Source organism: Meles meles, chromosome 2 (assembly GCF_922984935.1).
Source record: "Meles meles chromosome 2, mMelMel3.1 paternal haplotype, whole genome shotgun sequence".
In the NCBI taxonomy this organism is placed as follows: Eukaryota; Metazoa; Chordata; class Mammalia; order Carnivora; family Mustelidae; genus Meles; species Meles meles.
Genome location: NC_060067.1, coordinates 182,229,497 through 182,373,675, shown reverse-complemented (window position 1 = coordinate 182,373,675; position 144,179 = coordinate 182,229,497). Strand labels below are relative to the sequence as shown.

The window sequence follows — 144,179 nt, the reverse complement described above, 5'->3', positions numbered from 1 at the left end:
TACTTTCTACTTTTTTCGTATTTCTACTTTAATCTTACAAACCCACTTTGATAGCATTTCCTTTCACAATCTTTTAAAAATATTTTTATTTAATTAGACAGAGTGCATGCACAAGAGTGAGAGAGAGAGCAGGAATAGGGGTATGGGCAAGGGGAGAAGAAGCAGCAGGTTCCCTGCTAAGCAGGGAGCTGAAAGCCAAACAAGATCCCAGGACCTGGGGATCATGTCCTGAACTGAAGGCAGATGCTTAACCAACTGAGCCACCCAGGTGCCCCTCCCTTCACAATCTTTAATGACTTCTCATTGCAAATCTTTTCATCCATTTATCAAGGTCCTCTCCAAACAACACATTCTAATTTTGTCATCTTCCCCCACTGTCATTCATTCAATAGTATTGGGCATTGCAATAAACAGTGAATACATGGTCCAAAGATGTGTAGAGCCTGCTCCTTGCTTTTGAAAGGAGCAAAGGAACAGATACGTGGACAAATATTTAATGGCAATGTCATAAGAGTTCATAGATAAGTTTTCTTATAGTTCAAGATTGTATTAAGGAGGATTGCCTGGGTGGCTCAGTAGGTTAAAGCCTCTGCCTTCGGCTCAGGTCATGATCCCAGGATCCTGGGATCGAGCCCCGCATCGGGCTCTCTGCTCGGCAGGGAGCCTGCTTCCTCCTCTCTCTCTCTCTGCCTGCCTCTCTGCCTAATTGTGATCTCTATCTGTCAAATAAAAAATAAATAAAATCTTGGGATGCCTGGGTGGCTCAGTTGGTTGGGCAGCTGCCTTCGGCTCAGGTCATGATCCTAGCATCCTGGGATCGAGTCCCATATCGGGCTCCTTGCTCGGCAGGGAGCCTGCTTCTCCCTCTGCCTCTGCCTACCTCTCTGCCTACTTGTGATCTTTCTCTCTCTGTCTCTCTCTCTCTCTGACAAATAAATAATTAAAATCTTAAAAAAAAATAATTAAAATCTTTAAAAAATAAATAAATAAAATCTTAAAAAAAAAGATTGTTTTAAGGAAACAAAACTACTAGTCACAGTCCTTAGTTAAACATTGGAAACTCGTGTAGCCGTTTAAGTGAAATGAAATGTATCCTACGTAGGGTAGCTCACAGAATCTTTAATTAGAGGGCTGGTGATCCAGGGTCAGAGACCAGGCAGCTAGAGCCATGATGGCCAGAATCATGACTCGGAAATGGGCCAGTAAGCTCACCACTGCTGCTATGGGGTTCCAGCCACCATCGCTAGAAACTGACATGGCAGGAACCAGTAGTGCTGCCAGGCTGCCCCTTGATGTTGCTACCACAGCCGCCATCACCTGCTACTAGAATGGATTCTCTACCCCTATTTCTTTGCATCACTTGTTTCTGAGTAGTCAGGGGCAGGTATATCTGATGAGTCAAGTCTATGTCCTGTGCCTTCTCCCTAGCAGCAGGGGAGCCTAAGAAGCATGCACCTGGCATTTTTCAGGTTTACGTGGAGAGATACCTGGGCTTTGTTCTGAGATTTATTAAGGTTGGGATTCCCCAAACTTAAGGGATCTAGATGCTGAACAGCCATAAAGAACAAATAAATGTCTGTTGTTACAACTTACAGATAAAGAACTTAAAATAGAGGGCGGGTAGCTCAGTCGGTTAAGTGCCTGGGTGTTGACTGAGGTCATGACCTCTATGTGCTGGGATCAAGCCCTGCGTCAGGCTCCCTGCTCAGTGGGGTGTCTGCTTCTCCTTTTCCCTCCACCCCACCCTCTTCTGATGCGTGCATTCTCTTTCAAGTCAATAAAATATTTTTTTAAAAAACTTAAAAGAGGAACTTTCCATAAAAATTTAAAGTCTAGATAGAACCCAGCCCTAGCATCCAACAATTACCTTTTGATTTGCCCCAACACATTAAACAGCCATTAAAACATACTACACAGAATACAGAAATGACTGGATATAGCCGCTTACCTTTGAAACACTGACTCTGATCTTCATTTACGAACCAACATGCTGAAATATTGTACCAAAGGCAATGGCAATAAGAGTATTTCTCAGAGTCAGGTACAATGGCAACCACCTTCCATATCCACCTTGAATAGCTCTTCATCTACATCAAGGAGGTCAGATTCATGAAAAGGGAAAAATCTGTTGAAGACCTGAACATCCTACCTACTAATTTTTCTAAAAAGATGGAAATCTTGGCCTTTTCTACTATTTAGTGTCAAAAATCACACAGTAACACTGGCTTTGCCTTCTTGCAGCAGAAGTTGCTACATGATATACCAGGGACAGTAGTACTGTGAAACTCAACACTGAGAATATAAAACTGATTGATGTTAAATGTAAAATGACCAAGTAAACATGGACCTACTATGTGACCACAGACTTACAATGAGACAGGTTGTTATGGGAACATATAATACATAAAAATACTAAAGAAGTCTTCACAAAGACAGGTTAAGTCAAGTCTTGTAAACTGAGCAGGTTGACAGGTGTCTAATTAAAGATGGACACAAACTCTTTACTACTCCTCCCACTGAGAGGTGAGTCCAATTTGCTCCCTCAAAACTCTGGGCCAGCCTTAGTGATCTGCTTGACCAACAGCATCTGGCAGAGGTGATGTTCTAGAACTTCCGAGGTTAGATCATAAGGCTTGCAGCATCTGTCTGGGAATCTTGGAACAGTTTCTGAAAGCCCTGAGATTCCGTGTAAGTCCCTCAACTCTTCGACTGCTATGTTGGAAAATCTACACGTGGGCACTCAGGTTCACAGTCCCAGCTAAGGCCAGCCTTCCGGTCAGTCATCCTTGTCTAACTGCCAGACATATGAACGACAGTTTCAGAATCTCTAGACCAGCCCATCTACAATTTGAATACCAACAAATGATCTTTATCAACAGCAACAGAAGAGTCATCCTTGCAAGCTGAGTCTTGCCTCAATTCCTGACCCACAAAACTGTGGTTAAAAAAAAAAAAAAAAAAAAAAAAAAAAAGTTGCTATTTTAAGACACTAAGCTATCAGGAAGTTTGTAATGCAGCAACACAGAATCAGACCATCATGTAAACAAATGGGGAAGAACATTCTACACAAAACCAACATCTTCTCTAATGCTCCAAACTGAACTCTTATTATTTCTCTTGTGTTCTTTGCCCAATTCTGCCTTACTGTACCTTCCACAAGTTCCGACCTCCTCCACAATCCCAAATTCCACACCCTATACATCTTTCTTTCTCATGCCCTTCAGTTTTCCCAGCAAAACGGCACTTCCTGTCATTTAACTTGCATATTTCCACCTCTTCCAACAATGCTTTTTTTGGCACTGTCCCATTTTCCTATAATAGTACAAATTAGTGCCCATTGTTCCAATTAATTAATAGTGCCCCCTTTCACTCCCAACTGTCCCATTCTAGGCAATTATTTGTGTAGAATTTTATCTCTTATTCTAGAGTACATGATTACTTGAAACCAAGTACAGCTGATCCTCAACAATGTGGGGGTTAGGAGCACCAAATCTCCACAATTGTAAAACACCGGTATAACTTCAGACTCCCCAGAAACTTAAGAGCTAATAGTCTACGGTTGGCCAGAAGCCTTACCAACAACACAATCGGTTAACACATTATTTTATGTTACATGTATTATATATTCTGCATTATTACAATAAAATAAGCTAGAGGGGCACCTGACTGGCTCAGTCAGTAGAGCAGACTCTGTGACTCTTGATCTTGGGGTCATGAATTCAAGGCCCACATGGGCATAGAGCTCACTGAAAACCAAAAAAACCAATAAGCTAGAGAAAAGAAAATGGTATTAAGAAAATTAGAAGGTGGGGGTGGGGGTTGTCCGGGTGGTTCAGCTGGTTAAGCATCTGCCTTTAGCTCAGGCTGTGGTCCTGGGATCGAGCTCCGTATCAGGCTCCCTGCTCAGCGAGAAGTCTGCTTCTCTCTCCCACTCCCCACTGTTTGTGCTCTCTCTCTCTCTCTCTAAGAGATAAATAAAAATCTTAAAAAAAAAAAAAAGAGGAAAATCAGAAAGAAAATACCATAAAATATCCACCTCTCAGTGGACCCACACAAACCATGAAACCCATGTTGTTCAAGGGTCAACTGTATACTATGTCTTTCTTGCAACACCCACTCTAATGAGCGGACCTATAATGTGCCAGATACTACACAACGTGCCGCTTTGTATATCTTGATGTTGCTCAGTGCTTTGTGTAATAGAGACTGTGCTGCCAGATAGCCTCACAGGCTAGACCTGTTTGGGAACTGACGAGAATGAACACTGCAACTTGGAAAAGGTTACTTTCAAGTTGGTTTACCGCGGACACAGAAAAAAATCAGGGCAATGGACACCTAAGGAAAAAACACGTGATGTTAGAGTGGCTCTAACTAGTAGCATCTCCCCTGTTCCTTACAAAGTCACACCTAAAGTCTCGGCCCTATGCAGAGTAAGACACAAACCGGGTTGGCAGAGAACCGTGGTCCACTATCTTTTAGGCAGTTGACAAAGAGAGGGGGAGTAGTTGTATCAGTCCATGTTAGGGTTTTTAGACCCCAATTTCCTGCTGCAACAATTACATAACCTAGTTACTAACATAGTATTTTTCTTCTGATGACTTTGGACCTACTCAGTAAGTCAGCAACCTGGACATGGCTGACCAGAAAGACATTCGATAAAAGCTTCAAGAAAAGAAGTCAGTAGCACTGTTACTAATGAAAACCTTGGAAAACTTGAACTAGCTTACCTAGTTGGTGAAAGCTAATGGAAATAAAATGCTGAAAACCCAAGTGATTTCTAGATTGTTCTTCCAACTCAACCATTAACTTTGCTAAATGTTTCTTTTATACCTCTGCTCTGTTTTTTTTCTTTTTGAAGATTTTATTTATTTATTTGACAGACAGAGATCACAAGTAGGCAGAGAGGCAGGCAGAGAGAGAAGGAAGCAGGCTCGCCGCCGAGCAGAGAGCCCGATCCGGGGCTCGATCCCAGGACCCTGAGACCATGACCTGAGCTGAAGGCAGAGGCTTAAACCACTGAGCCACCCAGGCACCCCTACCTCTGCTCTTAATCTATAAAAACCTCCGTCCCCACTCCCATAAGGCCTTAAACCTACTTAAGGTAGCTCACTGTTAGCATGTAATCCCCAATGTGAAACAGTCTTAGAAAATGATCTCTTAGGTATAAATTCCTAATAACAAATTTTGTTAGAAGAAAAGTCTATGATTTTATTTTCATTTTTTTGGAAATAATTTTCAGGAAAAAAAGAATGACAAGAACATAGAAAAAACCTGAAATCTCTCATTGAACTATGAACTCTTAGCAGAGGAAGAGACTTCGAATTCCTCTCCTTCTGAAAGAAGAAATCACTTCCAAAATGTCCCTTGCTCGTGTAAATCTTTCCCAAGTTTGATGTGCTTCACCTCATAAAAGGAACATGATTTTTTTTTTAACACTTAAAATGAAAGAAAGAAAATAGGAAAGGTAGGTCCCTCATGTTATACATTTTTAGAGAAAAGTTACATCTTTGAAGCAGCTTTGTAATACTCAGAGCTGGTGTCCTCATCTATTAAAAATTAGCAAGTTGTATTCATTCAAGTACCTTAATTCACGGTACTTCATATAGTTTTATAGCTGGGAGGAGGCCCAAACAAAAACAAAACAGAACAAAACAAACAGCTAGCACAGAGCTGTAAATAAAAAATGAAACAGCTTTAAAATATTGATTACTATGAAGTGGAATCAAATGAAGTTTAACCCTGGATGAAAAAACAAATTTCTAATTACATAAATAAGTCCTATGCGCTGAAAATTTCCACTATCAAAATTTCCCGGTTACAATAAGGAAATACATTAAAGGGGAACGTAAGTAAACGTGGTAATTTGGTTCTTTTCAGGTCTACTGGTCCAACTGCCAGCCACGTGAGTGTCCGGGTTTTCAACGAAGTGTGACCAGTTCTTCTGAAGAGGTAGGGTGAATAGCAACCGTGTTGTCAAAGTCAGCTTTTGTTGCCCCCATTTTAACCGCAACAGCAAAACCTTGCAGCATTTCATCACACCCGATTCCTTGCATATGGATCCCAACCACCTGGAGCAAAAAAAAAAAAAAAAAAGAAAAACGGTTTAAGTAAAACTTTTATTAGGTAGATTAATACATTTCTTATTTGTCATGCGAGATACGTGATATTTTAAAACCTCTAACACACCTGAGTCTCTTATCTGGACATGGCAGGACACAGGGAACTATGCAGTCCTGCATCCATGTCCCTCCCCAGGCCCCCAACACAGCCCTTCCCGCTCAGGCCCCTCCGGCTTTCCTTCTGTCCGGAGTGTTCACTGTGCTCTCTCCCTTGCACAAGCTGTTCCCTCTGCCTGGACAATGTTTCCTTCCCTTTTGAGTTAAGCCCATTCATTCCTCTGATAGCTACATTCGCCTTCCCAATCAAGTCAAATTGTCTATCATGTGATCTCCAGCACCACTCTCTCTCTTTCATAACTCTCTCACTACAATGTTTTATTTCTTTGGGGACTAGAAAATTACAGCCCATCTTCCCTGCAGATTTTAGTCTCTACACAGAGGGGACCTGCCTCCATTTGCTTCCCACTCTCTCCATAGGACCAAGCAAAAGATGGCCCTCACAAGGCCTTTAGTCCATACACACTGCATGACCACACAGAGGACCATTAAGAGATATCTGTTTCACATAGCATTTTCCAGTTGTTTCTCAATCATTTTAAAACTGTGTTAATTGTTAGTGTTCCCCTCCAGCAAATATTCTTAGCAAAGTGAGAAAGTATAAAATTTAGCTATAAAAATACTGTGGTTAAAAATAAATCAAGAATGGGGCGCCTGGGTGGCTCAGTGGGTTGAAGCCTCTACCTTCCGCTCAGGTCATGATCCCAGGGTTCTGGGATAGAGCCCCATATCGGGCTCTCTGCTCGGCAGGGAGCCTGCTTCCTCCTCTCTCTCTCTGCCTGCCTCTCTGCCTACTTGTAATCTCTGTCTGTCAAATAAATAAATAAAATCTTTAAAAATCAATCAATCAACCAACCAAGAATATACTACTGAGGGGCACCAGGATGGCTCAGTTATTAAGCATCTGCCTTCAGCTCATGTCATGATCCAGGACCCCGGGATCGAGCCCTCCATCGGGCTCTCTGCTTAGGGCGAGCCTGCTTCTCTCTTTCCCTCTGCCTACTGTTCCCCTGGCTGTTCTCTCTCTCTCTCTCTCTGTCAAATAAATAAATCTTTTCAAAAAGAAAGAAAAAACATACCACTGAATTCTATACTTACCATGATTAGGATGGTAAATTTTATGTTCTGTTTTTTTTACAATTAAAAAAAGTATATCTCAATTTACAACAAAAAAGTCCCAAACCATACATATATAACACAGCCAGATTTTTTTAGATATTGTGATCTAAAATGAATTTACAAAGAACTTCCGGGGATGGCACGAGGATTCCTCTCCACATCCCAGTTCTTAGTCTTTGGTAGTCTGTCAGGTAATGTTTATCAACTGAATGAATGATAAAAGGCATGAAGAAATAACTGATAAGAGGAAAGTAGAGACTCACTGATCCAATATCTGGACATCTTAGACTATTCAGGAACATTCAGGGCCAGAAAACAGCAACTTTTGATTTGCTGCCCACCTTACTAACCTTCTTTGCTCTGATTCTCTGCTTCTGTCAAACCTCAGTGACGCTGATTTCTATAATCCAGGGACTATGTCTTCTGGCTTTTGGTTTACAGGGTCACCAAATCACATACAGACTATGCTCTTTTTAACAAAAGAAACCAGAAACGACATCTGAATCTTCAACTAAGCCGCGGTCCCTTTACAGAGCCATGTTCCCAGTGCATTCTGCCATGTTGCACTGTAATATTTAATTCAATTTGTAGAAAAGCCCCATGGGGGGGCACCTGGGTGGCTCAGGTCATGATCCCAGGGTCCTGGGATCCAGCCAGGGTCAGGCTCCCTGCTCAGCAGGAAGCCTGCTTCTCCCTCACCCACTCCCCCTGCTTGTGTTCCCTCTCTCGCTGTCTCTGTCAAATTAATTAATTAATTAATTAATTTTAAAAGCCCCAAAGGTTGACCTAATACCCAAACAAACCTATTATAAAAATTATTTTTTTAAAAACCTGTTCAAATTCAAACCTGTTCAAAATCTAAATCACAATGAGATACCACTTTGTATCCACTGGGATGATTCCAATTAAAGACAGTAACAAGTGTTGGCGAGGGGCTGGGGGGCACTAGGACCCTCACACAGGGCTGAGGGCATGTGAAAAGCATGCAGCCACTCTGGAAAACAGTCAGACAGCTCCTCAAAATATTAAACCCAAACTAGGTAAGTGGCATCCCAGAAAATTTTATTGAATAAGAGCTCTCTTCTTCCTTGATTGGTTATGTTAAATCTAAATTTATCTTCCGTTAAGTTCTTATACTTATCAGTATTTCTGAGGGGTCTATCTATTCTAACCTATAGGTCAATGACTGAGCTTTTCTGTGGTTTTCAAATTTTCCTTCCTATGTTTTAAAAGCATAAATATATGGAACTTCTTTCTTTTTTATTTTTAAAAGTTTTTATTTGTTCATTTGAGAAAGACAGAGAGCACAAGCAGGGGGAGGGGCAGAAGGGGAGGGAGCTGAGCAGGGAGCCCAAAGTGGGCCTTGATCCCAGGACCAGAGGATCATGACCTGAGCCAAAGACAGACGCTTAACCGAATGAGCTACTCAGGTGCCCCCGGAACCTTCTTTTTCAACGAAATATTACAAAGAACCCCAGTATATGTAGGCAGATAAAAGTAGGACTGCACCAGTTGAAACAGAAAAGTCTTAACTCTTAACTAGGTCTCTCCACTCCCCATGCTGCCAAATACCCCCATCCCTGCCAAGTCTGAAGACATTCTTCAGCTTACTACATTTTCCCCATACCTTTTCCTCTGCGGTGGCACAAACCATTTTCATCACACATTTTGTTTTCCTTTTGGTAACCGCATGATACATTGGGGTAAAGGTGGTTGAATAGGTCTTCACATTTTCTTTTCCATATTTATAAATGGCCTCATCTATAATGCACAGGGGGGGAAAAAAGCATGTCAAAAACCTAAACAATTCCACTGAGCTGTCAAAGAGTGAGATGACCAGAAATACATAATCTGAGTAAAATCCTGAGAAAATATCAAAGAAAACTACAATGAGGGACATTCTGTAATGTAAATGCCAATGTCATGAGAGACAAAGGAAAGGCTAGGGAATTTTTGTCTCTTGATTAAAGGAGACCAAAGGAGTAAGAAAACAAATACAATGCATCATATTCTGGACTGATTCCTGACATTCGGGAAAAAAGTGTTAAAAATGACATTATTTGAGGGGCAGCTGGCTGGCTCAGTTTGTGGAGCGTATGACTCTTGATCTAGAGGTTATGAGTTTGAGCCTCATGTTGGGTATAGAGATTACTTTAAAAAAAAAAAAGAAAGAAATGACATTATTTGAGAGAATTAGCAATATGTGACTAAGATCTAAAGTCTGGATAATACTATATGAATTTATTTCTTTTTTATTACCTTTTTTGTAAACTGAAGCATAGTGACATAATATTATGTTAGTTTCAGGCATGCAACATACTGATTCAACAATTAGAAACATGACAAATGCTCACCATGATTAAGTGTAGTCACCATCTGTCAGCATACAAAGTTATTTTAATATTAACAGCTATATTCCCTGTGCTGTGTTTTTCATTCCCATGACTGATTTATTTTATAACTCGAGGTCTATACCTCTTTATCCCCTTTACCTATTTTCCCTATCCTTGCACCCAATATTGTATCAATTTAAATGTTGTCTTTTGAAAACTGTAGCTTGCTTATGTAAAGGAATGGACTCGTTCCCAGGAAACAGATACTGAAGCACGTGTGTGTGTGTGTGTATGTGTGTGGAGAGAAAAACTATGGTAAAGTTATGGGTATACATTGTCTTTTGTAGTACAGTAGTCTCCTACTATCCACAGGGAAAACATTCCATCCAGGTCCCCAGTGGAGCCTGAAACCATGGATAATACCAAAGCCTCTGTATACTGTTTTTCCCTATACATACATACCTATGATAAAGCTTAATTTGTAAGTTAGGTACAGTGGATTAACAACAATAACTGATATTAAAAACTATAATACACTAATAAAAGTTACATGAATGTGGTCTCTCTCAAAATGCCTTATCATACTGCACTCACCCTTCTTGTGATGATGAGAGGTGGCAGATGCGGTGAGATGAAGTGAGGTGAGTGACGTGGGTGCTGTGACCCAGCGTTAGGCTACTCCTGACCTTCTGATGATAAGTCAGGAGGATCGTCTCCTTCCAGACCGCGGTTGGCCACGGGGAACCAACCATGGAAAGTGAAACCGCAGATAAGGGGACTACTATATTTTTGCAACTTTTCTTTAAATTTGAAATTAGTTTAAATAAGAAAGCTAAAAAAAGGCAGAGACAAAAAGGGTGGTGTGGGGAAAAGGAATTCTACTCTCCAAGTGTTAGCAGTTAGGGAGGATAAGAGGCCAGCCAGAGAGGAGTGGAATTTAGGGACTGAAGATACGTTTAGTCAGCAACCTACCCTTGAAGTTCCAGGGAAGAGGGAAATTACAAATCACCTGTGTTTTTAAACACCTACCTTCCGTGAGTCCCACTGTTCCAATCGGGGGGTGGCTGAAGACGACTGTGGGGATGTTGTCATAGTCTAATTTGGAATCTTCTTTGCATTCAAAAAGTCTATGGGCAAGTTTTCGGCCAGCAGCTATGGCAACTACAAAGATATTTATAAATCAGCATTTCAGTTTATTGCTCACTTTAAACCACAGAATTGTTCTACTAACCATTTCCTCTTCTGGCTTAATGTACTAATACTGATAAAGAGTCACACCAAAGCTCATTATAATATCTAGATCACCATAATGAAGACATACTAATGCCTTGGTTAACAATTCAAAACTATCAGCTTATGTGAATTCTGTACGCTCTATTAAAGGGGGGAAAAAAAAAGGTGGGACATATTTACTAGTTCCCAATCATCTGGCAGACAGTTACCTACTTAATTAGGATCTTGGCTTTTTGATACAATACGAATGAAGCAAACTATATTAGTTTTGAGCAACTGCAGTTGTACATTATAACCTTATTCATTTCACAGTAAGGTTTTTTTTTTTTTTCCTTTAGTTCCCGAGAAGGCCTCCCCTGCCTCCCGCTATCTATCACATCATGGCTCCTCCTCCCTGGCTAGCCCTGACGGATTAGGGCTCTGCTTGGCAGGATAAAGACCATGATCTTGGTGTCCAAAGGGACTTCTGGGCTCATTTGGTTCTGATGATTGTCTCAGACAATCGCCAATTACACACTTAGTCATGCTGCTACTGACTTGACAAAGTTTTTTTTCTTTTTTTAAGTTGGAGCCCAACGTGGGGCTTGAACTCACCACCCTGACATCATGACTTGAGCTGATATCAAGAGTCCGACACTTTTTATTTTTTTTTAGACGCTTAGCCAACTGAGCCACCCAGGCGCCCACACAAGACTTATTTTAAGTTTATTTTTTTAATTACTTTTACTTCTTATTTTTTTAAAGTTTATTCTCCTTAGCCTGTCTTTAATCTCTTATTTAGAAAAAAAAAATGCTTACATTAGCAAAAGCATCAGTTATTAATTTTGTTGATTTCACATTTTTTTCCCAAAATAAGGTATCGGTAGGATACATAAGAAATTTTCTTTGATATAATTTTCAACAATTAGATTATTATCAAGTTTTTGAAACTTTGCTTGTTATTTTGCTTTGGCTAAAAGAACTTCCTGAAGGAGCTATAAGGCTTTGGGCATGTGATTGGATTAACTTTCCAGTCTGACAAAAGACCCAGGGCCATTTTAGAAAGGCTGGTGAGAGACCACAGGGGCACAGAGTGAAAGTAGATGGAGCAATGTTGCTAATATAAGGGGGCAAAGAGCTTGGAATGGCACCAGTTAACTCAGAAAGTAGGTTGAGGTATGGGATGAAGGGAGTTGGGTCGATCTTGGTCGTTATAATAAATAATCAGGGCACTTGGCTGGCTCAGTGGGCATGTGACTCTCAAATCTCAGGATCATGAGTTCAAGCCTCATGTTGGGCATAGAGCCTATTTAAAAAAATAAATTAAAAATATATATACACACAAATAAAAATGAAAACCTTAAAAAAAAAGACTACATAATCACATAAGAACGTCACTCTAAATTGCTTCTTCCCAAAGCCACTTCCTCCCACTGTCACCCCATGCAACTCAGACTCTAACTTAGTCTCTTCAGAAGGAAGAAGCTATCACCTCTATAACAATTTCAGTCTTCACTAAAGCACTTTTAAAGTCTTTTAAGGAAAACTAAGTATTAGTCAGAAAACATCAGTACAAACAAACGATTTCAGTACATTATTATTTTGCCCACATTAAGACACTCATCCTTTCAACGTTGCTTAAGTTGACCGGACTGTGAATGGCTCAACAGTTTTCTACAACCCGCAGAGCTTCCCTTACCCAAGAAAAGAGAAACAGTACCTGGAGTAAGAAGAGCTTTTCCACACACGTCCCCAACGGCATAGATGCCTTTGACGCTGGTATTCTGGAACTCATCTACTATGATATGACCTTTGTCATCAGTTTGAATCCCCTAAAAAAGTGAAAGGCTATCATGTCACTATTTGGCCTATCTACCAAAAAAGGCAAACCCAATCTCCGGATCTTCAGTTCAAGCACCTTCTCAGCCTGAATCTGAAAACCGCAACATTCAACCACAAGATGAAAAACATTTTTTTTTTAGAATATTTTTATTTATTTATTTGAGCAAGCATGAGCCAGGGTGGGGGGAGGCCGACAGAGGGAGACAGAGAAGCAGGCTTCCCACTGAGCAGGGAGCCCGACTTAGGGCTCCATCCCGGGACCCCGGGACTATGACCCAGGCACCCAAGATGATAACCATCTTAACAAGTTGAGAAGTTCAGGGGTCGCTTGAGAGGCTCAGTCAGTTAAGCATCTGTCTGCCTTCCGCTCAGGTCATGATTTCAGTGTCCCGGGATAGAATCCCGCATCTGGCTCCCTGCTCAGTGGGCAGCCTGCTTTCCCCTCTCTCCTGCCGTTCTGCCTACTTATGATCTCTCTCTCTCTTTGTAATGAATAAATAAAATATCTAAAAAAATAAAACAAAACAAAAACCCCAGCTGAGAAGTTCATAACTTTTGCTTAATTTAAAAGGTAATATTTTATCCAATTTTGAGGTGTTTAACAGGACTCGCCTTTGCAATACAATTCTGCTGGCCAGGTAAAACATGAAAAGGAAATACTCAACTCTCAGATGCGCTACTTCCTACTGCTGTGGAGTCCATCAAAGACAGCGCTTTCAAACTTTCAAACTTTTCCCACTGAATGGGGGCACCCGGGTGGCTCAGTTAGTTACACATCTGACTCCTGGTTTTGCCTCAGGTCGTGATCTGCCAGTTGTGGGATCAAACCCTGGGATGGGCTTTGCGCTCAGTGTGGAGTTGGCTTCAGATTCTCTCCTTCTTCCTACTCACTCTCTTTTTCATATTAAATAAGTAAATAAAATCTAGGTGGGCACCTTTTTTCCCCTGAAGCACTCCTCTTGAAGTGCACTAATTCATAATTTAGAGGGGTTAGCCTGAAGCAGTCATCAAAAGCAGGCTTGTTTGAAGCTTACCGTTTTAATTTTTTTTTTTTTTAAGATTTTATTTATTTGACAGAGAGACACAGCAAGAGAGGGAACACAAGCAGGGGGAATGGGAGAGGGAGAAGCAGGCTTCCCACCGAGCAAGGAGTCCAACAGAGGGCTCAATCCCAGGACCCTGGGATCATGACCTGAGCTGAAGACAGACACTTAACAACTCAGCTACTCAGGCGCCCCACCATTTTAATTTTTAAAAATCCAAATAAATTTGGTATTCTCTCTAAAACATACTGATGTTTCCTTTACCAAATTTTTTTCCTGCATACTGAGTCAAATTTTGGCTCCAAAAAGATGTGGCATGCTCATCTTGTGGCTTTGCAGATCCCACCTGTATAAACTCCCACGTGCGAAGAGAAATAGCGGAAACAGACAACACAGTGGTTAAGAGTACAACTTTTGGACAGAGACCTGGTTCAAATCTCAGCTCTGCCATTTACTAGCTATGGGACCTTGTATAAGCCTGTTTATTAACAAATACTTGATAAACTCGAAATGGATAAAAGACCTCAACGTGAGACAGGAATCCATCAGAATCCTAGAGGAGAACATAGGCAGTAACCTCTTCGATATCAGCCACACCAACTTCTTTCAAGATATGTCTCCAAAGGCAAAGGAAACAAAAGTGAAAATGAACTTTTGGGACTTCATCAAGATCAAAAGCTTCTGCACAGCAAAGGAAACAGTCAACAGAACAAAAACGCAACCCACGGAATGGGAGAAGATATTTGCAAATGACAGTACAGACAAAAGGTTGATATCCAGGATCTATAAAGAACTCCTCAAACTCAACACACACAAAACAGATAATTTATATAAAAAAATGGGCAGAAGATATGAACAGACACTTCTCCAATGAAGACATATCAGACACATGAAAAAATGCTCATCATCACTAGCCATCAGGGAGATTCAAATTAAAACCACATTGAGATATCACCTTACACCAGTTAGAATGGCCAAAATTAGCAAGACAGGAAACAATGTGCATTGGAGAGGATGTGGAGAAAGGGGAACCCTCTTACACTGTTGGTGGGAATGCAAGTTGGTGCAGCCACTTTGGAGAACAGTGTGGAGATTCCTCAAGAAATTAAAAATAGAGCTTCCCTACGACCCTGCAATTGCACTACTGGGCATTTACCCCAAAGACACAGATGTAGTGAAAAGAAGGGCCATCTGTACCCCAATGCTTATAGCAGCAATGGCCACGGTCACCAAACTGTGGAAAGAACCAAGATGCCCTTCAACGGATGAATGGATAAGGAAGATGTGGTCCATACACACGATGGAGTATTATGCCTCCATCAGAAAGGATGAATACCCAACTTTTGTAGCAACATGGACGGGACTGGAAGAGATTATGCAGAGTGAAATAAGTCAAGCAGAGAGAGTCAATTATCATATGGTTTCACTTATTTGTGGAGCATAACAAATAACATGGAGGACATGGGGAGATGGAGAGGAGAGGGAGTTGAGGGAAGTTGGAAGGGGAGATGAACCATGAGAGACTATGGACTCTGAAAAACCACCTGAGGGTTTTGAAGGGGCGGGAGTGGGAGGTTGGGGGAACCAAGTGGTGGGTAATAGGGAGGGCACGTATTGCATGGAGCACTGGGTGTGGTGCAAAAACAATGAATACTGTTATGCTGAAAAGAAATAAAAAAACAAAAACAAATACTTGACCTTCTAGTACAAATGAGGCATTAACCTGGTCACTGTAAATAGTGGTTAAGTAATACAGATATCCTCCCTACCCCACAGAATTACAGCCTGGTGGATTGTTTACTATCTATGTGTTGCTCCAGGTTTCTTTGTCCTTAGCCCTTAAAGAGCTGTGGGCAAGATTAAAGTGGGTTAGTAACCATGTACAGAGGTTGACAAGACCTATATATGGTAAAAATTTTCATTTGCATCATGCAAATATATATTAATACTGAATAAGACTGAGAACTTTTATCTCATTTTTTGAAGATTCAGGAAATATATTTGAAAGGTTGAAAACTCAACCTACCAAGGCCTGTATCTATACAATGACAAAATATCTCTGGAAAGGTGAAAACCTGGATAATATGAAAACAGACAACCAGTTTAACTAAATTTCACCAAATAGTAATTAAAAACAAGAAAACATCTCCCTGGATATTTTTACTTTTTAAAATGCTGAAGAACACCTTCTATGAAATGAAAAAATAATGATAAAGGATATTACTATTAGAACATAAATTAAAATGTTACACACTGCTCAAGAAGTCCCATCAAATATATAAACCACAAACATAAAATAATCCTGTTATTACTTGCAGAGTAGTATAGCCTATCAGGAAAATCCTTACCATCATCAAAAAGAGCAGCTGGTAAACATAGACTGAGTTCACACAACCAGCCAGCATCTAAATTAATCAATTTGTGGGGCACCTGGGTGGCTCAGTCAGTGAAGCATCTCCATTTGGCTCAGGTCATGATCTCAGGGTCCTGGGATCCGGTCCCACATTGGGCTCCCTGCTCAGCATGGAGTCTGATTCTACCTCTCCCTCTACCCCTTCCCTCCCCCGTTAGTGCTCTCTCTCACTTTCTCTCTCCCAAATAAAGAAATAAACTAATTACTTTGCATGCATAATCTATAACCCAGTGAGACAAATACTATTTTTATCCCTATACTTACATGAAGCAATTGAAACTTAAAGAGTAATGAAGCTGCTTGCTGAAGGCCACACAACTGGTAAGTAACAGAACTAAGACTCAAAACTGGGTCAAACTCTTGAGATCTAGACCCCAAGCTCCTAGAGGACACTTGCCTTCAAAATTTAAAACAACTCAGAATGTTAATTACAACACTGGTAAGTCGGCTTCACATCTACTTCCATCCCCAAGTGCCCAAAATGTCCAGGATTGACTGACACACCCAATAATCGAGATTAGGTTACAGATGATAAGGAATAATTTCAAGGCTTTAAAGAGCCAGTATTATTGTAAAAAGGAAATCTGTAAGGAAGAGGCTAGTCAGGGCAGAGACCTGATCTAGGGTGATCACATTAAAAAGGTAAAATATTTTTTTTCTTTTTTTTTTTAAGATTTTATTTATTTATCTGACAGAGAGAGATCACAAGTAGGCAGAGAGGCAGGCAGAGAGAGGAGGAAACAGGCTGCTTGCGGAGTAGAGAGCCTGATGTGGGGCTCGATCCCAGGACCCTGGGATTATGACCTGAGCCGAAGGCAGAGGTTTTAACCCACTGAGCCACCCAGGCGCCCCAGTAAAATAATATTTTTTTCAATTTCAAGAAGCAATGGGATTTGATGACAAATGATGCACAGATTAAAGAGGGAAAAAATCTAACCCAACAAAAGTTCAGGAGTCAAGGGGTGGGGAACACAGAAGTGCTAAATATTCAAGTGTTTTGGTTAAACTAAGCTTACCACTTTGTTTAAATTCAGGCCACTGGAGTTTGGGTCCCGCCCAATGGCCCACAGCAGACAGTCAACATCCGGAATCATGGTCAGGATGGGTTTCCTACCAGGAACTGAGGTAACCATGCAGAGTTCCAAGCCTGAGGAAGTCTTCTTCACTTCCTTGACCTATTGGCCAATAAAATGTGTTAATTTGGGGAGAGGGAGAGAAGACGGAAAACAAAGAGGAAATTAGAACTCTTAACATTTAAAAATTCTCCACCAGATCCTACATGTGGATCCTTGATGCTGACACATTCACTTTTGCCCAAAGGATGCCAACACCACAACTCCTAGGAGCCAAGACTGTTTCCTAGGTTGGCCCGAATTAACCAGCTGACGGCCAGAAGTGTCCGTTTCTGTCAATACCCTAATGCTTCAGCTTAAAAACAAGGTTTTTAAACTGTGCTTCTTAAAAACCGTGATAAAATCTTAAGTCACAAATCTAATAAGCCAGTGCTGGCGACTGGAGGGTGGGAAGGAAACGGGCCACAGTGGCATTGCTAAGAACCTCACTCATACCTCATAGTCAGTATTTCTTCTGGATGTTCCTAATCAGCACAGGGAGGGGGTGAGAATTGGATCAGAAGAGCTAGGTACACAGTCTGGGGAAGATCCCAAGGGGTTCTGTCCCCACTACCAGGTTAACACCTCTACATTCACAAAGCAACCTCACATTTACTATTGTATTTGATGGGGCCATCGCTGAGAGGGTGCAGCTCTAGAGACAAAATTGCTTTTGCAAGCCTAATGCTGCACGAAAACTGAAATTCAGTGATTCCCTAGGAAGTAGAGTACTCTGTAAGACTGTCCATTTGTAGAACTCAAAAGGGTGCTCTCTCTCACTTTCTCTCTCCCAAATAAAGAAATAAACTAATTACTTTTTTTTTTAATATTTTTTATTTATTTGACAGAGAGAAATCACAACTAGGCAGAGAGGCAGGCAGAGAGAGAGGAGGAAGCAGGCTCCCTGCGGAGCAGAGAACCAGATGTGGGGCTCGATCCCAGGACCCTGAGATCATGACCTGAGCCGAAGGCAGAGGCTTTAACCCACTAAGCCAGCCAGACGCCCCTAAGGGGGTGCACTTTAAAAACAGAGTCCATAATATTATTCCCCAAAAAAGAAATACAATCCTCAAATATAAGCATGTTTGATAAGACATTTTAGCACAAACACACACACAAAAATGAGTTGTAGTTCTAACTAGATTTAACTACCAGATTTCTAATCTTTTATACCTTGACTTTACTAACATATTGAGAAATACAGCTTCTTAGTATAAAGAAAAGAATTGGCAGTACTCTAGAAAGGGTGTCTAGAAACTCTGTGTCTCCCCCAGTCCAGAGTTTGCTAAACACTCAGGTGGAACCAAAAGCAGAAAGTGTGATTCACGACACACAGAGGAAGAAGCGCTGTAAGCATGCCTGGGGCTCAGCCATACCTGTGAGTACTTCAGGACCTCTATGCCAGAATTCTCCAGCTCTTCAGTGCAGTTTGAACTGATAATTGAATCAAAATTTCTAAGTACCTGTATACAAACAGAGGCACCAGAGAGATGGGTGGTGGGAAAGGAATAAAACTTAAATGAAGATAACATTACAAACTTGGTACCCAAATATCAGCATCCTCCCTCCTATCTCCTCTTTCTTTCATGGCCATATTGTAAGTGGAGTTTCAATCTGTTTTTCTACATCACCACCAATGTCTGTATTATGTCTGATTTCACCCACTCCCGTTTTAGAGTTAAACAGACAGGCAACCTTCAGGCTTCTGTTCTCTTTGCCATGTCCCTCTCCTCTCAAGCTTGCTGCTTTTCTCCGTAATTACATCTTGGGAACAGAAATTCTCCTTCTCCTTTCTGTATTTCCAAGACAGCTTCTACTCTTGTATGATTTAAGGGAAGCTATCACTAGCAAAAATCTCCTTATCTATACAAAAATGTCAAGGCCACGGCCTTGGAGAGTTCTTAGTGATAATCCACCTGCAACAAACCCCAGGCAGGATGAAGATGGGAGGTCATGAGTTATTCATAGAATAGTTCTAGAACAGACTTACACCAGGATAGGGAAGAGGAGAATCAGCCTGATGTTTGGGGGTGGGGGTTGGCAAGGGCAGGAAGCCCAAGTACACGTGCGAATGAGCTGGTTTTCCAAATGCAGGGATTATCCACTCTGCTGATACACTGCTGCAGCTTATTTCCTTACTTATACATTAAATTCAGGCTGTGAATCCCTCTGCCTCCCTCCTTCCTTTCAGTTTTCTGGATAAATTCCTGCGATGCAAAATAACATAACATTTACCTAGGGGAGATGTTCTTCAGGATATAAATCTCCTGCCAATGAATTATATAAGTCTCAAGGCCAAAGAGAAAGTTCTTCAAGTGCATGTTGACTTGGGTTATTAATTTCCCTTGTCTCCCTCAATTTGCTCAAATAATCGAGAATTAGAATCCTAGCATTTGAATGGTTAGGGATCTGATAAATGTTCCTAAAGCGTTAAATGACTTGCCAAATCACCTGCTAAGATCAACCAGATTCTTAGGCCAACACTCTTGTTATTGCCTGGAACTATGTCCCTGAAAGCTCAAATCTGTACCAAAACCCAGTGGTACTATCATGATTAATCAAAAACAAAACAAACAAACAAACAAAAAAACCAAAAACAAAAACAACAACAAAAAAACACACACACAAAACCCCCGAAAAACAGAAACAAAAACAGGGGCGCCTGGATGGCTCATTCAGTTAAGCGTTTGGCTAAGATCGTAATTCTGGAGTCCTGAGATCGAGCCCCACACTGGGCTCCCTGCTTGGTGGGGAGCCTGTTTCTCCCTTTCCCTCTGCCTGCCGCTCCCCCTGCTTGTGCTCTCTATCACATAGATAAATACAATCTTAAAAAAACCAAAAATATAAAGTAACACTTCAGCAGGCAATGACACCGGAAGCTGCACTTTGGCAGAAACCGCTGACCCATGAACTCGTTTGAACTGCATGGGTCCACCTATACAGAGTTTTTTTATTTTTTAAAGTCCGATATTGTAAATGTGTTTTCTCTTATGATTTTCTTTTTCTTTAACTAAGCTCTGTACCCAGTGTGGGGCTTGAACTCACGACCCGGCGATCAAGAGTCACATGGTCTCCCCATTGAGCTAGCCAGGCACCCCTCTCTTAAGACTTTTTTTTTTTTTTTTGAGAGAAAGGAAAAGAGAGAGAGAGAGAGAATCCTAAGCAGGTTCCACGCCCAGCATGGAGCCTGATGCAGGGCTCAATCTCACAACCCTGAGATCATGACCTAAGCTAAAATCAAGAGTCGGATGCTTAAACAACAGAGCCACCAAGGTGCCCCTCTTATGATTTTCTTAACATTTTCTTTTCTCCAGCATACTTTATTGTGAGAATTTGACATAACACATATACGAAATACATCTTAACTGTTTATGTTACTGGTGAGGCTCCAGGTCAAGGACAAACAGTAGGCTATTACTAGTTTGTAGGGAGTCAAAAGTTGCACTTGGATTTTTCCACTGCACAGGGGGTCAGCACCCCTAACCTCCAAGTTGTTCAAGGGTCAACTGTACTGTCCTTGGCTTTCTAAGCCCTCAGCTAACTCTCAGTTATGATGCTAATTTGCAGTTGCAAAACTTTGGCCTTAATTTCTTCACCTGTAAAATGACATTCAATAAGATGATCTGTAAGCTTCCTTTATTATTACTTTTTTGTGATTTAAAAATACATAGCATTAAATTTACCAACTTAACCATTTCTAAGGAAACAGTTCTGGAGTGTTATGTCTACTCATTGTTGTGCCAGCCATCTCCAGAACTTTACTTCTTGCAAAACTGAAACTCTACACTTATTAAAACAGCTCCCCACTTCCTTCCGCCCTCAACCCCGGTAACCCACCATTCTACTTTCTGTTTTTATGAGTTTGACTAGACACCTCATATAAGGGAAATCGTAAGATTTGTCTTTTTGTGACTGGTTTATTTCATCTGGTGTAATGTTCTCCAAGTTCATCCATGTTGTAGCCCGAGTCAGAATGTCCTTCCTTTTAAGTCTGAATAATATTCTATCGTATGATATACACATTTTGTTGATACATTCATCTTGTCAGCGGACACTTGGGCTGTTTCATCGATGCCTGGGCTCCTGTGAATAATGCTGCCATGAACACAGGTGTGCAAGTATCTTTGATACGTTTTCTTTTAATGCAAACACTGTAGTAAATTTTTTTGACTGAGTGTTATTAATCCAACACTACCCTCTGATCATACAAAATTGATTTCCAGAATAAGAAATTAACCTGATAGTCTGTTCAATTTAACTAATATTTATATTTAAGCCTGCAGGTTTCCTTTTAAGGCACCTGATACCATCTACTACTTCAGGATGAAAATACCAGCCAGTTTGATCCAATCAAAATCATTATCAGCTGGTAGCTGATAAGGACACACAGCCCAATTCAAATAGCTTCTCTGCAGTTCCATGCAGAATACACCAACTGACCTCCACATGCTTTACACCCTAGTCTTTAATATTCTCAGGGTAGATTTTTTTAAAAGATCAAGCAAAGGGAAGGGAAAAGGAAAAAAGCAAAGAATTTACCTTATCATGCCGTATCATTAGTGATGTCTTTGAACCCAGAGCGGAAAGAATCCCAGCTATCTCTACAGCAATGTAGCCCGCGCCGACAATGACGCTGCGGCTAAAATGAGAGAGAGGGTTAGTGTTTTTAAATAAACTGATTTTGGAATTATTTTAGATTTACGGAAAAGTTGAAAAGATAGTACAGAGGTGTCCTATATTCACTCTGCCCTGTTCTCCTGCAAGTTAACATCTTGCAGGATCACAGCACACTTGTCAAAACTTAGAAATGGACGTTGGTACATTGCTACTGACTAAACTCCAGACTTTATTCAGACGTCACCAGTTTTTCCATTCATTTCCTTTTGCGGCTCCAAGATTCAATCCTGGATACCACATTGCAGTTTTATGTAGAAAATATCCCTTTGTAGAAGGGAAGTATATTTTTAGTTATCAAAAGTTCTTCAGCCTCAGGGCGCCTGGGTGGTGCTGTTGGTTGAGCAACGAGTCTTGGTTTGGGCTCCGGTTGTGACCCCACAGTTGTGAGATCGAGCCCCGTGTCAGGCTTCACGCTCAGTGTGGAGTCTGCTTAAAAGATTTTCTCTCCTTCCCCTTCTGCCCCTCTCCCCACACTCACTCTATCTCTCAAATAAATAAATCTTTTTAAAAAAAGTTCTTGGGGTGCCTGGGTGGATCAGTGGGTTAAGCCTCTGCCTTCGTCTCAGGTCATGATCCCAGGGTTCTGGGATCGAGCCCCACATCAGGCTCTCTGCTCAGCAGGGAGCCTGCTTCTTCCTCTCTGCCTGCCTGTGATCTCTGTCTGTCAAATAAATAAATAAAATCTTTTTTTAAAAAAAAAGTTCTTTTGCCTCATTTCTTCAGAGAGGAAAAAAAAAACCTTTGAAACTAGAGACGACTTTTTAAAAAAGATTATATTTATTTGAAAGAGAGGGAACAAGCGGTGTGGGGGGGCTGAGGGGGGAGAGAGAGAGAGAGAGAGAGAAGCAGAAGCAGGCTCCCTGCTGAGCAGGAAGCTTGATGTGGGGGTGCCATCCCAGGACCTGGAGATCATGACCAAGCTGAGCCAAAGGCAGGCACTAAACTGACTGAGCCTCCCAGATGCTCCCCAAGATGACTCCTTATGAGTGACCTTCATACCTAAAACTAAAACTGGCAACTAACTCACCATGATTCTTCCCTGCTCAGAACTGCTTTTTTTTTTTTTAAGATTTCTATTTCTATTTATTTATTTGACAGAGAGAGAGTCAGCAAGAGAGGGAACACAAGCAGGGGGAACAGGAGAGGGAGAAGCAGGCTTCCCACTAAGCAGGGAGCCCAATGCGGGGCTCCAACCCAGGAGCCTGCGATCGTGACCTGGGTCAAAGGCAGATGCACAATCCACTGAGCTACCGGGCGCCCCTCAGAACTCCTCCTTGATCACTCTTCAATTCTACCAATCTTTGCAGTATGTTACAGGCTACTTAACGCAAGCCATGTAACTTACAGGATAGATCTGAATGAAAGTAGACACCCCTGCCTAAATTTCAGTCTAAAAAGGCAACTTCCACATTAGATAAATGCTGAGGAAGGTCTGAATCGGGGTGGAGAAGCCCATCCCGGCCCTAGGGCAATGAGGATTCCTAACAACGCTGCAGCCTGGAGCCTCAATAACCCCTGAGGCAGAGCTGCCCCAGTCAGGGCTGGGTTCTCTGAGGCTTCAAAGAACTTACAGTGCTTGGATAAGAACCAAGCAACCTGGGAAGAGCAGAGGAAAGTTTTTTGTATTTTTTTAAAGATTTTATTTACTTATTTGACAGACAGAGATCACAAGTAGGCAAAGAGGCAGGCAGAGAGAGGGGAGGAAGCAGGCTCCCCGCTGAGCAGAGAGCCCGATGTGGGACTCGATCCCAGGACCCTGAGATCATGACCTGAGCGGAAAGCAGAGGCTTACCCACTGAGGCACCCAGGTGCCCCAGAGGAAAGCTTTCTTTACTACCTTCCAAAGGTAAGGCATCCGTGGGGTGAATCTGTGCCATCAGAGGGGTCTAAACAGAGGACGAAGCGTGGACCCAAAGAGCTGCACATCAGCTTACCTTACAACCCAGGGTTTGACAAGAGAAATGTCCCCATAGCCTGGAAACCATGAAATAGCTCTTCCATCTCAACCTCCCTCTTTCCTGTTATGTTTGACCTCTGCTCCATTCTCAAGGGCATGAGATCGAGCTCCGGTCAGTGAGGCATCGGCTTCAAATTCTTTCTCCCTTTCCCTCCTCCCTGTCTCTCCCTCTACACACACTCATGTACTCTGTATCTAAAATAAATAAAATCTTAAAAAAAAAGAAAAAAATTGTTCATTCATTTCCTATGTTCCCAGAGTCTTTTGCTCCTAACACACATAAATTCACTTATTAAACTTGTCTTGCTAGCATTTTAAATATATTAAAATAAATGATTTGATTTTTTTAAACCTTTATTTTAAAAGACTTCACAGACAGGTATCTGTAAGGTAGATTCTCAAGGGTGAATCTAGATTGACTTGTCTCATCCAGACATGACAAGTCATGAACACATTTCTGGAAACATTCTCTCACGTGTCCTCATTCAACCCTAAAACCAAACAGGACCGGGCAGATCATGAGGGAAGAGGAGCGGTTCTCTGACACAGTTGTGTGCCCTGCAGACAGCAAATATAAAATGGACTGTGCCTCCCTCAAAGTCAGAAGAGTGCCTGCTCTGAGTATCTTCATGGGAGGTTTCCACTGCAGCTAAGAGACTCAGAGAAGCCCTCTTGCCACTTCCGTCCTTCAACGGCTGCGGCTCCAGGTGAATTAAGGTAAAGGTTCGGACAATGGGTTATTAGTCACCCTCTGTGAAGGCCTTTACAGAAACACAGGATTAAGACTTCGAATGGGCTTGGCAGCCCCACAAGGGAGTAGCAGCTTTGAGCAATACTGATTTCCAGATTCAGTGCTACTTACAGGGAGATAAAGGCCCATCCTGAGCCACAACGGTCCCTCCAACCTAGAAAGCCTGAAACTGGCAGCTTCTTCAAATTAGAGAAACAGTCTTCCTCAGTAGATTTTTTTCCCTAGCATCTAAATCCGTGACAGACATTTACGAAGGTTATCTGAACAAACCCACATGGGGGACAAATCCAGAAAACCTCTCTTTTGTGCAAACGACAGGGCTTTCATTTATGGAGATTCCCTGGGCACCAGCGGCTCTGGAAAGCAGAATCAGTAACTTGAGACACATCGGCAGATGATGCTGTATTCAGGTGAAGAAAGAAGACGGTTTTAGGACTTTACTATTTATTCTTCAAAACCAACGTGTGTTTAATTCTCGCCCTAAAAACTGTAATGAAAGATCTGAGTCTGGCGGCGCCTGGGTGGCTCAGGTGGTTAAGCGACTGGCTCTTGATTTCGGCTCAGGTCGTGATCTCAGGGTTTTGAGACTGAGCCCTATGCTGGGCTCTGCGCTTAGCGGGGAGCCTGCTTCTCTCCCTCTGCCCCTCTCCACTCTCTCTCGAAGAAATAAATAAACCTTAAAGAAAGAAAGAAAAAGATCTGAGTTGTTCACTGGGGATATTAGTGGATAACATACCCAAGGTCATAAAAAGAGAAGCAGGTGAAGAAAATTCAAGGGAAGCCTGCATTTAATGGCTGGGGGGTGTGGGGGGAGGCAGAAGAAGCGTTAGCTAGAGAGACTGAGGAAGAACAAACCGCTTACCCAGGCAATTCTTCCAGTTGGAAAAATCCATCACTCGTTATTCCTAGACTGGCCCCTAGGGAGGAAAATGCAATACAGATCACACAGACCAAGCTTTCTCTTACAAAAGCGTATCAAAATTTTGTATAGGACCCAGAAGCTTTCTCGGCCATCCCATACTGTTTTGACAAGTCTTGTCAAAGTTTCCGCTTGGGAAGCTGCCAACCCAGTCTTCCCTGAGTACACATTTTCATTTTCTCTCTAGAATTAAGAGCAGTGATGACTGCCTGTTACATTTTTCTGAGGATCTAAGGTCGTCTTGGCTCTCATGAAGAGACTCTGCTGGCTCTGTTTCATTCTCCTGCCCCAAATGTAGGCGTGAACCCCTCGGCTCAGGCCTGGCTCTCTTCTGCGTTTTTCTTCAAAGGTTTCAACCACAGTATTTCATCAATTAATAAAAACATTACACTTTGCCAAATTCGAGATGCCATGATTAAAGGACACATCCAGGGCACCTGGGGGCACAGTCAGTTAAGCGTCCGACTCTTGGTTGCCGCCCAGGTCATGGCCTCAGGATCATGAGATGGAGTCCCACATCGGGCCCCACTCTCAATGTAGAGTCTGCTTGAGATTCTCTCTCCCTCTCCCTTCCCCTCACTTGTAATCTCTTTCTCTCTCTAAAATAAATAAACCTTTAATACAAAATAAAGGACATATCCTGATTTCAGATGTGATGAATATACTTTTTTTTTTAATGTGTCCTGGAATCAATGAAATCCAGCAGCTGATTCTTCCTTCTGAGTCCGTTATGCCTGTCCTCCTCTCTGAGGCCTGGCCCGCAGCAGCGGCTCAGTAAGCACCTGCAGAACCGAGCTTCTCCTTTACAGATCAGACGCTAACGCTGGGGTTCAGCACCATATCATCACCCCCACACATCCTACTGCAACAGCTCTCTGCACTCGTCTCCCTCCTCTGTGAGTCCCTGTCAGATCAGTTGTCTAAAATTATCGCTTACTTCTTGTCACAACTCTATTTATAAGCTAACAACTATTTGACCCAGTTGTCGTGAATTCTAGAGATTCCTTCATTTGACTTGGTAAGTCTCCGCAACGTGGCCCTAACTCTTTTCTAGTCTCAGCTCAATGAATGGGCCCCCAGAACTTCAGTACTGGAAAAATTGGTCAAATTGGCTCAGTATCTTTTGAAGACATCTTTATTTCCCACTGGTTCTTTTGGTCTTCCTCCTCCTCAGCACTTACCGCTCAATCTGTTAGCCTCTTTTTTCCTGGAAAGTCTTTTTGGTTGATACCATCCTACAGTAATCTGTCCCACCTGTGAGCACCTTAAGCCTAGAAATAACCTTGGAACACTGACCTTCTATTTAATTCTTTGTATGTGTTTTTATTATATGTTTTAAATTAGTAAATGTATACATTTTAAAAATTCGAAAAGCACAACAGAGCATCTAATGAAAAGCAGTCTTTCCCACCCCAACCTCTAGTCCTCTCCTTTAAGGGAGTCAGCATGACAAGGCTTCGAGTATTTTTCCAGAGATATCCCAGTGCATGTGCACAGTCTTCCTGCCTTTTGAAAAAGACACAAATTGTAGCAGACTATGCACTCTGTTTCATACCTTGCTTTAACAAGCAAGGTTTCATACCTTACTTAACAAGCAGTCTTGAAGACTGCTTCATATTAGGATGCTGACGTCCAAACTTTCAATTAAATTTTAAGGTACTTGAGAATAGTACCTTACCATCTTTTACAGTAGTTGCTCCTGAACTTTTGGGGGTCATGAACCTCCTTTTAAAGCTGGTGTAAGTTTTGGATCCTCTCCCCAGAGAGAACAAAATGCATATACACCCCAAATTTCCCATTTAATTCAGGTTGTTCACAGATCTTATGAGGCCAATCCAGGGAGAATACAAAATAGGGATAAGCTATGATCACCTCCCAAAAAGACCTTATAATTTAGCTGGGGAGAAAGACATGAACCATGTTTCTTATGTGAGAATAAGAGTATGTTCATAGTTTATCCCTGTGTGCACAAAATGCAAGAGCAAATAGGACTATCTAAAATTCCTTACTGCTTTAATTTTATAAATTTCTATGTATGAGAGAAAACTATGTATACCAAGTAGATCATTAAGTTACATCTGTACAAGATTTCACTTCCTTAAACAAAACATAAGTATAGAACATATCTTGTAGGGTCACCCGGGTAGATCAGTTGGTTAAGCAACTGCCTTCAGCTCAGGTCATGATCCTAGAGTCCTGGGATCGAGTTCCACATCAGGCTCTCTGCTCAGCAGGGAGTCTACTTCTCCCACTGACCTCTCTCCTCTCATTCTCTATCTCTCAAATAAATAAATAAAATCTATAAAATAAACAAAAACAAACAAATAAACAAAGAACATGTCTTGTAAATAACCACCCAGGTGACAAACCCAGGTGGGTGACCATCTCTGTCATGCTGAAAGGATGAGATTCTTCGCTGATTTTTCTTGCTCTGTTACCTGTAGGCTATCTGAGACATTTAGGTTCTGCGGAGGCCTCCTCTGTGTGGTCTTGTCCAAGAGAAAGAACTGGAACAGGCGGATCCCCTAGCATCGCTCCGAAGGCGGCCGACAGCAGTACACTCCACTTGAAGGTTAACAACAAGTATTTGCCTTGAGAAGACTCACCGGGAATCTGGCTCTCCTGAGGACGTGAGGGCACGCCACCTGTGGCAATCAGGATGTGAGGAGCAGTGTACTTGTTCCCATTGACCTCTACTGTGGGCTCTGGATCACACGTGAATGCTGCATGGCCACGGATGATGTCTATATGGGACTGGAGAAGGGACCGTGACATTAGCTGTGCTCAAGATACAAGAACACCTGCGGCGACATATCTGCTCTTTCCCTCTCTATGGAGGCTATCTGGATTTGAGGTTTGCTGACGCCAAGACAACTCTGTCACGTCTGAGTTTCTGCGGAACGTCTGTTCACTGACACTTAGGTAAGGGGGTTGCCGTGTGATGCTGGAAGTGGGCCATAGGAAGCTATAAAGATGCTATCTTCGGCCAAAATCCAGAGACCAAAGAAATATGTGCCAGTCACCTCCCCAGGAAGAAACCCTCCATCTCTATCCGCAGGAGTAGGGGAGAAAGTCCTCCTCACTGGCAATGAAATCACACTGAAGAATGGTGTCTAGAGGAGGGGCAGAAGGCTCAGAAAGACAGAAGGATAAAGGTGAAGAAAGCAGAGGCAAAAGAGGAACACTCTGGCCAAGGGAGGGAAACGCAACACTTCTGTTTTCTCAAACAAAATGGAAGTATACCACAAAATCCCACAACAATGAAGTTCTGTGCTAGAGATGTTACGAAGTCAGACTCTGGCACCCTCTGTGCCAGGGCCTCCCTTTTGGAGCATGAGGACAAGCTTCTGAAGCTGTGATAGGTGTATCGGCATGCAAACGTGGGCAATTTACCAGGACAATGGAATCGTGGGAGCTTGATCACAAAAGAGCATATTTCGACATTTCGGAACATGCTCTGTTCTGAATTAAGTTATTTCCTCCTTCCCAAATAGCCCTTCAGGTGCCCTGCTTAACCAAGCTGAATCAAGGTCAGCGCCAGAAGCCACAAGAAAAACCTTCCTCAGGACAGAATGGTTTCCCATAGGGTGCTGGAGGGGTCTGGGTCAACTGCCAATAATAATCATCATGAGGGGGAGGAACAGACAGAACTTTTATTTTCATTTCCTAAGATACTTGACAGAAAGTATCCTTTCCTATTCACAAGCTCTGGATCAACTGTAAGTAATTCCTTTCCCATAAGGTCACATACAGTAAGTTTGACTACACACCAAGATTTGTTAATATTAAAAAAAAACAACAACAAACAAACAAACAACAAAAAAAACCCGCTGTTCCCTGAGTGACTTTCCTAGCTCTTCTGCAGAAGTATTTAAGCTCACTCCATTTTTTAAAAAACTGATGTGGGTGTCTTAGTATAACAAGTGGTACCTCTATGCTCATGTCTAATGGTCTTAAAATCTCTTGTCATCCATGTAGACGGGACCGAAGGCCCTCAAATACTTGAATTGGGATTAAGTTCAGAAAATATCACCCTCCGGGGACACCTGGGTAGCTCAGTGGGTTAAGCCTCTGCCTTCGGCTCAGGTCATGATCTCAGGGTCCTGGGATCAAGTCCCGCATCAGGTTCCCTAGCAGGGAGCCTGCTTCCCCCTCTCCTTCCGCTGCTCCCCCTCCTTGTACTCTCTCTCCTTCTTTCACTCTCTGTCAAATAAATAAATTCTTTAAAAAAAAAAAAAAAGAAACTATCACCCTCCGAAAAAATAAACCCAATGAATTAGAATCATTATAAAAATACATGAGGTTAGCCATTTATAGAAGTAACTGAACCCTAAAAGCTAGCTTATAGACATGCTGCCAATGAGATTATGGGGGCCCAAATATCACCGACAATCTACTCATCTAAATACAATCTAAGCTATGCAGAAATCTTAGAACCTGCAAAGTGAAACCACGAAAGCAAATGAAGGGTGGTAGGATATACACTGTCAAGAAAAGGACAGCCGGGGACCCCTGGGTGGCTCAGTCATTACGTGCCTGCCTTCGGCTCAGGTCATGATCCGAGTCCTGAGACTGAGATGCAGGACAGGCTCCCTGCTTGGTGGGGAGTCTGTTTCTCCCTCTGCCCTTCCCTGGGCTCTTTCTCTCTTTCCCTCTCTTAGAGAAAAAAAGAAAAGAAAAAGGGCAGCAGCCAGATTGTGCACCATTTGTCAACATCTCCAGCAGCCCCAAGGGGAAGTACAACATTTAAGCACCAAGGCAGAAAAAGCCAGAGACTGGCAAAAGATAATATATATTTGCAAAAGGTAAACAGGCCTTTGCCCGGTGTACTTGATCAGACCTCATTCACAAAAACAACCTTCTGAACTATAATTTGTGCTCTGGACTATATCTAGCCACCAAGGAGAAGGCTGCTGGGAGCAAATGAGCAATGGCAGCCTTCCAGCCAGGCTGTACTTCTGATCTGAATAAGCTGGTGTATTGTTGTGTAAATCAGTCTCTGTTTTGGGTTTCTAGAACTAACTGGAGGGCCAGACCTACTCAAGGGGCGGCCATCATGAGAGAACTCGTCTACCCATCACAGCAGGCGCTGCCCACTCTGTAGAAAAAGGACGCCTCCTGAGCAAGAGACCCACTCTGGCAGGTCAACCTCAAAACCATTAACTGCAAAAGAAATTAAAGAAACAAGAGATACGTGCAAAGGCTATGTTTTTCATCTGGCCAGACCGGTAGCACACTTCAGCAGAGAACAGCCCCCTCTCCAAACCCCAAACCCAGCACACGCACCTTGGTGAGATTATTTTGATAGATGGTGTTCAGGCGGCTCACATAGGCATCACGCTTCTCCTTTATAACACTGTAATGAAACTTGAGTCAGTACTGAGAAACAGGGTTCTCTTCTTTCCCTTAGGGACTGGAGCATCTGTTCCTGAACACCCCTTTCAGCAGAGAATCACACACAGAGCAGTCAACAAGATTCCCAGGAGGGAGTATCTCTGAAGGCAGCTGCCCCTGCCCCCGTGCCCATCTGCTCTGCCATATGTAGAGAACCCGTACTCTACTCCAGGGAAGATGTTCACATGGCATCCACGGTATGTAAATTTCGTTCTGCAGACAAGACAGGGAGAGCTGCTTTGGCAAGTTCCTAGTACTTAGGGGCCACTCGATAAATGTTTGTTAAATAAGTGGATGGATTTCTGAAAATTCTGAAAATTTTGATGGCTCCTAAAAGTTTATGGCAATTCCTTTAAAAGTTAAACATAGGGGCGCTGGGTGGCTCAGTAGGTTAAAATCTCTGCCTTCAGCTCAGGTCATGATCCCAGGGCCCTGGGATCAAGCCCCACATCAGGCTCTCTGCTCAGCAGGGAGCCTGCTTCCTGCTCTCTCTCTGCCTGCCACTGCCTACTTGTGATCTCTGTCTGTCAAATAAATAAATAAAATCTTAAAAATAAATAAATAAAATAAAAAATAAAAGTTAAACATAAAATCGCCATCTGAGGGGCAAGGCAAAGAAACAAATAAAAAATTTTGAAAATGGTAATAAATAAAATTGCTATTTGACCCAGCAATTTCACTCCTAGGTATAGACCCAAAAGCAGGGACTTATAGATCAGTGTTCACAGCAGCATTATTCACTGCAGACTAAAGATGGAAACAACCAAAGTCCACTGAAGGCTGAATGGACAAACAAAATGTGGTATGAACACAAGGGAATATTTTTCAGCCTTAAAAAGGAATGAAATTCTGACACATGCCACGACATGGATGAACTTTGAAAACATTATGCGAAGTGAAATAAGCCAGACGTCGTATGAAGTACCTAAAAATAGGCAAATTCATAGAGACAGAAAGTAGGATGGTGATACCAGGGGCTGGGGGGAGAGGAGATGAGTTATTGTCTAATGAGCACCTTGTTTCTGTTCTGGATGGAGGAAAGGCTCTCGAAATGGATGGTGGTAATGTTTGCACATCAAAATGAATATACTTAATGGCCCTGTATTGACAACTTAAGAATAGCTAAAATGGGGGCGCCTAGGTGGCTCAGTGGGTTAAAGCCTCAGCCTTCGGCTCGGGTCATGATCCCAGGGTCCTGGGATCAAGCCCCGTGTCAGGCTCTCTGCTCAGTGGGGAGCCTGCTTCATCCTCTCTTTCTCTCTGCCTGCTTCTCTGCCTACTTGTGATCTCTGTCTGTCAAATAAATAAATAAATAAAATTAAAAAAAAAAAAAGAATAGCTAAAATGGACTTTTCGTGTCTTTGAAAGCCATTTTATTGAGGTAAGACTGACTTACAACAAACTACACATATTTAGTGTACATAAATTGATGAGTTTAGAGAGAAGTACACACCTTAAAACCAGCAACACAATCAAGGTCACAGATATATCCGTCACCTCCGAAGGTTTGTTATATACATTTTACCACAGTAACACCCTCCCCCCAAAAGTTTACGGCTCATTTAATTATTAAAGATAAAGAACACTCTGAGCATTAACGCTTACCGCCAATTGAATTTACTCTCACAGCTTTGAAAGCCATAATCAACATGATCGTGCATGAATTCAGAGTGGACAGCCGTGTTCCACATTACCTGTCAAGAAAAAAAAAGTAGCCACAACAGTAGTACATGAGTCCTGAGGAAAGAAATAAATCATGCATGAAAGGTAACTACATAATAGCAAATAAAAATAATGAACTTTAAATTAAAAATAAAACTAAACATTCTGGGACGCCTGGGTGGCTCAGTTGGTTAAGCCGCTGCCTTTGGCTCAGGTCATGATCCTGGGGTCCTGGGATCGAGTCCCGCATCGGGCCTCGATGGAAGCCTGCTTCCTCCTCTCTCTCTGCCTGCCTCTCTGCCTGCTTGTGTGTACTCTCTCTCTGACAAATAAATTTAAAAAATCTTAAAAAAAAAAAAATTAAATAAATAAATAAATAAATAAAACTAAACATTCTAAAAGTTCAGCAATATGACCAGACAGATGTTGTAAGGAAGCTGCTGAAATGTTGCAGGAAATTACTACTATTACATTCCCTACTCCATAGAAGTAGGATGTTATAAGCCTCCCAGTCCTGTTGGTAAAATTTATTATTGCTTACATCCTCTGTTTAAGTTTCAGATTTGTTGAAGCCCCATCTTCTATGATTAATTCTAGGGAATGGAAATGCATCCGTAGCTTTATAGTGAAGTGATTAGAAGAAACTATGAGATCAAGCTGAGGACTGAAAACTTTAAGAGCATGAATTCCTCTTATAAACTTGGTACCTATGAACGTGTCCTTGTTAAGGACTTCTGTAATTAGGCATCTGGAACTCCAAGGTTTGTTGCATCTCTGTGGAATGCAGCCTAAAATCTGTAAAGGCCTTTATGACAACTGATCATCAGGATAGCTGAATTCCAGTTGGCATCCAGACCTCTAGATGACAGACAAACTATCATTTTTCTTTGTCAGACAAGCCTGAGACTCCATTTTTGATAAGCGTTAGATTTCTTCTTTGTACTATTCTCCGTTTATGCCTAAAGATGAGTAATTGGTGACCCTGCTGGATTCTGCTCATTTTTAAAAACTGAGGTGAAATTCACATAATATAGATTAACCATTTTATCTGCTAGATTGTTTATCTTAAATAGTACATACGACAGGCTTGTCAGTACTACACAATAAGATAGGTTATTTTAAGAAACACCACTATATGTCATCCCATCATGAGGTACCATATTTATTTACTTCCAATTTGTATTATATATGCTGCTATAGCATTCGACACCTTCTGGAGAAGCTCTATATGATAGGCTCATCCTAATTAGGGTAGGAGCAGCCCCATCCATCTGATTCCTTCTCTACTGCTGCCCCACTCTATCCTTCTGGAGGGCAGTTACTTTAGCCTGTTCTAGAAAACAAGAGGCAATTACCAACTGATCTTCAAGAATGCAAAAAGCACTTTGAAGTCAGGAGAGCCCTATGAAAATATAAAGTCAATGTCCTGCACATGTGATCAGAATAGAAGGAATAAACAAAACATAATATACGGGAACAAAATATTACCAATTCAGGCTACTATACCAAGATGGTATTTTTAAATAATGAGGGAGCACCAGTCAATGGATTTACTACCATAACTGGTTTAAACTACTTTATAACTGATTTACATGCTTTGTATATCATAATTGCATGACTCCAATTAGAACAGGGTACAATGAGGCGCCGGGGTGGCTCAGTGGGTTAAATAAGCCTCTGCCTTCGGCTTGGGTCATGATCCCAGGGTCCTGGGATCGAGCCCCGCATTGGGCTCTCTGCTCGGCGGCGAGCCTGCTTCCCCACCCCACCCGCCTGCCTCTCTGCCTACTTGTGATCTCTGTCAAATAAATAAAATCTTAAAAAAAAAAAAAAAAAAAAGAACAGGGTACAAAATCTAACACCAAAAGGAAAGAAAATAATTGAGGAAAAGTGTCCCACAGTAAAAAAGAAACTTTCCTATGATTAAAAAAAAAACAAAACACCACACAAAAACCCAAACCTACCTACCCATACTGGGAAACAGATTATAAAGAACCCTTCTGGCGTTATACTCAGGTATGTGTCACTAAAGAAATCAGGAATATTTGTTTACCTGTTACCAAAAAAATGCCAGTTTAGAATGGAATCTCAGTAACAAAAGATTAGGATTAGAACATGTTAAAGCACATTCAAATGTGGAGTAAAATTATTTGCCAGCACAAGCAAGAGGCAGCTCTGGAAATAAGAGCTGCCATTTCTTCCTCTTTTTTTACAGGTGAAGGATAAGTTCATTCATTGTGCCCTACACCACAGATACCAGGAAAGAAAACAACCACAGTTGTTAAGAGAATCCATGAGGCTACAGGATTAAATGAGAATACTTAAGCAGATTCCATTCAATCATTCAGCTTGAGAAAAAGCAATCCTGTGCAGATGGACCAGTCCTAATTACTGGGCCTAGATATCTCACTCACGCACTCTAAGCTAATAAATCAATGCATTGCTTTATCAAACATGTAAAAGCAGTATGGAAGGAAGAAGAAATAGAAATTCTACCTTTTTGGGTACACATCCAACATTCACCTAGGAGAAAAAAGGACAAATTTTAAGAATATTAAACTCAAATCATCACACAAACCTGCAAGAAATGAACCCCAAGCATCAACCCAGGAGAATTCCTTAAGTTCTAAGTCGCATTCTACATGTTAAAGGCATGAGTGTTCCTTTTCTTATACAATGAGGCAGGGACCTTTATTCCTCAGCACTTTCTCAAGAAAAACAGTTACTGAGAAAAAGAGAGAAAATAATTTCATGTCCATGGGGCTACGCAGTGCAGGGATGGAAGAGGTCAGAAGGTGGCCCAAGCCTGAACTTGCATAGAACACAGAAGTCTGAAACAGAAAAGAAAGCAGAAGGAAAGACCCACCAGCTAAATAAGGGCAATTGAAACATCTGAGCAGCTGGTCTAGAGAATTTCTGGAAAACTTACTGTGGTAGATGCTGGGTAAAACCCTCAGAATGCCCCTTTGAAAAAGTCTCTAGCAGAAATATGTTACCTTTCAGGACCAAAGGACAATGAAGAATCAAGCAGTAAGGTTCATCCTTACTGTTACATACCTGTGTGTGTGTATACATACATACATACACACATACATATATATGTGTGGGTGTATATATGTGTATATACACACATGCTTATATATCTATGCTTCCATACTTGCTAGAGACAGACCACAAATTTGATTCTTAGACTTCCAGCCACCAAAACACAAACAATTGTTAGATGTCACATAAAAAAACTAACCGGTTGTTGGGGCACCTGGGTGGCTCAGCTGCTTAAGCCTTTGCCTTTGGCTCAGGTCATGGTCCCGGGGTTTCTGGATCCCGGGATCGAGCCCCACATCAAGCCCCGCATTAGGCTTCCTGCTCGGCCGGAAGCCTGCTTCTCCCTTTCCCACTCCCCCTGCTTGTGTTTCTTCTCTCGATGTCTGTCAAATAAATAAATAAAATCTTTAAAAACAAAAACTAACCAGTTGTTAAGAAAACAACTAGTTATACCCCTCAGACTAGAGAGAAATTTTTTTTAAGATTTTATTTATTTGACAGAGAGATATAGGGAGAGAGGGAACACAAGCAGGGAGAGTGGGAGTGGGAAAAGCGGGCTTCCTGCTGAGCAGGGAGCCTGATGCCGGGCTCGATCCCAGGAGCCTGGGATCATGACCTGAGCTGAAGGCAGCTGCTTACCAGCTGAGCCACCCAGGCACCCCAAGAGAGAAATTCTTCCCAACAGTCCCCGTAAACAAGCTGTGATATATATTTAAGTACAGATTTTTGTTTCCATCTGTTTGTTTCCTTTGAGCACATGTTAAAAAATGGAACATGGGAAAAAAAGCTGGGTTAAGGGTAAGACTAATTAGACTAGAGACTATAATATTGTACTATAATTATGTGATGTGATAAATATCCTTACGTGGACAATCATATGTATGTATCAAAGTAACATGCTGTACACCTTAAACTTACAAAGTGTTGACATGTATGTCAAATGAACTTAATTAGAAAAATTAAAAGACTAAGACTGATTAAAACTGTCCCGCGGGTGAAGAAATTCGTACTTGGCTGAATGGGTTAAACACTGGCGTATCTTAGCAGAGGAGCTGGTTGCAGAAGGAAAACTAGATTGACCTCAATCTTTCAAAGGGCAAATTAGAGACCCTCTCAGCTCTGGAAACCGGTCATGTAATGTGTATTCCTGATACCCTGTAATCTTATAAATACTGACTGGGAAGTGTTGGTGACATCTTGGCCATTACAATGAAGTTATGAGATCTTTTTAAAAAAAATTTTTAGGGGAACCTGGGTGGCTCAGTCATTAAACCTCTGCCTTCGGCTCGGGTCATGGTCCCAGCATCCTGGAATCAAGCCCCATATGGGGCTCCCTGCTCAGCGGGAGGCCTGCTTCTCCCTCTGCCTGCTGCTCCCCCTGCTTGTGTTACCTCTCTGTTATTAAAAAAAATAAAAATCTTAAAAAACTTTTTTAGAGAGAGAGAGCATGAGCGGGGGTGGGAGGTTGGTGTGTGGAGATCAGAGGGAGAAAGAGAATCTTAAGCAGGCTCCATATCCAGAGCAGAGCCTGATGTAGGGCTTGATCTCACAGTCCTGAGATCATGATGTGAACTGAAATCAGGAGTCCAGGAACTCCTGAAGTTATAAGATTTATTTTTTTTTAAAGATTTTATTTATTTATTTGACAGAGAGATCACAAGTAGGCAGAGAGGCAGGCAGAGAGAGGGAAGCAGGCTCCCCACCGAGCAGAGAGTCCCATGCGGGACTCGATCCCAGGACGCTGAGACCATGACCAAAGCCGAAGGCAGAGGCCCAACCCCACTGAGCCACCCAGGAGCCCCGTTGAAGTTATAAGATTTAAACAAGGTCTCCACTATATATCCTTAAAAACATCAGTATGTTCACTCATGCCTGGTGGCATGGAGTAAAGACTGAATATTTAAACACTGATGCCTTCTGGACATAATTTATACTGGATGCTTGCGGCTCTGCGGATCATGACCGTAAGGACTAGGCTGGCTCCCTATAACCCAAAGAATACAAGCCTACTTCTTACCGAATATTTTCTGGGTATCCTTTGGTGAAATCTGAACTACATATATACACACTTGCCAAGGGATTTTATATGAAATGCTAGAGTAAAGGAAACCTGCCCAAATCTCATTAAGATCTCGAATATTTGAAAAAGAAGGTCTTCTGAACAGTCACAAGCTAGTCCTCTACCCGCAGCATACCTCCTGCCATTTCATTTTAATCCTGTTATTTCCCATTATTCTGCCCTCAGGAATTATAAAGGAGTGAGTTGTTTCTTTACAGTTGCAAGCTATCAGTCAGTTGGAGGTTCTTCTAGAAAGAGACAGGTCATATACTCTGGACTTGGATCTTTTATGAGAGTTTGCTACAATAAGGATTCAAAAGTTAGAGAAGTGGGAACTCAGAGCATTGAGAGAGGGTGCAGAATTCGAGCCTCATAAAATAAAGGAATCACACCTACACTAGCATTACAAGCAGGCTATTCAGAAAGTACTTTATATTAGCAATCAGAATAATTTATAGCTTTCTTCCTACACTGCCCTGCATAGGTTTAAGCAGAGGATGTGCTATTTCGATTTCTCAACTCCCAAGTATTTGAGTTATGGAAATAGATGGAATGAGCCAATTCTAAAGAAGGAGGAAGACGGTGTTTTCCTATGTGGTAGAAGAGAGGAAGGCAGCTGAAACCCAGGCCCCTGGCAATGATTTTATCATCAGACCTGCCTTTCCTGGCTTATCTGGTGGGCAGGCTTTCGGTCCCTTCTACGCACAGCTCTATACCCTGCACTCCACAGCTTAAGTTCACCAAGAGTCTTCAATGAGACAGACTCCAAAACCAATTTCTCCAAAAGTAGAGATGATTTCAATACACTAAATAAATATACTCCATTTGTCCTATAGTCTACCTTCTCCAGCTTCCCAGGAACTTCAAAAGCAATGTAAATTGTTTTAAGAGACTAAATGTTCTGAACCATTCTCAGTTATCATTAATATATTCCTCTTGCACATTTGAGGCTATCTGACGAGATCGGGCGCGTTCAGGGTGGTATGGCCGTAGACTTGAGGCTATCTGAAAGCTATTTAAGGCAATTTCTAAAAAAGTTTGGGATATGCTTCTTCCAAGGGCCAAGACAATCTTTCTCTTGTGCCAAGTGTTATGACTAACTTTGGTTTGCTTTTTTAGAAGTTTCAGACTTTTCGTCTCCTAAAATGTTTTAAATTGCAACCATTCATTCATTCATTCATTCATTCATAAGTATTGATTAAGCATTCACTCACTTGTGTCAGGCATTACACAAAACAAAACCCTAAACAGGTACAGTTAGTCCCTGTTCTCTTGGAGCCTCCAGTTCCAACAAAAGTCAGAGCGTAATCCAAGATGCGGACTCAAGTGTCCGCAGCAGAATCACTCCATTCCTGAAAATTCTGAAGCCTTGGGCTAGAAACCAAGAGGAAGAGGAAGGTGGAAAACTGTGACCTTTTTGGGCCAAAGAGCCTATATTCTAGCACAGTACCCTTTGGGTCTGGGATTGGGCTATAAGAGAAAAGAAGTCCATGACCTTGAAAAACACCTCGCCCTGGGGCACCTGGGTGGCTCAGTTGATTAAGCCTCTGACTTGACTTTGGCTCAGGTCATGATCTGTGGCTCCCTGCTCAGCGGAAAGTCTGCTTCTCTCTCTCTCCCTCTACTTGCTCTCTCTCTCTCTCTCAAATAAATAAATAAATCTTAAAAAAAAAAAAAAAGAAAAGAAAAGAAAAGAAAAAAGAAATACAACTCGCCCTATTTTGGCAGCTCCAGTAATAGGCCTGCAGGGCTTCCCACTGGTTTTAGAAGCCTAGTTACACTTCAGCACAACATAACTGATGACCAGATGCCTCTCTAACTTGAAAGGGAAGAAAAGACGCATTAGTTATCAACAAAGCTGGGGAAGCCAAAGGTGGAAAGCTCTGTACAGTCATGCTCAGCCCTTCTTCCTCTCCAGCTGACAAGTACAGCAGGTGGTCAGAAAGAACACAAGCACAGAGTCAGACAGAAATGAGTTTGCATCCCAACCCTGCCTCCCACCTACTGGCTGTTGGTGGGTAAGTTTCTAAATCTCTGAGCTCAGTTTCCTATTCCGTAAAATGGGAGTGCTAACACAGAGGTTTTGAGAAGATGAGAGATAATGTGAATAAAGCACCTCTTTTCTAGTTTATGATAGATCTAATGATGACATTGACTCCCCTGAATTATTTCTGCAGTCTGCTGGATCTCTGAGCTCACAGAAGCTTATTGAAAGAGAGGAGATCAAGTCCCTGGTGGCTGGCTCCCTTTCAGGAACAAATCGACTGATGGCAGAAAGCTTGCCTCCTAGGCTGGGACACCAGGTTGATGGGTTCTCAGGGCTCTGACTTCCCAGGGGTGCACACAGCTGATAAGACCTGAAATATACAACACTTTTCACCTGGCAAATTTCCCAGCAAAGCCCTCAGAGGGGCATTAACCAATGATAAGCCTTAGACACAAGTTTCTCATATTCCTGAGTACACCCAACACCAGAGACACTCCAGTAGCTTTGCCTTCCTTGCAATCTGACAGTCCATCTCTAAGAACTCCCTGTCCTGACCCGGTGTTCAGAATCCTGTTCAGCTGGCCTGCCAGCATTGGCTCACAGTGAAGACAGGGACAGAACAAGGGAAGAGTCTGATAATACACATGGTAAAATTCAGGGGCTTCACCATATTTCTAGGCCGGGCCCTCTCACCTTTGGTTCTGCCTAGATAGGTAAAAACTTCACATTGCCCATATCGGTGGTAAAATGAGGATTTGGTCCATTGACAACTGCACCTGTCAAGAATGCCACCTGCACTTAACAGCATGATTGATTTAAGTCATTGGCCACTGGTAAGTGATTCAACCTCCAGGTCCTCTTCCTTCTCTCCTCCCCAGAGGTGGAGGAGGGGGAGACACAGGCGGCGGGGGGCAGGAGGTAGAAATGAAATCCCAACCCTCGAATCACAAGGTTAGTTCTCCAGCCAACCAGGTCTCATCCTTAGGATCTTTCCAAAAGTCACCTCATTAACATAAACTTAGGTGTGAAATATTCATTTGTTATAAATATCAAGATACCTTTATCACTCTTATCACTTAGAAAATTCCAAGGGGTTTTAGGAGCTCTGTGCCAGGAACGGAAGGAAGACCAAAGGTATATTGTTTTATCATAAATCACAGTATCATACCTTGACATATATTAAACAACCAATATCCATGCCTTTACCTTCAAATTTCAGACTCCAATTAAAGATTAGTACTGGGAGGCATCTAGCTTCAGGGAGAAAGAAAAGGTATTCTATATAAAGCAGAATCTAAAGCAAGAAAATGAAGTAATACAAGAGATAGTAACAAAAGTTGGAATTAAAATCGTTTTGGCTCAGGGCACCTGGTGGCTCAGTTGGTTAAGCATCTGCCTTCTGCTCAGGTAGTGATCTCAGGGTCCTGGGATGGAGCCCAGCATTGGGTTCCCTGCTCAAAGAGGAGTCAGCTTCTCCCTCTCACTCTCTCTGTTCTCTCTCTCTGAAATAAATACATAAAATCTTTAAAATAAAATGGTTTTGGCTCAATACTTAGCTAAGCAGAATATGAGATTAACGTGGACCTCTCAATCCCAGGTGTCAACTTTATTTTTTAAGATTGATTTATTTTATTATCTTTTTTTTTTTAAGAAAAAAATTTTTAATTTTAAAGATTTTATTTATTTATTTATTTATTTATTTATTTGACAGAGACACAGACAGCAAGACAGGGAACACAAGCAGGGGAGGAGGAATGGGAGAGAGTGGGAGAGGAAGCATGACCTGAGCTGAAGGCAGATGCTTAATGACTGAGCCACCCAGGCACCCCTATTTATTTATTTTAGATAGAGTGTGCACATGGGAGAGCACGAGCTGGGAGAGGGGTAGAGGGAGAGAGAAAAAGAATCTCAAGCAGACTCCCCAGTGAGCACAAAGCCCAACAGAGGGCTTTATCCATGACCCTGAGATCATGACCTGAGCCGAAATCAAGAGTTGGATGCTAAACCTACTGAGCCATTCAGGTGCCCCTCAACTGTCAAATTTAAAAGAACTGTTACTCTCAGGCATCCAGGGGGACCCAGAAGTAGCTACATGAGACAAAACTTCTGGACTACCAATTCTCTACCCCCTGATGTGCGCACTACAGTGATGTGTGGCCCCACATCTCCTTTTTTTTTTTTTTTAAAGATTTTATTTATTTATTTGACAGAGAAAGAGACAGCAAGAGAGGGAACATAAGCAGAGGGAGAGGGAGAGACAGGCTTCATGCTGAGCAGGGAGCCTGACACAGGACTGGATCCCAGGACCCTGGGACCATGACCTGAGCGGAAGGCAGACACTTAATGACTGAGCCATCCAGGCGCCCTGGCCTCACATCTCCTGCTCCCCCACCAAAAGAAAAGGACCTAGTATCCTATGTATCCTCATTTCATATCTAATGTTGTGACATCCAGTGAGTAAGTGATTATTAATGATAAGATCACTAATCTTTCCACAAAATGCCTTCAATCTGACTCTACAAGAAACATTCTCTGTTATGACTTGTTCAAAGTACCATTTACAAAGAAATAGGACCCCTGAGAGGTTCAGAGGCAGCCTTTCTTTTCTAGCCCCGCAGATTTCTAAGGCAGATGACAAAGCAGTATTATAAGAATCCTAGCACAAAAAAAATTAATCAACAGGGTAAATCAAAAGACCAATTTCGACATTAGGATTTGCCTACTTCAACAAACCCCACCCTTTCTGATCACTCGTTTATCTGGCACTTACAAATACAGGTGTGCCACACCTTACAAAACTCTAAACCCACAAAACAAATTAGGGTAACTTTCTGTTTTTAAGGGCTACCTGTCAATACTGAAGGTGTGTTGGGGTACGTGAGCAGCTCCGTTGGTTAAATGTCCACCTTCAGCTCAGGTCATGATCCCAGGGTCCTGGGATCAAGTCCAGGGTAAGGCTCCCTGCAGGGAGCCTGCTTCTCCCTCTGCCTCGGCCCCCTCCCCAAGCCCCTGCTTGTGTGCACATTCTCACTCTCACTCTCTCACTCTCTCAAATAAATAAATAAAATCTTTAAAAAAATACTGAAGGTATGATCTCCTTTTGTAAATGTCCATTTAAAAATGAATATTCAATCTTGGAACATTATACTAAATGAGGGAAATAATTCAAATATTGCAGGATTCCACTTCCATGTGATATCTAAAACAGTCAAATTCATGGAACCAAAGAATGGAGTGGTGGTTGCCAGGGTCTGGGCAGGGGAGGGAGAGGAATGGGAAGTTACTAATCCACAGGCACAAAATTTCAGTTAAGCAGGATGAGTAAGCTCTAGGTATCCTGCTGTATCCCATTGTACCTAAAGTCAACAATACTGTACTGCATGCTTAAAAATTTTTTTAAAAGTATGTTCAGCCTTTTGTGGAGATGTCGGCATCATAATATCAAAGTACACGTTATCACCTCCAAGGTAGGTTGATTTACATGTTGTTAAGTCATTGTTTTCAGCCTAGATAAATACAAACAGCGGTCTACTTAGAAGCTTGTTTCTCAGGCATCTTTTAAAACCCCCACCTAGGGGTGACTAGGTGGCCCAGTGTCTGCCTTTGGCTCAGGTCATGATCCCAGAATCCTGGCATAGAGCACCATGCTGGGCTCCCTGCTCGGTGGGAAGCCTACTTCTCTCTCTCCCTTTCCCTCTGCTTGTGTTCCCTCTCTTGCTGTGTCTCTCTGTCAAATAACTAAGAGCTATAAATAAACAAATAAATAAATACCCTGTCTTTCCTGCTACCCTCTCCAATTGGCACTGTGCAGCACCATTCGCAATGACATTAGTAATCAAGAAGGCTTTTTATTAGGTAGAAACTTCCAGCTGTAAATCAGTAGGTCATGGGGCGGTAGTGTACAGCATGGTTAATGGTTAATAATACTATATTGCATATTCGGAAGTTGCTAAGAGAGTCGATCTTAAAAGTTCTTATCACAAGGGCACCTGGGTGGCTCAGCTGGTTGAGCATCTGCCTTCAGCTCAGGTCATGATCCCTCTGCCTCTGTTCCTTCTCCCTGCTCGTGCCCGCTCTCTCACTGTCTCTCAAATAAAATCTTAAAATAAAAATAAAATATCTTGGGGTGCCTGGGTGGCTCAGTGGGTTAGGGCCTCTGCCTTCGGCTCAGGTCATGATATCAGGGTCCTGGGATCGAGCCCCGCGTTGGGCTCTCTGCTCAGCGGGGAGCCTGCTTCCTCCTCTCTCTCTGCCTGCCTCTCTGCCTACTTGTGATCTCTGTCAAATAAATAAAATCTTTTTTTTTAATATTTTATTTATTTGACAGAGAGAAATCACAACTAGGCAGAGAAGCAGGCAGAGAGAGAAGGGGAAGCAGGCTCCCTGCGGAGCAGAGAGCCCGACGCGGGGCTCGATCATGATCATGATCGTGAGATCATGACCTGAGCCGAAGGCAGAGGCTTTAACCCACTAAGCCACCCAGGCGCCCAAATAAATAAAATCTTTAAAAATAAAATAAAATATCTTAATAATAAAAATTAAAATAAAAATAAAAAATCTTAAAATAAAAATAAATTACCACAAGGAAAAAAGATTTCTAACTATGTATGGGGACAAGCTTAACTCAACTCTGGTAGTGATCATTCCACCGGATGTACAAATATGGAATCATTATGCTGTATACCTAAACTAATACAATGTTATACGTCAATTATACCTCAATTAAAAAAGAAAAGAAGAGAAGAGAGAAGAGAGGATGGGAGGGGAGGGGAAGGGATGGGAGGGGAGGGGAAGGGATGGGAGGGGTGGCTTTTGGCCTGGTAATCAAACCTTAGTACCAATGCTCATTGGTGAGAACTGTTCACCTATACCATGAGAACCCATTTACTCTTCACCACAGGATTACTACACTCAGCAAGAACACTGGAACATGTGCTCCCACAGGCCCTGGGGCAAAAGGAGCAGTAAATCAGAAAGAACTCTTCCTCAAGCTGACTCTTCCCAAGTCTGCGTAGGCAGAGACCTGAACCACAGAGACAAAGCTTCCAGAAGGCTCTCACTCACCATGGCTCTGGGCAATCTTTGCATTTCTCCCTGCTCTACAGTTGATCATAAGGAAAGTATTACACTTAACTTTCTGGAGATGCCAAAAACTAAATTCAAAGATTATTTCAATTATTTTTCTGCCCTCAGAAATGACTTAACACAACAGGCAACAAGAGATTCCGATCTTAACTGAATTCTTTCAATTCTTTTCTTTCAGCTTCCCACTTTTAGCAACCAACCTACTCTACATCCTTCTCTATCAGATCACAACATCTTGCTCAATGAAGAAAAATAAAGACCAGTTTGAGGGAGGAATCATGTTATGAGAGCTACCCAGACCTTTTGACCTGGTTTATCCATTAGAAGTTTAATAGCAGTTCTGGGCCCTAATTGCTTCTTTCATTTTGAGCTAAACGAGATTAGAATATGCCACCCCAAACTATGCTACTTTAACATATGGATTATTTTGAACTAAAGATAATTAAGAGCAAAGGAGGACCTCTCTGCCCTCCTTCCTTCTGCCTAATAATAGGGCACAAATTTCCCTTTGTGGAGGTATCCCTTAACCCTCTCCTATACCAGGAGGAGGAGAACAACCCTTATCACCAAAGAGGGAAAGAGCACTGAGCAGAATCTACAGGAAAAAAAAAAAAAACCCCTTATTAGAGTAACCTTTATCGGGGTGCCTGAGTGGCTCAGTTGGTTGAGTGTCTGCCTTCAGCTCAGGTCATGATCCTGGGACAGAACCCTGCATCCAGCTCCTTGCTCAGCCCGGAGTCTGCTTTTCCCTCTTGCTCTCCCTCTCTGCACCTCCCACCTCATGCACTCTCTCTCAAATGAATAAATAAAATCTTATTTAAAAAAAAAAAAAAGTAACCTTTATCTTCCATTAGTTTCCCTCATATATTTACCTTTCTACAATTTACTGCTACTAGAAGCCCAAACCTCCTTTCCTTTGCCAGTCACTTCTCCACAATTTATTGCCCTTTGTTATATTGGTATTAACCCTCAGGGCCTAAGTGCTCCTTCTTCCCCCTCTACTTCTCTGTGACAGTCATCTGCATGTGAAATAAATTCCTATAAATCCGTCTACTATTGGTCTAATTTGCAGGCTCCAGCTACTAAACCTAAGAGGGTAGAGGAAAAATTTTTCCTTCCCTACAGAACACAATATGGGGCAAAGTCATCTCGAACTTCTTAAGAGCTTAAAAATTTCTATCCACCCACCCCCAAAAAAAGGTGATGGAGCACCTAGGTGGCTCAGTTGGTTAAGCGGCTGCCTTCACCCAGGCCACGATCCCAGGGTCCTGGGATCGAGCCCCATATCGGGCTCCCTGTTCAGCAGAGAACCTGCTTCTCCCTCTCCCCCTGCCTGCTGCTCTGCCTACTTGTGCTCTCTGTCAAAAATTAAAAAAAAAAAGAAATTTTTTTTAAACAAAGGCTCTTGTACACCAACATGCATCATTCATCTTGAAAATGCATGTTTTGGGGTACCTGGGTGGCTCAGATGGTTAAATGTCTGCCTTCGGCTCAGGTCATGATCCCAGGGTCCTGGGATTGAATCCCACCTGGGGCTCCCTGCTCAGTGGGGAGCCTGCTTCTCCCTCTCACGCTCCTACTGCTTGTGCTCTCTCTCTGTGTCAAATGAAGGAAGGAAGGAAGGAAAGAAGGAAATGCATGCCTTCTTGGAAGAGGCCTACTCAATCAGATCACAGAAGGTTTTAAAAAAAAAAAAAAGCCTCCTAGAAAAGGAAGATTGAGGAAGAGTCAGAAAATCAAGCCAAATAGTCACATTGTGTAGACAACCTTGGAAGGCATTCTCCACTAGCCACCTCAGAAGCATAAAATTATGATACCAAGAAATTAATTAATGACTCTAGGACCACATTGACTGTCATCTGATCCACAGTTATGCATAATTCACTAGATTCCTCCTAATGCTTCATACTGTCCCTTCGTCCTATAAAGATGCTGCCACTGTGTCTGGCTCATGTTATACCAAAATCAGAATGGAAGTCTTCAAAAATACATATGCTCTGGCTTCACACCATACCTACTAAATCAGGAGCTACAGGGTGAAGGCCAGTGTGGTAGACAGACCCTTAACGAAGTGTTTCTGGAAAAATGTCTGGTTCCTAAGAAAGAGGGGTAAGAAGGTTCCTTTCCTATAGTAAAGAATAATGCTTAAAAAGGTTCATCAAGTCGCAGTTTACTTCGCACTAATACATCAAAGCACTAGTTTCCAATGGCTGGGACTCCAGTTCCATAGGTCATAGTATGCTTGTTTTGTTTTCAACCACATTTTAGCTGACATTCCCTCTGCTCCTCAGTAAAGTAAGGGTGCTGACCTGGAACAATGCTTCCAAAATTCCTACAAGGATCTGTGTGAGTCCAATCCTAAATGAAATGAAAATAACCAGGTCCATGTAGTGTTTCATAAAGCTAAAAGTACTGGGGCACCTGGGTGGCTCAGTCAGTTAAGTGTGTGCCTTTGGCTCAGGTCATGATCCTGAGCTCCCCATCAGGCTCCCTGCTCGTCGGTGAGTCGGCTTATCTCTTTCTCTCCCTCTCCCTCTCTAGCCCTTGCTCTCTCTCTCACTCCCTCAAATAAATAAATAAAATATTTTTAAAAATTATTATAAAAATATTGCACAGAAAATTTAGAAACTGCAGATAACACCTACAATGTAAGCTCCACAAAGAGCTTTTTATCTGCTTTGTTTGCTGCCATAACCCCTGCATCTAAAAAAGGATCTGTATACGTGGCAATATGAATTTATAAATGAGCGGACAAAAATAGACCAATTAAAAACAAAACACAATCCCACTGGGGCACCTTGGTGGCTCAGTCAGTTGAGTGGCTGCCTTCAGCTCAGGTCATGATCTTAGGGGTCCTGGGATCAAGCCTCACATCAAGCTCCCTGCTCAGAGGAGAGTCTGCTTCTCCCCCTGCCCCCAACTCGTGCTCACTCTTTCTCGCTAGTAAATAAATAAAAATCTTAAAAAGCCACAATTCCACTAACTACAGGAAGACTTTAATTTGAATCCTCAGTGTGAATTCATCCACAGCAACTTTAAAAATTCACCACACTCCAGAATCAAAATATTTAGAAAAAAAATGCTTGGGCGCCTGGGTGGCTCAGTGGGTTGGGCCGCTGCCTTCGGCTCAGGTCATGATCTCAGGGTCCTGGGATCGAGTCCCGCGTCGGGCTCTCCGCTCAGTGGAGAGCCTGCTTCCTCCTCTCTCTCTCTCTCTGCCTGCCTCTCTTGTGATTTCTCTCTGTCAAATAAATAAATGAAATCTTTAGAAAAAAAAAAATGCTTAACGAATCAATGTTAAAGAAACGTCTATTTTACTGTCCCAAGGGACTTCTTTCACTAGTACCACTACCACAAAACCATTTTTATTGAGTCACTCCCCTATGCAAAAACCTTTCACACTGTTCACTTCATTCTTTTTAAGTAAGCTCTTCACCCAATGTGGGGCTTGAACTCACCACCCCAAAACTGAGAGTCACATGCTCTACGGACTGAGCCAGACAAGAGCCCCAGAAACTTCATTTTTTCTTTAACCACAACCTACCCATCAGCTTCCCATACCTTACTTCTATTAGAGACATCTTCTGTTCTAAATTCAGTTACACAACATAACCTGCCCTCTCTGCCTTTGCCTCTGACCCTGTCTATCAAAAAATGGTACTAATCCTGTTCAGGTTCAGAAAGATACTCTCTCCAAAAAACCATCCCTCCCACGGTGCCCAGGCAGAAGTGATGATTCCAACTCTCTTCTTAGCTACTGTAATTTTCACTATCGGCAGCAATTAACACAGACCACTTCACTTTGGAGTTGAGGTCTACATTTTGCTTCCCCACTGTATTGCAAATTCCCTGTGGGAAGGGACTTTTGCCTTATAAATATTTGTATCTACCCTTTTCTCTCTCAATCCAAGTACCTAGCATTCAGAATACATGAAATGAAGACATGAACAAATGAAATGATGTGCTTCAGAGGGCCTCCCTTTTCCCTGCACCTGCCTGGAAATCACTGGACATCAGAAATTTATTACTGCAACTACGGCTAGCCTAGATATCTGGAATTCTTAAATTCAGACTCCCATCTTATCGACTTATATATTCTCTGATATTAACAGATACCACACCCTTCCTTGTAATTCAAAACCAAAAGCCAGTTTGAGAAGAACCCAAATGGAATGTGATGAAAATGTGAAGTAGGGGATTTCTCAAGCATTTCTCTTGTTTATAAGCAAAAAAATTTCTCAAACATTTCTCTTGTTTATAAGCAAAAAAAGTTGCTGTAGCAGAATGATACGGGCAAGGCCAGGCATTTTATAAGGAAGCTGTAAATGGCTGACCAGAGCTATTCTTCGCTGGGTTCTCAGATGTAATTTACCTCTTAGTGTACTCATATTCCTAAGAAGAACCTAAAAATGAGGCCAGCCCCTTCTTGAGTAATATCAGTGGAACCAGGCAAGGATGATGGATGTCACAAGCTGATTGTGACATAACACGGAAGAAGGAAAACTGAAAAAAGTAAAGAGGTACAGGGGTGCCTGGCTGGCTCAGTCAGTAAACTGTGAGATTCTTGATCTCCGGGTTGAGAATTTGAGCCCCATGCTGGGTGTAGAGATGACTTGAAACAAAATCTTAAAAAAGAAAAGAGGTACAGGTGCGCCTGGGTGGCTCAGTGGTTTAAGCCTCTGCCTTTGCTCGGGTCGTGATCTCGGGGTCCTGGGATCGAGTCCCGCATCGGGCTCTCTGCTTGGCGGGGAGCCTGCTTCCTCCTCTCTCTCTCTCTGCCTGCCTCTCTGCCTACTTGTGATCTCTGTCAAATAAATAATAAAATCTTAAAAAAAAAAAAGAAAGAAAAGAAAAAAGGTACAAAGATGAGAAATCATCAAGTGTTCTCACCAGCTGTCCGGGGGCCTCCTAGTGGCACCCCTCAATCTGCTTTCCACTGAGACAGACTAATGGAGACTACGCTAAGATGTCAAGGAGCAAGCTGATCATTACCAGGGATTTTTCCTTTCTGCTATTCCCACTTTCATTTTGAAGTTAAAAAATGAGTACTGGGGGCGCCTGGGTGGATCGGTTAAAGCCTCTGCCTTCGGCTCAGGTCATGATCCCAGAGTCCTGGGATCGAGCCCCGCATCGGGCTCTCTGCTCAGCAGGAAGCCTGCCTCCCCCTCTGTGCCTGCCTCTCTGCCTACTTGTGATTTCTGTCTGTCAAATAAATAAAATCTTTTAAAAAAAAAAATGAGTACTGGACAATGGAGTCAGCCCTTTCACAAGTTGTCAATTTTGAGTTTGATTCATTACGCATAAGGTTATTGAGCAAGATATTTTGTTAAGGTGATAAGAGGTGCAAAATACATGAACCCATCCCTGCCCTTAAGGAGTTCCCAATCTGGCATAACTTAAACATCAGTCTCCAGAACACTGTGGGGAACACTTCCCAATCCCAGGTTACTCTTGCATACAAAATTTTAACATTAACAGCAACTACTTCACCCAAATCTTGTGACAGAAAAGGCCACACCAGTAACATGGAAACAATTTTTTAATGATAAAGCTTCTCAATCATAAGATTTTACGACCCTCTTTTTTGGAGGCGGTTCTAAAATCTACCCCCTCACCCGCAAAAAAGACAAAACCAACAAAAAGAAAAGGTCTGAGAATTCAATTAAGAGTAAATCCTACATCGAGGTAATCTATAGTCAGTGGTTGTCAATCTTGGCTGCAATCAATCACCCGTGGAGCTTCGAAATACTCCCAAAGCCCAGGCTGCTCTTGGGAGGAGTGAAATCAGAAGCCGCGGGAGTGGAACCCACAGCAGAATTTTCCCAGCTCCTCTGGTGACTGGAATGTGCGGTCAAGGGCGAGAACCCCTGCTATAAATCATTCTGCCCCTGGAAGTGAAAGGAGCGGGTCAGGATCCGTATTCCTCAAGGATCAGTACCCAATCCCGCTCCCCGACCCACCACGCCAGCTGCGATTTTTCCACGGGCAGTTGTTTCACAGATGTGGGGACGAGATCAAGGATGGGTTGCCACACTCTTCCACCTTGAGGAGGGAGGATGCAGTGAAGTTGTTAGGTTTAACCACCTGCGGTTAACACTGTCCCTGGGCTGGCACAGACGACGGCTTGGGTTTGGGAGCCGCAGGGAAGCCCTTCACACTTGTCCCCTCTAAACCTGCTGGGACCCTGACCTCAGATGCGGGTGGGAAAGCGGAGAGCACGGCGCTGGGGATCCATCCCCGGACCGACAGACCTAGGCGCTAGGAAAGAGGACAGGCTGCCCCGGCAGAGCGCGGAGAAAGCCCGGCTGCGGGGCGACGCGCCGCCGGGGACCTCGTACTCACGCATGTTCCGCCCAGCTTGTGGCTCTCCACCACCGCGGCCCTGGCGCCCAGCTCCGCCGCCCTGCGCGCGCTGGCCAGCCCGCCCGAGCCTCCCCCGATCACCAGGTAGTCGTAAGAGGCCACGACGCTCGCGGCGGGCGGAGGGCGCTGCGGCTGCGGCTCCTGCCTGCAAGCCATGGCTCGGGAGACGGCGCGGGTGGGCCGCGGTTGAGGCAGCGGGAAGCGGGGGAAGGCGCGCGCCACCCGCCGCCAGCTCGGCCCCGCGTTCCCGCTCAGGGCCTGGCGCAGCAGGGCCATGCACGCGGAAGTGCGCGCGAAGGGGGGGGGCGGCGCGGGCGGTCAGGGAGAAAGCAAAGGTGGGGGCCAGGGCCCCCGGCTAGCGCAGCCTCACGGTGACTAAGCACCCAGCCTGGGCGCGGGGGGAGGGGATGCGGGGAAGGGGTGGGGCTCCCTGGCCACTGCCCCGCGGGCGCCCAGGGCAACCCGCCCCTACCCCGCCCCCCTGAGCGCCAGCCAGCCGGCCCGGCCCAAACCGACCCGGTTAGCGGGGGCTCTCTCCGCCATCACCCCAGCACCCGGGACCCCGCACCCGAGTGGTATCAACCGGATGTAGGTTTCCGAAGGCCCGTGGGGCGGGGAAGGAAGAACGCCCTCTTTTGTATCACCCGCCTTTTCCTGAGCGGGCACCTTCGCAGTGGCCAGTGCCGTCAATTTCTCGAGGAAGGGAGGTTTGCCCTTCCTGATGTTGGAGGGTGGTGTTTCTCAAAGTTTGTTCCGCAGGCTACCTGGAGGGCCGATTTGCCGTTCCTGGGCTTTAATCCAGACAGGCTAAATCGGATTCTCCGGGGGCAGGACCCCAGCCATCTATGCTTTAAACAAGTCTCTAGCTTTCACGTGACCGTAAAGCACATTTAGTTTGGGAAACATTGGAACAAATATTTTGGTGATCCACAAGTTAAGCATAAAGGCAGGTGAGAGACAGAGATACAAAAGCATTTTACTCCCAAGCAAGAGAGACTGGAGTGTCGTTTTAGAGTATCTGGAACTACCAAAGCACAATTTGTGTGGTGATAAGCCACCTTCTGCAGGGCTGTGACCCAGGCCATCACCCACAGGCCGAGGGCCCTCTCTCTAGCCCGGAGAATGAAGGTCCACGTCAGAGAAGCTGGACCCAGCACACTAAAGGGGAATGGGAACGAAATACACTCCAGTTAAAACGGTATCCACTTCTTTTTTTAAACTTTTTTTTTTTCCTGCTTAGAAAGTAATATAGGGGAAGAAGCAGCAACAGAGTTAGGAAAATCAACATTTTGCAACTAGCCTAATGATAATTGTTGTGTCGTTAAACATCAGTAAATGTGAAAACCACTTGATGGGGAGAAGCTTATTTACACAATCTTAGAATATGTCCCCATAGCTTGCTGTTGATAACAAAGGGAGAAAAGTAACTTTACAGGGTGCCAGACACCACCATACCCAAGTGATCAAAGTTGGATATTGCCAGTCATGAGACCAATGTTGTGGGTGCTGCGATGTGATGCAATAAGAGTACACAACTTAACTTCACTATGTAGTATTTGTGCTGGAAATCCAAAATCTGAATCTAATCACGAGGTAACACTCAGAAAAACACACACTGAGGAGAACTTTACAAACAACTAGCCCATACTCTTTATCAGTGCCTTCGGGCACCTAGGTGGCTCAGTCGGTTGGGTGTCCCAACTCTTGGTGTTCACTCAGGTCATAATCCCATGGGTCCTGGGACTTAGCCCTGCCACTGGCTCTGTGTTTAGCAGAGGAGTCTGCTTGAAGATTCTCTTCCTTTGCCCCTCCCTGCCCTCCTTCAAACAAATAAATAAATCGTTAAACAAAGTAAAATATCTAGCTATCAATAAGAGCGATCAGTGTCTTAAAATTAAAGCAAGGCAAAGGAACTATTCTAGATTAAAGAATTTTGACGAATTATGAGAAATAAAGACAAGGCTTGATCCTGGATGAGATTCAGGAATGGGGAAATTTCACTATAAAGGATAGTTGGTGAAATTTGAAATGTGACCTATATATCATGGCACTACATCAAAGCAAAATTTGCTGAGTGTGATCTTTGTACTGTGGCTATGTAAGAGAATATCCTTGTTCTAAAGAGACACATGCTGAAGTATTTAGGAGTAAAGAGTCCGAGTCTGAGAAACTTGCATTTCCCACCACAGGCATTGTCATGGTCACTCCACCTCTCTAAGTGTCAGTTTCTTCATCTGTTAAATGGGAAAGCTGACAAAAAGGAGGTAGGCTTGTCAAATAAAGAGAATAACCTCCCGTGGAGGTGAGTCGGTAGGATAATGAGGCAGTAGATAGAGGAGGGTAGATAGTAGAGGAGCACAGATTGGCTGGACTGTAGGCACTTTGAAAGGCGGGATGGGAGATGGGTAGAATCCTGGAAGGCCTTGCTTGGAAGGCGGTAAGGAGTTGCTGAAGATTTCCCAGGGGTGTCTTACCATGGAAATATATGAAATGAACTGGAAATGGTGAAATTGACTGTATAGGAGGCCAAGGCAACAGTATAGAGAACAAATATTTAGGAACAGATTGCACAGGCATAAGGAACCGAAGACAGATTGGAGGGAGGGTACAATAGTGACGTTTTGGGGGTGCCTGGTTGGCTCAGTGGGTTAAAGCCTCTGCCTTCGGCTCAGGTCATGATCCCAGGGTCCTGGGATAGAGCCCCGTATCTGGCTCTCTGCTCAGCAGGGATCCTGCTTCCCTCTCTCTCTCTCTGCCTGCTGCTCTGCCTACTTGTGATCTCTGTCAAATAAATAAAATCTTAAAAAAAAAAAAAAGTGATGTTTTGAACCAGGAAATACGGGAGGAAAATGATGCCATAAAACAACATAAAGAAGATAAACGAAGGTAAAGATCTATGCATCCCTGCTAGTTTTAGAGGAGGAAAGAACTTTTTACCACATAATTACATAAACCAATCCAGTATGTTGAAACTAAAGATTTTTAAGGTATTGTTTGGGACTAAAATACTTTATTCTCAAATAAGCATTTTTACCTTTGCTTCTGACTTACTTGGGAGGGGGAACAGGTAACCACATCCTAAGCACTTGAAGGCTTCAGACTTGTTTCTAAGTTTTCTTCAAGTAAAAAGGTTACCAACTACACTAAAAATTTAGTCAATGTAGTTAGTAAGAGGTAGTTTCAGGATGATATTAAATGCTAGAAATGTTCCCTCTCTCTCTCTCTACCTGCCTCTCTATCTACTTGTGATCTCTCTCTGTCAAATGAATAAATAAAATCTTTAAAAAAAAAAAAGGGGGGGGGCGCCTGGGTGGCTCAGTGGTTCAAGCCGCTGCCTTCGGCTCAGGTCATGATCTCGGGGTCCTGGGATCGAGTCCCGCATCGGGCTCTCTGCTCAGCAGGGAGCCTGCTTCCCTCTCTCTCTCTCTACCTGCCTCTCTATCTACTTGTGATCTCTCTCTGTCAAATGAATAAATAAAATCTTTAAAAAAAATAAAAAAAAATAAATGCTAGAAATGTGAGCAACTCACTAGTTCAGTCAGAAGAGCGTGCAACTCTTGATCTCTAGGTCTTGAGGTTGAGTCCCACATTTCATATAGAGATTACGTAAATAAATAAATGCTGAGAATGAAAATCAGCAAAATTATTCAAGTGTGACAGTCTTGTGATGTCATTATAAATTAGCATGATTTGTGTGAATGAGCAGAGCCCCAGGAAGTTATTTCATCTCTTAATAATTTCATCATTGAGGGTCCTTAGGTGTCTTAATCAGTTAAGCGTCTGCCTTGGGCTCAGGTTGTGATCCTAGAGTCCTGGGATGGAGTTCCCCTGTCGGGCTACTTGCTCAGCCAGGAGCCTGCTTCTCCCTCTGCCTGCTGCTCCCCCTGCTTGTGCTCAGGCTATCACTCTTTCCCTTTCCCTGACAAATAAATAAAAATCTTTTTTTAAAAAAGTATTTCTTTTTGAATTTTTCTTTGAACACTAGACAAACTCAGGTGATTTCCACAGACACACTGAAATATTTGCCAAAATAATTAATAATATATATTGAACTAAACACTGTGCTTAAGAGCTTTATTAGGTGCAGTACTAAGAACTTTATGTTATCTCCTCCTCAACCCAAGAAATTAATACCATTATTATCTCCATTTTATAACTGAAAAGAATGAGGTTCAAGAAGGATGGATAAAAACAAACAAAAAAAGAGGATAAATAACTCATACAAGATTACACAGCTGTGAATGGCAAAGCTGGAATTCGAATCCTAGAGTCCTAACCCATTACAGGAAAGAAACCATTATCAATAGTGTCCTATGGCAAAAATAAGAGAGTCAAGATTTTTTAATAAAGACTTTATTTATTTGAGAGAGAGAGCACAAGCAGGGCGAGCAGCAGGCAGAGGAAGAGGGAGAAGCAGGCGCCCCACTGACCAGGGAGCCTGATGTGGGGCTCGATCCCAAGACCCAGGGATCATGACCGGAGCCAAAGACAGATGTCCAACCAAATGAGCCACTCAGGTGCCCCGATCCAAGATTTTTGTAAATGATATTTTGTGTAGGGGAAAATGTCGAGTATCATTTTTAGCTCTTCTTCATTTATCGATTTTTAAAAACCACTGAGAATTTATATACATAAAATTTACCCACTGTGTGTATAATTAAATGGTTTTTAAAATTTTTATTTTATTTTTATTTTATTTTTAAGATTTTATTTACTTATTTGACAGAGAGAGATCACAAGTAGGCAGAGAGGCAGGAAGAGAGAGTGAGAGGGAAGCAGGCTCCCTTCAGAGCAGAGAGCCGGACATGGGACTCGATCCCAGGACCCTGAGATCATGACCCGAGCCGAAGGCAGCAGCTTAAACCACTGAGCCACCCAGGTGCCCCGGTTTTTAAAATTTTTAATTATACATATATATTTCAGGTATACATATATGTATGTATGTATAGTGATTTAGCAATTCTATACATCACTCAATGCTCATCATAATCATAATCCCCATCACCTATTTCACTCATTCCCTCACCCACCTGCCCTCTTTTTCTATAGTTAAGAGTCTGGGGTTTTTGTGGGGGTTTTTTTTTGTCTCTTTTTTTCCTTTGTTCATTTGTTTTGTTTCTTAAATTCAACATATGACGGAAATCGTATGACATCTGTCTTTCTCTGAATAGCTTGTTTCATTTAGCTTTATACCCTTTTTAAAAAAAAAATACAGCCTCTCTTTCCCTCTGGATTCCTTCTATGGTGTAATTTGTAGGAGATGTATTCATGACTCATCAGTGACTAACATATCACAACTGTGTGTTCGTTGAAGTTACAGATAAAGAGCTATTATACTAGAAGGAAGGTGGTAATCATACTTTTATAAACAATCTGTGAAGTCTGTACAGGAAATAGTTGTATACAAAGAAACTTGCACAAACAGGTTGCTCAATGAAATGTATTTCTCATGATGCATATGTAAAATTAGTTGCAGAGATTTATGAGGATAAAAATAATATGAGGAAAGGAATAAAATATTACTCAGTTATGCAATATCAGTGTTTAATATTGAGGAAATGATAAACACTAAGTAGCTGTAACTGAATGTGAGATTAACAAAAAGCAAGTTACAATAAGCAGAAGGAATTTTTCTGAAAAGAACAGCAAGTCAGCTTTGTTGGGAAGTTGAACACTATCTCAGAACGCCCATCTAGGGGGAAATCACACATGTACTCAATGGCTCTTTCACCCTTTGGGCCTCTACTTAAATTTGTTGCCAATGTATTTTGATGGGGGAGATTATCAGAAGCTTTGGAAATAACACTGATACATTTATTCTGAATCTAAATATGTTATTATTTCTGTAACTGTTTACTTTTAAAATGTATTTGCAATATTTAAGATAAACAAAATATAAAGAATAATGCAGTGAACATCCATACCTCTCAGCTGAAGAAATGAAGTCCTGCCATACCGATAGTTCCATATAGCTATTCTAGTTACATCCTTCTCCCTCTCTCTCTTTGTGACCCTTGATCTCAAGGTCATGAGGTGGAGTCCCACATTTGGCATAAAGTTTACTTAAAAAGAAAAAAAAAGGAGGGGCACCTGGGTAGCTCTTTTGGTTAAGCATCTGACTTTTGGTTTTGACTCCAGTCATGATCTCAGGGTCATGGTATCAAGCCCCATGTTGGGTTCCCTTCTCAGCACAGAGTCTACCTCTCTCTTTCCCTCTTCTCCTCCCCCTGCTCTCTCTCTCTCAAATAAATAAATATTTTTTTAAAGAGAGAAAAGAAAAAAAAAGGAATAGAATCCAGCGATAAAAAGGAATATCTATACACACAATGATTTGTTTGCATCTCAGGTTATAATGAATGAAAAGAGCCAATAATCTCTAAAGGTTACATGCTGTATGATTCCACTTACATAATACTCTTGAAATGACAAAACTAAAGAGATAGAGATCCTTTAATGATTGCCTGCTTGGTGGTGGTGAAGGATAAAAAAAAAATGAGGTGATTGTGAATACAAAATCATAGGACAAGAGATTCTTGTGATGGAACTGTTCTGTATCTTGACTGGTGATGGTCACATGAATGAACACAAGTGATAATATTGCATAGAACCAAATACACACACACACACACGATTGTATATAAAACTGGTGAGATCTGAATAAGATTGGTGGGTTGTGTCAATATTGATTTCCTGTTTATGATATTGTACCATGGTGGTTATGCACAAATTTATCATTGGGGGAAACTGGGTAAAGGATATACGTGATCTCTCTGTATTACTTCCTATAATGTGAACTTACAATTATCTTTAAAAGTTAAAAACAGTTACACTGTGTGAACAAAGACTAATCCAAAGGCTACATTTTGTATAACTCCATTTATTAAAGTCCTAGAACAGGCAAATTTAATCCAAGATAGGAAAAAATACCAAAACAATGGTTATTTTCTGGGCAAAGTTTTGTCTGGATAGAGATATGGGTTGCACTGGTGTATGCTATTATAAAGAAGACAACAGGCGCCACCCATATAGAATCACTGTGCTAAGGGGGCGCCTGGGTGGCTCAGTGGATTAAGCCGCTGCCTTCGGCTCAGGTCATGATCTCAGGGTCCTGGGATCGAGCCCCGCATCGGGCTCTCTGCTCCGCAGGGAGCCTGCTTCCTCCTCTCTCTCTGTCTGCCTCTCTGCCTACTTGTAATCTCTCTCTCTGTCAAATAAATAAATAAAATCTTAAAAAAAAAAAAAGAATCACTGTGCTAAGAACCACATCACCAAACTGAGTTTGGCTTTCCCAGAAATGGAATTGCCTGTTTTCAGCACTTAGGTAACCTGCCAGATAGACCACTGTCATTCCCTAAAGGAAAGTAACCTTGCAATAACCAGCTTTTTTTTTTTAAAGATTTTATTTATTTATTTGGCAGACAGAGATCACAAGTAGGCAGAGATGCAGGCAGAGAGAGAGAGAGGAGGAAGCAGTCTCCCTGCTAAGCAGAGAGCCCGATGCGGGGCTCGAACCCAGGACCCTGAGATCATGACCTGAGCAGAAGGCAGAGGCTTTAACCCACTGAGCCACCCAGGTGCCCCACCAGCTTTTTTTTTTTTTTTTTTTTTTTTGCCCAGAATAACGTCCTTGTACCCTCCCCCTCTGGCTATAAAAGTCTTTCATTTGGGGGCGCCTGGGTGGCTCAGTGGGTTAAGCCGCTGCCTTCGGCTCAGGTCATGATCTCGGGGTCCTGGGATCGAGTCCCACATCGGGCTCTCTGCTCAGCGGGGAGCCTGCTTCCCTCTCACTCTCTCTGCCTGCCTCTCTGCCTACTTGTGATCTGTCAAATAAATAAATAAAATCTTTAAAAAAAAGGTCTTTCATTTTGTCTAGCAACTCAGCACTCCTTTGTATCTGCTGGATTGGATGCTGCCCAATTCAAATAGATTTTTGCTCAAACACTTAAAATTTTCAATATGCCTCAGTTTATCTTTTAACAATGTTTATATTGGAACTCAAGGAATGATACAGTTTAGATATTTAGGTTTCTTTGTAGTTAAAGATAGGCATGTCGAAGTATGCATACCACATGAAGTATACATATTCATATGATACAATGATATGCACACTGGAGTATTTTGGGGGAGGTGTACTGATGTCTGTGACATCTTTTTTTTTTTTTTAGATTTTATTATTTTAGAGAGAAAGAGAGCATGAGATGGGAATGGGGCAGGGGGAGAGGGAGAAGCACACCTGCCCTGAGCCCTACCCACGGTTTGATCCCAGGACCTCAAGATCATGACCTGAGCCAAAGATAGCTTAACCGACTGAGCCACCCAGGTGCCCATTGTTTATGTTTTAATGTTAAAGTAGGTTCCACACCCAGCATGGAGCCCAATGTGGGGCTTGAACTCACAACCTTGAGATCAACCTGAGCTGAGATCAATGGTCAGCTACTTAACTGATTGAGCCACCAGGATCTATTAATGTCTGCAACTCTGAAATGCATCAAAAAATGTTAAAAAAAAAAAGGTTGATAGCTATGTGATAAAATACATATAATAAAATGTGTGAGTATATGGATACTCAATAAATTTTTTCAACTTTTCTGTATGAAAAATTTCTTTTTTTGGGGGCGCCTGGGTGGCTCAGTGGTTTAGGCTGCTGCCTTCGGTTCAGGTCATGATCTCAGGGTCCTGGGATCGAGTCCCATGTCCGGCTCTCTGCTCTGAAGGGAGCCTGCTTCCCTCTCACTCTCTCTGCCTGCCTCTCTACCTACTTGTGATCTCTCTCTGTCAAATAAATAAATAAAATCTTAAAAAAAAATTTTCTTTTTTTTTTCTTTTAAAGTTTTATTAAGTAATCTCTACACCCTACGTGGGGCTCAAACTTATGACCCCAAGGTCAAGAGTCACTGCACTTCTGACTGAACCATCCAGGCACTCCTTGTCTGAAAAATTTCTTCATAAAATATTGGAAAAATTAACTAGTTGGTTTTTAAAATAATTTTTTAAAAATAAGTAATCTGTATACGCCACATGGGGCTCAAACTCTCAATGCCAAGATCAAGAGTTGCATGTTCCACCAGCTGAGCCATCCAGGTTCCCCAACTCATTGATTTTTTTAAATGCAAAAATTCCAATATTAAGTCACAAAAGCAGTTTGGATACACTTAATGTAGATAATTCAGGCTACATTATACTAAACAGTCTCCTTACCAAATATGATTGTATATAATTTTTAAATGTTGATAAGTCTACATTTTTATACATGAACAGGTTGCATCACTTGTTAAGAAAAATGTGAAATTTGTGTTTTAAGAATATTAATGGTTTAGGGGCACCTGGGTGGCTCGGTCGGTTAAGCATCTGCCTTTGGTTCAGGTCACTATCCTGGAGTCCAGGATCAAACTCCATGTTCGGCTCCCTGCTCAGCAGGGAGTCTGCTTCTCCCTCTCCCTCTGCCCCTGCCCCATGTTCTCTCTCTCTCACAAATAAATAAAATCTTTAAAAAAAAGAACATTGATGGTTTCATATGAACTATCTAGATTTTAAAACCCCTTTCTCTTACACTATACCCAAGTATGTTCATAAGATTATATTGTAGGAATTGAGACATCTAGCCCATAGTTTAATTATCATCACTTAGAACTACATCAATCACCATAATGACTCTATTATTTGTCTCAGGAAATTTTTGTCTGCAAGTAGGCTATCAGTTAGTGCATAACTTAATTGTTAGCTTTATATTTTCCTGAAAATCCATTTATTTGAACAGTAGGTTGTTCATCTGGGTAAAAAGTTTCCCTCTCAGGTACTGAGAAGTTGAACTGATGACTCAACTGGAAAAATTTCCTTCCTTACTGAAAAAGGAAAATAATCTGTTCTCAAGTCCTTCATTTTGCTCAGCCCACCAGTCCTTAACTCTTATACCATGCACTATGTCCATTCCCGGTGAGTTACCCACAAAGGAATTGAGAAGGCCACCTCAAACTACCTTAATCTAAACTCCAACACCCTATAAAAACCACCCTTGACCATCTCTCTGAGAAACTAATAAGGGCATCTGGGTGGCTCAGTGGGTTAAGCCTCTGCCTTCAGCTCAGGTCATGATCTGAGAGTCTTGGGATCAAGTCCCGCATTCGGCTCTCTGCTCAGCAAGGCGCTTGCTTCCCCCTCTCTCTCCACCTGCCTCTCTGCCTACGTGTGATCAGATCAGACAGAGACAGATCACAAGTAGGCAGAGAGGCAGGCAGGGAGAGAAGGGGAAGCAGGCTCCCCACTGAGCAGAGTGTCTGATGCGGGGCTTGATTCCAGGACCCTGGGATCACACCCGAGCCCAAGGCAGAGGCCCAATCCACTGAGCCTCCCAGGTGCCCCTCAAATAAATAAAATCTTAAAAAAAAAAAAAAGAACCTAATAAGATTTTTGTCAAAATAGTATTCTCTCAATGCAGTAAGTGAGAAATTTGGTTTTATTCCAGCAGGTTATTTTGGTGGTCTTTTTATGAGGAGTTAGCCATAGACAATCACAGTGAAGAGACTTCACAAAGGACAAAGTTTGGGAAATGTGTATGACCTCAAGCAAATCTGGAGTACTTACAAGCCTCCACTTTATTGTCTTGACAGAAATTCACTGGCGCCATCAATAGATGAAATTAGGAATATAGGAAGCCAGGGAATAAAAAAAATACCTAAAGGAGGAAATCGTATCAAAGTGAAGATGGTGTCTTCATGCAGACAACCAAGGAGAATCCCTGAATGAATCAATATATTTAATTATTTAATCGGTATGTCATGTTATAATTAAATTCCTTCGTCTGGACTGATTTTGAGATTGTGCCCTCCTATTTTGCATTTTCACTTTCAGGACAAAGTTCTTGGCCTATATACAAAACAAAGTTCCCTGTGGGCCTAGCTCCAACCCAACTACACACCTCCACTTTAAACGGCACTCTTTTAAGCCATTAAATACTTAATATTTAAACTATTTAAACCCATTACATATTTAAACTGGTAGTTCCTCTGCATTCAGTTTCCTAAACTTGAAATCTCACTCTTCCTTTGGTCTTCACTGCCCCCCTCAATTCCTGACATTTACAACACAATTTGAAGGCGTTCCCCCAAGCCCTTGGGGTAGGGTTTGCCAGCAACCTGTATGTATCCCTATTACAGCACTCAGGTGCTGTATTGTGTTTATCCGTTTACCGGGCTAGCAAACTGAGTTTTTTGAGGACAGATTCAGTAACTTACATGTATTTGAATCTCCTGTAGTTCTACAGTACCGGGCGAAACTGTGGGGCTCAATCAATGTGTTGGAATATACGGAAAGGTGAGGTGGGAGGACTGATGGATGGGTCAGAAAACGCAATTTCAAAGCATTAAACTTTGTAAATTGTAGGGACCATCGGAGGTTAACTGAGTTGCAGCTGCTTAGAAACGCCACAGAGCTGAGTCATGGGATGGCAGTGAGGTCATAGAACTGCGAGGCCAAGTCAAGTCTTCAACAGTTACACCTGCTCTGGCAAAACTGAGGCACAGGGCAAGGAGTAGCAAGACTCCAGGGTCTCCAGGACCTGGAATTTGGTCCAGGCCCCACCTTTCAAGCATCAGCCCATAGGAACAAGAGGCTGCAGAAGGGGCCAGGAACCGTTAGGGAGGTAAGGACGATCCTTCAGAAGATTAGTGCTTAGTAGCTCCGACCCAAAAGCCCACAATCACCCACTGCGGACACAAGGCAGATCACGAGGCAAGAGGCTGCCTTCTCACAGAGTCAACTGCCCCTACACTTTCTTTTCCAGTACATTTTACTTTCGAGAGTTCTTTTTCACAGCTTCCAGAGTCCAACAGCCGAAGGGACGAGCGCTGCGGCCCCTGTCGCCAGGGAGCTGCAGCCAGCGCCCAAGCTTTGCTTTCACAGGATTTGGCTAGGCGGGCTGCCAGACAGACCATCTCTCTGGACAACATGTGACGTGGGGAGGTGACCTGCATTTCTTGTGATATAAGACTACAGATTATGAGTTCGAAAACTGGGGCGATATCAGTCAAACCAACGACCCGGCTTCAGGACCTGGCTGCACCCGAAAAAACGTCCCTTAGAAAGCGATCCACACCATCGCCCGAAGGCGCGCGCATCCGGAAGGGGCGGGGCTCCCCCCGGACGCGGAGCTTCTGCCAGCATGGTTTCTCGTGGGGTCATTGGGGTTTTCCTCCTCTCTGCTCTCCCCCTTTTGTGTCTGGAGCTCCGGCGTGGGATCCCGGATCTAGGTAAGTATTGGCTTTTTCCTTCTAGCTCTCACAACTGCATAACTTTCCCATGAATTTTACGTCGGATTCCTGTCTTGAGGCCGCCTCCTGTATGAGCGGCTTGGACTACAATTCCCAGGCTGCATCACGCCCGCCTCGCTCTTCCGGCGCCGAGGTTCGGGGGAGTGAGACTCCCGGTGGCGTTGGGGTAGCTGACGGCTTTTGGCGGAGAAGGTGGCCTTCTAGTTTTGCGTGCAAGGGGAGAGGCTGGCAGAAACCACAGGAACATACGTAGACACTACTTGCAGATTGTTTTGAACGCTCACAAGGAAATAGGGTGGTGTGATGTAGGCCTTCCGTGGAATTTAAGGAAATGATACGGAGTCAGAGCCAAAAACATTCTGGACAAAGGGAATTGTGACGTGTTAGAGGAAAGAGTGAGCATCAATTTTAACGGATCAAGGAGACTTAGGGGGAGAGTGGCTCGAGATAATAACATTCACTGAGCACCTGTTAAAAGCGTAACTCTTTTATCTCATCCAATCTGTGTTATAACTATGGGGGTGGTTACTGTTAAAATCCTCATTTTACACTTGAGAAAACAGACTTAACGGAGGTTGAGCGCGTCCCTAAGGCTTTGAGTCCCTGGAGGAGCCTCTGGCTAGCTCAGTAAGCAGAGCATGCGACTCCAGTCTTAGGGTTGTGCGTTCAAGCCCCACGCTAGGCGTAGGGATAACTGGATAGTCAGTCACGGGATTCTGTGGAGAATGTTTCGGAAGGAGACTGTAGTGGAAGTAGTGAAGCAAGTGAGGCTCTTGAAGTAGGCAAGTAGTGATGATGGCCTGGACTAGGATGATAACAGATGAAATGTGCACAGATTTTGAATATTTACAAAGTGCAATCAACAGGATTTGTGGATGGATTCATGAAAAGGAGGGATTCAAGAATGACACCTGCATGTGAAGTTGAACAATCCTTGGTAGTTGATAGTGCCAGTGATAAAGGGAAAACCGAGAGGAAAATGGACTTGAGAATCAGTCCATTTTTGGATACATTAGTCATGGGTTTACATGCATGTCTCCCTACCTGTGTTCAGTTTTTAAGTTAGAGACCATGATAAAACCTAGCTTTGTATATTTCTTCTCCCTTGCCCCAGCCCCAAGAAGACAGGTACCTAGAAATGTTGCTGGAAATAACTTAAAATAAAATGCTTTAAAAAAAAAAAAAGTCTGCAGAGTCCCTCTACAAACCTCCTCACTCAGGCTGTATTGGAACCTAACAAAAGACCTTTATACAAATTACATACGGAAATGTTAAATTCACACTTACCTATTCTTGAATTTACCTGCTCCCTTGCCTTTACGTATCTACCTATGTTAATTTAGACTCTCTTCTACTTAGCACTTAATGGTTTTTCTTTTTTAAATTTTATTTATTTATTTGACCGAGAGACAGAGAGGGAACACAAGCAGGGGCAGAGGGAAAGGACTGATCCCAGTGCTCAGCCCGCGCTGAGGAGGGCATGGCGTGATCCCAGGATGGTGGGATCATGACCTGAGCCAAAGGCAGATGCTTAAGAACTGAGCTACCCAGGCACCCCATGCACTTAACCTTTGAGTCACTAGTCAATGAGAAGGTGGTTGCAGAGGGTTGCAGCAGGAAATCTGCTCACATAATCAGTCCTATCGGGAAAATACAATTTTTGAGTTTTAACTCCTTTCTGCTAGAAATCTCTGTCAGTTGTGAACTGATGGTGGTTTACTTGGGTTTCTTTTTATTCAGGTAATTTCTACACCCAGTGTCATGCTCAGCCAGAGTCACAAGCTTTACTGACTGAGCCAGCCAGGTGCCCCTACTTTATTTTCTTGATACTCATCCTCCAAATATCCAGTAATAGTAGTTAAGTCTATTTTACAAACCATATGTCCCAGTGCAATGGCTGGGGGTGGTTACATATGGAGCAGTACTTATAGACACTAATACTCAGCCGGAGCTGCTAATTGAATTCCTAGCTGGAAAATTAGAAATCCCAGACCTGTTCATTTACCTGGGTTGTATTTTTGGACAGACACTGAAAAAATGATTCCTATCTTTTTCTAGTATGTAAAAGCCTTCATTGCCATTTTTACTTGTGCTTACAGCTAAATATATTAATGCTGCTTCCTCACATTTATTATTCTTAGAAGTGCCTTGTACGTGGGGTCTTGAGAATAAGTACCAAAAAAATCAACTTAATAATTTTTTTTTTTTTACTTCAAGGATGTGCACACATATCTAGTTCTTTTATATTCCCATATGACATTTGCAAATTGCTTGCTTATTAGAACAAAAAGCATAATGGAACATAAATCCCAAAACTGAGTGGTTTCTCTAAATACTAGTGCTGTAGGTATTAAATTACTTTTATTATATCCTAGATTTAGTTAGGTGTTGTTTTGAACAACACTTGGGTCAACAGCCAATGCTGGCAAAAGTTGGAGGACTGTGAGGCAAAACAAAACAGTATTTCTTTCTTTCTTTTTTAAAAAATATTTCATTTATTTATTTGAGAGAGGGAAAGCAAGCATGAGAGCACACCAGCAGGGTGGAGGGTGGGGAGAGGGAGAAGCAGAATCCCTACTGAGAAGGGAGCCGAATGCAGGACTCAATCCCAAGACCCCAGGACCCTGAGATCATGACCTGAGCCAAACCAACTGAGCTATCCAGGCGCCCCAAAACAAGTATTTCTTTAAACAACTTTAAGTTACTATTTTTTAAAAGGATAACATATATATCAGTTTTGAGTTAAAAATGAAATTTTTATGCACCTGGCCTGCTCCAGTCTGAAGAATGTGTGACTCTCGATTTCCAGGTTGTTGAGCCCCACATTGAGTATAGATATTACTTAAATAAAATTTTTATTTTATTTATTTTTTTTTTTTAGATTTTATTTATTTATTTGACAGAGAGAGATCACAAGTAGGCAGAGAGAGAGGAGGAAGCAGGCTCCCTGCGGAGCAGAGAGCCCGATGCGGGGCTCGATCCCAGGACCCTGAGATCATGACCTGAGCCGAAGGCAGAGGCTTAATCCACTGAGCCACCCAGGCGCCCTACTTAAATAAAATTTTTAAAAAATTAATTAAAATAAATAAAATATTTATTACAAGTGTAGTCAACTATACTTCAAGAAAGAAAGAAATATTTAAGTATGTATATATAATTCCTTCTTTAATCTTTTTTTTTTTTAAGATTTTATTTATTTATTTGACAGAGAGAGATCACAAGTAGATAGAGAGGCAGGCAGAGAGAGAGAGAGGGAAGCAGGCTCCCCACCGAGCAGAGAGCCCGATGCAGGACTAGATCCCAGGACCCCGAGATCATGACCTGAGCGGAAGGCAGCGGCTTAACCCACTGAGCCACCCAGGCGCCCCTCCTTCTTTAATCTTTAATTGGACTGATTACCTGCCCTGATTGTGCCTGGTAACTTTTGAGAACTACCAAACTAAAAACTCTTGGAGGTTAGAAAGCATTTTTAACCCAACTTTGTATTTGTTCTCTCACTATTAGCAAATAATGTTACACAAAATATAGGTATTTGTTACATTTTTGCTCATCTAATTTTCATCTTTATTCTTAAAATAAGACAAAATACTGAATTTTTACTTATTTCTAGGTGAACATGTATGTATATAGTAATTTTATTTGCAAATGATGGAATAAATATTCAGAAATAGAGAAGTACACAGTTGTATAATTTAACTATGAGAAATATGAATTTCATGTTTCAGAATGACTGTTTTCAAATAGAATGAGAATTTGACAAGATGATACTGTCACAGTTTAATTCCTGGTGGGATAATTTCATTTCCTTCTCTGGATAGAGGGAAACCAGAATTTATTCATTATTGATAGTCACATTGTTTATAATGTAGCCAGTCGCTTGAATTATACATATATTCCTGAGACAGAAGCTATTCTAAAATTGTTCTCTGAAAACTCGTTCTGGCAATGACAACCATGATGGTTTTAGGTCACAAAGGAGACTGTATGAAAAAAATCATAAGACATTTGCATAAATTAATTTTTACTATGCCACTCTAAATTATCTTAATGCCTTGCTATTTATTATTAGTATCAAGAAAAGTGTTTTGAATTTTAATTGTACTTTTTTTTTTTTTTACCTTTATAAGGTGTTAAAGATCTAATTTTGCTGTGTGGTCGGATTTTCTTACTGCTTGCTCTTCTTACTTTAATTATTTCTGTGACTACCTCATGGCTTAATTCATTTAAATCGTCCCAAGTGTATCTGAAAGGTAAGTTTATTATTTATGCTATCCTTTTATAATTTTCTACTCAAGTTCCTTTCCTTTATTGATTCTAGAACTTTGCATAGTAAGAACTACTTACTGTTAATTGGTGATGTGCAGTTTCAAGGTAGAGTCATCATTACAACTTTTGTCTTGATTTTTAATGGACTACAAATCCCCCATTTAAAAAAAAAAGATTTCTTTATTTTTAGCGAAAGGGAGAGAGAGAGTGACAGACCGAGAGACCACTTGTGCCTGCACACGAGTGGGGGAGGGGCAGAGGGAGGGAGAATCTCAAGCAAACTCCTCCCTGAGCATGGAGCTCTGCACAGGGCTGGATCCCATGACCCCGAGATCACTACCTGAACTGAAACCAAGAGTCTGACACTCCACCAAATACACCTACCCAGGCACCCCCATATCCAACATTTTATTTGAAATTGTACATTATCCTTATATATACATTTGAAATGATACCATTTCTATGTTGATACATTGCAGATTCTCTAATTTAAAACTGTGCAGTTTATTTTTTTTAAAGATTTTATTTATGTATTTGAGAGAGAGAGCATGAGTCAGCGGGCAGCAGCTGAAGGAGAGGGATACTCAGAATTGAGGCTCAAATCCAGGACCCTGGCTGCAGTCTGTAGAAGTCTGACAGAAGGCAGACTTGAAAGCAATTGAGCCAGCCGGGCACCCCAAATCATGCAGTTTAATTGTTCTTTGGTGCTTTCAGTTTATAAACTATTAAACAAGTAGCAGTTGTATCTACCATTACTTCGTAAAGTCTTTTCAACCTAATTTATCTTTCATTTCACTTTGGCAGTTTTCCTTTACATACCACTTACTCTTAACTTTAGGAAACCGGGCTTCTTCTTATTTTTTATAAGTCAGAAGTTTTGCTTTTAACTGTTAAAAGCTCTTAACAATGTCAAAAGTGGCTCATTTGATTAAGCGTCTGTCTTCAGCTCATGAACGATCCTGGGGGTCCTGAGATCGAGCCCCGCGTTGGCCTCCCTGCTCAGTGGGGAGTCTGCTTCTCTTTCTCCCTGTCTCCTGCTTGTGCTCTCTCTCTCGATATCTCTGTCTCTCTCAAATAGATAAATTTTTTTAAAAAGTAATTAAGACTACATAAAGTGCTGGGGCACCTGGGTGGTTCAGTGGGTTAAAGCCTCTGCCTTTGGCTCGGGTCATGATCTTGGGGTCCTGGTATTGAGCCCCACACCGGGTTCTCTGCTCGGCGGGGAGCCTGCTTCCCTCTCTCTCTCTCTGCCTACTTGTGATCTCTGTCTGTCAAATAAATAAACTCTTAAAAAAAAAAAAAGACTATATAAAGTGTTTAATTGTCCGATTTTCTTCAAATGAGTAAGAAATCAGCTTGTCTATATACTTTGTCTTCCCAAAATTTTAATCCTCCATATTTTGTAAAGATTTGTATGATGAAATGTATCAAAAGTTCAGTGGCTTTAAGGATTACAGCCCCTTGGGACTCCTGGTTGGCTCAGTCAGTAGAGCATGTAACTCTTGATCTTAGGGTCGTGAGTTCAAGCCCCACATTGTGCATGGAGCCTACTTAAAAAAAAAAAAAAAATTAAAGCTCCTTAATCACCTGCTATTGATTTATTTAGAAGCTATACTGTTTGTTTCAGAGTCAGGAGGGAGTCTTAAGATCACTAAGACTGACTCATCACGTAGCAAGTTAGTGGCCAGACGGGGGCTTCTGATTTCCTGTGTGCTTTGCTGCTGCCCTAATCTTTCCTTCATAAATCTGAGGAAACACTTATTGCCAGGAGAGAAAGTAGTTGACAGAAAGGAGTGTTCCTATTTAAAGAGCCAGGGAGGTTAATGGATATATTTTCCAAAAAGATGGATAATTCCTCAAGGGAATACAGTTAAATTAATTTAAATGAAACTTGGTGCAGGTGCCTGGGTCACTCAGTCGGTTAAGCTACCATTCTTGATCTCAGCCTTGTGAAGTCAAGCCCATGTTGGGCTCCACTTAAAATAACCAATTTAGTATACCCAGAATGAAAAAGGTCATACAACAGCAAAAATCCTTTCTCTTGCTGTTCAGTGGCTAATAACCTAATATTGGTTCAATCATCAGAATTGCCAAACACACCCCAGCTTCGGGGTCTAGGCATGTTGCATTTATTTTTTTTTTAAATATTTTATTTATTTATTTGACAGAGAGAGAGATCACAAGGAGGCAGACAGGCAGGCAGGCAGGCAGAGAGAGGGGGAAGCAGGCTCCCTGCTGAGCAGAGAGCCAATGCAGGGCTGGATCCCAGGACCCTGAGATCATGACCCAAGCCTAAGGCAGAGGCTTTAACCCACTGAGCCACCCAGGCACCCCTGCATTTATTTTTTTTAATGATTTTATGATTTTATGTTTTTATTTTTAAGCAATCTCTACATCCAACATGGGGCTCGAACTCATAACCACGAGATCTGAGACAGCCAGGCGTCCTGGCATTTTGCTTTTATGGTCATGTCCAAGGGTGACCAAATGGTACTCAAGTCTGCAGTGCAGCATTCCATGCTCAGGTTCAGTAATGAGCTTCTATGCCATGTCTTGGAGCTGCTGAAGCCCTATCAAGGGCCTACATTTAAAATCCAAGTCATGGGGCGCCTGGGTGGCTCAGTGGATTAATCCGCTGCCTTCGGCTCAGGTCATGATCTCAGGGTCCTGGGATCGAGCCCCGCATCGGGCTCTCTGCTCTGCGGGGAGCCTGCTTACTCCTCTCTCTCTGCCTGCCTCTCTGCCTACTTGTGATCTCTCTCTCTGTCAAATAAATAAATAAAGTCTTTAAAAAAAAAAAAAATCCAAGTCACATGCTTAACCAAAGAGCCACCCAGGCTCTCCCCAGCATAATCACTCTTTTTTTAGGATTTCATTTATTTATTTGACAGAGTGAGAGAACATGAGGGGAGGAGGGGCAGAGAGAGAGAGGGAAAAGCAGAGCAGACTTCCCACTGAGCAGGGAGCCTGACTCAGGGCTCGATCCCAGGACCTCTGAGATCATGACCAGAGCCAAATGCAGATGCTTAACTGGGCCACCCAGGTGCTCCCATAATCATCCTTGAAGCCTCCTCACCCAAACTATACATAAAATATCAATACATGTGAAAGAACTTTTGTTTCAGAACAGACCTTTTCTTATAGATTTTACTTGTGGATTTCTTTGAACTATCTGCATATATCTCATGTTCATTATTTCAAAAATTAGTTTTTTGAAGGTTTGTCTCTCTTGAAATGTTATCTACAGATTATTTTCAGAGAAAAGAGCATTCAGTTTATCATATTTGGGAATTAAAAAGCACTTTTATGTTTTGCTGTCTTAGAAGAAGAAGAGAAGAATGAGAAAAAACAAAAACTTGTCAGAAAAAAACAACAAGAGGCACAGGGTGAAAAGGTAAAGCATAATTTTTAGAGTATATATAGAGAATACAGAATATCTGGGGCGTTTAAAATTGAGGTCTATTGCTTTCTATGTTTGTGCTTAGATTTTTTTAATTATTGAGGTCAAATTCACGACCTAAAATTACCAAATAAAAAACCCCAATTTAAAATGTACAGTTCAGTGACATTTAGAACAGTCACAGTGTTGTGCAACCGCTACCTCTGTCTAGTTCCAAAACATTTTCTTTCTTTATTTGACAGAGAGAGGGAGCAGGGGGAGGGGCAGAGGGAGAAAAAAAGCAGATTCCCCACTGAGTGCCTCTGAGTGTGGAGCCCAATGCAGGGATCAATCCCAGGACCCCAAGACTGACCCAAGCTGAAATCAAGAGTCGGCCACCCAACCAACTAAGCCACCCAGGCACCCATGCTTTCTATTTGTATGAATTTATATATTCTGGACATTTCATATGAATGGAATCCTATAACATGTGACCTCTGTGTTTGGCTGCTTTCACTTAGCATAATGTTTTCTGGGGTTCATCCATACACATGTATCAATACCTCAGTCCTTTGTGTGGGTGAATAATATTTCATTATATGGGTATATCAAATTTGTTTATCCATTCATTTGCTGATTGACATTTAGGTTTCCACCATTTAGCTATTATGAATAGTGCCACTATAAATATTTGGGCATAAGTCTTTGAGTACCTGTTTTCAGTTCTTTTGGGTATATACATAGGAGTGGAATTCCTGGGTTATATGGTAATTCTATTTCTAACTTTCTGAGGAACCACCGAACTATTTTCTTGGGGTAAATAATACTTAGCTAGCATATAATCCGTTTAGTATGCTATTGGATTCAGTTTGCTAGAATTTGTTGCATCTGTATTGATAAGAGATATTGGTCTGTACTTTTCTTGTAGTGTCCTTCCCTGTCTTTGGTGTCAGGATGATGTTGACCTCATGGAATTAATTAGGAATTGTTCTCACCTCTTTTATTTTTTGGAATAGCAATAGGATCAGTGTTAATAACTCTTCTTTAAAGGTTTGATAAGGATTCACTTGTGAATCCATCTAGTCCTACTCTCCTTTTGGGGGAGGTTTTTAATTACTGATTCAATATTTTCTGTTGAGATTTCCTATTTCCTCTTCTTTATTTATTTATTTGACAGAGAGAGAGATCACAAGTAGGCAGAGAGGCAGGCGAGGTGGGGGGGGAGCAGGCTCCCTGCTGAGCAGAGAGCCCGATGCGGGGCTCGATCCCAGGACCCCGGGATCATGACCCGAGCCGAAGGCAGAGGCTTAACCCACTGAGCCACCCAGGCACCCCTCCTATTTCTTCTTGAATCAGTTTAGGCAATTTGTGTTTCTAGGAAATTGTCTACTTCATTTTGGTTTTCTGATTTGATGGTCTATAATTGTTCTAATATTGTTTTTCTTTTTTTTTTAATATTTTATTTATTTATTTGACAGAGAGGTCACAAGTAGGCAGAGAGGCAGGCAGAGATAGAGGGAGAAACAGGCTCCTCACTGAGCAGAGAGCCTGATGCGGGGCTCGATCCCAGGACCCTGAGATCATGACCTGAGCCGAAGGCGGAGGCTTAAACCACTGAGCCACCCAGGCGCCCCACTAATATTGTTTTTCTAATCCTTTTTATTTCTGTAAGGCTGGTAGTAATATCCTCACATTTCTGATTTTAATTATTTATCTTCTCTTTTTCTTCAGCAGGTTAAAGGTTTGTCAGTTTTGTTGATCTTCTTGAAGAACCAATTTTGGTTCTGGTTGTTTTTCTGTTCTATTCTCTGTTTAGTTTGTTCTTTTTACAGTTTTTTAAGGTGTAAAGTTAACTTCTTGATTTAAGATCATTCTTTAATTAGATGTTTACAGGTATAACTTTCCCTCTGAGCACTGCTCAGAGCATTGCTGTAACCTGTTCAAGATTGTGTTTGATAGCTAGGAATTCCATTTACTGTGGATGATCATCTAACATTTATTTCTTGACCTTGAACTGTCAGACCGAGGCAGTTGCCAGATTGATCATTAACCTTTGTGAAAGCAGGGACTCATGTGGACTTTCATCTGAATATTAAAAACATAAACTATTTATTTATTTATTTAATTTGTTTGTTTTAACATAAGCCCTTTTACAAAGGCTTGGTACAGGGGCACTAATATTTTGAAAGCTACCACCTTGTTTTCAACTTGTTATCAATATGTTTCAGCTTCTAAACAACTTGTTCTCCTGGTGAACAAATTACTCCTTATTAAGTAAACAACTGAAGGCTGAAAACAAGTCACAAGAGTAAAAGCCTATGTATTTGTTTGGAGATGGGAGATTACTACATTTGTAACTACCCTAATCTGAATTTAGAACAATAAAAGTGTCCTTGCAAGATCTTTTGTAAGAAATTCTCTTGTAAATGGGGCTCCTGGGTGGCTCAGTGGGTTAAAGCCTCTGCCTTCGGCTCAGGTCGTGATCCCGGGGTCCTGGGATCGAGCCCCACATCGGGCTCTCTGCTCGGCAGGGAGCCTGCTTCCTCCTCTCTCTGCCTGCCTCTCTGCCTACTTGTGATCTCTCTCTGTTTGTCAAATAAATAAATAAAATCTTAAAAAAAAAAATTCTCTTGTAAATATTTGAACTTCTTAAATTATTATTATTAATAAAGTTATTATTATTAAAGTTATTAAAGTTATTATTATTACTCTAAAGTTATGTTATTTCCAGTGGAAGTAACTATTAATTGTAAAGCCTTGCTTGATAATTAGTAAATTATAAGGACATCTAGATGCCAACTATCTGTTAACAGGTGTCTGTAATTCCTAAGGGTGTGTAAAGTTAGGATTCTTTTGTTGGACAGAAGTCTTTAACCCATTAAAGTTCTCTCTTTGGACAAAAGAAAATTAGTGTCTCTGTATCATCTATGTATGTGGATGGTGAAGTGCTGAACTTGTGCAGATATGTACCTGTGATAAATAAAATTTTTGAGGCTTGGCATTGTAAAACGGTGATTTTTGTCTTCTGATACTTGATTGATAGTTTGATTTGGCAAAGAACAGATTAAAAATCCCTAGAATTTTGAAATATTGCACCGTTAACCTAAACATTCCAGTGTGGTTTTCCAAATTCCTTTTTCTCTCTTTCTCATAGTCTCCATTTTTCATTTTAAGTCCAAAGATACGTTCAACTTTACTGTGATTAAGCTATTCAGTGAACGCTCTTCCAAGCAACTCCATGTGTTGGGCATGCTTTCAACAAACGGCTCTGACTCAAAGCTCCTAGAAGCCAAGGATCCCGTCCTAGGCTTCTTTACATGCCTAGCTCCTAGGAAGTTTTCATCTCGCTAAAAACGCAGGACAGGGGCGCCTGGCAGGCTCAGTCGGTGGAGCGTGCAGCTCTTGATCTCAGGGTCATGAGTTTGAGCCCCACGTTGGGTGTAGAGATTACTTAAAAAAATAAAACCTTACTGGGAAAAAAAAAAAGAAAAAGAAATGAAAACACACTAAAGGGATAGAGGCAGAATCCCAAATAAGTATAAATATAGAACATTTGTATTTTATCAGCATTACGTATAAATGCAGATTTGTAGAGAGTGCTGTTGAAATGGAGGCTGCTGCTTTTTGGGCAAAATTGAGTTAGTATGAGAACACAATCTCTTCTCCTGGTTCCTATTTATTACTTTATAGACAATATAAAATCTTAGGAATGGTATAGTAACAATGCCTCTTTTATTTTTTTGAACAGGCCAGCAGATACATAGAGAATGTTCTAAAACCTCACCAGGAAATGAAGCTGAAAAAGCTGGAAGAACGCTTTTATCAGATGATGGGTGAAACCTGGAAATTGAGCAATGGCCATAAGCTTGGGGTTAGAAAATATCCTTGATATTTTGAATTCTGCTATTACATATATGCAGTAGATGTATATTGTGCAATGTATAAGTATGTACAATGTATATCACAGATACTGAATTTTTTATTTTCAAATGAGATTAAACTAGTAATATGGTCTGTTTTTTGGGAGTCTTCACCGATCATGATTATACATACAGCATATCTGTATGTCGAAGGGCTAAATGCTTTTGGTGCTGAAAGAGTGTATAACTTAGGTGCTTGATAAGCTTTAACATAAGGTAGTCTTTGAGAGAACTGTTGACTAATCACCGTATTTTATAGGAGGAAATTCAGATCTTTCCTTAACTAAGATATCCCTGGTACTATAAGCTCACATTTTGCTCATTATGTTTGACTCTGTTTCCGTAAAGCCAAATTAACCTTTGGCTCTTTTTTTCCCTTGCCATTGAGTCTGAATTTCACCGTTTGCTACTGGAAGTTCAGAGGAACTTGTTACAGATAAGCATGTGTCTGAGAATCTGGCAATTATTCTGCACAGAAGAAAGTTTTAATGGATAATATTAATAAAAAGTAATCTTTATGGTTTCTGGAAAAAAAAAATCCTTTGCCTTCTAAAGTGATTAATTCAAAAGAAAGATGAGAGTTTGAATTTGAGAATTTAAGCATGTTTATATATAATAAGATACTAGGGCCACGTTCAGCTATGAAAGTATTTCATGGTCACATATGCAGACATGTTTTTTTTTTTTTTAAAGATTTTATTTATTTATTTGAAAGACAGAAATTACAAGTAGGCAGAGAGGCAGGCAGAGAGAGAGGAAGAAGCAGGCTCCCTGCCGAGCAGAGAGCCCGATGTGGGGCTCGATCCCAGGACTCTGGGATCATGACCTGAGCCGAAGGCAGAGGCTTTAACCCACTGAGCCACCCAGGCGCCCCTGCAGACATGTTTTTACATACATGTTCTATTTCCACAACCTTTTGAGGCATAATCCCTTGTACTCTCTTCCTTTCTTTAATGAAAGGAGAAAAGGTTATCATTCAGGTTTTCTTCTTTCTTCCATCCTACTGAAAAACTTGGGGATCAATTAAAATGGAAAGATCCTTCCAGCCTTGTATCTATCAGAGGGAGCCCCAGAGCTGGATAAGGGTAGTTTCTTTTCTTTTTACGATTTTATTTATTTGACAGCCCACAAGCAGGGGCAGAGGCAGGCAGAGGGAGAAACAGGCTTCCTGCTGAGTGGGGAGCCCGTCAGGGGTCTCAATTCCAGGACCTTGGGATCATGACCCCTTCCGAAGACAGATGCCTAGCCCACTGAGCCACCCAGGCGCACCAGCTTCTACAAGATGTTAAGCTCCATGTTTTCTTGTCTAAGGAGATAATACTTTAAGTTTCTGGGCCACATAATGACTAAATTCCTTTTTTTTTTTTTTAAGTGGGCTCCATGCCTCATGCAAGGCTGAACTTATGACTCTGAGATGGAGTTGCTTGCTCTACCGACTGAGCCAGCCAGGCACTCGAACTAAATTCTATTTTTTACTGAAATGCCATTGGGGTAAAAGAAATAACCACTGTGAATAGAATAAAGTTGGTAATAGCATTTAGAAATAGTCTGTTGTTTTTTTGACTAGGGTGACGAAGATTTGGTGCTGGAAAATGAGAGTCAGACGGCTTTTAAAACATCAAACAGAGAAGCAGCAAAGAGACGAAACTTGCCTAAGCTGTTAACCAAAATTTCACCATCTGCTGAGCAGCCCACGCGGAAGGAGGTTCATTACTAAATGCCTACTCATGTAATCGTATCACTGTGCGATAGGAATACTGCTGTCTGGGCCAGGTGGCACAGTGAGTGAAGATTAGGACTGGCTTTTAATCCAGATGGTGTCTTCCCACTACCCTGCAAAGGGATCAGCTTCATTGAGAATCACTTTTCCTGTTTGGTATTAATGTTCTGAACGCCACACAGAAAGAAGCTGTGAAAAAGATGCTAATAGGTTTTGAAAATACTCAGTTATTTCTGAGGAAGGAATTCGATTATGTAGAAATGAAAAATATAATGTTTATTAACCAAAACCTTCCTGCAGGTAGCTAAGACATGATTAAGCCATAATTAGCAAGTGTCATTTTTCTCAGTGGGAAGGGGGTTAGCAACCATTCACTTTGGAACAGTGCTCAGATTTATTCCTTCTGTTCTTTCATATCTTCAGTCTCCAGTTAACTCTTTTGGAGATGGCAAAGGTTGGAAATAGGTCTCTTTGCACTAACTCTTAGGGAAAGCTGGGAGGCCGTATTTTCCCTGAAAATAGTTTCTAATGTGTTGCTTCTCTGTCTGAGGTTTCTTGGTCTTTTTTTTTTTTTTTAAGATTTTATTTATTTATTTGACAGAGAGAGATCACAAGTAGGCAGAGAGGCAGGCAGAGAGAGAGGAGAAGCAGGCTCTCCATGGAGCAGAGAGCCCGACGCGGGGCTCGATCCCAGGACCCTGGGATCATGACCTGAGCTGAAGGCAGTGGCTCTAACCCATTGAGCCACTCAGGCCCCCCCCCCCTTTTTTTTTTAAGATTTTATTTATTTATTTATTTGACAGAGAGATCATGAGTAGGCAGAGAGGCAGGCAGAGAGGGAGAGGAGGAAGCAGGCTCCCTGCTGAGCAGACAGCCCGATGCAGGACTCGATCCCAGGACCCTGAGACCATGACCTGAGCCGAAGGCAGAGGCTTTAACCCACTGAGCCACCCAGGCGCCCCTTGGTCCTTTAATGGGGCTTGAAGATGGCAGTCAGGTCACTGAACTATTTCTAGCATTTCAAAAAGACCTAATGAACTGTGTGGACTAATTTAAAATCCAGGATTCTTTGCTTTTTGTTCATAACATGAGTCGTCTCAAGTTGATGGTAAATTTTGGTTGACTATCACCTGTGCTTTTGATACCAGAGGAAAACAAACGGTTTATTTGATAAAATGCAATTAATGCTGGTTAGATAAAATGCTATAAAACTTGAGTCTGCGGTATTAAAAAATAAAAAGCATACCTAAGGGGAAATTGTTGGCAACTGTTTAGTGAGAGAAAATGGTCTGAACACCTGGTTTTGTAATGGATAAATAGAAATGGGGAAAGCAGAGTAAATCATGAAGACAGCCAAAGTGAGTGGTGGTTATCCAGTCCCCTAGAAGTGCCAGTCAAGAAAAATATGCACTTGAGATGTGATATACATGCACATATGCACATAAATAATTTGGGGGGGGTCTATTGAAATTAATATTTACCCTCTGTTTCTTTAAATAATATATTTTATATAGTATCTTGGAATACCATAAAAATAAGATTCTTACATGTGCATGGATGGGTAGCTGTCAGCTCACCTCCTGTTACTATCATCTGTTCAGCACAGAGTTGCTTCCCCCAAAATGTTTATTAATTGAGGTCTTTCATTTTACATATTTTTTATAAATATCTATTAAAAGATTTCATTAGTCTTAGATATGCCTGAACTCTGTATTAAAAGGAACTCTTCTTGCTGGGATTGTTTTTGTCTTTTTTTTTTTTCCTTCAAAATGTTTACATTCCTCTGACAAATCCCAATTTACCTTTAGGTTCTTGATCTACCTGAGGAACCTCCTGAAACAGCTGAAGAAGTAAGCTTATTTTTTTTCCTTTGGAAATGAAATATATTTTCTGTTTTCTTTAACGTCAAGTGAGTACCTCTTATCTCAGTTTGGGTTTAGAAAGAGGAGCGGGCACCCGTGTGTATGGGATTGCACTGTAACTAGGTCAGTTTTGAATGTGGTGTGATCTCGAACCCCTCAGCTCTTGTCCTGTTTTGGAGCCCACCGTCTGTCCACTATCCCCTGAGGGTGGGGGCGTTAGGAGCCCTCCCACTTCATGGGGCAGAGAAAGGATACACTGGCTTTTCCAAACTTGAGCTCAGCAAAGGAGTTACTTATTTATTTTTTTAAGATTTTATTTAGTCATTTGACAGAGGGAGCACAAGCAGGCAGAGCTGCAGGCAGAAGGAGAGGGAGAAGCGGACTCCCTGCTGAGCTGGGAGCCCAACCTGGGGCTCGATCTTGGAATCCTGAGATCACGACCTAAAGCACCCAGGTGCCCCGGGAATTACTTATTCAAACAGAATCAGTATAGGCAGATGACTTCAAATTGTAGTTTTCCCCCTAAGATAGAGGAACTGAAGAATGCAGCTACTGTATAGATGTTTGAGTTGAAGGACAGTTTGCAGTTGTGGGGGGCGGGGTTCCACTGACCCTTCGCTCCATGTCGAGCTGTCCTCTGCCCAGCTGTGCTGCAGCCATGTCTGCTGCCTTCCTGCGGTCCCCAGGCTGAGGTCCAGATGGGTCTCTAATGTCCTGGGAGCACGGGTCTTTAAAGCCGTAAAGTCCTTTAAAGCCTCAAAGGAAAGCCCTGATGGTCTTAGGGCTCAGCAATGGTTAGACTCCTTAAAAACTGGTTTTGAGGGGCGCCTGGGTGGCTCAGTGGGTTAAAGCCTCTGCCTTCAGCTCAGATCATGATCCCAAGGTCCTGGGATCGAGCCCCGCATCGGGCTCTCTGCTCAGCAGGGAGCCTGCTTCCCCTCCTCTCTCTCTGCCTACTTGTGATCTCTGTCTGTCAAATAAATAAATAAAATATTAAAAGAAAAACCAAACTGGTTTTGAGGCCACCAGGAAAGCCACCGGGAGGGTTTCATTTTTATCAACACATTCACAACATTTCAGTTGAGGATTTCGGATGTCTGAGGAGAATCCAAAAGTCATAATAGAGACAATGAAGGGTGCAATCCAGACATCGAACCTCCAGGAGAAACACACAAAAAAAGAAAAACAACTTCTAATTCCTTTCTGTCATACCCAACAAATTCAAGTCTGTGCTGTGTCCGTCCTGACCTGCACACTCTACCTTCTCCCTTCACATCAAGCGCTGGGTTGGTATCCATGACAACCATTTTCATACAGAAGTAATTAAATATAGCTCAGGTTTGACAGGGAACACCTTTTATGAATTACTCTGTTTTTAAAACACATGACATCATTCCTACAGAACAGATTGGTGGAGCTTTCACTATATATATATGTATATGGGGTAGCTGTGACTCTGGTAATGAGCCATAGAAAATTCCTGTTCTGGCCAAAGCCTGCTTGCATTTCAGAGCGGACTAATTGAGAGAACTAAAGACTGCATGGGTTTCTGACAGAGAAAGGGATCTGAAACACAATCCAGTTCTTACTTAAGCAGTACAATTTGATTCTTTTAGTGTTATTTATTTAGTATTATAACCATCCATAGAATTCTTTATTATTATTATTATTTTTTTTTTTTTAGAGATTTTATTTATTTGTCAGAGAGAGAGAAAGCATAGGCAGGCAGAGTGGCAGGCAGAGGCAGAGGCAGGAGAACCAGGCTCCCCACCCAGCATGGAGCCCGATGTGGGACTCGATTCCAGGAGCTGGGATCATGACCTGAGCCAAAGGCAGCCGCTTAACCAACTGAGCCACCCAGGCATCCGCATCCATAGAGTTCTGAATAATATGGTAAAAATTTAAAAATGAGAGGACTGGCACCTGGGTGCCCTGGGCTCTGATCGTGATCTCAGGGTCCTGGGATCCAGTGCTAGGTCAGCTGCCTGCTCAGCGGGGAGTCTGCTACTCCCTCTGCCCCTCCCCTGGCTTGTGCTCCTTCTCTCTTGCTCTCTTGCAAAATAAAATCTTTTTAAAAAGCGTTTCCTGGGGCGCCTGGGTGGCTCAGTGGGTTAAGCCTCTGCTTTCAGCTCAGGTCCTGATCTCAGGATCCTGGGATCGAGCCCCGCATCCGCCTCTCTGCTCAGCAGGGAGCCTGCTTCCCCCTTTCTCTCTGCCTGCCTCTCTCTGCCTACCTGTGATTTCTGTCAAATAAATAAAATCCTTTTTAAAAAATTTAAAAAATAAAAAGGGTTTCCTGACAGTTACATTTAATAAACATGAGAAAAAATGACTTCCTCATCTGGGTTTTTTTTTTTTGTTTTTGTTTTTTGTTTATTTTCAGCATAACAGTACTCATTGTTTTTGCACCACACCCAGTGCTCCATGCAATACGTGCCCTCCCTATTACCCACCACCTGGTTCCTCAACCTCCCATCCCCCCGCCCCTTCAAAACCCTCAGGTTGTTTTTCAGAGTCCATAGTCTCTCATGGTTCATCTACCCTTCCAGTTTCCCTCAACTCCCTCTCCTCTCCATCTCCCCATGTCCTCCATGTTCTTTGTTATGTTCCACAAATAAGTGAGACTATATGATACTTGACTCTCTCTGCTTGACTTATTTCACTCAGCATAATCTCTTCCAGTCCCGTCCATGTTGCTACAAAAGTTGGGTATTCATCCTTTCTGTCCTCATCTGTTTTTTAAATGACTTTTAATATTAACTAACAGTTTCCAGGCTCTTCTTAGCTATTTTTAGCTTCCTGTTTAATCAGGAAGAAATGATGTGGAAACCCAATCCGTAAAGCAGATGGAGCAGATGCTCTATCCCCACAACTAGGACCTACTCCTCTGGCCACAGCCTATGATGATAGAGTCACTTGGGAACCTTTGTTTCCTTCCAGTCCTTTAGATTCTGAGGTGGCACTTGACCTTCTTGGTCTGGTGGATGAATTTTGAAGCCCTTGTACAAACTTGATATTATCTAGGCAGAAGCATCTAGTTTCTGACGTCCTCTCTGGAAGGTTCCATCATTGATGTCAGTCAATAGGAAGATGTTCTTCCATTTCAGAAGGCATTTTTATATTTAGAGTGATTTTTATCTGGACCTTTTTGTTGGCCTACTAATCTCAGAGCTAAATGCCTACAACCCCCCCCACAAGCTCTTTAGAATTAGGGACATTTCATAAGGGTAGCCATTTTGGAACTGCAAAGAGCAGCAGATTGGAATTCTTACTTGAACATTTTTATTCCTCAGGTAGTTACTGTTGCCCTCCGATGTCCAAGTGGGAGTGTCCTGAGAAGAAGATTTTTTAAGTCTTGCAGTTCACAGGTGAGGCCATTTGTATTTTGAGAAATATTTTGGTTGAATTTGGCAAGTCTACTCCCATGCAGTGGGGGAGGCAGTACCACTCCCTTGCCTGGGTTTCCCTTCAGGGATGGTCAAGGGCATTTGTATGTACTCGGTGTTGCAGAAATTTGGATAATTAGGTATTCTGGATCTTTTTGAACTGTAATTTCTGCATTTTTTTCCCAGTTTTTTTTTTTTTTTTTAAGATCTTATTTATTTATTTGACAGAGAGAGAGTGAGACCACAAGCTGGGAGACAGAGACAGAGGGAGGGGAGAAGCAGACTGTCTGCTGAGCAGGGCGCCCGATGCAGGGCTGCATCCCAGCACCCTGGGATCATGACCTGAGCCGAAGGCAGCCACTTAACCAAGTGAGCCACCAGGCGCCCCTTTTATCCCGTTCTTTTCCTTTCTTTTATTTGTTGTTTTTTTTTTTAAGATTTTATTTATTTATTTGACAGAGATCACAAGTAGGCAGAGGCAGGCAGAGAGAGAAGAGGAAGCTGGCTCCCCACCTAGCAGAGAGACCAAAATGGGGCTCCATCCCAGGACCCTGGGATCATGACCTGAGCCTAAGGCAGAGGCTTTAACCCACTGAGCCACCCAGGCGCCCCTAATTGTTTTTTTTTTTTTTTATTAATTACATTTTCACAGCTGGGTAGATAACAATGCTCTCAAATCCCTAGCAAGCAGCCAGTCTTAACTTTGTTCCCATTATCCTTGATGGGTTATTAACTTAAGCCCTATTGCTTATATGTAATTTTCAGATCATTCTTTAGGGGTCATTTCCTTTTGTTCTAATAGGGTTTTTTTTTTTTCTCTTAAAAACAGTGCTGTGTTCATTAGCAATAATTTGGAAAACAGAAAAGTAGAGAGAAAAAAGACTTGATCTGCAGTCTGATGCCAAGGCCAATTGCTAATATTTTGGTGTATTTCTATTTTTAAGTGCACTTAACTATGCATTGTATTAGAAATATATCTAAATGGTTTTCTGGGGGCGCCTGGGTGGCTCAGTGGGTTAAAGCCTCTGCCTTCAGCTCAGGTCATGATTCCAGGGTCCTGGGATCGAGCCCTACATCGGGCTCTTCTGCTCAGCAGGGAGCTTGCTTCCTTTCCTCTCTCTCTGCCTGCCTCTTTTCCTACTTGTGATTTCTGTCTGTCAAATAAATAAATAAAATCTTTAAATGGTTTTCTGTCATGATTGTTGCATTTAGCCTTCTATGACGAGCATGCTGTGAACTATAATGGAAAATGCTGATGGATTTGATCACGTAGAAATGTAAAATTCTATAAAGAAAAAGTTCAGGGGTACCTGGTGGCTCAGTCTGTTAAGCGTCTGCCTTTGGCTCAGGTCATGATCTCAGGGTCCTGGGATCGAGTCCCACATGGGGCTCCCTGCTCAGTGGGGAGTCTGCTTCTCCCTTTCTCTCTGCCCCTCCCCACAGCTTGGGATCTCTCTCTCTCTCAAGCAAATAAATAAAATCTTACTACAAAAAGAAAAAGAAAAAATTCAGAAAGTTAAAACTTTGGAAAAAATATTTTATATCTACACATGATAGTCATTTCTTTATAAGGAGTATACTAATCAAGGAAGAGGTAAAACTCAGTAGAATGACAGATTAAAAACAAAAACATGAAGGAGGGCGCCTGGGTGGCGTTAAGAGGGTTAAGCCTCTGCCTTTGGCTCAGGTCATGATCCCAGGGTCTTGGGATCGAGACCCGCATCAGTCTCTCCACTCAGCAGGGAGCCTGCTTCCCCTCTCTGTCTGCCTGTCTCTCAGCCTACTTGTGATCTCTCTCATTCTGTCAAATAAATAAATAAAATCTTTAAAAAAAAAAAAATGAAGGATTTCCTAAAGAGAAAAAAAGTGACATAAAAATGTTAGGCCTCACTTAAAATCAAAGAAGTGCAAATTAAAATGGGACAGAATTTTGTACCTATGAGATTGTCAAAGATAAAAAGAGTACTGAGATGCCTGCGTGCCTCAGTCCTTTAAGCGTCTGCCTTGGGCTCAGGTCATGATCCCAGGGTCCTGGGATCTGCCTCTGCCTGTTCTGCCTCCAGCTGTCTGTGCTTTTGCTCTTTCTCTGACAAATAAATAAATAAAATCTTAAAAAAGGAAAAAAAGAGTACAAAATTTTGGGTAGTGTGTGGAAAAAACAGTGATTCTCACTAGGTTTTCTTGTGAATACAAATTGGGCCACTGTTCTATGGGATAATTTACTCATATTATCTTTTTTTTTCTTTTTTAAAAGATTTTATTCACTTATTTGACTCAGAGAGAGATTAGTGAGAGAGCACAAGCATGGGGAGCAGCAGAAGGAGAAGGAGAAGCAGGCTCCTCGCCGAGCAAGGAGCCCGATGAGGGGCTCGATCCCAGGACCCCAGCATCACGGCCTGAGCCGAAGGCAGACACTTAACTGACGGAACCACCTAGGCATCCCTCATAATCTTTAAAATATACCTTTTGGTTCATTAATTTCATTGATGAGAATTTATTCTATGGAAATAAGACAAATCGGGACACCTGGGTGGCTAAGTTGGTTAAGCCTCTGCTTTCAGCTCAGGTAATGATCCCAGGGTCCTGGGATGGAGTCCCACCCACATGGGACTCCTTGCTCAGCCAGGAACCTGCATCTCCCTTTGCCTTCTGCTCTCCCTGTTCGTGCTCTCTCTCTCTCTGACAAATAAATAAACAAACATCTTAAAAAAATAAGACAAATGATCAAAGATATAGGTGTTTATATGGGGATTGGTTTAATGAAGGTGTATCCAAATACTGGAAGATTATGAAGCTTTATAACCTAGAAGAATGGAATATCAGTAGGTTCGTGGATGGTAGTTAGCAGGAAAAGTCAGAGATTTTCTATAATTGATACTCCAGCTTCCCCCAAGAACATTCTAGTATCCAGCTTCTTCCTAAGAAGAAAGCAAACAGTCCTTTGGCAGGCATTTTTAGGCAATAGGAAATGGAAGTTTTGACAGTTACTATGGAAATCTTCATAACAAGAAATGTTCTCAATTTATAGGAATAGCCCATTGGAAATTGGGCTATCATAAGGCAGTCACTGGAGCTGGACATGTCTCTGGTGACAAAGCTCCTGAATGATTTTTGACTAGTGGATTTGATTTTGATTGAAATAATTTTTTTTTTTTTTGCAGGTGCTAACCTTTATTCATAATTTTTAATTGAATAGCTTTTCCATTTCCTAGGGTTGGGGCTTTGCTAATTGTTAAATGCCCCTGCTATCTGTAGGTGCTTTTAGTCCCTAGGCCTTCTCTGAAACTTCGGAAAGGTATTAAAGGTTATTTGCATCTCACAATTCTAGGTGTGCTATTTTCCTTTAAACTGTAGATGGTTCTGTTTCATTACTCCGAGGGGCATGGTTTCACAGTGAAAGAATTATAAAATATCATGATGTTCTAGAGGACACAACTGTGCACAGTATTTGATAGCTAAACTTTTTATCCTTTAGGTCTTACTTGACTGGATGATGAAAATTGGGTACCACACATCCCAATACAGCCTGTCTACTTCCTTTCCCAGACGCCCTCTAGAAGTGGGGGGAGGCTGGTCCCTGCAGGACATAGGAATAACTGTGGATACTGTACTCAATGTGGAAGAGAAAGAGCAGACAACTACTGAAGAAAGGAGAACTACTCCATAAAATCAGCGAAGCCATGGCCTTACAGGACAATAAAGGATTCACGTTAAAATTATGCCATCCCTTGATTGAGCTCAAGGAGGGAAACACTTTAATGTTGATGTCCTTGGGAACATGTGGACATAAAGGATTAGAAAAGGATTACTCTCTGCATATAATACTTTTTGGAATGTGCCATCTTAATAATGTACCAAATGAAGACTAGATCAAAATGTCTACAGTAAGATACTCAATGATCTGTATTTTTCCTAGCTGACATCATTTATCACTGTGTTGAAAACAAAGTCATACGAGTCTGTTTTCTGCCCCTACAGTCCACCTTGCCACTCTGACCATCTCAACAATTCAAACTCTCTGAAGTCTATTAAGTAGAAATGTGTGTGTATTATGTGTGTATATATATACACACATACATATATATATATGTATATATACACATACATAATATATGTATATATATAATATAATATATGTTTGTATGTATGTATGTGTGTATATATATATGTGTGTATATATATATGTATATAGTTATTTCATTTTCCTGCAGTGTTATATTCATGTACTTTAGTAATACCAAGTTCAACTCACAAGTGTGGTATAAAAAGATCTTTGTTATGGTCACTCCCTTTTTCTTTTCCTATGTGTGTTGAGTCAGTTAAGTTGACTCCTGTGTGTATTGGCCTCTCTTTAATGTTCCTTTTACCTCTTGTGTAGAATTACACTGTATTATTGCTGTGTTTTTGTTTCCCCAAATACATAATTCCTTAAAAGCAAGGATTGTATTTTTTTTTCCTCCAGAAGTACCTAGTATATAGTAGATGCTTAATACATGTTTGAAAATAATAAGCTTCTCAACCTCTTTTTTTTTTTTTTTTTTTTGTCTCTGGACTATCCCACATTGAAAAAAATGAAAAAGATTCATATTTTAATTTAATCATAAAAGGATTTCAAAACTTCACAAAGTTGTAAAAACAAAATTAAAATCACCCATAATCTCAATATCGAGAAATAAGTGTGACTAAAATTACAGTTTTCTGTGTGTCCTGCTGGACTTCATAGTTACGTACAATGATTAAAAAGGCCAAAAAAGGACCCCAAATTTTTAGACCCCTTGGAAAAACTGATTATTGTGAAAGTTACCAAGAAGTTTTGCTACTTAGGAATTGTGGTAGCTGGCTCCGACGAGGGGATATTTGTTATGTGGCAAGAGAAACTAGTACAAGAAACATTAAGGACATTTCCCCCAACAGTATAAAGATGTCTTCAGGATGAATGACTTTTACTGTTATGGGTAGATTCTTTGGTTTCTCTGGCTGGTAATTTGTCTGAATTAGGGTTCCTTTTGAAGAGTCAGTGAGTGTCCAGTATTTTTTGAAATAAACTCAAATGCAGATAGAAATACAAAAGAAAATGAACAGACATTTCCATATTCACCTGTTCTGATCACAGACTTTCATAGGTTCTATCTTCAATTGTCTATCCACATCCACGTCCAAGGATACAGACTACAGAAAATGATTATCATTAAAAAAAAAAAAAAAATATGGGGGCGCTTGGGTGGCTCAGTGGATTAAGCCGCTGCCTTCGGCTCAGGTCATGATCTCAGGGTCCTGGGATTGAGCCCCGCATCGGGCTCTCTGCTCCGCAGGGAGCCTGCTTCCTCCTCTCTCTCTGCCTGCCTCTCTGCCTACTTGTGATCTCTCTCTCTGTCAAATAAATAAATAAAATCTTTAAAAAAAAAATGGGGCGCCTAGGTGGCTCAGTCAATTAAGTGTCAGAATCTCGATTTTAGCTTGGGTCATGATCTCAGGGTTGTGAGATTGAGCCCTGTATTGGGCTCCATGCTAAGCAGGGAATCTGCTTGAGATTCTCTCTCCCTCTGCCCCTTCCCCACTAAAATAAATCTTTTTTTTTTTTTTTTTGGGAAGATTTTATTTATTTGACAGAGAAAGCACAAGCAGGGGGAGAGGAAGAAGCAGGCTCCCGGCTGAGCAGGGAGCTGGACGTGGGGCTTGATCCCAGGATTCTGGGATCATGTCCTGAGCCGAAGGCAGATGCTTAACCATCTGAGCCACCCAGGTGCCCCTAAAATAAATACATCTTTAAAAAAAACTTGTTCTTGGGGCGCCTGGGTGGCTCAGTGGGTTAAAGCCTCTGCCTTCAGCTCAGGTCATGATTCCATTGTCCTGGGATCGAGCCCTGCATTTGGCTCTCTGCTCCGCAGGGAGCCTGCTTCCTCCTCTCTCTGCCTGCCTCTCTGCCTAGTTGTGATTTCTCTCTGTCAAATAAATAAAATATTAAAAAAAAACCAAAACTTTGTTCTTGTTTAAAAAGACAAAATTTTAGTAATTAACAGATGGTCCTTAAAATTTGTGGAATAGTTGCCTCCTGTCCCCATAGTTTCTAACACAAAAATAATTAAGGCCATTTCTTTGCATAGCGATACATTTTTCTTTAAACAAAGAAGAAACACTGTTGCGTGGATAGCTAAAGGGGTAATGATAGATGTTAATTGTTTCCTTGGTTACAAAAGCTAATTCTTCTGGATGTAGGGAAAGGAATTACAGATGCCTTAAATCTTTAGATTCTTAGTTAATAATACTATTCTTTTATACCAGACCTCTTGCAATGAGTTGGAAAAATTAGAAACATGATTAAGGAATTATTTTTAGGTGTGATGATGGCATTGTGGTTAGGTGAGAAAGAAAAAGAATATCTCTAAAGATACATGCTGTAATAGATAGGAATTCTGGTAAAATTTTGCTTCAAAATAATGGGGAGAGGACAGCAGGTGGGGATATAGATGAATAAGTATTAAAGGTAAATTAAAGATACATTGGGTTACCTATACTCTTCCTCCTAATTTTGTATAGTTTCCCATGATATCAACAGGCTTATGATTTTAAAAAAGGACAGAGTTGTAAGTTTGTCAACTGATATATGAGAAAGCTGTGGCTTAAAATAGCTTTAGATTAAAAAAAAAAAAATAGCCCCAGGGAAAACTAACTTGAATGCTATTTCTACTTGGCCTGCTTATTATTGTTTTTAATAATATACTTCAGTGGAGGAATGAAATTGAAAAATTTAAAAGACCTACATCTTACATACAGAATATTCTGAGTATTGAAACATGGCAGGCAGAATGACAGAATGCACTGTAACCTGTTTCTCTCTAGCACACCAGCCACATATCTTTATTTAGAGAATTCTCCCTAATTGTATTATTCTTCGTCTCTATTCATGCTTCACTAGTTTTTCTTTTTTAAAGATTTATCATTTTCTAATCCTGCGGTGGATGAAGACTTGGGGGAGAAGGATCCCAGTGAGCCACCCAGGTGTCTCGAAGATTGATTTATTTGAGAGAGAGAAAGGGAGAGTGTGGCGGAGGGGCAGAGGGAGAGAATGCCCAGCGGACTGCCAGCCGAGTGTGGAGCCGACTGGGGTCTCCATCCCCCGGACCCGGAGATGATGCCCTGAGCAGAAACCAAGTCAGACGCTCAGCCAACTGAGCCACCCAGGTGTCCCATGCTTCACTTTGTAAACTTCACTGTAATGGCCCCATGTGGCAGATAACTCATTTGAGTTTAATAATACGATAGTTACCTGTTATTGAAACAACATAAATCTCACTTTAGGTTGCTCCATTAATATGTCTGTGATACTAAGGGGTATTTTGTCACGGGAGAAAATAAAAAACATAAAGTCGTTTTTTCTAAAGAGGGGGGACCTTTTTCTAAAGGGAAATTTTTTTTTTTTCTAAAGGAAAACTTTTTTTTTTTTTTTTAATGTGACATTCTCCTTTAAATGCGGGGGAGGTGGTGGCCGTTTGGGAACTAGTTTTAATCAGTTAATTGTTCTGCCAGCTGAAACTGAGATCCTAAAAATAACAAGCTCTAAACCATCCAGCAGTTCTGGACTTCCACTCAGGATAAAGAAAGCTGCAAAGAATGCTCCCCTCGCTCTAACAAGAAACAGCTGGGTGATACAAAAAATCACAACATTTTTGAGCTTCAGATCGCTGAGGCTGCAAAGAATTCACGGAACCGAATTCCAAAGAGGGGTAATCCACTAGGAGGAGAGGCGGGACACACGGATCGCTCGCCCGTTCTCCCTTTGGCAGAACGTGGCAGCGCTGTGGGTGTTCGACAAACAACTAGGAAAAACCCAGCTAAGATTGTTTAAAGACCAGGTGTGGGAAGCTTCTGTATCGCTTTAGGTGGGACTGGCTGTTTAATCTGTGGGATTTAGCGCCAGATGGAAATGTGGGAAAACTTGCTGGAAAAGTGAATTCCAGACGGTGACAGCAGAGCATTACACCGTAAGCACCTGCTCGGCGTAGGTGTGTGGGTGACTGCAGGGTCCTGCCCCGGGGGAGTTTGCGCGCAGCGGAAAGCTCTTCCCCACCTGGGAACAGCCTTCCCCAGGTGTTCACGGGCGGGAGCAAGAGCTGCGTAGGAGGCCAGGGGAAGCCCTCCTGGCCGCGGCTGGGGTGACTGGTGGCTGCGGAGAAGCCAGCCTAAAGCTCCGCTAGCTCGCGGGGATCCTTCTCCCCCAAGTCTTAAGCCACCGCAGGCGGGTCAGCACGTGACCACAGGACACTGGCAAAGATTTACTGTTTCTGGAGAAGCAGTACAGGAGAAAGCGACCTGCCGCTCTCGAGACACAGGGGAAGATTTATTGTTCCTGGGGGACGAGTGGAAGCCAACTAGTTCTGTTCCTGGGGGAGGGGCAGCGGCCGCTCTCAGACAGGTGTTTGCCCATGCTGGGGGAGGGGCAGCGGCCGCTCTCAGACAGGTGTTTGCCCGTGCTGGGGGAGGGGCAGCGGCCGCTCTCAGACAGGTGTTTGCGGTTGCTGGGGGAGGGGTAGCGGCCGTTCTCAGACAGGTGTTTGCCGGTGCTGGGGGAGGGGTAGCGGCCGTTCTCAGACAGGTGTTTGCCGGTGCTGGGGGAGGCGCAGAGAACCACCACCCTCCACCCGCCGCAGGTAAAGGCCGAGTTCGGCGGCCACAGGTGGGAGGAGCAGGAATGCTAAGAAAGCCTCACTTCCGAAGCCCAAGCACAGAGGGCCTGCCCCAGATGGAGGCTGGTTAGGAGGATGGGGTGTCTCTCCCGCTCCCGCCAAGCCCGGAACCCCACCAACTGCAGGCAACGGGCCACCCAGGGAAAGAGCGTGGAGAAGGACGCTCTCGCTGATACAGGTGTGCGGGGGGACGGAAAGCCGGGGGGGGGGGGCAGGCGCCCAGATAAACCGAGCACTTCACCCCTACCCCAGGCTCAAGGTGATAGCAGCCAGCCCACTGTTGGTGGAGGTGAGGAAAGCGGGCTCCGAGCATGAGTCGTCATAGAATTCTGTGCCTACTGAAACCGAGTTTCGAAATGGAACATGGAAGACAGACACACGCTGAAGGAATTCGTCACTTGCAGACTTGCCTCGTAGTTAAGAAATATTCAGGGGCCCTGGGTGGTTCCGTCGGCTAAGCCTCTGCCTTTGGTTCAGGTCATAATCCCAGGGTGCTGGGATCCAGCCGGCATTGGGCTCCCTGCTCAGCGGGGTGTTTGCTTCTCCCTCTGTCCCTCACCCCACTTGTGCTCTTTCCTAAATAAATTTAAAAAAAAAATTTTTTTAAAGAAATTTTCAAGTAAGTCGTTAAGGCAGAAGAAAAATTATACCACATGAAGTGCAAATTTACACGAAGGAATAAAGCGCATTGGAAATAGTATCCATTTACATGAGTGAGTACAGAAAAGGTTTTCCTTGTATAAATTTTAAGTGATAATCTACTGTTTAAACAAAAGTAATGTTAGATGGGATTATTAATGCTTGCAAAAGGAAGATGTATGACAATAATAGCACAAAGTGTGAGGGGATAAATGGAAGTATTCTAGTAAAAGCTTCTTATTCTATACATAAAGTGGTGTAATATCACTTGAAGGGAGACTTAAACAGGTATACCGCCAATCAGTCTTAAATCAACCAACCCTAAAGTAAAAAAACCAAGAAGTATCGCTAATAAGGCACTAAGGAGATACAGGGAATAAAATATATTTAATCCAAAAAAATTATGAAAGAAAAGGAATGTATGGGACAAACAGAAAACAAATAGAAAGAGGCGCCTGGATGGCTCAGGCATTAAGCGTCTGTCCTCAGCTCAGGTCATGATCAGGGATCCTGGGATGGAGCCCTGTTTGGGTTCCCTGCATGGCAGGAATTCCGCTGCTCCCTCTCCCACTCCCCTGCTTATGTTCCCTCTCTCTCTGTATGTCTCTCTGTCAAATAAATAAATCTTTTTAAAAAAGTAAGATGACAAAAAAAAATTAAAATTAAAGTAAGATGACAGATTTAAACCTGACCATACCAATAATCACATTAAATTTAAATGGCCTAAATACCTCAGTTAAAGAGAGTGTTTAATTGGATTAAAAATAATGCCCAACTGTCTAACAAAAACAGCTGTAATAGATAAATAACAAGCCCCTCCCCAAACCTCCAGCTAACATGGAATCCTGGTTTTCTTCTCTAATGCCATATGAAACACATAAGAAAAATCATAGGCGTGCCTGGCTGGCTCAGCCCGCAGAGGGTGTGACTCTTGATCCTGGGGTGGTGAGTTTGAGCCCCATGTTGGGGTTAGAGTTTATTTAAAAATTTTTTTTTCAAGTCATAAAGTTCAGGAAGAAAAAAAAAAGGCTTTGTACTCACAGAAAACATGATTTTGTAAGAACAACAAAAAATCCAAAGTGATTTTTTAGAGAGGGAGTAAGGGAGAGGGAGCCAGCAGGTGAAGGGGCATGGCAGAGGCAGAGGGAGAATTTCAAGCAGACTCCCCAGGGAGCACAGAGTCTCATGTGGGGCTTACTCTCACATCCCTGAGATCCCGACCTGAGCCAAAATCAAGAGACTGACAGTTAACGAACCAAGCCACTCAGATGCCCCCAAAATAATTTTAGGTAAGTAAGTATAAGAATTAGGTGCCGCTGGTATAGCTCCTAGATACAGGCACTATATATATATATATATATATATATATAATTATATATAAAATAATAAATTAAATTAAAAAAATATATATATTTTAAAAGCCCTTATTTCTATTATCAATAAACAATTGGACAGTAAAATGGAAAGAAAGCAGTCATTGACAACAACATTTTAAAATCAAATACATGGCAAGGGCACCTGAGTGGCTCAGACAGTTAAGTGTCTGCCCTGCTCAGGTCGTGATCTCAGAGTCCTGGGATTGAGCCTTGTGTTGGCTCCCTGCTCAGCAGGGAGTCTACTTGTCCCTCTGCCTGGAACCCCTGTTCCTGCCCTCTCACACTCTCTCTCAAGTCAATAAATAAAATCTCAAAAAAAAAAAAAATCAAATGCCTGGCAAGAATTCACCAAATATTAGTACATTGTTGAGAGAAATTAAGGACTTAAAGGAGGTATATGTCATCTTCATAGGCTGACGCACACAATGTGGAAAAAAAAAGTATTCTCCCCAAAGTCATAGAGACTCCGTAGATCCTGGTGAGAATCCTATTAGCGTTCCCCCCCCACCCCAAGTGTGAATATAACAAGCTGATTCTAAATTGTCTTATTGTAAAATATAACAAATTTTTACCATTTTAACCATTTTAAAGTATTCATTTCAGTGGCTTAAAGTATATTCACAATTGTCTGCAACAACCACCACTATTTCCAGAACGTTTTCATCATCCCAAAACTCTGTTCCTGTTAAATATGATCTCCCCATTGCCTCCTCCTTTTTCCCCAGGCCTGGTGATCTCTGTTCTATTTTGTGTCTGTATGAATTTGCCTGTTTTTGGTATCTCATGTAAGTGGAATTATATTTGTCCTTCCATGTCTGGTTTATCACACATAGCATGTTTTTAAAGTTCATTCATGTTGTAAAATGAATCAGTTTCCTTTTTATGGCTGAATAACATTGCACTGGCTATATACACTACATTTTGTCTATCCATTCATCTGTTGATGGATATTTTGGTTGTTTCTACCTTTTGGCTATTGTGAATAAGCTGCTATGAACAATGGTACTTAGTGTATTCTTTTTAAGATTTAAATGAGTGATTCAACTACTTTAATGGTGAGTTAAGTGTTTCTTTATTTTTTAAAAAGATTTTATTCATTAATTTGAAAGAGAGATCACAAGTAGTGGGGATGGGGTAACTGGATGATGGACATAGGAGGGCATGTGATGGAATGGGCTCTGCGTATTATGGAGGACTGATGAATCACTGAACTCTATCTCTGAAACACATACTATATGTTAGTTAATTGAATTTAAATTAAGAAAAAGTAAAAATAAATTTAAAAACTTTTAAAAAAGATTTTTTAGTAAATTTACCCAATGAAACAACCATAACCATAGATCAGTTTTAGAACATTTTCATTGTTCCAATAAGATCCCTCTTGCCTATTTAGTTACTTCCCATTCCCACTGGCCTGCCCAAGGCAACCACTCATCTACTTCTGTCCCCGGAATTTATCTTTTCTGGATATTTCATATAAATGGAATCATAATATGTAGTTTGTCATGTCACCAGCATGTTGTGAAATTCATCCATATTATAATACGTTTCCTACTGGTGGTACGTTACCATTGTATGAATATAACATTTCTGCCTATCTGTTCAGCAGTTGATGGACATTCAGATTGTCTCCAGTTTTTGACCATTAGAATTAATGTTGCTGTAAATATTGGCGTACTTATCTTTGTATGAACATGTATTTTAGTCTCTCTTGAGTAGATACATAGGGGTGGAATTGTTGGGTCATAAAGTAATTTTACACTTAAGAAGCTGCCATGTTTCCCAAAGGGGCTGCATCATCTTACATTTTTTTATACCAGCGTCGTAAGAGGGCTCCAATTTCTCTACATTCTCACTACCATTATTTTTTTTCTTCAAATATAATTAACATACAGTGTTATATTAGTTTCAGGTGTATGGCAGAGTGATTCGGAAGTTCCATATATTACTCAGTGCTCATCAAGATAAGTGCACTCTTAATGCTCTTCACCTATTTCATGCATCCCATCACCCACCTCCCTTCTGGCAACCACTAGTCTGTTCTCTATATTTAAGAAATATTTTTTTGTTTGTTTGTTCATTTGTTTCTTAAAATCCACAGATGAGTCAAATCATATGGTATTTGTTTTTCTCTGACCCACTTATTTCAGTTAGCATTATACCCTCTGATCCATTCATAGTGTTGCAAATGGCAAGATTTCATGCTTTTTGATGGCCAAGTATTCCATTTTGTATTACTACATCTTCTTTATTCATTCATCTACTAGTGGGTATTTGGGTTGCTTCCATGTCTTGGCTATTATAAATAATGCTGCAGTAAACAGAGGGGTGCACATGTCTTCTCAAATTAGTGTTTTCATTTTCTTTGGGTAAATACCCAGTAGTGGAATTATTGGATCAAATTAGATCAAATTCTGTTTTTAATTTTTTGAGGAATTGCCACACTTTTTTCCATAATGGCTGTACTAGCTTGCATTCCCATCAGTTCCTTTCTCTTCACATCTTGCCAACACTTATTAATTATTGTGTTTTTAATTTAGCCATTCTTATAGGTGTAAGGTTTAAGACTGATAACTCATTGCAGTGCTTGGGTGGCTCAGTGGGTTAAGCCTCTGCTTTCAGCTCAGGTAATGATCTCAGGGTCCTGGGATTGAGCCCCCGCATAGGGCTCTCTGCTCAGCAGGGAGCCTGCTTCCCCCTCTCTCTCTGTCTTCCTCTCTGCCTACTTGTGATCGCTCTCTCTGTCAAATAAATAAAATCTTAAAAAAAAAAAAAGATTGTTAACTCATTATAGTTTTGATTTGCATTTCCGTGATGGTAAGTGATGATTGAACATCTTTTCATGTGTCTTTTGGCCATCTGTGTATTTTCCTTGGAAAAACATCCATTCATATTCTCTGCTCATTTTTTTCTTTCTTTTTTTTTAATAGAGATTTTAATTTATTTATTTTTTCAGCATAACAGTATTCATTGTTTTTTTTTTTTTTAAAGATTTTATTTATTTATTTGACAGAGAGAGACCACAAGTAGGCAGAGAGGCAGGCAGAGAGAGAGAGAGGGAAGCAGGCTCCCTGCTGAGCAGAGAGCCCGATGCGGGACTCGATCCCAGGACCCTGAGATCATGACCTGAGCCGAAGGCAGCGGCTTAACCCACTGAGCCACCCAGGTGCCCCAGTATTCATTGTTTTTGCACAATCTCTGCTCATTTTTAATTTGCTTTTTTTGGTAATGAGTTATATAAGTTCTTTATATATTTTAGATATTAACTCCTTATCTGATACATCATTTGCAAATATCCTCTACCATCAGTGGGTTGTCTTTTTGCCTTGTTGATGGTGCAATAGATTTTTATTTTGGTGTAGTCCCAATAGTTTATTTTTGGTTTTCTTTCCCTTGCCACAGGAGACCTATCTAGAAAGATGTTTTTATGGCTGATGTCAAAGTTATTACTGCCTATATTTTCTTGTAAGAATTTTATGGTTTCAGGTCTCACATTTAGGTCTTTAATTCTTTTTTTTTTTTAAGATTTTTAAAATTTATTTATTTGACAGACAGAGATCACAAGTAGGCAGAGAGGCAGGCAGAGAGAGAGAGGAGGAAACAGGCTCCCCACTGAGCAGGAAGCCTGATGCGGGGCTCCATCCCAGGACCCTGGGATCATGACCTGAGCCGAAGGCAGAGGCTTTAACCCACTGAGCCACCCAGGCGCCCCAGGTCTTTAATTCTTTTTGAACTTATTTTTGTGTATGCTGTAAGGAAATGGTTCAGTTTCATACTTTTGTATGTAGCTGTCCAATTTTCCCAGTACCATTTGTTGAAGAGATGGCTTCTTTCCTATTGTATATTCTTGTTTTTTCTGTCATAGGTTAATTAATTATAGAAGCATGGGTTTATTTCTGGGCTCTGTATTCTATTCTATTGATCTGTGCATCTGTTTTTGTGTCAATACCATCCTGTTTTGATTAGTATATCTTCGAAATCTAGGATTATGATACTTGTAGTTTTGTGTTGCTTTTTCAAGATTGCTTTACCTATTTGGGGCCTTTTGTGGTTCCATACAAATTTTACGGTAATTTGTTTGAGGTCTGTGAAAAATGCTGATGGTAGTTTGATAGGGATTTGTTGAATTTATAGATTGCTTTGTGTAGTAGGGACATTTTAACAATATTGGTTCTCCCAACCCATGAGTATAGATAATTTTCCATTTGTGTCATCTTTAATTTCTTTCATCAGTGTTTTACAATTTTTGGAATACAGGCCTTTCACCTCCTTGGCTAAGTTCATTAAGGATTTTTAAAATTTTTAAATTTAAATTCAATTAATATATATTATTAGTTTTGGAGGTAGAGGTCAGTGCATTTTATTCTTTTTGATGCAATTGTAAATGGGATTGTTTTCTTAATCTCTCTTTCTGTTACTTCATTATTAGTGTATAGGAAGGCTGTGGATTTCTTTTTTCTTTTTCTTTTGTTTTTCAGTAGGCTGCATGCCCAGGATGCCCTAACATGGGGCTTGAACTCGGCTCAACACCTGAGGTAAGATCAAAAGTCAGATGCTTAACCAGCTGAGCCACCCAGGTGCCATTGCCGTGGACTTCTGTGTATTAACACTGTATCCTGTGACCTTACTGGATTCGTTTACCAGTTATAGTAGTGTTTTGGTGGAGTCCCTAGGGTTTTCTATATATAATATCTTGTCATCTTCATACAGTGGAAGTTTTACTTCCTTACCAATTTGGATGCCTTTTATTTGTCTGATTACTGTGACTAGGACTTCCAGTACTACACTGAATAAAAGTGGTGAGAGTGGACATGCTTGTCTTATTTCTGATCTTAAAGGAAAATCTGTTTTTCCCCATTAAGTATGATATTAACTGTGGGATTTTTTATATATGGCCTTTATTAGGTAGAGGTATATTTCCTTTAAAAACTATTTTGTCGGGAGTTTTTATCATAAATGGATGTTGTACTTTGTTGAATGTTTTTCTACATTTATTGAAATGTTCCTATGGTTTTTATCCTTTCTCTTGTTGATATAATGTATTGTGTTGATTGATTTGTGAATACTGAGCCACCCTTGCATCCCGGTAATAAATAAATAAATAAATCCCGCTTGATTGTGGTGAATGATTTTCTTGAAGTTTGTTATGAATGCTTATTGTATAATTCAGTTTCCTAATATTTTGTTGAGTATTTTTGTATCTATGTTCAGGAGAGATATTGGCCTGTAGTTCATTCTCTCTCTCTCTCTCTCTTTTTTTTTTTTTTTTTTTGATTAGGTCTTTATCTGATTTTGGTGTCTGGGTAATGCTGGCCTCCGAATTTGGAATCTTTCCTTTCTCTAGTATTTTTTGGAATAGTTGGAGAAGAGGTATTAAGTCTTCTTTAAATGCTGGTAGAATTCACCTGCGAAGCCATCTGGTCCTGGCCTTTTGTTTATTGGGAGTTTTTTTGGTTACTGAGTCAATTTCACTGCTAATAATCAGTCTGTTCAAATTTTCTATTCCTTCCTGATTCAGTTTTGGAAGGTTTTATGTTTCTAGGAACTTATTCCTTTCCACTAGATTGTCCAATTTTTTGGCACATGAATTTTTCATAATTTTTTCTTATAATTTTTTGTCTGTGTTGTCAATTATTTCTCCTCTTTCATTTCTGATTTTGAGTTCTTTCATATTTTTTAATGAGTCTCACTGAAGGTTTATTAATTTTCTTGATCTTTTCAAATAACTAGCTCCCAGTTTCATTGATCTGTTCTATTGTGTTTTTAGTCTCTATTTCATTTATTTCTGACCTAATCTTTATTATTTTTTTCCTTCTGCTGGCTTTGGGCTTTTTCTTTAAGATTTTATTTATTTATTTATGTGACAGAGATCACAAGTAGTCAGAGAAGCAGGCAGAGAGAGAGAGGGGAGGAAGCAGGCTCCCCGCTGACCAGAGAGCCTGATGTGGGGCTCAATCCCAAGACCCTGGGACAATGGCCTGAGCTGAAGGCAGAGCTTTTAACGCACTGAGCCACCCAGGCATCCTGGCTTTTTTCTTTTTCTAGCTGCTTTAGGTTAGGTTGTTTACTTAAGATGTTTTTGTTTTTGCTTTTTTTTTTTTTTAATTTATTTGACAGATAGAGATCACAAGTAGGCAGAGAGGCGTGCAGAGAGAGAAAGAGGAGGAAGCAGGCTCCCAGCTGAGCAGAGAGCCCGATGCGGGGCTCAATCCCAGGACCCTGGGATCATGACCTGAGCTGAAGGCAGAGGCTTTAACCAGCTGAGCCACCCAGGCGCCCCTGTTTTTGCTTCTTGAGATAGGCCCATATTACTATAAACTTCCCTCTTACTTTTTCAAAAGATTTTATTTATTTATTTGATAGAGACACAGTGAGAGAAGGGGGAGGGAATGGGAGAGGTGGAAGCTGACTTCCCTCTGAGCAGGGAGCCCCATGTGGGTCTTGATTCCAGGACCCTGTTTCATGACCTGAGCTGAAGGCAGATGCTTAACAACTGAGCCACCCAGGTGCCCCTAAACTTCCTTGTTATTACTGCTTTTTGCTCTCTTCTCTTGTGGTTTGACAGCTTTCTTTAGTGATATGCTTGTACTCATTTTTCTTTTTGTGTATCTATTACAGATTTTTGATTTGTGGTTACTTATAAATAATATCCTATGTATATAGCAGTCTATATAAAGTTGATAGTTTCTTAATTTGAATCTGTTTTATTATTATGTTAGTCACCATACAGTACATCATTAATTTTTGATGTAGTGATCCAAAACTCATTGTTTGTGTATAAAACCCAGTGCTCCATGCAACACTGTCTTCCTTTTTTTTTTTTTTAATTTTTTTTAAAATTTTATTTATTTGTCAGAGAGAAGGAGAGAGAGAGCACACAGGCAGGCAGAGGTGGAGAGAGAAGCAGGCTCCCTGCCGAGCAAAGAGACCATGCGGGACTCGATCCCAGGACCCTGGGATCATGACCCGAGCCGAAGGCAGCGGCTTAACCCACTGAGCCACCCAGGCGTCCCAACACTGTCTTCCTTAATACTCACTATCAGGCTCACCCATCTTCCCACTCTGAATCCACTTTAAATTTTTATTCTTTCCTGAAGTTTTATGTATGTGATATTACACTTTTATTTCCTGACTCCCTTGACTGATTTTTATAGATATAATTGATTTTACTGCATTTGTGCTTTAACCTCTGTACTGGTTTTATAAGTGATTCATCTATTTTTATTCTGTTTGTATTTACTTGTGGAAATGTTTTTCTTTCATAATTTTCTTACTCCTGATTAAGGCCTTTTCTTCAACTCAAAGAATACCTTTTAACATTTCTTGTGAGTCTGGTTTAGTGGTAATGAACTCCTTTATGTTTTGTTTGGAAATTTTATCTTCCTTTCTATTCTGAGTGATAGCCTTGATGAATAGAGCATTTCTGTTTGCAGATTTTGGGTTTTGTTTTTTTTTTTTTAAGGACTTTATTTATTTGTCAGGGAGAGAGAGAATGAGAGAAAGAGAGCAAAGCAAGGGGAGCAGAAGGCATAAGGAGAAGCAGGCTTCTCACTGAGCAAGGAACCCAATGTGGGAGTTGATCCCATGACCCTGAGATCATGATCTGAGCCTAAGGCAGGTGCTTAACAGACTGAGCCACCAGGTTTTTTCCTTTAAGCACTCTAAGTATATTATGCCACTTTTTTTCTGGTTTGCAAAGTTTCTGCATTAAAATCAGCTGATAGCCTTATGGAGTTTCCCTTGTAAGTAACTGTTTCCTCTTGTTGCTTTAAAATTCTCTCGTCATCACTAGTATTTGGCATTTTAATTATTATGTGTCTTGGTGAGGACCTTCTTGGGATTGATTTTGTTGGGGGCTCTCTGTGTCCTAGATCTGGATATCTGTTTCCTTCCTCACATTAGGGAAATTTTCAGCTATTGTTTCTTCAAATAAACTTTCTACCCCCCTTTTTCTATCTTCTTCTGGGATCTCAATAATGTGAATGAGGAGATCACTGAGTTCCCTTAACCTATTCTCACTTCTTATTATCCTTTTTAATTTCCCCAGTTTTTCACTGTTGCTTTCCAGTACCCAACCTTCCACATTACTCATCCATTCTTCTACTTCTTCTAATCTACTATTTATTACATCTAGTGTTTTTTTTGTTTATTAAGTTCTTCATCTGTGATTGGTTCTTTTTTGTTTCTATCTCTTTGTGGAAAGCCTGAGATTCTCCATTCTTTTCTTTTTTTTTATATATTTTATTTATTTGACAGAAATCACAACTAGGCAGAGAGGCAGGCAGAGAGAGAGGAGGAAGCAGGCTCCCTGCGGAGCAGAGAGCCCGATGCGGGGCTCGATCCCAGGACCCTGGGATCATGACCTGAGCCGAAGACAGAGGCTTTAACCCACTGAGACACCCAGGCGCCCCTCTCCATTCTTTTCTTAAGTCCAGTAAGTATTTTTATGACCATTACTTTGAATTCTCTATCAGGCATATATCTCCATTTCATTTAGCTCTTTTGCTGTGACTTTTGTCCTGTTTGTTTGTTTGTTTGTTTCATTTGGGTCGTATACTTTGTCTCTTCATTAACTCTGTGTCTGTTTCTCTGTGTTAGGAAAGTCAGCCATGTCTCCTGCTTTTCAAAGTAGTGGCCTTATGAAGAAGAGGTCCTGTAGTGCCCTGCAGTGCAGTGTCCCACTGACTAAAGACTGTGCTTCATGGGAATCTCTTACGTGTGTTGCACCCACCCTGTTGTGGTGGTTGAGCCACATTCGCCTTCAGTCCAGCTGACTGCAATAGCCATCTTTGCCCATTGTGGGCAGAGTTTGTTTCCTGTATTGTTAAGGGGACTGTATGGGACCACCTTGGGTATGAAGTTGGGTGGTGTCAGCAGACAGATCAGATGCCTGCCCTCAGTCTCTTTGCTGGAATGCACCTACCCGGAGGGTGTACTTCCTGCATTGTCCCCTGAGAGGCTATCACTGATGTAGGGCCTACAGTCAGACCAGATGTCTGTCCGCAGTCCACTGCTGGGGCTGCATTGGAGCTGGTGTGTGGTTATCTTCTCCTCTCTCCAGGACAAGACTTACTTTGGAATTGTGTTGGCTACTATGGGGGCTGTTTGCAGAAAGAGACATGCCAGGTACTTCGGAGGGACTCCTGCCAAGTGGGATAGTTTGAGTAGGGCAGCGGAAGGAGAATTTGGGATAGGGTGCACATTGTTAGCAAGTTAGGTGGTGTGTTCATGTTGGTTGCTACAGGTGGGTGCATGTCTAGGCTGGATGTAGAGGAGGGAGATGGTACATCAGCTCTTTTTTTCTCGGAGAAGTCCCCTAAAGATCTTTCCCCCTCTAATACACATTCTGAGATTAAATCACCTTCCCATTTACTCCAGGTATTTTTTCCAACACCTGCTCCTATGCTGGATCTCAGCAAGACTGTTTGTTATACCATCTCTTTAAGGGCAGGCACTCTGTTTTCTATTCCCTCCGGCTTTCCCAGAGCCAAACTTGCTGATTTTTAAAGTTCCCGGTGTTAAGCCCCACTGATTGTAAGAACTAACAAAGTTAGTCCTCTCTGGTTTTCAAAGCCAAATGTTACGGGGAGTCATCTTCCCAGTGCAGGTCCCCTGTGTCTGGCAGTGTGGTGTGGACCTTCCTCTCCTTTCTTCATGCTTATGATGTCCCTTCCATTTGTGATTGATCTCACTGGTTAGTTTTTCCTACCCCACTGGTTAGTTTGATTCCCATCTGAGACTCTTTCCTACTACTTTTCTTTCCCATGTGGTCTCCTCTCTATGATTAACTATGGAGAGTCTCTTCTGCCAGTCTTTGGATTGTTTTTTGGGTTAGTTGCACTGATGTGTCTGTTATCTAGGTGTATCTGTGGGACAAGGTAAGCTTAGGCTCCTCCTACTCTGTCATCTTCCCAGGCTTCCTTGGCATTTGTTATTTAAAAAGGTCTTATTTATTGTAGCCTTTCTAATGGGTGTGAGGTACTTCAATTGTGCTTTTAGTTAACACTTCCTTAATGCTGAGCTTTCATTTATGTACTTATTAGCCATTTATATGTCTTCTCTTGTGAAATGTCTATTCATATTTTCTGCCCATGTTCTGATTGGGTTGTCTTATTAATGAGTTTAACAGTTCTTTTAAATTCTGGATACAAATCCTTTGTCAGATATGTGTCTTGAAAATATTTTCTTTCAGTCTATTGTCTTTCAGTTCTGTTTAAGCGTTAATGTTTATTTCCTAGGCCTAGTTTATCAATTAAAAATTTTTATGAAACTTTCTTTTGATATCACACCTAAGAAATCGTTGCCTAACCCAAAGTCTCAAAGGGGTTTCTATGTTTTTTTTTCTTTTTTTAAGATTTAATTTTTAAGTATTTTCTACATTCAAAATGGTGCTCAAACTCTTGACCTCAGGATCAAGAGTCCCATGCTCTTCTGACTGAGCCATCCAGGTGCCCCAGGGTTCTGTGTTTTCTAAAAGTTTTTTACAGTTCTTATGTTTAGGTCTGATCTGTTTTTAGTGAATTTTTGTTACAGTATGAGGTATGCATTTAAATTTGTCCTTCTGTAGCATGTGTATATAGAATTGTCCTAACACCATTTGTTGAACAATCCCTCAATGAATTGCCTTACCACTTTCTCAAAAGATAATTAACTATAAATGTAAGGATTTATTTCTAGACTCTTAATTTTGTTCATTGATCTGTGTATCTGGGTATACCTATACAACACTGTCTTCAAAATTATAATTTTATAACAAGTTCTGACATTGGAAAGTGAATGTACCCGTTCTTGTTTTTCCAAATTATTTTGGCTATTGTAGAGGTTTTGTCCACACATTTAAAATTTATTTTTTCATTACCAGTGTTTCTAAATTTTGTTTTATGGAAGTTAAAAGTTCCTTTATCTTTGAACTTAATTCTTTTTTTTTTTTTTTTTAAAGATTTTATTTATTTATTTGACAGACGGAGATCACAAGTAGGCAGAGAGGCAGGCAGAGAGAGAGAGGGAAGCAGGCTCGCCGCTGAGCAGAGAGCCTGATGCGGGACTCGATCCCAGGACCCTGAGATCATGACCTGAGCCGAAGGCAGTGGCCTAACCCACTGAGCCACCCAGGCGCCCCGAACTTAATTCTTTAAATTCCAAAAAGAATAGGTACTTCTGAAAATTTTTGCTTTTAATAGTTTCAAGTTTTTATTTAAATTCTAGTTAATGTACAGTGTAATATTAGTTTCAGTAGAATGTAGTGATTCATCACCTACATACAGCACCCAGTGCTCATCACAAGTGCTCTCCTGAATACTCATCACCCATTTACCCTATCCCACCGCTCACCTCTCCAGTTGTCCTGTTTGTTCTCTATAGTTAAAGAGTATGTTTATGGTTTGCATCTTTTTTTCCCCATGTTCATCTGTTTTCTCTTAATTTACTGAGTGAAAGCACGTGGTAGTTGTCTTTCTTGGATTTATTTCACTTAGCATATACTCCATCCATGTCACTGAAAAATGGCCAGATTTCATTCTCTTTTATGGCTTTTTTATGGATGCTTAACCAACTTTGCCACCCAAGTACCCCATATACCACCTTTATCCATTCATCAGTCAATGGATATGTGGGGTCTTTCCATAATTTGGCTATTGTTGATAATGCTACTAAAAACTTCAGGGTGCATGTATCCCTGAGTCACTATTTTTGTATCCTTTGGGTAAATACCTAGTAGACAATTGCTGGGTCATAAGGTAGTCCTAGTTTTAACTTTGAGTAAATTCCGTATTATTCTCCAGAGTGGCTGTACCAGTCTGCATTCTCACCAACAGTGTAAGGTTTCCCTTTCTCCACATCCTTGCCAAAATGTTGTTTCCTGTGTTGTTATGTTTAGCCATTCTGACTGGTGTGAGGTGATACCTTATTGTAGTTTTGATTAATTATTTCCCTGATTTTGAGCATCTTTTCACGTGTTGTGTGTTGGTCATGTGTGTATCTTTGGAAAAATGTCTATTCATGTCTTCTGCCCATTTCTTAACAGGATTACTTTTTTGAGGGGGTGTTGAGTTGTGTAAGTTCTTTATAAATTTTGGATACTAACCCTTTATCAGATGTATCATTTGCAAGTATCTTTGTCCCTTCCAAAGGTTGCCTTGTGGTTTTGTTGTTTCCTTCTCTGTGTAGCAGCTTTTTATTTTGATGAAGTCCCAGTAATTCATTTTCACTTGTTTCCCTTGCCTCCGGAGATGTACCTGGTAAGTTGCTACAGCTGATGTCAAAGAGATTGTTGCCTGTGTTCTCTAGGACTTTGATGGTTTCCTGTCTCACATTTAGGTCTTTCATCCATTTTGAATTTATTTTTGTATACGGTTTAAGAAGGTGGTCCAGTTTCATTCTTTTGCATGTTGATGTCGTTTTCCCAACACCATTTCCTGAAAGACTCTTTTTCCCATTGCATATTCTTTCCTTTGTCAAAGATTAGTTGACCATTGCATTGTGTGACCATTTCTGGGTTTTCTATTCTGTTTCATTGATCTATGTGTGTTTGTGCCAGTACCATACTGTCTTGATCACCACAGCTTTGTAATAGTCTGGAACTGTGATGCCACCAGCTTTGCTTTTCAACATTCCTTTGGCTATTTAGGGTCTTTCATGGTTCCATACAAATTTTAGAATTGTTTGTTCTAGCACTGTGAAAAATGCTGGTGGTATTTTGTTAGGGATTGCTTTAAATGTGTAGACTGCTTTGGGTAATACAGACATTTTAACAATATTTTTCCTGCCACTCTACTGAATTCATGCATCGGTTCTAGTAATTTTTTGGTCTTTTGCATTTTCTACAGAATATCATGTCCTCTTATTTTTGCTATTTTCTAAACTGCATTGTAGTCAGAGGTGTCCTATTAATTTTCTGAACGTTTTTGAGACTTTCCTTAGGGCCTAGTAATTACCAATTTTTATAAAATGTCTCAAACTTGACAAGAATGTGTGCTCTGTTAGGACACAGAGATCTACCTATGTCTATTATATCTTCCTTCCTCCCTTCCTTTTTTTGAGAGTGCACGAGAATGGGGAGGGCCCGAGGGAGAGGGAATGGGAGAGAGCATGGAGTCCAACATGGGGCTCAATCTCATGACTCAGATCATGACCTGAGCCAAAATCGAGTTGGACACTTAACTGAACCACCCAGGCGCCCTTCTATTACATAAATCTTATTAAAATGTTTTATTAAATACTCTACATCTTTGACTTAATGAGTTGAATTCTGCCATTATAATAAAAACTTGTCAACCTGATTTTTCAGAATTTTTTATTTTAACATAGTGAGGTTATTTTGGTATGTACATACAAGTTTAGAATTATGAGTTGACTATTTGTATTCATGTTCTGTTCTTAAATTTTGTCTCAGTGTCTATTTTAATATTAATATAGCTATTCCAGGTTTCCTTTAATTAGTATCTTCCCGGTCTATTCCATCTTTTAATTTTCAACATACCTGACTTTTTGCTTTTGGTATGTGCCTTGTAATCAGGATATAGTTAGAGTCATTTTTTTTTTTTTTTTAAAGATTTTATTTATTTACTTGACAGAAAGAGGTCACAAGTAGGCAGAGAGGCAGGCAGAGAGAGAGAGAGGGAAGCAGGCCCCCTGCTGAGCAGAGAGCCCGATGCGGGACTCGATCCCAGAACCCTGAGATCATGACCTGAGCCGAAGGCAGCGGCTTAACCCACTGAGCCACCCAGGCGCCCTAGTTAGTCATTTTTTATTTTTTTTTTAATCCATGTCTTTTAGAGAACTCTGTCCATTGTCATTGAGTTATTTATTCTACCCTCTTTTCTTTTTTTAAAGATTTTATTTATTTGACAGAATCACAAGTAGACAGAGAGGCAGGCAGAGAGAGAGAGGGGGAAGCAGGCTCGCTGTTGAGCAGAGAGACCGACGCGGGACTCGATCCCAGGACCCTGAGACCATGACCTGAGCCGAAGGCAGCGGCTTAACCCACTGAGCCACCCAGGCACCCCAACATCTTGTTTTCTTCTATAAAGACTTAAAAAATCTAATTTTCTCTCGTGTCTTCCACCCTCTGACACTCACCCTTAACATTGACTCTATATCCCCCCCCCGAATTAATATTATATATTAGTAATGGAGCTATTTATTACTTACTATTTCTACTAAACTCCCTTTTGGAGATTCTTATTTCTAGAGCAATGGATAAAGACAAAGTATATTTTGGCTTTTAAAAGATTCTTCCTAGTTAAGAATGTAGAATGTTCTACAGTTTTGGCATATACTACATACTTGAATACATTAATACAAACTACCTAGTAAAATGTTTAGAAATAAAAATGTTTATGCTCTAAACTTTTCCAGCCTACTATTTGAGGTTTTCTTCTGAATATAAGCCTGACACAAAAAAACACTGCAAATAAATTATGAGATTTATTTTTAAGCGGCTTTATATCAAGTATCAAAATAGAACTTTTCACTTAAAGCATACCACAGTAAACCAATTTTTGTTTAAAATGGAAAGTTTATTTGCTCAGTACACCAAATAGGATGCAAGCACTGTCATGACAAGTACACAGAAATATGCAGATCAACAGAAAACAGTAATTTAAATGAAGGGAAACCTTTTTAAATGTTATGACAACATACTCCCAAGAATCTTTTCTTCAGTTAATTTAACTATACATTTTCAATAAAATAAAGGGTAATGGATTAAGTGGAAGTTAGCTTGTGAATTTTTCTTAAAAATAAAACTCCAACTCTACCAATCCATGCCAGTTAAACACTATAACTAAAATTTCCAAGTAAGTGCAAAAGGAGATGAAGGAATTAGTTACCTTTTTTGCTTGAACAGTCCAGAGGAAAATGGTTACTACAAATACAGCAGGCAAACTGTTAAGACTGACCGATCTAGAACATAGTGTACTAAATTTCAGTCTCAAATTGTGCTAAATGCTCATCATTAGTATGGCACATTTTGGTCCATGATATGGTTTAATGCCAAGACAGATCCCAATTTGTTAAAGGAACACATACATTACTGTTGCTTTTTTTGTTTTGTTTTTAAATATATATATTTTAAAAAGCCAGGTATACTTCCACATACAAAGGCAGGTTTTTCCCAGGAGGAATTTACAGGAAGTAGTCGGGGGTGCGCCGAGTAACATGAGGCTCTCCACGACGAGGTGCTGGGTCAAACTGAAGGCTATAAATGGCAAAGAAGCAAGCAAGTAGTTAAAGGATTTGAATTTAAAAGCAAATCCAAGAAGAATAAGACCCTGTAATAGAAAGAGTGGTACTGACTTCCCACTTTTACTATGTTTAGGACTGGAATAACCCTAGGCAAGTCACTGCAGGTGTGTTCTTCTGTAAAACTATCTCACAGATCAATGAAAACTGAAGCAGACAAAAGGGAAAAAGATTTGCAGTATAATTATCAGTCAAATGAACGCTGTGAGAATGGACTTTTTTTTTTTAGTTCTAGATTTTAGAGGAAAGCATTTAGTCTTTCATGATTAAGAATGATGTTAGGGACGCATGGGTGGGTTGGTTGGTAAAGCGTCTGCCTTAGGCTCAGGTCATGATCCCAACACAGGCTCCCCACTTGGCATGGAATCCTTGTTCCTTTTTCTCTGCCCCTCCTGCGTATAGTCTAATAAATAAAACCTTAAAAAAAAAATGTGTTAGCTGTGAGGTTTCTGTAGATGACCTTTATCAGGATGAGTATTTTTATTAGGAAAGTGTGCTGGATTTTGACAAATGTTTTTCCTGGCTTAACTGAGATGGATCATGTGTTTTTCTGTCCAACAGTTTATTGCTTTGATTTTTTGTATTTTGAACCAACTCTGCCTTCTTGGGATAAATCACAGTTGGTCACTGTGTATAATTCTGTTTGCATATTACTGGATTCAGTTTCTAATACTCTGTTGCAGATTTCTGCAACTGTAAGCATAAAGAGTTATTGGTTTATAATTTTCTTAAATTATCTTTGATTTTGGTATTAGGGAAATACAGACCTCAAGGAATACACTGGGAAATGATCCCTCCTATTCTATTCTTAGTCTCTGTAAAACACTCATGTTAATTCCTTTTTAAACTTTTAGTCATTTCATCAGTGAAGTCAACCGGGCTTGGGGGCTTTTCTTTGTAGGAAGTTTTAAAATACTAATTCAACTTTTTCACCTGTTACAGTTCTATTCAGACTCAATATTTTCTGACTCAATTTTGGCAGTTTGTCTTTCTAGGAATTTGTCCATTTCATCCAAGTCACCTAGTTGGTTGCCACACAGTTATACATTGTATTCCTTTGTAATTCTTAAGGTCTGCAGTGATTTTGGTAATGTGAATCTTCACTGATTTTTGTTTGGCCAGTCTAGTTGAAAAGAACCAACTTCTGGTTTTGGTATTTTTTCCATTTATTCCCTCTTTATTTCATTTGCACTGGATTTAGGTTGCTCTTCTTTTCCTAGGGTCTTCAAAATGTAAAGTTAGGTTACTGATTTGATCTTTCTAAAATGTGATTTTTTTTTTTTTTAAAGATTTTATTTATTTTTTGACAGAGAGAAATCACAACAAGGCAGAGAGGCAGGCAGAGAGAGAGAGAGAGGGAAGCAGGCTCCCCGCTGAGCAGAGAGCCCGATGCGGGACTCGATCCCAGGACCCTGAGATCATGACCTGAGCCGAAGGCAGCGGCTTAACCCACTGAGCCACCCAGGCACCCCTAAAATGTGATTTTTAATACAGGCACTTACAGTTATATACTTTCCTGCAAACACTGCTTTCATTGTCTCCCCTACGTTTTGGCACTTTGTGTTTTCAATTTCTCTTATTATTTATTCTTTGATTCAGGTCATTTAGGAGTATGTTAATTTCCACATACTTATACATTTTCCTGTTTCCCTTCTGATTTCTATTTTCATTTCATTGTGTTTGGAGAACATATTTTGTAGGACTTCAATATTATTTTTTTAAAGGGGTAACAGAGGGAGAGAGAGAATCTTAAGCAGGCTCCATGCCCAGTGTGGAGCCTAACATGGGGCTTGATCTCGTGACTCTGAGACTATGACTTGAGCTAAAATCAAGAGTTGGATAATTAACTGACTGAGCCACCCAGACACCCCTCAATAGTCTTAAGTTTACTGAGGCTTGGTTATAGCCCAGCATATAGTCAATCTTAGAGAATGTTCCATGTGCATTTGACAAAACTGTATTCTGCTACTGTTGGGTGGAATGTCCCATAAATGTTAAGTTACAGTACTTCTCAAGTCTTCTATGTCACTGGTGATCTTCTGCCTAGTTCTGTTATTGGAAGTGGCATAATAAAGTCCAACTCTTGTCAAGTTGTCTATTTCTCCCTTCAGTTCTGTTCATTGTTGCTCCATAGTTAAGTGTGTTGTTTGTACTGGTACATACTCCTAATGCTTTGACTCTTTCATCATTATGAAATGTCTTTATGTCTAATTTACAATTTTTTTTTTAGTATATGTGCTGCCGAAGCGAGCACTAATTTACAATTTTTATTTTGAAATGTTTTGTCTAATTATTAGTATAACTAGTTCAAGTCATGTGGTTGCTGTTAGCATTGTATATTTTTCACCTAATTTACTTTCAACCCATTTGTTTTTAATCTATGTTTTCTGTAGATATCATAAAGCTGGATCTTAAAAAAAAATCTAATATTTTTGCTTTTTTGATTGTATTACTTAAACCACTCACATTTAATATTGACATGACTGGATTTATATCTGCCATTTTTTTTTTTGTCTTGTTTCTTTGTTCCCACTTCAACTGCTTTCTTATTAAGAGCATATTTTCTAGTGTGCCATTTAAACTCCTTTAATAAGCTCAGTTATTTTCTAAATTATTTTATTATTGGTTGCTTGAGAACTTAAAATACACAACTTAATTCTACTGCAGGCTTATAAATTCCAGTCAATTTAGAGAAATTTACTTCTGCATAGTAAGCTGCTTTCCATTTCTTTTTTTTGTTTTTTAAGATTTTATTTATTTATTTGACAGAGAGAGAGAGAGGAGGAAGCAGGCTTCCCGCCAAGCAGAGAGCCCGATGCAGGACTCGATCCCAGGACCCTGAGATCATGACCTGAGCCGAAGGCAGAGGTTCAACCCACTGAGCCACGCAGGCGCCCTGCTTTCCAGTTCTTAATTTTTTTGCCACTGATGTTGAAATTCCCAAAATGTACTGTTATAGTTACTTTTTCAACAATCTCATGCCCTTAAAGAAGCTGAGAAGGAGCAAGTGTGTATAGATTTTATTACATTAACTTCTAATTTTTATCTTCTTCATATTCTTCCTTTGGATTCAATTTATTAGTTAAGCACACATACATGACAGTAACTGTAAATGACAGTATAACTGCATCTTTCTGACAGATTTGAAAACCAGCTACATATAGGTGCAGAACCAATATGGATGTATCTGTAGTATAGCTGAATTTTTAAGAAATATAACAGACAAAACAAGAGTTCAGAAAAGCTTTCCTGGGATCACAGTCACCACTGGGAGACAAGATGACTGTGCACATACGTTAGCTATACCCACACAGGAACAATGAGAGTAGCATCTGGGCCATTCTTGAAAACATTCCTAAGCCACGCACATGGTGTGTGCTGGGTCAAATAGTTTACCCCCAAAATTCACATCAGTTCAGAACTTCAGAATGTGACACTATTTGGAAATAAAGTCTTTACAGATGTTATTAGTTAAGGTGAAGTCTTACTGGATTAGGTTGAGCCCTAAATTACTCTGGTGGTATCCTTTTCTTTTTTTTCTGAGAGAGAGAGGATGAGCAGGGAGGGGCAGAGGGAGGAGAGGAGAGAGAATCTCAAGCAGGATCCATGCTCAGCATGGAGCCCAACATGGGGCTCCGTCTCATGACCAAAATCATGACTTGAGTCAAAATCAAGTCAGAGGCTCAACCACCTGAGCCACAACAGGCACCCCATCAATCTGATGGTATCTTTATCAATGAAGAAACAGACACACAGGGGAGAGTGCCATGTGAAGACAGACTGGGGTGATGATTGCAGGAGCCACCACAAGCTAGAGAGAGGCAAGAAAGGATCCTCCTCTAGAGCCTTTACAAGAAACATCACCCTGCCAAAACCTTGATTTCAAACTTCTAGCCTCCACAAATGTGAGAATAAATTCCGTTAAGGCACCCCCTTTGTGGTACTTTGTTAGAGCAGCCCTAGGAAACTGAAATATAGCTTAATCAACAAAAGGGTATATAACCCTCAATAATATCAGGAGCTTAAACACAAACTCTACCCAAATACTGATCAAGTTACTCTGACCCAGAAGTAACTCCTAGGAAGCCAGGCTTAAAATCCCAGCCACAAACATCTCCAATGGTCTGGAAAATGACATTATGTGCCTCTTTAAGACTGCACCCTTTAAGGACTAATCATACAAGGAAAATCCAAGGTACTAGTGTACTTGGTTGAACTGTGAGCCAAAATATGTATTCTTTCTACTCTGATAGCAACTTCTTAGCCACATATGTTCCCAGTGAGCTCACTGGATTAGGGTGAGCCCTAAAATTACAATGACCAAGGGGGCTAAAGTACAAACTCTGACCAGTAAAAGTGGCTTACGCCCACCCAGAGGTTAACCTCTAAATAACTGTTGTTTAGTTAACAAAGGTTTAAAGATTAAACCCAGGGAAAAGTCTGAGCAGGGCCCAGAGTAGAATGACTGTGGAGCAGTTTCTGTACACAGGATCTGGAAAGACGGGGAGAGAACAGGTTATATTGAGCCCGATCCACAGATTCTGGCTATTACTGAGATTTAGTACCTTTTCTAGACTGTGTTTCTCTACAGGCTGTATGCATTTCAGACAATATTAAAAAACCTACAATAATTATTTAAAATAACCTTCCAGGTAAATAACTGTTTCTGTTGGGGAAAGGGTTTGCTACGTTCCTCATTGCACTGCTCCAGAAGCAGAAATCCTCCAATTTTAGTAATTGCATTTAAAATTTTCTTTCTAAAAGCTATTACATACAGCTTTAAAAATTTTCAGTTACTTACAAGGAGTATTTTAAAGTGTCATCTAATTCCATGATAGCAGCCTGGTTCCCACAACGGTAACAGTAATTGGGTGCACTGAAAATGGTAACCACATTCCGATCATGACACCAATTGTATCCCTGCAGTGTTTAAAAAAAAAAAACAAAACACAAAACAACATTTCACTATGAAATTATAATCTTGACATGGGTCAGTTTAGAAAACTAAATTCAAAAATCCCAAATACTGTTGGTGGAAATGTAGTCTTCTCTGCTCCCTTATATGGTATCCATCCTTAACACTGTGCACCTGCACGGAATACTGCACTGCTGGGCCCAGGGTACTGTGGCAGGAGCTCGGGAACGGCGCTCTTCTACTGACATCTATGCTTTGGCTCTTGGCTCAGGTACGTATTAAAATTTCTTCCACAAAGATGGAAGATTTCTTACTTTTCCTTGTATGAGTTATTGCTTTATTATTTTGAATCTATTACTAGGTAAACACAAACTCAGAACTGTTTCTTCCCTAGACAGCTGGGCCAGTTTCCATCAGTAAAGACCTCTGATTTCTATATGCATTTTTTATCTCAGGCTATTCTGATGCACATTATTAGCTGTATTTTGCATAATTATCTAACTGATATACCAACATACCATTTTCCCTCTACTTCTAGTCTATAGTGCCATTATGTTTTATTTTTATTTTTTCATTATGTTTTAGATTCATCCCAAGTAGCAGCTGAATTCTGATTATCTAATTCAGAGTCTCAGTATTTTAGGGAAGTAAAAAATTTTAACCATTCATTTTTTATGATTACTGATATAATTAGGTTTATCTTTACCATATGAATTTATATTCCTTATTAATAACCATGTTCTCACTCTTCCTGCCTCAACTGGGTTGAAGTTTTCTCTAACATCTTGGAAGTCACTCCCTGATTTAAAAGAATAAAATTCAGGAGCGCCTGGGTGGCTCAGTCCTTAAGTGTCTGACTTCAGCTCAGGTCATGATCCCAGGGTCCTGGGATTGAGCTCTGCCATCAGGCTCCCCGCTCTGCGGGAAGTCTGCTTCTCCCTCTCTCACTCCCCCTGCTTGTGTTTCTTCTCTCGCTGTCTGTCAAATAAACAAAATCTTTTAAAAAATTATGTATTTATTTTTTATTTGACGAGAGAGAGACAGACAGACAGTGAGAGAAGGAACACTGCAGGGAGAGAGGGAGAAGCAGGCTTCCCGCTTAGCAGGGAGCCTAACATGGGGTTTGATTCCAGGACATGACCTGAGCCAAAGGCAGATACTTAACAGCTGAGCCACCCAGGCGCCCCAATAAATAAAAAATCTTAAAAGAAAAAGAAACGTGTGGAGGAGGGGAAGCTGGAAGACAGAGACAGAACAGTAAAATATGAAAATATATTTGAGGACTCAATGTAGACAAGGGGATTTTTTGATATTATTTTTGAAACTTTTGTCTATGTCCAAATTAATTTCCAAAGTGAGTTATAATTTTGCTCTGGCCAATTAGTACTTTCCCCTATTTGCTAAAACCAACTCATTTTTTTTCTCATTTCATTTAGGTAAATAGGGAGGAATGTTTTCACAAAGCCTTATCACAGAGATATATACTTATTTGAAATAAAGATCATCATCCTGTAGGAAAAAGACATACCTCCATCACAAGTTGGTGAGCTCGAGAAACCAGTGTGAGACCATTGGCATGGTTAAATGTTTCAGAAATGTCCTGTCCAAATGTGTAGCCAGCACCACGTGGTGAGATACCCCATCCACCACGATCATCTGGATCTGACCACAACAGATCACACATTGGGCCCTGGCCAAGAAAATTAAGTACATGTTATAAATTACTAACTGTCAAGTTTAACTAATTTAGCTTTACCACAATGTGATTATATTTCTTTCTTTTTAAAATTAAATCTAAGTTTACCTCATGTGGAACTTCTTGTAAACGATCCAAAGCTCTTATATGATCCAGTGTATCTATGGATGGAGAGAGGCCACCATGGAGGCAGAATATCTGTTTGTGAATTAAAAAAAAAGGCTTTATTAAATGCTGAAAGTTAATGGAGAGTAAATAACTAATGGTTACAAAATGTAAATCCTAATAGATTTGCTTTATAAAATAAAGTTTAATAATATTCACTGTTGAGGGGCGTCTGGGTAGCTCAGTGGGTTAATAAGCCTCTGCCTTTGGCTCAGGTCATGATCTCAGGGTCCTGGATTGAGCCCTGCATTGGGCTCTCTGCTCAGCGGGGAGCCTGCTTCCACCTCTCTCTGCCTACTTGTGATCTCTTTCTCTCTGTCAAATAAATAAATAAATTCTTTAAAAAAAAACTCACTGTGCAAAATTTATAAAATACAACGAAAAAGGAAACAAAAATCACTGTATTAGAAAAAGCTACCAATACTTTAAAATACTTTTGTCCTTATAATCCTAATATTTCGTCTAGTGCTTTCCCTTTCTCTAGTGAATGGGATCTCTATTCTTGTGACTCAGCATTACACTTTTTGCTAACATATAGAAGGTTTTTGTTTCTCTAACAGCAAGAACACTACCAATCCTATTACTGGCTCCAACAGTTTTTCAGCTTTCTTAAGAGTTCTCTGAGTACATAAATCATGTTGTTAGCAAAAATATTTATTAACTTCTTCTCAATGCTTATACCTTTTAATTCTTTTTAATGCTCAGTGCACTGGCTAGGATTTCTAAAACAAAACTGAAAAATACAATTTTTCTGTTGTTTTGGATAAAATATCTATTCCCAGACCCATCCTCTAGGGTTCTGATCAGAGAGAATAGTAATACAAAAGTTTTAGAGGGCATTTTTTTCCTGATTTTGATGAGGTTTCTGATGTTTTGCTGATTAAGTACAGTCAGTATAAGTTTCCTTATTCAATTAATGTTATCTTATTTTACTACTTAATTATTTAGTTTATTTTTTTGGTGCTTGCCACGTCTGGTTTAGTGAGATGATACTTTTGAAGCTCTCCATTCCTAAACTCTAGAACATAAATTATGTATGTTCCTTAAAGGTTTGGTAGAATTTGCCCAGAAAACTATCCAGACCTGATTACTTTTCCAATTTCTTCTAAGTTTGGTAGTCTATTTACATTGGCCTAATTTCTTCAAAAACTATTTTGCTATAGTAAATTTCATCTTTTCAACTGCAATAAAGCTGTGCCCTGTTACTGTATATGTAAGCAGATCCATATTGACAGTAATGCCTTATTTCTCATTCCTAGTGATTTTTTGGTATCCATTTTGCTTTTTTAAAGATTTATTTATTTGGGGAGGAGGGGTAGAGAGACAGAATCCTGAAGCAGATTCCCTGCTGAGCTGGGAGACTGACTTGGGGACTTGATCCCAGGACCCTGAGATCATGACCTGAGCTGAAATCAAGAGACGGATGTTTAAACAAATGAGCCGCCCAGGCGCCCCTCCACGTCTGCTTTTATCTTTAATCCTTTAAGTTTATTTTACTATGGCTATTTACTTAAGTTTATTTATTTATTATAAGCTTTATAATTTATAAATTTATTTATAAATAAACTATTATAAACTAATACTATTAAGTTTATTTACTATGGCTATTCATTGAGTTAAATATTTCACATTTCAATTTTTTTTTTTTACAAAATGAATGTGAGATTCGTATTTCCTTTCATTTCACCCCTGTTTACATCCAAAACTTTTGGTCTACACTGTACTTCCACTGTCATTTAGAAATAATTTGTGAACTCTTAAAGTCCACATTGTTTTCTTTCATTTTAGCCAAGTCTAGGCAAAATATTGTTCTTTGAAAATTAATTATTGCAGTGTCCAATATCATGGCTGGGAAGGACTGTCAGGACCACACAGAAAAGGCTATAACCAAATTATGAGTGATCTATATGCCCATGACAATTCTAGGCTTTTATACAGTTTAGGAATTGTAGACTTGTACCACATGTTATTTATTGGTACTGTATGCTTCATATTTAAAGTTAAATCAGTTCATGTTCACAGTGATTATCTCTTAGAAACTCGAATATAGAAACTTGCACAATTTTCTTATACTTTTGAATTTACCGTATGTCTATAATACTCGTTACAGGTGGAAATAAAGCATGCACTTCTTATGTAATACACATTATTATTGCTTGCAATTACCATGAAAATAGGAATAAAAAATTATTAATGGTAACCAGCAAACAATGTGTTTATGGATGGAGCTAGTTTTAAAAAACAGCTCTGCTTTATACTAGTATTGTACTTCAGGGTCTTAAGCATTTATTTATGATATTTATAACAGGAAAAGCATATTGTCAAATTCCTTAGCAAAAATATTTACACACACATCTGAGAACAACAGGAAAATCTCCTGGTCACAATGTACATAAAACTTACCCTAATTCTCTATTCTGAAATTTTAATTATAAGGAAAAGGGGCACAGAAGGCCAAGGGGATGCAGAAATCATGTCATGTAAATCTAAACCCTAAATTACTAACAGAAAATCTTTTCTTACTTTTATTTTTGCCCCACCCACCATATAAGCACATACCCACCTGTCCATCTACTAAAGCTGTAAGTGGAAGATAATCAAATAGATCTGTAAAGTATTTCCAAACATTGGCATTTCCATACTTTCGTAGGCATTCATCATAAAAGCCATATACTTGGGTAATTTGTCGGCTTTCGTGGTTTCCTCTCAATATTGTAATGCGTTCTGGATAACGCACCTGCAGGAAAAGCAAAAGAAATTCATGGTACAAAGCATATTTTTACTGGTGTTAAGCACATTAACTTCTGACCCATTTTGTTTAAATGGTTCTTTTGTGTGCTGTTACATTAAATGCTAATTCTTATTCAGAGTTAAACATTTTCTCATTCATTATTGACTGACCTTTGAAATATTTATAGTCCATCGTCTTCATTACTATTTATACCACCCTCAGTGGAATGCTTACTAACCGATATCTATGTTATTGTAACAAAACTGTATCTGATTCTTGGTCTTTAATATCCTCTTGATCTTCAAAGGTTCACCAGTCTTCTACGTCTTTTCAGAACACTATGTCTTACTGCTGAATGGATACTGATGGTCAAAGATTTGGACCTAAGACAAATTCCCTTATATACTAATTTCTCTCTCCCCTTTTCTTATTTCTCACAGAAGGACTGTATTTGCTAACAAAAACACGCCTTTACCAAATCTGAGCAAGATTTCCAATGTATTTAGAGACTCCTTTTCATAACAAAACAGAGACACATACCTTACAGCATACTATTTGGTCAGGAATGTGTCTGGTAAGAATTCCGTAAACCAAATTAACCTAAAATTTGCAAATGCATACTTCAGTTTGTATGTATTAACTATCCATTATGTGCCCAACATTAAGCTCACGTTTAAAGCTAGGTACCAGGTCTACATAAATGTAATACATGACTTCTGTTTAGGGATTCATTTCACCAAAGAGATATGAGACATAAATAATACAAGGTAATAAGCCACTATGTGATATATGTAAGGGGTGGGAAATTAAGTTTCTCAGTAATTCAGAGTAGAAAGAATAACGCTAAAGTGGTTGAAGGCTTCAAGAAAGATGTACGGTTTAAGTGAGTCTTGGCAGAAGAGGTAAGAAGTCAGAGTAACCTTATGGGGAAATCAGATAAGGAAAAAATGAAGACAGAGCACTGAAACTCTTTGATCAGAGATACAGAGTTTATGCTACTAAATACTGGCAGGCAAATTCAGGCTACATTACAAAGGGCCAGCCAAGCAGTCTGAGCTACCAGCAACATGGAATCTCTCAAGAGTTTGGGGACAGAAGAGTAGTATGAAGTGTTAAATAACAGAGATTTAATCTTGAAGCATACGTAAGGCAGATTTGGAGGGATCAGCAACATTAGCTCCCATACTTTTACAGTAACTGAAGCTGTGAAGTGATTGCAGATAGAATTGTGTGATAGAGAAAAACAAACACAGGAATAACAGACTTCTCAAGGCAAGAATTAAATTGACTGTATATGAGGGATACCTAAGTAAAAGATGGTTCCAAGACTTCAGCTGTGGATTATCTAAGGGAATGATTTACCAGAAGTACGCAGGACACGTTAAATGTATAATTTTCATCTCTCTCTCTTTTCCAAGATGTATAACCAACTATTATATTTCAAGGGGCTACAAACCGAATAGATCATAAAATATAACAGATGATATGCAATACTGCCATCCTCGCCTTTTGGAAGTCTATAGCTTGGAAAAAAAAAAAAATTGAATTTCATTCATCATACCTTTAATGCCACAAGAAGAGTCACAGTCTCCACTGAGTAATAGCCTCTGTCTACGTAGTCGCCCATGAAGAGATAGTTTGTATCTGGTGATTTTCCACCAATTCTAAAGAGTTCCATAAGATCATGGAATTGACCATGCACATCTCCACACACTGTAACAGGACAACGCACCTCTTGCACATTTGACTCTTTCGTTAAAATTTCCTTAGCCTGTTAAAAAAAAGAAAAAGAAAAAGAAAAAGAAATCATTAAAAGCAACATTTCTTGCACAGTAAAAAATCCTGGGAAAAAAGACGTCTGAAATGAGCCTTAGAAAATCATAAAACTAAAACCACAATGAGATATTGATTATTAGGATAGCTAAATTTAAAAGGTAACAAATGTTTCTGAGGATATGGAGAAATTGGAACTCTCACGCACTGTTCGTGGAAATGCAAAGTGGTACATCTGCCGTGGAAAAGAGTCTAGCAGTTCCTCAAGACGTTAAACAGAATTACCATGTGATCCAGCAATTCTGTTCCTAGATATAGGCTTAAGAGAAATGAAAACTTAAGTTTACATAAGATCATGGCAGCTTTATTCATAATAGCTAAAAAGTGGAAACTACCTAAATGTCCAATAAGTAATGAGGGGATAAATAAAATGTGGTGTTACTTGTTCAACGGAGTATTATACAGCAATAAAAAGTACTGATACATGCCACAACTCTGGAAACATTGCTAAGTGCAAGAAGGCAGTCACAAATGGCCACATATATTATGACACCATTTATGTGAACTGTTCAGAAGAGGCAAATACACAGAGACAGAAAGATTGCCTAGGGCTGAGAGGACTGGGTGATAAAAGCTAAGAGGTACAGGGGTTTCTTTTGTGGGAAATGAAAATACTGTGGTGATGGATATCTGTATCAGACTATACTAAAAGCCAATGAGCCGTACTCTCTAAATGAAATGCATTATATTCAGTAGGAGTACATCAAGGGGAATTCTATCTCAAAAAAGTTGTTTTGGGGGGGCACTTGGGTAGTTCAGTTGGTTAAACATCCAATTCTTTTTTTTTAGATTTTATTTATTTGACAGAGAGAAATCACAAGAGAGGCAGGCAGAGAGAGAGGAAGGGAAGCAGGCTCTCCGCTGAGCAGAGAGCCTGATGCGGGACTCGATCCCAGGATCCTGAGATCATGACCTGAGCCAAAGGCAGCGGCTTAACCCACTGAGCCACCCAGGCGCCCCAAACATCCAATTCTTGATCTCAGCTCAGGTTCTGATTTCAGGATTAGGAGTTCAAACCCTGTGCTGGGCTCCACATTGGGCATGCAGCCTACTTAAAAACAAAACAAACCTTCCCTCCCCCCACAAGAAATAATCTTTTTAAAAAATATCTTAATTTTTTCAGTGTTCCAAGATTCATTGTTTATGCACCACACCAATAAATAATCTTATTTGCATTTTTTAAAAGATTAATAAAGGTAACAAATCACTTATTCAAAATTTTGGCAAATACCTTATACCACCAATTCATAGGCTAACATTCAACTTCCTTATTCCAACTATTTTATGTATTAGTGAAATTAGAAGGCCCTGAAGGGGGGTGCCTGGGTGGCTCAGTTGGTTAAGTGTTTGTTTCTGGCTCAGGGCACGATCTCAGGGTTCTGAGATCAAGCCCTGTGTCATGCTCCCTGCTTGGTGGAGAGTCTGCTTCTCCCACTCCCTCTGTCCCCCCCCCGCCCCCGGCCCTTGTGTACAGTCTGTTTCTGTCTCAAAGAAATACAATCTTAAAAAAATTTGTTCTCCACAGAGGCCAAAAAAGGCATTCTTGCATTTTTATCCCAGTTTTGTTTTTCACACTTAACACATATTTAATTCAGCTGGAATTTGTTATATGACATAATGTAGGGTTTCTTTTTTTAAGATTTTAAGTAATCGACACCCAATGTGGGGCTCAAAATCTACAACTCCAAGACCCAGAGTCCCACACTCTTCTGACTGAGCTGGCAGGCACCCTGTGATTCATTTTTTACTTGATTTTTCCTAATGGCTAGTCTGCAGGCTCAGCATTAGTATTTATATAGTGCCTTCCTTTCGTAAAGACCCACGTTCTGTTTCCTGATTTCTTACCTGCACTGAAACAACCCTGTACATCCTCTTAGATTCCCTTATAATTCTTTTCCTGAAGACGCTGCCTGTCCTCTGAACTGCACTGTGGTCACCACTGAGGCGCCCTGCCTGGCTAGATCTAAGCTGCGGTGATGGAGCTGCCTGGGCCTCACTCCGAGCCCTAACTACGCCCCGCTGCTCCTCTCCTTCCAGGCGTGGATGGAATGCCACATGGTGGGATGGGGGACCTGACTTCTTGAGCTGGGGCTGAAGGAGGGATGCGCCATCTGGAGATAGGTGGGAGTCATCTCGTGGAGTGCACCTTGACCCGAAGGAGAGAGAGAATGAAGGCAACAGGGAAATAAACTGCCAACCTGTTTTTTCCTTTCATGGACTTCTCTGAGGTGTTTGTCTGCTTTGGTAGAAGCCCGACTTCCCAAGGTAACACATCATGTGTCACCCTGCTTCACAGCTTTCTTGCCTGATTTTTTCCCCCTTCCCCTTGTTAGGGCTTGCACAGTTCCTGAATAAAGTGTCAGCATCTTAAACCTTGCCTCAAATTCCCTTCTCACTGGTCTACTGCCCATGCATCAATAAAAGTCTGATTTAATTACAATGAGAAATCATGGTAACAGGGAACTAAAGCTCCTTTCCTTATTTCTTTTATTCAAAATTATCTATTTTTGATCCCTTCATTAAGCCTGCCATATGGAATTTTAAAACTATTTTGTCAAGGCCTATTAAAACTTTGTTTAGATTAAAAAAAAAGATTTTATTTATTACTTTGACAGAAAGATCACAAGCAGGCAGAGAGAAAGGGAGATGAGCAGACAGCCCAGTGCGGGGCTCGATCTCAGGATTTTGAGACCATGACCCGGGCCGAAGGCAGAGGCTTAAACCATTGAGCCACCCAGGCGCCCCTTTAGATTTTTGACTCAAATTGCATTGAATTTACATATATTTATAGTCATCTTTAGAATACTGTTTTTTCTCACTGATGAAAATGGTATTGCCCATTAGATTTCCCTTATTATTCAATTTCATAATTCAATTTCATAATTGTCTAATAATATCTACTTGCTGTTGCTGTTCTCAGATGTAATCCAAAGTAATTTATATTTGATACTATGCTGGGATTTTAAAAATATCTCCTATGCCAGATTTTTACTTAATACTCTTATAACCTGTAATACTTAAAACTTAAGTTTATAGAGTCTCTTGGATTTTTCCCTTTATAAATCTTATAGTTACTAATGTCATAAATAGTCTGGTCTGCTATAACAAAAATGCCATAGATTGGGCAGCTTAGGAACAACAGAGATTTATTTCTCACAGTTTTAGAAGTCTAAGATCAAGATTTCCTGAAACTTAGTAAGATCAAACTCCTCTGATCTGCAAGTCTCATAATTTCTTAAGGTGGGGACATTTTAAGGTGATGGGGATTAAGGAGCACATTTGTGATGAGTACCAGGTCATGTATGGAGGACTGAATCACTATATTGTACACCTGAAACTAATATAACAGAGTATGTTAATCTAGAACTTAAAATTTTTAAAAAATTAAAAAAATATGTTTAGAGAGAGAGGAAGGTGGAACAGGGGGAAGAGAGAGAGAATCTTAAGTAGGCTCCAAACCCAGCATGAAGCCCTATGTGGGGCTCAATCTTACAATCCTGAGCTCATGACCTGAGCCAAAATCAGATGCTTAACTGGCTGAGCCAACCAGGCACTCTTTTTTGTGTCACCTGCATTCCCTGTGACTAAGTGTCAACTTTCTGGAGGCAGTTAGATTTTTTTCGTTGTTACATCTATTCTACTTTTCTTGTTATTACTACCAGTTTTGCCTGCAACTCGTTTCCTAAATATTCAGCTTGTGCTATGCTTTTGTTTTTAATCTTTTATTTAATTCACATAGTGAGTTTTTTTTATAACGTGGGCACATCTGGGTAATTTCTTTCTGTTTCTTAGGGTAAGGCTTGTTTTAATTTTGGGTTGTCTATTTCCTAAGCTATGTTCCTTCCTCACTTGCTGTTACTTGCTTGCCATGCTGTTCTCACTTTTTTGCTGAGCCATCAGTCTAAGCCTTCTACTTACTCCAACACACTGTTTACCATTTATTTTTTATTTTTATTATTAATATATAATGTATTATTTGCTTCAGGGGTGCAGGTCTGTGAATCATCAGTCTTACACAATTCACAGCACTCACCACAGTACATACCCTCCCCAATGTCCATAACCCAGCCACCCTATCCCTCCCATCTTCCCCTCAGCAATCCTGTTTGTTTCATGAGATTAAGAGTCTCTTACGGTTTGTCTTCCTCCCCGAGCCCATCTTGTTTCATTTTTTCCCTCCCTATCCCCCATGACCCCTGCCCTGCCTCTCAAATTCCTCATATCAGAGAGATCATACGATAACTGTCTTTCTCTGATTGACTTATTTCGCTTAGCATAATACCCTCTAGTTCCGTCCACGTCATTGCAAATGGCAAGATTTCGTTTTTTGATGGCTGCATAGTATTCCATTGTATTCTCTGTTCATTCATCTGTTGATGGACATCTAGTTCTTTCTATAGTTTGGCTATTGTGGGCATTGCTGCTATAAACATTCAGGTGCACGTGCCCCTTCGGATCACTATATTTATATCTTCAGGGTAAATACCCAGTAGTGCGATTCCTGGGTTGTAGGGCAGCTCTATTTTCAACTTTTTGAGGAACCTCCATGCTGTTTTCCAGAGTGGCTGCACCAGCTTGCATTCCCACCAACAGTTCCCCTTTCTCGGCATCCTCGCCAACATCTGTCCTTTCCTGACTTGTTAATTTTAGCCATTCTGATTGGTGTGAGGTGGTATCTCCCTGTGGTTTTGATTTGTATTTCCCTGATACTGAGTGATGTTGAACACTTTTTTGCGTCTGTTGGCCATTTGGGTGTCTTCTTTGCAGAAATGTCTGTTCTTGTCGGCTGCCCAGTTCCTGATTGGATTATTTGTTCTTTTGGGTGTTGATTTTGATAAGTTCATTATGGATTTTGGATACTAGCCCTTTATCTGATACATCATTTGCAAATATCTTTTCCCATTCTGTCAGTTCTTTGGTTTTGTTGACTGTTTCCATTTTGTGCAGCATTTATTAACTCCCACTCTACCACATGTGAGACTGATTTGTTTTCTGCCAATGAACCACAGGTTTAAAGTCAAGATAGTTCATTTCAATTCTTTTTGTAGACAAGGGAGGGAGTAAGAGGGCTCACAAGGGGGAGTGTGGAGTCTAGAATGCCTATTCACTTCTGAGGGTTTTTATGGTTCACTCCATTCTCAAAGGGGAATACTCTGAGACCTTGGACATGTTCCCCAATCAACGTGTTGTCTTAGTTTGGGCAGTCTTGATGCATTCAATTTTGTCCCTGTCATTCCCTATTCCTTTCCAATAGCCATTTCCACTACTTCTCAGACAAAAGAGAAATGAGTTCAAGGTCCCACTTTAACTGTCTCCATTCAGAGATACTGGGATATCAAAGAAAATCCTCTGGGTTTTGCTGGCTCACCCACATGGCTTGGAATGGCAGGGTGTAGTGAGGAATAGTACCTCACTGTGTCACTCAGTGATCACAGCCCTGCTGTGCCTCTTTTCATTTACTGATTATTTCCTGTCCTTTAACTTTTTCTGTTTGTTATTTGTATCATTATTAGCAGTCAGAAAAAACAACAGGTAATTATCCATTTTCCTTGCTGTTGACCAGACCACATCTGGAGTAACCTGATGCGCATTAGGTGGTGAATAAAGGACAAGGACTACAAAAATATGCTTCCTTTCCATTCAGGAGATTGGCATAAATGACATTTACCCATTGTTACATATATATATATATATATATATTTTAAGCAAGGCTATTCTCAAATCCTCTGGTGAGGATGCACATTTATACATCTTTGGAAAGCAAATGACAGTAGCTAACAAAATGTAAAGTGATCTGAGGCAAAGACTGCCTAACCTCAATATCTACTCTCCTCTTTCTTCTCCATAATTAATCTAATTGTAGTCAAGGCAGTCATGCTCCCAGCTCAAAGACTACACTTTCCAGCTGCCTTAGTTCAGTCTGCTATAACAAGTGTAGACTAGGTGGCTTTCAACAACAGAAAAACAGAAACTGCTCCCTCACAGTTCTGAAGGTTGTGAAGTCCAAAATCAAAGTGCCAGCTGGCTCAATTCCTGGTGAGGCCCCTTACCCTGTTTTGCAGAAGCGTGCCTTCTGCACCTCACACAGTAGTATGTTAGAGACATCATTTCTTTAGTGTCTCTTCTGATAAGGGCACCAATCCCATTCATGGGAGCTTTACCAAACTACCTCTCAAAGGCCCCACCTCCAGATACCACCAGAGTGGAAATTAGGCTTCATATATAAATTTTGGGAGGACACAAATAGTCAGCCCCTAGCACCAGCCTCTAATGCAGCTACAAATGGCCACGAGATTTAAGTTCTGGTCAGTGAGACGTAAGGAATGTTATGTAGCGACCAGAAAGTTTCCTTAAGGAGGGGACATGCCCTTCAACACTCTCCATTCTGTTTCCTGGAATGTTTATGTGACGACGGCTGCAACTCCAGAAGCCACACGAGACCATAAGAACAAGAACTGCTCCCTAGCAACAGCAGAACAGAGTGCTGGAAGATGTGGCAGACTGAAAAAACACCCACAAAGATATATTCACATCCTAATCACCAAAACCTGTGAATATGACCTTACATGAAAAAGATGTGATTAAGGATTTTGACAGGAGCAGCTCATCCTACATTATCCTGACAGGCCCTAAATGAGGCAGAGGGAGTTTTGAGAGAGACAGACACACACACACATACCCACAGGAAGACAGAGACAGAATGAAGTGATGTGGCCATGGAATGCCAGCAGCCACAAGAAGCTTAAGAGGCAAGGGACAAATTGTCTCCAAGTTTCCAGAGGGTGTGTGGCTCTGCTGACACCTTGATCTTGGACTTCTGGCCTCCACAGCTGTGAGACAAATAGACTTCTGCTATTTTAAGGCAGCCAGTTTGTAGTAATCTGTTGCAGCAACCACAGAAAAATAACACACCAAGTGTCTGATTTTCTAGAAACTTTGTAGAGCTACCATATCACCCTTGGGAGTGCGTATTTCTGGATCTGCCTATACATTAAGAAAAATATAAAAACTGCTACTTTAGTTAAGCCCTTACTTTAGGTTTTCTTTTTTCTTCCTTTATTTTTTTTAAGAAGATTTTATTTATTTATTTGACAGGCTGAGATCACAAACAGGCAGAGAGGCAGGCAGACAGAGAGGAGGAAGCAGACTCCCCACGAAGCAGAGAGCCCAGGACTCTGGGATCATGACCTGAGCTGAAGGCGGAGGCTTTAACCACTGACCCACCCAGGTGCCCCTACGTTTTCTTTTATAGGTATGAAACCTAATGCAGATATCTGATATAAAGAGCATTTGATATATAAATGAAAAACCAAGTCATAAAACTACTACATGATCACCTGTTAGATAAGGAAAACTGTCTAGGAGCTCCACTCTAAGAAGGTGCTATGTTCTCCAAATAGCTGGTTTAAGTCATAGGGGCAAAATACTTAGAGCAAAATCAGCCAAGTCCAGTGAAACCACTAATGCATCGGGGTAAAGAAGAAAATCCTTAAGGAGTTTACAAAAACCAAATCCTAAAGTCAACAGAATCCTAGTAAAATTGCTGAAGATTGAGAAAATAATCAGCAGAAGTCTCTCAAAAGCAATATAACCTCCTGCAATGGAACTATCAGCTGGAAAAAAAAAATCAATGGCAACAAGCTTAAAATGAGAAAATCACTGTCATTTACTTAGCAAGCAACAAGTAATTTGTTTTTCAAGTTAAACAAGAGTAACCAAAATTTTGCAGAAAGAGTTTAAAGAGAATCCTTAAGTCAGAACATTAAGAATTTAATAAGCTAATCATATGTAAAAATCCATTAAGGGAAATGTTACCAAAAAACAAAGTAGAAATTATTTAACGTATAGTACCCTGTATGGGACAGCATTCATCAGGCTGATAAACCATTCACTTTGATATACACCATAAATACAAAGCAATCACCTGACACATCAAAATATTCCTGAATGTTATGTTCATGTGTACATGCAACAAACATTTGTAAAGTGTCTGTTGTAGGCTGGGCACCAGAGGTAGAGGAACAGCTAAACTCTCTAGCATCAACAGGCTAGCTTAGACAGGCTCAACCAAACAAAATAAAAATTTCTGGGAGCGTCTGGATGGCTCTGTTGGTTAAGTGCCTGCGTTCGGCTCAGGTCATGACCCTGGTATCCTAAGATCTAGCCCTGAGTCAGGCTCCCTGGATCCTGCTTCTCCCTCTCCTCCCTGCTCATGCTGTCTCTCAAATAAATAATAAGATCTTTAAAGAAAAAAAAAATTCTGGGATGCCTGGGTGGCTCAGTCGGTTAAGCGGCTGCCTTCGGCTCAGATCATGATCCCAGAGTCCCTGGGATCAAATCCGGCATCGGGCTCCTTGCTTAGCAGGTAGCCTGGTTCTCTCTCTGCCTCTGCTGCCACTCAGCCTGCTTGTGCTCTGAGTCTGACAAATAAATATATAAAATCTTTAAAAAAAATTCTCTACACAAAAAGAGACAAAGGAGAATCCTGGGAAAATATTTAGAGCACACAAGATAACAGAAACATACCAACATCTATTATCTAAACATATCTGTAGAATATAGTATGTCTAAAAAAACCACTAACAGGCAGTCAATGTTAATAGTGAAGACACAATTTTGAGAAACCCTAAGAAATTATGTGAGTATTTGGGAATATAAAGCTCTAAATTGGCCATTTTTGTTTCAATTTTAAATGCAGAGGGCCTGTAATTATTTTTATACTAATTGACTTAAAATGTAATTTAAAGTTTTATTTTCTGGGCACCTGGGTGGTTTAGTCAGTTAAGTGTCTGCCTTCTGCTCAGGTCATGACCTCAGGGTCCTAGGATGGAGCCCCACATAGGGCTCTCTGCTCAGCGGGGAGTCTGCTTCTCCCTCTCATTTTCCCTCTGTGTTTTCTCTCTCTCAAATAAATAAATCCTTTAAAAAAGTTGTATTTTCCTGTATTATAACACCAAAAAGTTATTTTTAAGTCTAGGTAAGGAGGTATTTATAATACTGATGGTTTTAATAGTTACAATAATTACAAGACTTGTAATATTGAGACAAGAAATTTTAATTGCCAATATAATAAGTACCAATATACAATAATACATCCTACATAATACATCCTACATAAAGAAAAGCTCATTTCAGTCCTTAAATTTTAAGAGTATAAAGGGGTCAGGAGACTAAAAAGTTTAAGAATTTCTATGTTAATGCCTCTGTTCTGTTGACCTACATGTAAGATAACAGAGATCATGTAAAGGGTAAGCAGGTTCACACTGCTACAAAGCCATGTATCCTATTCACATCAACTTGTTTTCAGTGACTATTAGTGTCCTATTACAGTAATCCAAGATACTGATATGTAAAACTGGTATGTAAAACATAGATACTGATATGAATATGTAAAACAAATCACAACGAAGGTTTGCATACATGTCGTAGAAATCACTAAGTGTTTCTCTCCAGATTCATCTATGTCAGTTGGATATACCTAGCCCAGACTTTTAATTGGAAGTGACTCTACACAGTAGGGACAATGGCAAGTTCTATTCCAAAAGAGCTGTCCTCTACAGCATTCTAAAACCTTTCTAAGGTATGATTTTGAGTCCATGTACTTTAATTTCCACGCAATTTCCAACCTGGGTTCTCCAGCTTCCCTTCTGATTCTAGGGTACCAAATATTCTTCTGTTTCTGCTTAAATTAGTCTGGTAGACCTTTTCAAGAGTTATGAACAATGTAGCCCATGTTTTTACTTCTCTTTGCCAACGGTTTCATTAGAATGAGATTACATGTATAGTAATCTTCCAGGAAATAGGGACTCTCTCCCTTGGTTAAAATCTGTGTAACCGTAGACTTACATACGTTTTACTTTTTTCATGTAGATAAGGTATCTATTGGTCTGTAATTCTAAAACAGGCAGTACTGGGGCGCCTGGCTGGCTCAGTCGGAGGAGCATGTGACTCGATCTTTGGGGTTGTGAGTTTGAGCCCAATGGTGGGTGTAGAGATTACTCAAATAAAAAACTTAAAAAAATACGCAGTCTTACTTCCACAATATAATCTGGAAATAGCTGTTCTTTTCCAAACTGAAATTCTTTAAGGGTTGATATTTAGCTGTGTGGCAAATATGTTATTTTACTTAACATTATATTACTAAAACTATCCTTTTCTGTGGGGAAGGCAGAGCAGACAAACCTCCAGAAGCCTGGAGGTGGGCACCCCTGGGTGCATCTTCTCAAGGACCATCAGGGCAGCACTCCTCCCATCTTTCCACCTACCTTCTTTTCTCAGTAAACTGAATTGCCAACTCACGGTCACAAGAGGGTGGTGCATCTCTAGTCACTGTTTCTGGTACCCTATTTCAGCAAGACAGAAAGGACAAAAGACCAAAGAGTACATGCTAGCCTGTCTATCCATCTTCTAAAACTTTCCCAGAAGTCTCACTCAGCCACTCCTGTTACATTTCACTAGCCAGCTGAGACATGCTCCCTGTTGCCCTAATGCATCACTGGCATGTGACTAGAATGAGGGTAGTAGAGTCACTGCAAGGTGGAATTCCCATTACAACTGAAGGAAATTTTAAATTATTAGTTATCTAATACAGAGTCTGACAAATAACTCAAAAATGTTTAAAATCACAAATGAAACAACTTTTCAATTAGCAATAATCGCGCCTCAGATAAACCTCACTGGCTACGATGCTGCCACTGCGCAAAGCTGACCAAGTTTAATTCATAAGATAGCTTCCCAGTTTGGAAGGGGCGCCTGGGTGGCTCAGTGGCTTAAGCCTCTGCCTTCAGCTCAGATCATGATCCCAGGGTCCTGGGATGGAGCCCCGCATCGGGCTCTCTGCTCAGCAGGGAGCTTGCTTCCCTTCCTCTCTCTCTGCCTGCCTCTGCCAACTTGTGATCTCTCTCTGTCAAATAAATAAAATCTTTAAAAAAAAAAAAAAGATAGCTTCCCAGTTTGGTCAGGGAAAAAAAAAATCTACTGAATAGCACAAATCAGTAGAAGGTTCAACTGGAGCTAATGTAGTCTATTTATTACTATTATTATTATTATTATTTTTTAAAGATTTTATTTATTTGACAGAGAGAGATCACAAGTAGGCAGAGAGGCAGGCAGAGAGAGAATGAGAGGGAAGCAGGCTCCTCGTGGAGCAGAGAGCCCGATGCGGGACTTGATCCCAGGACCCCGAGATCATGACCCGAGCCGAAGGCAGCGGCTTAAACCACTGAGCCACCCAGGCGCCCTATTATTATTTTTTAAATCAACGCTCAGCTGACGGTTCCAACTCTAAAAAGAAAATCTGCTTCATATGCAACCCTTATCATTTACTTTAAATATAAAAACGAAAAGCACCAAAATACAAATATTCTCCAATTCAATTTTTCTTTTAAGGATATATGGTTATCTTAAACCAGCACAGATTTTACAAAACCACATGGATGGGTTAAAACAGGATATAGAACGTGTATATGTTTCACAGTAATACTCTCTGGGCTTCTAACTACATAGTAGTGAAGAAAGTACTTCTCAGGCATTGCGATATCCACCCCACCCCCCAAATTTTTATCTCTACTGTATAGATCCCCTGTTGTTTTGAAACATTTGATTTTTAACTCACACCCTTTCTTCATATTCCTAACTCACCAAGTGATCATATTAAGATCACTCTGGCTTGCCTTCAGGGAAATTGTGTGTTAGGATAGCAGAAGTATACAGTTCATCTAATATTTAAAATTCTTAATGTAAAACCCTTTGTGTGTCAGGGGCCCCTTAAAACATCCCCAGGTTTGGTGGTGATTTGCAAAGACCAACAGAACTCAATATAGAATCATACTTATGGTTATTAATTTTTACAACATAAGCATACAAAGTAATATCAGCAAAGGGAAAATGCATAGGGAAGCAAAGTCCTGAGTATATCAGGGCAAGCTTCCAAGAGTCCTCTCCCCTGGGTTGGGGGTGGGGGAGGCGCCTCAGAGTACACTGAATGCCTTCAGCAATGAGTTCTGACCAGAGTGTGAAATGCTGTCTACCATGGAAATGTCTACTCATTAGAGACTCAGTGCTCAGAATTGTAATTGGGAGCTGGTAACATAGGTACTCTCTGCCTAGTATTCACCAGAGGAAAGCATGTGCTCAGGAGAAATCATACTGTTTGTGGAACAGTTAAGGCACACGGAGTCATTCTTAAGAGGGGATGGTGGGAACCTTCCCCAAATTCAAGTTCCCCAGACACTGTCCAAGGGCGACCTTGAAATGAGGCCTTTCTACAGACAGTGGTCTCAGGACTGCTATGTCAACTCTTTTCTATACACCTTGTGACCCTATATGTAATGGTCACGAGTGATTTTTAATGTTACTTAGCACCCAAACTTTAATTATCTCTAGGATATAAGACCAAGTTTAAACCTGTACAGTGAATGACTGTGGGGATGGTAAATGGGTGGCAGGAGGCTGTTACTGTTGCACGCAATGCTGTATATGTATCCATTCAAATTTGTTGCCTTGCTCATCCATTTAAGACATAATCTTTCTTGCTGCTATGAACCAAAGCTATCTTAAGAAGAGAACTGAGAAAGCAACAATTTGGGAATGACATTCACGTAAAATAGGATAAACGAACTATATTCCCTTCTACCCATGTTTTAGGAACGCAGAATATGTAAATGTACTAAGATTTAACAGGTGACGTTCTATTTTTGTGCTGGTGCCCATCACCAGAGCCATAATAATGAAAAGCAACTGAATTTGGTTTTGGTAGAGTCAGTACGCAAATTTTCTTTCTACTCTATTTATACATAAATAATCGGCTCTAAAATATTATAGGTAAAATAGTTTTAAAAAATTAAAAAAAAATAACAGGTAAATTCATCTAAAGAAAGCCACAGAACAGACTGATCTGTGAAACAAGTGAGATTAAATGAAGTTAAAAATCCTACAGACCCAAGTTAATATAAGTAGGGTGCCTTTCTTCCTATAGTTACAAGGTGCTTCCATAAATGACATTCTATCTTTTTTTAAAATTCAAGTAAACACAGCACTATATTAGTTTCACGTGTACAACAGAATGACTCAACAATTCTATACATCTGTGTTTAAGGTATTCGTAATCCCCTTTATCTATCTATTTCATCCTGTCCCCGCGCCCACCCCCACCAATTTGTTCTCTGTATTTAAGAGTCTGGTTTTTCATCTCATTTTTTCTTTGTTCATTTGTCCTGTTTTTGAAATTCCACTTGTAAGTGAAATCATATGGTATTTGTTTTTCTCTATTTCACTCAGCATTATACCTTCTAGGGCCATTCATGTTATTGCAAATGGCAAGATTTCTTTCTTTTTTATGGCTGAGTAATATCCCACTACGTATGTACCACATCTTCTTTATCCATTCATCTATCACTGGCCACTGCAGCTGCTTCCATTTTAATAATGCTACAATAAATAAAAGGGTGCACAGATCTTGTTTAATTTGTGTTTGTTTTCTTCGGGTAAATACTCAGTAGTAGAATTACTGAATCACATGATGATTCTACTCTTAATTTTTGAGGAAACTCAAAATGTTGCATCAATTTACATTCTCACCAATGGCGCACAAAGGTTCCTTATTCTCTACATCTTTGCCAACACTTGCTATTTCTTGTGTTTTTGACTTTAGCCATATAGTTACAAGGTTCTTCCATAAATAATAAATGGACAGCTGCCTTTTTTTTTTTTAAATGCAAGGAAGCAAACCTTTCCTTTCAGTTCAGCAACAGTCAAGTGTCTGTGTGCAAAGCAATTTCAAGCCTGGAAACATACATAAGAATAAATCATATACTCTGTTGAAAGAAAAAAAAGAAAGAATGAGGTATATGCATGCATGTAAGTCAAAATCTATTGCTCAGGGAAAAGTTTTAGAATGTTATACCAATGATCCCATTTTAATAAAAAGAATATATCAAAAATACCCCGTTCCCCAACCCATGTTTTTTGCACATCAAGAACAAGGAGTGAAAAAACTGTGTTTGTCTCTGTGGTAGGAGGGCAGTGGATGGGGAAGGTGGGTGCAACACTGAAGAGCATTTGTGTTCTTTCCCCTACATTTGTAAGATGTTCAAATTTTTTTAAAGTATATTACTTTTTAAAACAATTTTTTAAAAAGATTTTATCTATTTATTTGACAGACAGAGATCACAAGTAGGCAGAGAGCCAGGCAGAGAGAGGAAGAAGCAGGCTCCCTGCTGAGCAGAGAGCCCGATGATCCCAGGACCCTGGGATCATGACCTGAGCCGAAGGCAGAGGCTTTAACCCACGGAGCCACCCAGGGGACCCTAAAAGTGTATTACTTTTTAAATCTGAAAAAATAATTTTAAACTTCAAAAAAATCCAGATGGCAGTAACTTAATTATAAAAACAATCACAGAGCTATATCCATATAATGGAATTTTATTCAGCCATAAAAAGAATGAAGTACTGATATATGCTACAACACAGAAGAATCTTGAACATTTTATTCCAAGTGAAAGAAGCCAGACAACAAAGACTATATATTGCATGATTTCATTTATATAAAATGTCTAGAATAGCCAAATCTATAAAGAAAGCAGATTAGTGGTTGCCAAGGAATGAGGGAGGGGAGAATGGAGAGTGACTGCTAATAGGCAGTTTCTTTCCCAGGGTGATGAAAATGTGTGAAATACTGTTGTAGCCCAATGGAGTTAGAACAAAATTATTTAGTGGATTTGAATCTTACCCAATCATTTCTCTTTAACATAGGCAGTTCTCACTTTGTCTTAGTTTCCAAATGCACGAATTTCAGTCACCAAGGTTTAGTTAAATTGGGCCCCCAACAACATGGTTCAAATTTAAGTCACCACAGTATATTTACTGTAATTAAAAATTTTGCTGACATACAAATCACTACTAAACAAAAGATGCAGCATCATGATCAATAGCCAATTTTTTTTTAAAAGATTTTATTTATTTATTTGTCAGAGACACAGCAAGAAAGGGAACACAAGCAGGGGGAGTGGAAGAGGGAGAAGCAGGCTTCCTGCCGAGCAGGGAGCCTGATGTGGGGCTCGATCCCAGGACCCTGGGATTGTGCCCTGAGCTGAAGGCAGACGCTTAACAACTCAGGCACCCCTGAAATAATTTCTTTCAAAATCTTTTAGGGATGGCTAATAGCACATTTGTTATTAGTTTATACCCAGACAGCAAAGTGTTATAGCTGTGCTGCCTCCTTACCTTTTAGCAATAAACTCATGTGACGTTTTTAGAAAAATGGATACTCAAAAGAGGGATTTGGTCAACAATGATGTAACTGCAGCAAAGAAATGGAAAAGTGGTAAAGCTGGAAATGAAATTCAAGTAACAAATATATAGAAGAAATGGCTGCCTGTGGGATGTGGATACTGCTGCCCTAGGAGAGACTCTAGATATGCAGCCAGGAAATAAACAGACTAAGTGACATAAATAAATACGGAAACTTATTGACATATACGAGGAAAGTGGTTGTGGAGAAAAGAATGAACGTATCCCAGAAGAAGTGATACTGGCCAAAATCTCAGTAAAGAAGCTCTTAGAGACATCTTGCAACACTGAAAGCACAAAGGAGAAATCTGATGTTGGAAGCTGATCCAAACTTAAGAAAAAAGGTAAATCAGAATCTTAGCATATTCCTCAAAGTAGCATTTCTCAAAATGCAGTCTGGAATTTCTAGATAACAAGACTTGTGATATCTTTAAAAATGTAGATTTTTGAACCTGCCAAGCCTTAATCAGTCTCTGGGATGGAATTAAGGAACCTGAACTTTTTATTTCCTTTCCAAGTGATGTTTATGCACACACAAAACTTAAGGAAAAGATGGACCATTTTGACTACACAAAAATGCTAAAATATCCAGTAGTAATTTTTTTAAAAGGGAAAGAGTATTTTAAACATTAAATGGCTAACTTTCTGCATTTTCAAAGAGCTTACAGAATCAAGAAAAAGAAAATGTTATGAAATTACAATAAAGAATACACCAACTTAATTAGCAGGAAAATATTTTCATATCCTATACACACTGATTCTGATAAATCTACCCAATGTTTTCTTCATTTATTTTGGCATTATTTTTCACTTATTTATTAACTGTCTTGTCACCTAAAATTTGTTATGGAGTAAACATTTGTGCAGTTAAGAACCTTACCCACAGAGTGGTCTGGCATCTGCTCTTGCCTACTGGGAGATGACTGCCAGGCCCCAGAAAGTCCTGCTTCATGTGAGTATCTTTGCCTGAGGGCTTCGACCACTGGACAGTCTAACAAGGTGATTTATGATGAGAGCTTTGGGTGACCCAGTGTCCGTTCTGCCTCTGAAGGAACCAGAGATGGAAGGTATCAGGCCCTCCTGAACTCTGCCCTACATGTCTCTCCCCTTGGCTGATTTTAATCTGTCTTCTTTCCCTACAATCACCAGTATAACAGCTTTCAGTGAGTTCTGTGTGGGCTTCCTGTGAATTACTGAACTTGGGAGAGCAGTTTTGGAACCCACTGAACATGCAACTGGTGTCACAACTGAGAGCAGTCTTGGGAACTGTGCCTTCTAATTCCTGCAGTACCCTTTCGGATCACAAAAGTAAACCACCTTTATGAATAATTTGCAACACTTTCCCTGACCACACTAAAAGAGTCTCCTAAGCTCAAGCCCATCACTCTCCCCTATCCTCTGCTTTTTCTTCCTACCAAGAATCACTGTCTGGCACTCTATTAAGTGTGTTTATCGTCTGTCTCCTCTTATGTTCACCGCTGAATTTCTGGCACTTTGAACAGCATCTGGCACACAGGAGTACAACTAAAATTCGCTGAATTTATAGTGCAAAAACTGACAGTGCAAAAACAATGACAGCATTTATTCGGTCACTCTTTTCTTTTTTTCCCTCATTTCCCACAGAACAAGTGCCTCTCTTGCTACCAAAGCAAAGGCAAGACCGCACTGAGCCAATTCTCCTAATCCAGGAATAAGTTTCACATGAGAAATCTATCAAAGGTAGGAGAAACTTTCTAACTACTTTCCTCTCTATGAAATGGAAAGAGCAAAATCAAAGGATAGCCTACACACTATCTTGGCACATTAAAAAACATCACATGCTGGGGCACCTGGGTGGCTCAGTGGCTTAAAGCCTCTGCCTTCGGCTCAGGTCATGATCCCAGAGCCCCACACTGGGCTCTCTGCTCCGCAGGGAGCCTGCTTCCTCCTCTCTCTCTCTGCCTGTCTCTTTGCCTACTTGTGATCTCCGTCAAATAAATAAATAAAATCTTAAAAAAAATCACATGCTAAAAAGTCACTTCAAACAAAGTTTCACAGAAGACTGCATGAGTGAGGGGCGCCTGGGTGGCTCAGCTGGTTGAGTGTCCAACTCTTGGTTTCTGCTCTAGTCATGATCTTAGGATGGTGAGATCAAGTCCCATGTGGGGCTCCACAACCAGCAAGGAGTTTGCTTGAGATTCTCTTTCTCCCTCTGCCCCCTGTCCCCATGCTCTCTTTATTTCTAAATATAAAGAAATATAATCTTAAAAAAAAAAAAAAAAGACTGAATTGGTCAGGACAGTCTCACCTTCCCATCCCATTCTCAAAATGACTGTCCTTGTATAAAACATTACTTAGCAGATCTTCAATGGAATTTTGCGCACTGCCATTGTACTATATCATAGTGCTTTCGTAGTACAAGTTAGTTATCTCAGCTTGCACCTCAAGATTACCATTTAATTCTTTTGTACAAAAGTTATTTCAATCAAACGGCAGTTTGCAAGGCACAGTAACTGTCCCAGACTACAAGAGACAGCAAACCAACTCTACGTTTGAGCTTCCCCATTCCCTAGCTTAATATTATTAAAGAAATTGAGATTTGAAAAGTAATGTTATAGAAAGTACAGACAAGATTTAATCATTAGTAAAGGAATACTGTGAAAGAAAATATTTCTTTATGCAAGTTACTTTAAAGAACCAAGATTAGGTTTACATTTAACTTACATTTACATGAAGAAGAATTATAAGGAAATCAGTTCAAAATAACTCAAATTTTCTATTTAATCTAAAGTAAACTCAAATTCTCATACACAATAGATAATCCATTGACTATGATTTTATATGTCTATGATTTTAATGCCATACTTCTTAGACTAAGTTCTGTAAACAGATATAGTGTATATAGTCTAAAACACAGTGATTGTTTTGGCACTAATTTTATCTTCAAAGTCTGGTATTTGGTTTCCTTTTACCAAAGAAGGATTTCATTCAGTAGGTCTCTCACAGTATTTATCCTGAAGAAAAGATGGTGAAGAAAAAATTTATGCAGGTCTTCAAATTAGAAGACATATGCTACCAAAAAACTACTCCACGTGGGGAAAAAAAAAACAGTACATAATGTAGACTCTTTTTATCTACCTACAGATGCTGTTTCACACATCATATATAAAGTTCAGAAATGAACTGATTTTTAAAAGTCTGCTCTTGTCATTAACAGTTCATGCTAGTCTAGTTTGCTTCAGTTTCTTTACCAGTCTGCTAAGAGGCTGGCTTAGAAACGCACGGAAAACAATTGGTTTAGTCAGCAGAATTGGGTTTTAACCTCATATTCCATTGTAATCAGGTCATTTTGTGTTACAGTAAGAAAGGAAGCAACTACTTTCTTTTTTTTTTTTTTTTTAAATATTTTTTTTAAAGATTTTTTATTTACTTATTTGACAGAGAGAGATCACAAGTAGGCGGAGAGGCAGGCAGAGAGGCAGGCAGAGAGAGAGGGAAGCAGGCTCGCTGCTGAGCAGAGAGCCCGATGCGGGACTCGATCCCAGGACCCTGAGATCATGACCTGAGCCGAAGGCAGCGGCTTTAACCACTGAGCCACCCAGGCGCCCCGGAAGCAACTACTTTCTAAATCATTACATTTGAGACTCTGTCAGATGGACCACCAAAGCTCAAGGGAAATTAAAATGAAGTACTAGTTAGGCTTTCTGCCTGTTAAGACCCTTATTTTTAGCTACAACCTATCAAAGAAAACAGTAATCCAAGAGATTTTTCCTATACACAATATCGTTTTTACTAGAATCTAATCTTCATTAAGATGGTTTCAGGCATTCAGGAATTTAAGCATGCTATTTCACATTAATGAGGTAACTAATATCCTAATGATATTTCTATCGCAAGGCTGAAGCCATAATCCAGAAAACTATCCATTAGTCTTACATATTATTTATGTATTTATATTCCTACAAAAGCCTCAGAATTTTTCTAAGTAGGTACTTTATAATCATCGGATTAAAGATCTGTGTGCATACAAACAGGCTAAATTTCCCATCTACTTACAGTATCATTACCTAGGTTCTTCAGTATAAAATAAAGCTTATCAGGTAAAAGAACCTAAAAAGTTTCTCTTCCTGCAATGCTACCAAGAGTTAAATATAGTTCTAGTCACACAATGTCCTGAACAGAGCCAGACTGGCTCTCCAGGCACACTATCTTTTAAAATTACTGTACACACTGCTGTTCCAGAAATGAATCACAGAAACAGTTTCTCCATACACATAAGTCAAATTTGCAATTAGCTTCAAAAGCAGGACTGCCTTAATTTAAGACCTAGTTCTCTCAGAAGATGTGTCTTACTATTTTAACAATTTTTTTCGGCACAGAAATTAACCTCAAAGGACAGTCCATCCATACCCATATTTTTTGTAGTTCTTCCCCATTTGGCATTAGGATGGATCTTATTTTTGCCACTACCTTAAAATAGGGCTTTTATCAGTTCCACTCTGGTCTCAATTTCAGCTGACTCCCTCAGTTTTTAAGCAACCCGATTTAGAACAGGAATTTAATTTTGAGGGGAAAAATGACCACCATATAATGGAACTTCCCATAGAGTAATATTTTCAAGAGACTCCAAAAAATCACATTATTAAAAACAAAAAACCAATCAATCCAGTCACAAAGAATTAAACAAAAAGATGATTTGTGTAACTAGGTTTAACATTTTATTTTTCTTTTACATCCTTTCTATATGCCTGCCATTCTTGACCTGGAAAGAGAGAGGAAGCATTAAGGAGAGAAGGCAAAGAGTTTAAAGTTACTTCACAAAATTGCTACTAATCTAGTACTTTGTGCTTCAGGTAACAGGGACCACATGTAATACTGCAACTGTATTATTCAGGGTTCTACAGCCACTATACATAAAACCTCTTTTGAAGTACATTCTCCATAGAGAAGTCATGTCAACACACCTATTTATTTTGCATCTTTTCCCGAAAGAAAATGAGATGACAGATTCAAAACAAGATAAAATGGCTATTTTAATTTGGCTTTTCCTAAAATAGCTTATTGCTTAGGGGTACTTTATACAGGTTATTATTTTAATATTCACACACATCATAGGCTAAGATAGGCAAATAATTACACTTGTCTTACAAAAAAGAAATCAGGTGCAAAGAGACTGGGTGAAGCCAGGGTTTGAATTCACATAGCAGACAACCGGAGTTTACAATAAGTAAACATTACACTTGTCAGGAAAAATAATGTTAGGGATAGGGATATAAAATGGAACCAAAGGGGGCGCCTGGGTGGCTCAGCGGGTTAAGGCCTCTGCCTTTGGCTCGGGTCATGATCCCGGGGTCCTGGGATCGAGCCCCGCATCAGGCTCTCTGCTTGGCTGGGAGCCTGCTTCCTCCTCTCTCTCTGCCTGCCTCTCTGCCTACTTGTGATCTCTATCTGTCAAATAAATAAATCTTAAAAAAAAAAAAAAAATGGAACCAAAGACTAAATAGGAAGATAGACTATATATGCCACCAAGAAATGCCACAGCAGCTAGAAGACAGTTGTAAAACTAAGCTCTGCTCAAAAGGGTAGCGAGAAAGGAATACTACACTTCTCCATTCCACTGGCAACGAGGGGTGGAGGCCAACATAAATGACTGGGGATTTTCACTTAAAAATTCATGTTTAGGAGCGCCGGGGCAGTCACTTGGTTAAACATCTGACTTGGTATGGCTTAGGTTGTGATCTCGGGGTGGTGGGACGGAGCCCTGCATGGGGTTCTGAGCTGAGTTTCCCCACCCCAATCCCGTGCTCTCTCAAATAAATAAATCTTTTTTTTTTTTTAAAGATTTTATTTATTTATTTGACAGAGAGATCACAAGTAGGCAGAGAGGCAGGCAGAGAGAGAGGAGGAAGCAGGCTCCCTGCTGAGCACAGAGCCTGATGCGGGGCTCGATCCCAGGACTCTGAGATCATGACCTGAGCTGAAAGCAGAGGCTTAACCCACTGAGCCACCCAGGCGCCCCAAATAAATAAATCTTTAAAAAAAATAAAAATAAAATAAAATTTCATGTTTAGTAGATAAAACACATTTTTTTAAGTGAGGAACATATAAGCTTAAATACAGACTTAAAAGGTCGTAATGATTGGTAGTTCCATTTATGTAAGAGCTGAAGTACAAATAATCTCTCTTGACAACTACAGAAAGCTTCCTCAAGATTTAGGGGCGCCTGGGTGGCTCAGTGGGTTAAGCCTCTGCCTTCGGCTCAGGTCATGATCTCAGGGTCCTGGGATCAAGCTCCACATCGGGCTCTCTGCTCAGCAGGGAGCCTGCTTCCCCCTCTCTCTCTGCTTGCCTCTCTGCCTACTTGTGATCTCTATCTGTCAAATAAATAAATAAAATCTTAAAAAATAAAAAAAGATTTAAATGTGACTGAGGGGCACCGGGCTGGCTCAGTCAGAGCCGCCATCTCACTCTTGATCGCAGGGTTGAGTCTGAACCCCACGTTAGGTGTAGAGATTAAATTAATAAAATTAAAAAAAAAAAAGAAAAACCATAAAAACAAAAAAGACAAGTATGACTGAGTAGCAGTACAATGTTCTTCGCTAGGAATGTATCTTAAAATTATTAGAGTCAAAGGGAAAAACTGATTCAACACCAACTTTGTCTGAAACTTCAAGTCTACATCTAACTTTAATAGCAGGGTTAACAGGTTCAACTAATTTCAAAACTAGGTACTTTAAAATTTAATGTTGACACTAGACCTTGAGAAAGCAATTTAAAATGTAAATTTTAAGACTCATGAAATTACAGGTTATCAAACAAGAAAACCCTCAACTTGAAGCTACAAGTAACGTTTGTTTCAGAAAGGAAAAAAAACCACGACTGGCTTGGCAGTTCTATTTAAGAAATTTTCCTGTGCTAACAAAGAGTTATTTAATATATAAAGATGTTAGGTAACATTACACTTGTTAAAAACACTATCCTATCTTAATATTAGGTATTATTCCTCCATCTCTAAATTGCATAATCTTAAGAGTGCCCTATTATTTCCTCCTCCAATGCATTTCTGAGGCATTCTGACTTCCAAACACAACGACTAAAAAAGTCTTAAAAATACAAACAAACCCAACATTAGGTAACTTTGTTACTTTTTCATACCGCACCTTTCTACAAAAAAAATGTGTGAAAATTATTTAGTTCAGATTATAAAAACTGGGCGAGAAAAATTCTGGACTTGAAAGAGGAAGAGTGAAATAATTCCAGCGGTTATGAAAACAATGGATACAGAATTCAGAAAGTAGTCCAAGATCAACCAATCGAGAACATCTGTAAGCAGTTAACCACCTGCATATTGTATTACTCTTTCGTATAGAAAGAACAACACAACCCCCCAAGCCCCAAAACACTTCCCATATAATAGAAAAAACTTTCTGAAACGGGCCACCCTGCACCAAAAACACGCACCCCAGTTATCATTTCAAGTAATCATTGTTGTCAAGCTTAAGACATACCGTCTCGTTTTTGACAATCAGCATATGCTTCCAAGAGTCAGTACGAAGACTAGTTACCGTCTGTTTAAACCAAAGTCAACCTCTATTTAAAAATCAGTCTGCCATTACACCCACCTCTCTACAAACAAACGCTTGACACATTCCAAGTTAGTGGCTTTTGAAGGGCCCGATCCACCTGAGAAAACATCTATTCACAAGTTCATTAACACTAACACCAGGTTAACTTTTGGTGCATTTTCAAGTAAGAGACTGCGTTATATTAATTTGCCGAGATCGCGAGTCCTCGTGTGAAATGTTAGGGTCAGTAATCCCCAGGGGAGCGTCGGTGACCCCAATAAAATCTAGGGCGTGGATTCCCGGCGCCACGTCTCCCCTCCCATCTACACCGGTCCCTTAGGCCAGTGAAGGGAGCTTTCGGAGGGGGCCGCAGGGTGGGTCCGGAGGGGAGGCAGAGGGGCCCGGGGCGGCCAGCTCAAGCCCGGTCCTGGAATGGCCCGTCCCGCCGCCCAGGTGGGCGTCCCAGCACCGAGACACAGCCCCGCGGGGCCCGGGACCGGCTATGCCGGGCACAGCGCAGACAGGCCCGGGAGGGGAGGGGCCGGTGGGGCCGCCCCCACCCGGCCGGGCGCTCCCGCATTTCTCCTCTTTTCTCTTACCTTTTCGCACAGCGTCCGCACTTGATTCTCGTTAAGCTGTTTACACTCGTTCAGCTGCTCTACCCACTGGTCCAGCTCCTTGGTGAACGCCTTGTCGTCCATGGCGGCCCGATCCCCTTGCCCGCCGCCTCCCTCCCCCCTCCCCGCCCCTTCCCACCCCCGCCCCGGGCGCCGCTCCCCTCTCCCGCCGCCGGGGCGGCCGCCAGCTCCCAGCGGGAGAGGAGGGAGCGGGGGAACGCGGCTGCGGGCCCCTCGCCCCGCCCAAGGCCAGCAGGCAGCTCCCGGCGCGCGGCCTCGAGGAGACCCTTGCCCGACCGGCTGCGCGCTCCGGAGTGGGTAATGGGCGCGGGGAGGTTGGCGGGAGTGCGGCGCGGGACTTCGACGCAGCACCTGCCGGACGCTAACCACTCGCCGCAGCCGCCTCCCGCCTGCCGGCCTCTCCTGGCTCTCTCGTCCCTTCTCTCGCTCTTTCTCTCCCCTCCCTCTGGGTTTCCGTCATCGCCCGGGCATTTCCGCCGGGAACAGGCGAGCAGGAGGCGCCGCCAGGGCTCGGGACGCGAGGAAGGGTGCAGCGCCCCCGTGTGGCTCGGCGGATAAACGGCCCCGGGGGAGGGCGCGGAGGATGGCTCCGTTTTTCTCCCTCCTCTCTTCTCTATCTTCCTTCCCAGCTTGGGGTCCGGACTAAAATCTCCTGGTCATTCCTTCACAGCCTTTTCTCTGGGAACTTAGATCCACCTTAGTCTCCTGCAGTACTGTTTCAGCGCTCTGGAGAGGAATTGGCAACATTGTCTCCCCAGAGTCTAGCGCTCTGCCGTAGCAAGCCTTCAATAATATTATTTATTTGGTGTATAAATGAATTCTTTCTAGCCTTATCTCTGCCACTAACTAGCAGTGGACCCTAACATCTCGAAGCCTCCCTTCCTTCCTTCCTTCCTTTCTTTTTCTTTTCTTTTCTTTTTTTTTTTTTAAGGTTTTATTTATTGGAGAGAGAGAGCCTGAGAGTGGAGGCAGTGGCAGAGGGAGAAGCAGACCATCTCCCCCAACCCCGGCTCCGGGGGTGGGGGATGGGTGGGGGGAGCCTGAAGCTGGCTGGATGCCAGAACCCTGAGATCATGACTCCAGCCGAAGTCCCCTCCCAGGCCTCCTCTTTCGTGATACTTCTGTATGAAAACAATCTGTGTCCCCTCCAGCTCCAGTGTTCTTTGCTGCATTGTCTGCAGAGCTTACTGAATTTTAATGATTTGCACATTCAACAGATATTTATTGAGCAACTGCTAACTGCCGCGTCCCTTGTAGATCAGGTGCTAAACAGCCGTACTGACTCTATAGAAGGCACACACTACTGCAGCTCAACACAGTGAGAAGGCAGTAGGCACGCCGTCTGATCTTGGCTTTGCCAACTTCGTAGCTGTGTCCTTGGGCAATCACCAAATCTCCCCCAGACTCAGATTCCTCATCTATTAAAATGGCTCAGTAAGGCCTACCTTTTCGGGTTATGAAGAAATATTTTATAAGTGCCTA

General features: G+C 40.9%; 3 protein-coding genes and 1 pseudogene across 4 annotated transcripts; 1 reads left to right on the top strand and 3 right to left on the bottom strand.

The window, feature by feature from the left end:
* Nucleotides 1-5,182: 5,182 nt before the first annotated feature.
* On the bottom strand, nucleotides 5,183-51,534 carry GSR (glutathione-disulfide reductase). Its single transcript, XM_045997592.1, has 13 exons — nucleotides 51,129-51,534; nucleotides 35,107-35,133; nucleotides 32,554-32,642; nucleotides 30,841-30,910; nucleotides 28,161-28,308; nucleotides 25,498-25,552; nucleotides 21,790-21,889; nucleotides 18,627-18,713; nucleotides 17,155-17,313; nucleotides 12,561-12,672; nucleotides 10,658-10,789; nucleotides 8,923-9,056; nucleotides 5,183-6,068 (listed from the first exon to the last, which is right to left on the bottom strand). The coding sequence occupies exons 1-13, from the start codon at nucleotides 51,423-51,425 to the stop codon at nucleotides 5,919-5,921; spliced, it is 1,560 nt and encodes a 519-aa protein (XP_045853548.1). The 5' UTR covers nucleotides 51,426-51,534; the 3' UTR covers nucleotides 5,183-5,918.
* Nucleotides 51,535-63,266: 11,732 nt separating this feature from the next.
* On the top strand, nucleotides 63,267-87,197 carry UBXN8 (UBX domain protein 8). 2 transcript variants are annotated; one of them, XM_045985872.1, is made up of 8 exons: nucleotides 63,267-63,394; nucleotides 67,543-67,665; nucleotides 71,005-71,075; nucleotides 74,809-74,931; nucleotides 76,548-76,685; nucleotides 78,509-78,550; nucleotides 81,856-81,930; nucleotides 85,424-87,197. In XM_045985872.1, the coding sequence occupies exons 1-8, from the start codon at nucleotides 63,307-63,309 to the stop codon at nucleotides 85,613-85,615; spliced, it is 852 nt and encodes a 283-aa protein (XP_045841828.1). In that variant the 5' UTR covers nucleotides 63,267-63,306; the 3' UTR covers nucleotides 85,616-87,197. The 2 variants fall into 2 exon arrangements, with proteins under 2 accessions (XP_045841828.1, XP_045841834.1); XM_045985878.1 differs by lacking the exon at nucleotides 76,548-76,685 and having other exon boundaries at nucleotides 63,276-63,394.
* A 19,945-nt stretch (nucleotides 87,198-107,142) lies between these two features.
* Nucleotides 107,143-142,785, bottom strand: PPP2CB (protein phosphatase 2 catalytic subunit beta). Its single transcript, XM_045997968.1, has 7 exons — nucleotides 142,659-142,785; nucleotides 118,956-119,165; nucleotides 117,227-117,400; nucleotides 114,607-114,696; nucleotides 114,331-114,492; nucleotides 112,689-112,807; nucleotides 107,143-107,843 (listed from the first exon to the last, which is right to left on the bottom strand). Exons 1-7 carry the CDS (start codon nucleotides 142,758-142,760, stop codon nucleotides 107,771-107,773), a joined length of 930 nt encoding a protein of 309 aa, XP_045853924.1. The 5' UTR covers nucleotides 142,761-142,785; the 3' UTR covers nucleotides 107,143-107,770.
* On the bottom strand, nucleotides 129,770-129,933 carry LOC123937669 (annotated as a pseudogene).
* Nucleotides 142,786-144,179: the final 1,394 nt, after the last annotated feature.

Excerpts from the sequence above, each read along its gene's own strand:
- UBXN8 (XM_045985872.1), top strand. The coding sequence starts at position 63,307 with ATGGTTTCTCGTGGGGTCATTGGGGTTTTCCTCCTCTCTGCTCTCCCC. Across the intron at positions 71,076-74,808 it reads AAGAGGCACAGGGTGAAAAG|GCCAGCAGATACATAGAGAA; the intron begins GTAAAGCATAAT and ends TTTTTTGAACAG. Across the intron at positions 81,931-85,423 it reads TTAAGTCTTGCAGTTCACAG|GTCTTACTTGACTGGATGAT; the intron begins GTGAGGCCATTT and ends TTTATCCTTTAG.
- PPP2CB (XM_045997968.1), bottom strand. The coding sequence starts at position 142,760 with ATGGACGACAAGGCGTTCACCAAGGAGCTGGACCAGTGGGTAGAGCAG. Across the intron at positions 117,401-118,955 it reads CTCTTCTTGTGGCATTAAAG|GTGCGTTATCCAGAACGCAT; the intron begins GTATGATGAATG and ends CTTTTCCTGCAG. Across the intron at positions 112,808-114,330 it reads CTCACCAACTTGTGATGGAG|GGATACAATTGGTGTCATGA; the intron begins GTATGTCTTTTT and ends TAAACACTGCAG.
- GSR (XM_045997592.1), bottom strand. The coding sequence starts at position 51,425 with ATGGCCCTGCTGCGCCAGGCCCTGAGCGGGAACGCGGGGCCGAGCTGG. Across the intron at positions 32,643-35,106 it reads TTGGATGTGTACCCAAAAAG|GTAATGTGGAACACGGCTGT; the intron begins GTAGAATTTCTA and ends TTTTCTTGACAG. Across the intron at positions 9,057-10,657 it reads AACAGTGGGACTCACGGAAG|ATGAGGCCATTTATAAATAT; the intron begins GTAGGTGTTTAA and ends TGTGCATTATAG.